The sequence below is a fragment of the Passer domesticus genome, chromosome 1, assembly GCF_036417665.1.
Source record: "Passer domesticus isolate bPasDom1 chromosome 1, bPasDom1.hap1, whole genome shotgun sequence".
In the NCBI taxonomy this organism is placed as follows: domain Eukaryota; kingdom Metazoa; phylum Chordata; class Aves; order Passeriformes; family Passeridae; genus Passer; species Passer domesticus.
Window position 1 is genome coordinate 47,373,514 of NC_087474.1, and position 144,179 is coordinate 47,517,692.

The window sequence follows — 144,179 nt, forward strand, 5'->3', positions numbered from 1 at the left end:
ACTGATGATCTGGTGCACACTGCCTGTATAGACAAGAAATTGTACTGTTGATGAATTAGATATACAGAGAATCTGCACATGCTCTGAGTAAAATGTCACTGATTTAATTCTGGTGAAATAAAGGATACATAGGTTGTACTGAGGATGAAATGATGGTAGATGATGGCTAGATAAATCAGTGAAATATCAAACTATGTGATACTGTTTTTTTAAAAATATGTGAGCCTGACCATCTCCTGGGGGAATTGTTGGATTCAGGATATTGTGTTAGTTAGACTTTTGGTCTGACCCACTATCTTCACTCTTCTGTGTTTAATAGCTTCAGCATAATTGTTTACACTTCTTGTTTGAAGAAGACTTGCAGAGTATGAGCAGTCTCAGGCAAACAAAATGTGTCTCTTGGTCAAGAGCACAGTTGCATTTTTATGTTAAATCATCTCAAACAGGGTGGGTGAATTTTTTTCCTTCCCGAAGGTAAAAGAGAGGCACTTTTTAAGAACACTCTGGCAGAAATACATGAAAAAGAGTGGCATGAATTGCATTTTGGAAATGATTCTTTGTCAGCTATGGAGGGCACAACCAGACAGCTGCCTAAACATAACTGTTTAAATTGTAAATCATAAAACTTAGGAGAGATGATTTTTTTTTTTTGTAGTGACATTTGTCAGCTACTCTGTTTTAATGGCAGGGAAAGATCCAGCACAGGTCCAAGATCTAAGCTGTACCATGCTATAGATACAAGATGAAGAGTATGCCACTCAAATCATGCTTTTCCTGAGTGTATCTGGGAAGTATTTCTGGCTAGTTCTTGCTTTATGTCAAGTGTTGCTCTTGCCCCAGTGTTGAAATTTGCTGAACTGAAGTCAAGTGTCCTTGGATATATCTCATCTGTAATGCCATCCAGTGAACACCAGTGAGAGGCTGATGGTTGTTTATTACCCCCTGGGAAATTGCTCTGGCTAATTTATGTAGGGAGCTCTGCTAGATGGGTAAGAATGCAATCCCATCAGTCTCAGTGTAGAGGGGGAGGATTAAAAGACAGCCTCATCTGCCATGAGAAAACTTCTCTCTGACATCTGGGCCATTAAAGCAAATGACAGGTTTTACTGCAGTGTCCATCTCTTGGAGGGACATTGACAATTTGCTGCTTAAAACCCAAGTCACAGCAGAGCACTTAGGTGACAACTGAGACCTTGGCATCAACAGCCAATATTGATAATATACAGCACAAACTCATCAGGAAAGGTGGAAAATGGCACAAAGACATGCCTTGTTGGAGTAGGTCAACAAATAATGCTTCCTGTCTGTTGTGCTCCAGGGAGAGAACATTTTTGCTCTGCGTGTGCTAAAGACAAGGAGGTACCAGCCATTATTCTGTTTTTTTTATTTATTCCTGACAAACAAGATTTATGAATTAGAACACTTGCTTCATTACTGAAAGGATCTATCTGCTCAGTGCCCTGACACAATGATTTCCTTCTAAGATTTTGTGCCTATGCATTTCCTAGCCCCATTTGTACACTGTCTTGTCAGTCTAATAAATCATTACAGATAAGTAAATCCTTCTCTTAACCTTCTGGGTTGATAGCATTGCTAACATTTCTGAACATATTAGTCCCAGACTTTCTAAAAGGAAAGACATGTTGCTTTGTTGTGCAGCACAATAAATACAAATTGACTCTTTCAGGTCAAATTGGTAGTTTTTAACCCTTTGCATTGCTTGCACACAAAGTCATTTAAGTGCTCCATCAAAGCTTTGAAACTACTTCTGAAGTGCATGTGTGCATCATCATATTTGAGTATTTTATCACTGAATACAGATATTGAACAATACATTAAGCTTCTTAGCAATGTCACAAACTGTAAAAAAAAAAAAAAAAGAAAAAGGAGTCTGTATTTTTAAAGCCTTTGAACTCCTCTCTCTACTAGCAGAGTAATTTAGTAAACAGAAATATGGCATTCAGATTGCTTTAGTTTTATCATACTTCTTTTGCCAAACAGCTACAGGTCTGCAACATGATTAAATTAATTTGACTTAGAATATGAAAATACAGCCTGGAGGTTAATGGAGATTCATATGGAATGAAAATGGAAGTCAAACTGCACTGCAGAAAAATTGCAGCAGAGACAAAAACATTCTGTTTGGGGGAAAAAAAAAAACCAAAACCAAGAAACATCACATTGCCTAAATAAACTTTTCAATATTTCTCAAAGAAAAATTATATTTTGGGGTTTCACAGGATTTTTTTTTCTTCCATAATGCTCGAGTGCTCAAACAGTGATGGGATTCTATTTTTCTAGCTCACAGAAAGGTAGCCACAACTTTTCTCTTCTGTCCAGAGACAAGATAACTTGTTTTAATTTCTTTACTATGACCTTTTAACAAATATGCAAGACAAATCTCTCTTGCCCACCTTTCACAGAGATGTCTCAACCCCCCCTTCAAAGTTTCATGTCTCCTTTGATGTCTGTGAGTAGCCAGCTAACCAAGCTGTGACATGAATCTGTGACATGAATTTATTCATGGAGACAGGAACAAGTCAGGAATACAGACATTCCCTTAAGCATTAGCTCTTTATCAGAAAGCCAACCATGAGTTTATCCCTGACAGTAAGTTGAAGTGAGGCCTTAGGTATGTTGATTACCTCTTCCTTTTTGTTAGGGATTCTTTTGCAGCTTCCTAGGCTCAGATGGCCCACACAGAGATGAACTGCTGCAGCAGTTTGCCTTTACAGCAGTAAGTCCTTTCTGCTGGAAATCTGGGGGGACAGGATGGCTGCATAGCTAACCAGGGGTCAGATTCTGATATACTTTGAAGGCAGGAGGACTTAGGCTGGGGTGATTTAATTAATTTCCCTGGCTTGCTCCAGTAACAAGGTACCACACACTGTGAGCACAGGTCACCCATAACAAGAGCAGTTGCTATAATTAGCTGTCATCATTCTGAAATACAAACACTAAAAAAAGGTCTCCAGGCAGGATTTTTTCCCCCATCTTTTCTCCTTTTTTTTGGCCTCACCCTTTCAGATGAATAGGTCTTCCCTGAAATACATCAAAAGACTGTCAAGTCATGTTCCACAAGGTTTCTGATCATACTGGACTTTCCCAGCAGTGAATCTTTCAACCCAGTGCATTTCTTAAGGCTGAGACACATCTCCTTATCTTTCCTCTTTCAAGGTATCCCATGCATATTTAATGTTTCCTGGGACTTCATCTATATCCAATTTCCTCTGCATGTCTTGGTCTAAATAGTTGTCAGGTAGCTGCCATTCACAGGACTTTTATTCTATTTTCTGGATTTTCCAGTGTCGGGTGTGCCAATGCTTCCACTTTAGGAGCAAAACTTATCCAATGCTGTCCACAGAGGTTGTGGAAATGATGTTTGATATACTCCATCTCTATTAATCTAATTGGCTAGTGATGAGTGATGAACATAAAATATGCAATGTTCACATCTTAGAGATAATTTGAAATGGAGGATGAGTATGCTTCCAAAAAAAACAAAGTGAAAGGTAGATGTCTGGTGCCCCACTGCACAGGCATCAACATGTTCCAGAGCTTGTTGAACTTTGGGCAAGGAGACTTTACAAGTGAAAGCTGTTCAGACTGTGGTGTTGCTCTTGCCTGTGATCTGTCTGCAGGGAGGAAATAAGCATTGGGTGTTTGAGGTATGTGAGAAGTGTAAGTCTCCATGGGATGCTGTGGCTCCTGATTGTCAGACCGCTAGAGCAAAGAAGGTGCTCGACTCTGTGACCTGTAACTTTGAGCAGTAAGCATGCATTTAACTTGCTGGTGGCAGAGGAGATGAACCTCCATTGAAAACACAGGTATTTACAAACCTTAATGAAATTGCAGCAGCCAGAATTCTGAATGTAGAGTCAAAAGATTACCCATAGCAATAATTAGTTATTGCTTGTATTTTTCACTTTGAAAAGGAAAGATAAAATTAATGACAACAGGATCTGATTTTGTAAGCTCTAATGCATGAAAATATCTGCATGTGAGTTCTGCTGAATTTTACTGGAAAAAAACCCCAGAAGTTATATAAGGCAGAAGTAAATCTGGAGAAGCATTAAATCAATGACATCCAATGAAAGTTACTGCATACTACTTTCACTGCTCAAGGACAAATAAAAAATAGAGATCTCTTCTACACTATCTGGGTCAAAGATGCACAAGACAGCAGTTGTGCCAGCCAGGGTCTCAGAGGTTGCTTGCCAGTGATGTAGAGGCATCTGGCAGATGCCAGCAGAGTTAGAGAAGGGCATAAAGCTGCTCTGTGGAGGTAGGTGCCCAGATGTTAGGCAGTGAGGCCTGGATTACCCTCCACAGCTAGAAGGAGACAGGACAAGCTGGCAAAGCAAACTTCCTGGTATACAGTGTGCCTGACACCTGTGTGTTTTGGAATGTGGACTATTTAACTGCCTGCTAGACCCTCCTTCCTCTGGATAACAAACCAGGTTAAGGTCTGATTTTCTACTGTCAAAAACTGGAGTGAGAAAATTTGATATTGGTACCAAGAAAAAGAAGGTTAAAAACACCGACCATTTAACATACAGTGATGTTTTTAGCTGGTATATTTTTTGGATGGTGGCAACCCAGAAGTCTATCAAAAAGTGGAATATAATGCTCTCTAAAAAGTTGAAATACTCAATACTATCATACTCTCAGAATTGCATTACTAGTAGCACTTCACACTAACATTATAATCATTGCCATGAAGCTGATCATGCATGCACTTTAATAATCGTTATTGTGTCTGCTACTGCATCTGTAGACACACTATGCTTATATTGGAGTTTTTTAATAAGTTTGAAGACTATTTGAGTCATTCGATGCAGACATGTTGTACTAGCTGTGGAGGAATTTCTAATGAACTGTTTTCTGATGAAACTTGAAGGCTTCTAACAAGCAGAACATGACATTCACACTCTCTGACATAATGTTATAATGCCTCAAAACTTTTCTGTCATCTAGGCAATGGAGAACACTGCTCTGTTAGTATTTGTATTCTTCATTCCTCTCTTCAGTGAATCTTCTGGTACTCATTTAATCTTATTCCAACCTTTTTTTTTTAGTATGTGAATGGAATAGTCCAGAAAAGTCCCAGAGATGGATCTTGGGTCAGGAACATGCTCTGATAATTTTGGTACCATCAATAGTATTGTGAACTCCTTATGCTTTCCCATTAATGCATCCTAATTTACTGCTTGACTGACTTAAACTCCTACTCTCCATCCTCTCTTGAGGTTGTCTGTAGGATTTCTTTAGCACTGTTTTTATTCTCATTAGCTGGCAAAGACTAAAGTTGAAGATTCCTCTTTGTTTTGTAATGACAGCAAAACCCCCTTGGGCTGTAGAACCAGACGAGTATGTGACAGTGTGCAACAATCCAGACCCAGACAAGACATTGGTTGTTGTCCTAAGAACATATGAGACTCTCACCCCTCTAGCCTGTGTGGTTTTATACAGAATTTCTGTTTCACTTATTCCTACCAGACACCCAAAGAATTTCTCTCAAATGCAGAACATTCTAAACCCTTGGGAGACCAAATCAGGGATGTAATTTGGACACCGAACGAAGGCCATCCAGAGGAACATTAAGTAACTGTCTCCACAGCACTCCATGGAGCAAAAATCCAGCAAAGATGATGGAGAAAGAATGTTCAACATAGTCTACATATTGCCTTTGTATGAGACCTAACTCAATGTCTTTCTACTTTTGTTAACAAATTCTAGGTTAAGACAGAAAAAGAAAAAGCAATATGAGTATAGAGAAAACTCCAAATTTCCCTCTGTTCCAGTGGGTACTTAAGCCTGTTTAAGACAAAGTTTTTTCCACAAATTACTTATTATACACTCTAATAATGGAGCAAATACCGCTGCATTAGTGCAGTCCTTTGCCTGGGTACAATAGTTCCATGAAGATTAGCTTTGGATCACATAATTTCGGTTTTACTGAACCTGGGATGAAGGTAGGGGATTGTCTCAATTGCACTGTATGGCCTTTGAGTCATGCTCTGTCGTCAAGCTGTAGCAGCTTCAGTCTCTAATTTCCCTTTCTGCCCTTGCTTGAGTAAAGCTTGGCCCTGATTTAAACAAGGCAAAGTGCTGTCATTAATGCAGCTGCTATTGATGTCCGTGACATGAGTAGTTTATTCTGCAGATGGCATTCAGAGTGGCATTGACTTTTGGGTTGCTCTCAGCACCCCATCCATCAGCTGAGCACTGCATCAGCAATGCTCTGACACTTATTAAATTTAGAGGGCTTGGGATTTTTTAGACAGCTTTATCTGTCTTGATGGCTTACAGAGAACACGTGTTTTTGTCCTACCAACAAAACAACCACTCTATTTTTCTCGCTTGAACATCTTTGGGCTAGGAAAGGGCAGGGCAAGATTGCATTCTTAGGCAGAAGTACAGAGGCCAGGTGAGTGAGACACAAACCAGATTAGTGGACCCTGTAGATGTCTGTGCTGAGGCAACAGGGTTGTGGGGTAAGACTTTTAGAAGCTCTGAGTATGTCTCTTGATGACTTGACTTCAAGGTGAAGACAATTTTCTAAAAGCTGAGGGATGGAAATGTTTGGAACCAGGTGGTAGAGCTGTAATTTGCTAAGCAAGGAGCAGAGCATGAGAGCCTTTCCTGTGATTTGAGAGGGAGCTGAACTGGATCCTCTGTCCTAGGACAAAGCCTCCCAAGTTACTCAGCGACAGCTTTGCTCTAGAGATGCTCTTCTTTCCCTGCCTCTTTCTTTCCTCATGTGCTTCCCTTATTTCATTCAGAAATGACCAGAAGAACAATGAGAGGTCCCAGGCAAGTAAACCCTTGCACACACCTTTGTGCAAGGCAGTACCTGCTCCCCAGCCTCCCGTGCTGCTCCAGGAGCTGCATCCACGCTGCTCCATCTGTTCAGCTGGCCTCTGACAGCCCATCTCTCTCATGCTCATCCTCCCTGCTCTTCGGTGGCCTCACAGCTGTGCTGTGTTGGTCCCACTCTCACCACCAGTTTCCCAACAGATGTTCCCTTTGCAGTTTGCTAGCCGAGGTGGGGAAAGGTCACTGGCGCGGCAAAGTAGAGAGGGAGACAAGTGATGTCATCTCTGACAGGCATTCCTGCCCCTCTCTATGGGCTCTGGCCAGTCAGGACAACAAGGAGAGCTGTGCATATGGGATCAGGCAGCCAATCCACCTGTCCCTTTTCTACCTTGAACATGGGTTAACTGAGGTCCAGGAGGAAAATTGCTTTTGATACAGGCACTGGGATAGCTGTGAACAAGGAGGATTGTGGATTTTCTTGCACTTGCCAAAGCAAATAATCAAATCATTGCTCATCCAGACTTCTCAGCTTTTTTTCTGCCCCTTTATTCCATATTTTCTAGGTTCCCCAAGTGGCCAAACTTTTTTCAGGTATCTAGGTTGATGGGCTGGCATCACAGTCTGGCTGCAAGTGCCTCCTGTCACAAGGGTTTGCCCTCTTCAATTTAGTCCCTATGGAAATGAGCCTCAGAGGATGTGTCCACCTACCTAAAGATGCTTTTGCCAGCATCAGTCACATCTGACAGAGGTGTATTTGTCTCAAAGTGTCCTACAAGGCTTATGAAATTGTCTTGTGGAGGAGAGGGATGCATTCACAGAGGAGAGGCTTGTGCTACACTGGCCTCAGAGAGTCACTAAGGTAAAGAGACGCTGGAAACGCTGTTCCTGGGCATTATTTCTAGAGTGGAATCATTGCCATTTAGGAAAGAGGGAAAATTTCCTAATGACTTCCCTACTTTCTTCTGCATTTATTTATAATATTGTTTATAGTAGTTATTTTTGTTTTGGTGTTACAGAGTGGCAAAGATGAAAGCACATATTTTCAGTGCTGTTCAAAAACAAACACTAAAAGCAAAGCACTCACAGGCTAAAGTAATACAGGCCTTGCACAGCTCCCTGCAAAGGTGAGCTTGGTTTAATGGAGCACTCAGGCAGTGTTGGGTGTGTTTTATCTAAATACAGGAGTTCTGCAAAGGAGCCCACAGACTAAGGTATGTGTATCACCGGGATCGGCTTGAATTCAGAAGCTGGTGGATAGCCTCTCTTGCATCTGTCATCTGACCATTCACAAATTTTATTCTTTCTTTAACATATAAGGTGATCTACTGCATTGTGGGTTAGTATCTCTTCAACCTTTCAGGTCATCAAAGAGCTCTACCAGCACCTTTGGATTACGTAGATGAGCCAGAGAGCACATGAGGCTCCTGATGGCTTGTGCTACAGAGCAGTCATGAATTAAATAGGAGATTAATGAGGTTCCCATAATCTGTACCAACATGCAAGAATGTTAAACTGGCTTTCTCTGAGTGCTTTGTGCATTATGACCTGTTATTAATTTTTCCATCTGCCTGAGCTACCCTCAGGGGACCTCCAGCTCCCTGGCTCCCTCCCTGCTGTACTGCTCTCTGGCCAGGCACTGATTGTCAGGCTGTCCCGTCCACCACATGTGATCATGTCCACCACAAAATTGTTTGGACTTAGCTCCAGGGCAGGAAGGTGAGGACAGGGGAGGAGAGCAGGACAGAAGGTTGTGTTTCACTCCTGGCACCAGTGCAGATGTGCTGTGCCTCCAATGACACATTTCCTCCCTTGCCTTGCTGGGAGATGCTCAGCAGGGTCTCTGGGAAGGAAGATGTGGCTCTGGGGATGTCTGATCCAGCTGGGGCCAAGGATCCTTGGGGAAAATGGGAGCAATGGGGAAATGAACTGCCACTCCAGCAGTGCTCAGTAGCAGCTCAAAAGCAGCAGATTTTCCTTTTCACACAGCTGCAGATACAATGTGTGCCTTTCCTTTTGCTAATTGTAAAACAAACAGAGAGACAAACCAACATTGGGGATTTTACTGATTCTCAGCTCAACAACTTCCCATTTTCCAGTGGAAGCATGTATAATTCCCAGAATTTGTAACCAGCTGTACTGCTGTCTGCTATTTTCAATTTCCTTCCCATGATATGGAGGTGCACCCTGCAGATGTGCTTTCATCTACTCCTTAAAGTAGGTGAGTATATCTCACTGTAAATTAGCCAGATTTTTTGCAATTTGTCTTTTGGAAATGATCTGTAGTTTTTTTTATACGTGGCCCTTAGCTGCAAAACCCTCTTAAATCTCTGTCAAATAGATAATAATGAGGAAAATACATTTTTATGCAGCATGGACCTTCTGACTGCAGCACACAGTTATCTCTTCCCTTCCAATGTTCCTGCAGTACATTCAGCTGTCAATCATCAAATGACCTGAAGAGAAAAAGGGAGACAAAGAGGCTGAGGAAAATTCTGGTACTTGAGTGAAAGTACATTTTGCCAAGAGAGATCTAATAAAGCTTGCTGAAAAATGTGCTTAATGGCAAACTAAATTAGCAGTATATGCTTAATTTGGATCTACTTAAAACTGATGTCTTCCAAAGATGCAGCTCTGCATTGAAAAATTCTCATGCAGCAGAATGTCCCTTTTTTAGCTGTCTGTACAGGTGCACACCTGCACCCTTATCCATCTCACAGCCTTAGTGTCCCCTTGGACATTCTGGATGCTGTGGTGCCTGTGAAGACCAGCCAGTGCACATGTGCTGTGCACATCTCCAGGGTGTCTGGGCACCTGCATTGCCTTCTCCCAAAGATGCTGCAGGTGGGAGAGGCTCCAAAGGGGATGTGCAGAAGTCAAAAGCAATGAAAGTATTCAGTGGTGTTGACCAGCTGGTGGCTGCTGAGTACTGCAGCTGCCAAAGTCAGCTGAGGACTGCTACATGTGGGTGGGTATTGGCAAAAGCACGGGGCAGGCAGATGCTGACAGAGATGATGAGAGCAAGCATGGATGTGCCTGTTCCTGATAGAACACAGATTTTTAGGGGTATTGCAACTGGGCTGCATTTCCAAGCACCAGACTCAAGACAGTCTTATCTTCAAGGTGTCCAAGAAAGAATTTTGCAGGGTTGATTTTGGCGTGAGGCAAGTGAGGGGTGTTGAAACATCCCAAATCAGGTTGTTTTCACTCAAATTAAGCTGTCTTACTGTTAGTATGAAGGGTCACTCCACATCTTTCATGTCCTATTGGGAATTTCACTGAAGAAGCTGTGTTTCTGTGAAGATGAGCTGACCACAGAGCACTTCAGACCCTGTCTTGTGATGGACGTGCATTTTCTGAGTGTCCTCAGGAGTCAAAGAAACTCTTCATGCCCCACACAAGTCCTGTGTTGGAATTGCCCTCTGTCATCTAAACCAGCCTGATGCCCTCTTGACAGGCTCCAGAAATAACTTGCAGTCTACATCTGATCAATGAAAAGGAAGATGGGTATTTTCAGTCTCCAGGTCTCTCAGCACCAGTGGGACTTATTTTTCTCTTCTCAAAGTCTCATATAAAATGTTTGTCACTCACATGCAATATTGAACACATAACTCACTGTTTGTACATATGCCAGTAACCCTTTAGGTGCCTAAAACTGAAATATTGTTTTTCTGACAATGTGTGCTGTTGTCAGTACCCTATTTTAGTGTTGTAGGATTCTTCTGGAGGCTCAGGTCTGTGGAAAAATCTGATTTCTGTGTTTAAGAAATCACTGAAGCAAGTGATGTGAAAGTGCACACATTATTTCATGGGCATGAAAAGAGGGAAGGAAAATATTAGCTCACACTTTGAGCCTCATAGAGCAGTCCGCCTGTGGTTTCCTTGTCTTTGCTCACCAACCTGACTCATCTGTAAGTACAAAGTTAATTACTGTCTTTATATGGACAAACCTCAGATCAATCTCTCTGTTCCAGACCCATCTGCTCGTGTCCAAATGAAATTTCAGCCTGTCTGTCTGGCATTTCCTCTCGATGTGTCACCCCCGGCTCCAGTTCAAGAAAGCTAAAACTCAGCTGTTCATCCTTCATCACAATTCTTAGCTGTTATCAACAATCTCTTTTGGAGCAGCTCTGCTGTTTGGTAGGTTTCCCATCTCTTGTATTTTTCCAAATATTTTCAGTTTTCTGCTTGGTCTTTCCATCCTCACATTTAGAAGATACTTCTTTAAGCATCCAGAAGAGTGATCTTTAATCTTTTGTTGAATCTCCCAATAAAACTCTCTTTTGTTAGGAGACCAAAAAAACCCTCAAAAAACCAAAGAAACAACAACAAAAGTCAAGAACCTCATGAATAACTGAAATGACTTGTGCTTGCTTTCCTAAGCTGAGGCTCAAATTATTCAGATCCTATTTCTGAAATTTGCTAGTACTGCTATTTAAGCAAGAACCTGGCACTTGTAAAAGCAGTGTGATTTGGAATGGAGAACAATTCCATGATTTTCACTATAAATTCAACTACTGTTTAGATAGAGATTTAATTCTTCCTTCAAAAGCCTCTCATGGCAAGAATCTGATGGCAACAAAAGCACAACATCAGAGTGGAGAAAACACCAGTCCTCCATCTGAAATCAGTCCTTTGGATGCCTGCATTTAGCTGTGATTTGGCATCCTTCTCTGGCTAGTTGTATTAGATCTGTGTCGTGTGCCTCTGAATTTGTGTGTTTTTTCCTTGTATGGGGCTTTGTGGCTACAGCTACAATTTGCAAAGATCAGTGTTTTCTAATTCACTAATTTGCTTGTTGCTGTTTCCATGGTGCTCTCATTTGGCAGGCAGGGAGCACTCTTAACAAGTGCACTGAAGTCAAGCTGGAATTAATTTCTGCTTTTCTCTGTTTCCTTTCCTTGCCCCTCCAGTGAAGAGGTGTGGAAAGGGCTGCCAGAAGTATTTCTCCCAGTTTGGTGGGAAGTAACTGAAGCTGGAACAGGGGCACTCCTGCCCTCAGCAGCACACCCTGTCCCCCATCCTGCAGCAAGCATGTCCTGGAGCAAGAAGGAGGGTGAACCTTCCCACACTGACCCAAACCTGAGGGGGGAACTTTGCGGATGGAGAGGGAAGGCACATCAGAGGTGGCAAGAAGCATGTCAATGAGGCATGGCAGCAAGGTGTGATGTTGACCTGGAAAACAAAGAGGTGCCCCTGTGAGCACAGAACTCAGGGCAGGAGGCAGACACAAGCCCCTGCCACCAGGGGTGTGTCTGTGCATCTCCCAGGTCTGAGGTGATCCCCCATAAGTCTGGTAAGGCAACTAGACAACCTGGTCAAGAAACCTGTTTCATTCCTACTCTTGATGTCAGGGTATTTAACCCTTGTGAAGGTTGTTTTACTAAAATGTAAACTGGTAAGTAGACTGCTACAGGTCTAAGTCCTTGTACTTTCATTCTGATGAATATGTGTATTTCTCCTTAAGTACTCTCTTTCCTCATCGACTTTTTTTCCTTTTTCCTAAACCTGCAAATACAATTTTTTTTTTTCAATCAGACTTATAAATTCACTTCTGTGATACACTGCCACAGTGTCCTTTCTCTCCAAATCTCAGATATGGGCAGAATCTGTCTGGAAAGATGTACAGTGGAAGAGAACAGCAGAGCCAGAGCAGTGATCATTCCCTTGCACTCAGCACTGGTGAGGCCTGACTTTGAATCCCGTATCCACTTCTGGACCCTCACTACAAGAAAGATGTGCTGGAGCATGTCCAGAGAAGGGCAACAGAGCTGGGAGAGAGTCTGGAGAAAACATTTGATGAGGGGAGGCTGAGAGAGCTGGAGTTGTTTAGCCTGGAGAAAAGGAAACTCAGGGCAACCATATTGCTCTCTGAAAATACTTGAAAGGAGGCAGTAGAGAGGTGAGGATCTGTCTCTTCTCCTGCATAACAAGCAAGAGCACAACAGCACAGGCAGCCTGAGGAAATGGCTTAAATTGCTTCAGGTTAAGATTGGATATTAGGATAAATTTCTTCACTGAGAGGGTGCTCAGATATTGGAACAAGCTGCCCAGGGAAGTGGGGAAGTGGTAGAATTGCTGTCCCTGAAAGTGTTCAATGAACGTCTCGCTGTGGCACTTTGGGACATGGTTTAGTGGTGGACTTGGCAGTGCTGAGTTAATGGTTGGCCTCAATGATCTTAGAGGTCTCTTGCAACCTTAATGATTCTACAACTCTGTGGTTTTCATCTTCATGTTGCTGCTTGCTGTTATCACCCAGAATAAACAGCTGCTTTATCAATTTTCTGTCCAGGTGACAGTGTTCTCATTCAAAGCAATTTGAGCTGACTTTAACAGTGAGATTTTGTGACATGGTATTTGATGCTTTGCAAAATCTCTGCATATCATAGTTGCTCTTTTGCTGTATCTCATACAATTTTTTTAATGTTCCTTTGTATCGACTCTCTTCAGTATTCTGTTTGCCTGGTGTCTTCCTCTCCTTCCTTCCACTTTTCTGTGTTCTGCCTTGTGGTTATTGGAAGTGTGGGATTCTCTGCCCCTCCCTTCTGCCTCCCTCACTTGTTTTAAAAAAGTCAAATAATAATGATTACATTATGTTTCAATGTATTTACTTGGTTAATAAATATATTAAGAGAATTTATTAAATACAGAGAACATGTTGCCTAGTCAACTCCACATCCTGTAGCACAACCCTTAATTATGTAAATAATCACCCCACAAATAGTCCCTTTGGGTTCAACAGCAGTACATGGACAAGGGAGGATTTCTTATTAAACATTCAAAATTGGGTCCAATGCACAACATAATGAGACTATATTATGGTAATGATGCCTGCCAAGGTAAAAATAGGAGAGGCAGATGGTGGAGGAGAGAAAAATGCTGAATATTTATCCCATTAACAGTGCGAACCAGTTTGAGTCTGAAAATGAGGGCAGGGAGAGGCAGCATTGTAAATCCTTTTCCTTGGGGGACCAGTTTAAGTTCTCTTGGTCATTAATGGTCATTAATTCCATTAGCAGATGTATCTCCACTTCTATTATGAATAATACCACATGAATACTTACTGTACAGGTTCCTATTTTCAGTTTAGTTCCTATGATCAGATCTATATTCCAATTCCATGTTAAAAAAAGCAAATGAACAGCACAGGTAACTGAAACCTCCCATTAAGAAGCTAGCAGTATAGCCCTTTCTCTTGTAAATTTGATTTTCTTGACAGCAATCTCCATTTTGCATCTTCCTTCTTGGACAGAATTCTTTTGGGAGGTGGAGAAGAGTCAGAGAATGACAACTATCTTCAGAATTTTCTGTTTAAGATCTCCTTGAAATGGTATTTGTGAAGTTTTTGTGATCCTCAATTAATTTTCTGGGTTTGTCAGTGTGACTCTGTGAGTGACATGGCCTGTCATCTAGCCAAGGTAATTAGCTCTCTGTACACGGAATGAATAGGAAACTTTGAAATCCAAGCTCTAAGCAGAGTGCAGGATCTGTGTGAAAAGGAGCAGTGGGGATATTTTATTTCACTGGACTGTATTACTTCAGACAGCATCAAATAAACTGATGGTGAGAAACACAAGACTGAAAATGGGGTAACCTCATGGTATCCAGAGCTCAGATTGAGAAGAGCAAGAACTTTGCCTGGTTTTCTTTCATGTCTTTGTGACCACTCAAATTCTTGGTTCTTTCTGTTATCCCTTTTAAAGTGAGTCTTCTCCCACCCCTGTGGTTATTGAAGGACTAGATTGCCTTGTGCTGCCAAATGGGGAGGATTTCCATCTTCTGGTTTCTGCCCACCATTCCTGGTCAGTTCTTCCCTTTCAAGAAGCCCAGTGGCTGGACTGTGGCAGAAGCCTCTGACAGAGCAACTTTCAAGTTTCCTTTTCCAATTGGACCAGCTTGGCTACCTCTATGAGAGTTTGCTCAAGGTCCAGCAGGTGTAATTCCTGTTTAAGACTGAAGATATTCAGCACTGTACAGTGGTTTAAATCCAGCAATCACAGTGCCTGAGAAGAGTTGCTGTGAAAATTTTACCAGGATTTTGTCTGAGATGAAGAATGTTAAATTGAAGGGGAGGGCAGTTAATAGGTGTTAGGAGCATTGCAACAATAATTAGAAATACTAAAAACGTTGTGCGAAACAAATTAATTGACTCTATACTAAAGATTGCTTTTTAATCAAACTGCTTTTGATTCAGTATGTTTAAAAATGTATTGTAGAGCAAAAGGTGTGAATCTGATCATTGTAAAAGTACCATAAATATTTTCCAGTTCTTGAAAGCTCAGTTTCCTTAAATGAAGTATTCCCATATTATTTCAGGGAAAAAAGGGTTCCCATTTATTTTTTTATTTCTTGTTTTGTAAACTAGATTTTCTTCTCATTTGTGCAGATGCAGTTCTACTGCAGTCAGAAAGGCTGCATTTTATTCAGAAGTATATAATAGTTGCATTAAATGCACTTGACAGTAAAAGAAAGCTTCTGTCATGCCCTGCTTCCATTAGCTTCCACTGTCCTCTCTGTGGTGAAATAGATTGATTTCTGCATGGATTGTGACTATCAAATATATTCTGCACTAACTTAAATTTTCAGGGATGTAGTTTTTTTTTTCCAAAAGTGTCTCATTGAAAGCAGGGATGCAATTAGATGTAGAGATTTATTGTGACTGAGTGACTTTAAGTGGTCAAATTTTACAGCACCAAATGTCTGGACAAGGCCAATAGCCCTAAATTAGTCCTTCTCTGAGACCTTTCATGCCAAGATTAGTCTTAGAGCAAGCATTCATTTGTTCTCCATAATCTAAAAACTTATGTCCTTTCTCAGTAGAAGAGGCTGATAATATTGTGGTCACAGCAAGGCGTGGTTTGGCTCCCTGAAAGGATCTGGGAAACTGGAGACTTGGAAACCTTAAGGTGAATTGGTGGTTTAGAATGTTTTTCAATGCCTTGGTCATTTGAGACATCACTTTATCTCCCACGCTTTTAAAAAATTTCCTTTAGTTTCCCGCTCTTTCTCTTACATAAAAGCAAAGTAAAAGGGTCAACAAAGGGCTATGGCTCAATTTCTCTATGAGGCAGGTTGGATTAAATAGAGAAATGAAAGAGCATTGTGCCTTGTTTATCCTTTTCATAAACAGCTGAAAATTAAATCACACGTATGCTTGGTTTTCAATAGCCAAAGCTGAAATGATAGATTTCCATCAGGCTTAGTTTGTTTACTGGTGCACAGGCCGCAATATTTGGAGGTCATGTTGCAAACAGACTTTGCCTTGAAACTGATGCATATCTCACACTCCTGTTTCTTTACAGTGAAGAGATGGAAAATCAGCATTTGAATTGACGAATGTCTTGTATTTCAAGTAACCCTACCCTGCAGAGAGTTTCTTGTCTGTATTTCAACAAGTAGCAGGGCTGATTATTATTACTGAAGGTTGCTGAGACAGTTAAGTGTTTGTGGATGTGCTTCTGCTTGTCAGAATGAAAGAAGAGGACCATGTCCAGCTCCCATTTATCTAGGCTTGTACTATGGCTCAGAATGACAGGGATGTGACTGAGATATTTGGAATAATAAAATAAGAGGGTGTCAGCTCAAAGTCATTGGAGATGGGAGAGACTATGTTGGTGAGGGCTCTTATGAACAAATTCAAGCAAATGTTAAGATTTGAGGAGAGATGCAAATATGTACTCAAGGTGCATGCATGACCTGCGGCATGAACTGAGCACATAAAGAAAATTAATGTTATAATTAAGATCCAAATTCACTGTTTACCTACTGCATACCAGTGTGCTAAATGTTTGTTATTTGTATGCAAACTTGTGATAGAACACACTGGTAGAAGCCCGTATGGTCCTGGTCTAATTGATGTTAGTCCAGAGTCTCCAAGTCCCGTGACTAAAACAAGTTAAATAGAACTTCTGTTTAATTTTTTCTCTGTTGCCCCATGGAATAGCCTCTAATAGCATTAGGCTAATTTGTGCTATCTCCTGTAATGGACAATGAAGTGTATTTATGGATAGAAAAGCAGTCCTAGTTGACTTCCCTTCTCTGAATGCAACATTCACTCTTCCTCCCTTTCAGGAGTGAAGAACAAAGTGCTGTACAGCAGCTTCTTGGTGATGTCAGAGTTCACAACTCTTAGGTCTGGAGCCTAGTGAGGCAAGTATTTTGTCTCATTTGCACAAATGAAGATAAATCCCAGATACTAAGGAAAGGAAAGATAATGTTTTAATTAGTTTTATTTTATATTCAGAAACACCTCTGTTAATAGAAACATCAGTGTAGGTACTGCAAACTGAGCTAATGTGATAAGGGACATACAAGACAAGATAAGCACGGTAACTCACCATGATCTTGTTTCCAGTCATGTTTCAAAGATTTCTGTCACTGTGAACCTGAAAAGAGACCTATCCTTTCAAAAGCTTTGGATAAAAGTCTGGTCATGATGTGAGAAATGAGTGGGTGTTTCAGGGAACCAACACAATTCAAAGGATAGACTCTAAAACACGTTTTTAACTATGTAGGACCTGCTTCCCCATTCCCATATGTTTAGTAGATCAATATTAGCTCCTCTACAGTCAATAGAGCTCGCTGATGTAAAACTGCTCTGTGCATGTTCTTAATGATTCATAGTTTTGAATCCTGGCCAGTTCTATAATTCAACCCTCACAAAGGCAAACAACCTCCTGCCATTCTGCCCTTTCTTCTCTCATCCTATTATTTGTTAGGCGTCTGTAGCCCATTAGCTGGCTTACTATGGTATTAATAAGTGATATAATTATTCATAGCCAGATCTGCTGATAAGAAATCGAATGCTCTTGTAAACAACCGGCTACTTTTTTTTTCCGTGACATCAACAACAAAGTCAAACAGGGTACTGGAAAAAGGATAATTCCCAGGACCATGATAAAGATTGCATAGTTATGTAGAAGAGGACAAAAGCTGCTTTCAAAGCACTGATCAGGAATGCTCTGTGTCATTTTCAGCAGACACCTGCCATCATGTCTTCTGCTCCCACCAGTGACACATGAACTCCATGTGCTGATCACTCCATGCCAGGTCTGGCCACCAAGGGAACCTGTCTGGTCCCACCATCTATTCCTCCCTAAAACCAGAGACTCAGGGTACAGGAGAGCACAAGTGGCTGCTGGATTAGCTTGTGGTACTTCCCTCCAATGCCAGTCCTGCAAGTGTTGCTGTGCCTCCCTGGCTAGGAGAGTGCTTTTGTGGGAAGCCCTTTGTGTATTACAGGACTGGTTGAGCAGGTGTCAGGGCTGCTTCTCACTGCTGCTGACTCATGTGCCAGTCATGTTGGCATGGGCACAATCTCCACAGTTAGAATATGTGTGGTCTGCAATATGTGTGTGCTTTATATTAAATGTTCTTTACATTTTTGTGATTTCTCTGGCTTTATTAGGGCCCCTCTGACACCCTGTGTGACATCAAACCCGTCCCCTCCTCCCCTTGTTCTTCTGGTGACTGCTTGACTGTTAAGTGGTTTTGAGGCTGAGATTAACTGTGGTTAGAGAATTGAAAACTCTGGTTAATGCTGTAAACACTTGTGCAGCTTTTCTTGACAAAGTCAGTGCCATTTTTAGTGTTTAAAGTAATTTAAACTTCTTGTTCTTTTTTGTTCTTCGAATACTCTGAGTAAGGATACTTACAGGGAAACACCTCTCAGTGATTGAATACCATTTTATGTTTCAGGTCAATAACAATGATTTTCAATGACAGTTCAGAGGTTGAGTTCTGACATGACACTTAGACTGTCTTTCACATTTCCTGTGCTACTCCTGGTCTTGCAGTGTTACTACTTTCTTGAGGCTAGAAGATCCTATGCAGAATGAAGATAGTTTTCTAAGCCTTTTTTTTTTTAACTTTTTTAAGTTTGTCAAACTCTATCATTCTTCTGTCATCTTGTCCAATCAGTCAGTTACCCTTACTCCTCAAAACATTTCAGAAAAATCTGAATTTTTCTCATCTTTGAGGTCTTGGTGCTTTTTATGTCTTCTTTGGCTGAAAGAACTTGTCACTGGCCTTGGTCTTGCTGTCTGAAAGCAATAACATCAAGTGAAAAAACTTACTCAGAAGCCATCTTTTTGATGAGTTTCTGAGTAACTGTCTTGCTGAAAGTAATTTTTGACGTGTCTGACATAATTTTTTATGCCTTTTCCAGCACTAGGTTTTTCAGTAGCTAAATTGCAACTAGTTCTGTAGATTGTATTCAACTTCTCTGTGTTGCCTGCACAAGCAACACATTCTCCCTTACAGCAGGTCACATATTTATTCTTAAAATGTGTTCTAGCATCTTTTATTAAACCCCTAGGTCTTCCTGCTGAAACTTCTCTTGTGCTGTGTGGGAAACCTGTAGAACTTACATTCTTTTCAGTGAGTTCCAGGATGTGACTGTCCTGACCTGAAGGTCTGTGGTATCTCTAAAGGTCTTTCTGGGAGAGATCTTGTGTCTGTGGGCTGTCAGAACACAGTGTGTTTGAATGGGTCTGTTTACCAGTAATTCACCTCCTTGTAGTATCTCTTGTTTTGACTTTCCAAAAAGATTAGAGCTGTATTTGCTTAGTGCTGAACAGGAACTTCAACATCAACATTAGCAGTTCTGTGAGAGTCTTTCAAGACTCTCAAGTCATCAAGTGAAGCAGGATTAGGACCTGTTTGGTCTGAGCCACGAGCTTTTGACAGTTAAAACTTTTGCCTGCACAAAACCCCAATGGCACCTCTGGGACTTGACGGGATGGGGATGAAGTCCATCATATTACAAGTAAGGATGGAGCACAAGTATTTAATTTATACCTCTGGGATTCCACTCTTCTTCAGGATAATGGAGGCCATTGTCAGTGTTATTTTACTCCCAGTTGTTTCAAGGGTGAGCAAAGCTCAAGTGCTATAGGGCACTGCTCAAAGAAAGATGTAACCGGTTCTTTTGGCTTTCCTGTGGAATTGATTTAACATGAGATGTCTGTCAAGTGGAAAGGTGAGTGGGTGGGCCCACACAAGATGACTTTCCTGGGCACATATATCCTGCCATTTCTGAGAAGAGTTTTAGCAGATCATTTCTGAGTATGGAAAACAAGGCAGAACAAAAGGGCAGGTGGCATGTCCAGTGAAAGGATAAGGATAACAAACAATACATGAGTTGCCTGGATTTAGGTTGCAGTGTTGTGGCAATTTGGGCATGAAAGCTTATCAGCGCTTATAATAATATCTGATTATGTTTTTTCTAGAAGGATGCTTATGTTCTGGAAAAGCCATTATGAAGTTACTGTTTTATTTTAATTTAATTTAAAACCATCCACCCTTTTATAACATCAGTCTCTGTGTCTTGCTACAGAGTGATAGTCATTTGGGGAAAAAAAAGAGGCCTGATAATTAACTTAATTTTGTGTGTATATCTACAGAGCCACTACAGCAGCAAGAGATTAGAGAGGACTGTTCCTTCTCTGCCTTCCAATTGCCAAACATGCCATCTCTTCTGTTCTCCAAAGGAAGAAGCAGAGGTCGTAAGTCATGCTCTGTTCAGCTCATGCACTGTGCTCTGCATGTGTATTCCATTCAGTGTGAAATACTAGAAGTAAAAAAAAAGTATTTTCCTTTAAAATGGGCAAAGTTTGCATAAATATTTTTATTATTGCATAAATATTTTATTAGTTGTAGGAAGTGCTTGAAGTCACATAATGCCATAAAAGACCCCGCCTGACAAAGTTCATAGGAAGAACTTTGAAACAAATGTTCAAGTCAGATTATTCAATAAAATACCCCAAAGAAACCATCAAAAACAACCTAAGAATAATTGGGATGGTACTTGTACCATAGAGATCTTTATTGTGGTGGCAAAGCTGGACTGCAGCTTTCCTCCCAAGGGAAGGTGTGTGGCTGGGCTTGGAGTCACTACACCCAGAGCAAGCAGGAGGTTTGCTGTGTGGGAATGGGTTGCAGTGCTGAAACCTGAATCACAGGGAGTTGCTGTGGGTGTTTTTCCTTGCAGGATGCACAGGGGCTGAGCTGGCTGATGATCTGGAACTGCTTCTGAGGGGACTAAAGGCAAGAGGATGCTGGAAAAAAATACTAGTGTTTGATCCTCAAGTACCAGCATACCTGCATTTGTGGTCTCATGCTGCACATACAGTTATTCGACCCTTCCCTTAGGATACTAGAAAGATAAAGTGTGTACACAGCCCACTGCCAGGGGTTGGATGACAGGCTGAAACTTATCCTGAGACATCTCATTTGTATGCTCCAGACATGTCTGTCTATTGAATTATTTATTCCTTTGGCTTTTCCACTTTAATTTCACTTTTCAGAAGCTCAATTTTCTCTAGCTATCATTCTGTATCATGAGTCATGCCCCATATACTGAGCAGTAATAGTGCATGCAAAGAGAATTGCACCAGCCAACACATCTGAACAAAACATAGTTTTTGGAAAGTGGAATTTGCCATGTTGCAGCAGAGCTAGTTTCAAGTTCCCAATGTTAATGAAACTGCTACCTGAACTTTTTTTCCCCTTAGATTTATGTGCAGTTCTTTGAGATTTATTTCCAATTCATGAAAATGTGGTACATGCGATTACAGCAGCCTTAAAAGGCATCACAGATCATTGCAGAACAATTGCTCTCTGCAGTCAGCAGGACTGTAATTAGTATAATGTCCACTAAATGACAGCCCAGTGTGTGAACCTCAGTCACAGCTGCTTTGGGTGTTATCAGTCTTTCAAGACTTAGAATGAGCCAAGTCATGCATAAATGGTGTTTATCTTTGCATTGCAAATATGTCTGAGAGCTTATTATGAACGTCTCCAATTTCCTCAAGATTGATGTTCTAGACCAACCTGGCTCTGCATGCTTTAGCCTAGGAGCCAAACAGAATATTTGTGCAAAAGTTATTATTGCACCACATATTGAACTTTGACTAAAAGATTTATCAAAATTGCTCTTTTATTCAATGGGAATTAAAAAGTCATGACTGGATTCTTCACACATGTAGCAGAGGAATCTCTTGTCAGCTCCAAGAGGTGGGTGGATGTCTTTTTATTAAGCCACCCATTATAACTCAAAGGAGACTCTTTCAGTTGCCTTTTTTTTTTTTTAATGAAGGTGAATGGGAGAGTAATTACTAATTTATCTGGAAACCACCACTCCAGGACCAAAGTCTGCTCTAAGAGGTATCCTCTGAAAGGATCTGACCTTTGCTGGTTGCATGCCAGAATTCACTAAGAGATGGACATTTGGGATGCAGAGAAGATGAAAACTCCTCTGCCCTAATTTAAAGAATGTGAGTTATTCAGTAAGAGCATGGAGAGAAATTCTGAAAATATGACTGTCTGAAAAAAATCTTAGTCCTGTTTCCTCCTTTCTTCTAGATAGAAACAATTAATAGCCTGCTGATTATATTTATGAGTTTATAATTAATTTTTCTTCCTGGAAACTTTTTCCTTTCTCAAGTTCCTCTGAGACCAAAGGTTTTTTATGGCAGCTGCTCCAGTGGCAAATTTGGATTGTGACAGCAGCATAGTGTGTTTTCCCTGTGTCATACCAGACCTTGGCTGAAAACCCAAATAGTCTCAACAGGGAAAAACAGCAAACCCTGCAAATTGATACCAGATAACCCTGTAGCCCCTACATTGTCTTTAAACATCAAAGTACATAAGAAGCATTATCCATTGTCATGTTAATTTTTTTTCTAATGCCATTTTCTTATAGAAATGGCAATTTGTAGTAGCTGAAGTTGGGATTTTTTGAGCTTCCAACTAGAATATGCCATCAGGAATTTTTTTTGCATTTTGCTTTGGTATGGTACACCAAATTTATTTAGTAGAAAATGTATTGAACTCAATTAAAAGGTGAAAGTAACCCATGTGAAAACTGATTTAATTTAAATTATTGTATGCTGGTCAAGTCTTATCTCCCAATGACTTTTCTGAATGCAGACTTTTTATTGCTGAACATGGCAAAAAACATTTCATCGCCAGTTGTTCTTAACATAAGACTTTTCAGAGGAAAAGCCTCATAGGAATCTTGTTGGTATTTTTAGATTGTGGGCAGGATTTATTGTGTTGTGTTGTCTCCTCAAAGCAGTCCTTTGCCTCAGTTTTTTGGCACCTCCTTCAGAAAGGACATAAAGGCAGGAGGTGTTGCAGTCATTTTGTCTGCCCACTAAAAAATCCTCACTGTGAGTCTGCAGCAAATCTGGGAGAGGTGAGTGGTAAGCAGGAGCTTCCCAGGGAGTCATTTCCACACAGGAAATATTGCATGAAGAGAAGGCTGTGGAATTGTTGGCAGCTGTGCCAAAAGCACAGGGTAAATAAAATCAGCAAAAGATAAAATGAGAGATCATACAACTCAGCAGCTGCAACATTCCAGGATATATACCTGCAGTTTCTCCAGAGTCTAACTGGGAGAGAAAATTTTGTTGCAGCTGTGCATAATGCAATAGCTGCGTGAAATGTTCTTCTTTGGGAGCCTAAAAGGTGCTGCTCTTTGGCTTCCACTGCTTCATCTGTGTAGTACTCACACAGCTAACATATAAGGAGGAAAAGCAGAGCCAGACATTTCCAGCTGAATAATTTAAAACAATAAATAAACTGGGATTATCACTATAAACTTTTTTTCTCCATTCTTTTACTGTTTTCTTTTTACCTTATAACTACTTTCCATCTTCATTAGCTAAGATTCTTCACTCAATTTTTCTTTATAGCAGCCCAAATCTGTTGCCTATCACCTGCTACTTACTTTTAAATGAAGAATCTGTCCCCATTTTACTCATTTCAATTAATTGTCATGCTTAAATGATCTTCTCCAATCCTCTCTAACCCCAAGGCAACTCCTATATGCAGTCTTGATAGGTGATTAATGACTTTCCATTCCTGGAACCAATGTGAAAGACAAAAGAGAAATAAGACAACCAAGAAAAGACTCTCTTTTTTAACCTTTCTTTCACCTCAATCATTTCAGGAAGGAAGACAAGAAGGGCAATAAATGTTTCACTCTTCTTCAAGAAACATCAGCTTTGTTGGTGCCTGGTGTTAATTACCTGAAAAATATTTAAATGAGGGTACACAATCTAAAAAGATTAAGTTATTTTCTCTTGTCAAGTTGGAATGGCAGCACAAAATAGATTTTTCTGTGCCTGTTGACACTGTTAACACCATCTTCCTTTAAACTCTTATGTTGTTCCTCAAAATCTAGATAAGGTTAAGAACAAGAACTTTTTGTGGGTGTAACCTTAGAGTTAATCTAATTCAATCTACAGTGATTTATAGAGCACTAATTGCTGCCCAGTGTCTGTTTTGTGGTAACACTTTGGAATTAAGAGGTACAACACTCAACGTGCTTTACAGTCTGAACTTACCTTGTCCCATGTTTAATGGATTTGTTTTTTCTTGTCCACTTGTTCTTAGCTCTCAGTAGCTAAGATGAACAGAGATCCAAACTTCACACAGAATACAACTGTTGTGATACACCATGCAGGAAACAGGGGATTAAATTGATTCATAGTCTTCTTGCTTCTCTTCACCTTCTCTAGGGCAACACTGAGCGCTCAAACTTATTCTACCTATTTGAGTGATGGTCTGTCATGTTGGGCATTTTTTCAAGTGCTTGACTGTGATTTGACAATCACCTGTGGCTTTTGCATGCTTGAAGGCTCCTTGTTGCCGTTCCCTCCATGGTGAAAGCTGTCTCCATCCCTCAGTGCCACATAGTCTGACCAGGTGAACACCAGCTGGGCCCTCCTTCCTACAATAACCTCCAACCCATGGTTAACCAGAATGTTCTTAGGCTGCACCTGACTAGAGAGTCACCGTGCCTCAGCAGCTCTGTGCAAAGCTGATGAGTCTGGTTTGAGAATAAGGGACTTGTGGTGACATAACAGATTCCAGACAGATTCTCAGGAAGCGGGAATGGCATATTTACTTTATTTAAGAGTCTTTTATGTCCCTGTTTACAGTTCCTGCTGGGACTCCCATTGTTTAAGGGAAGCCTTAGGTATGGCTTTGGTATCACCTACAGTTATTTGGTTTTACTCAAACCTGCTAATTTAATATTAACCTGGTGTGCCAAGGAGTGGATCACAGAAGCTGGTTAGCAGGTGTCACTAATAAAGCAATGAACCCTAAAAGTAACATCTGTCTCATCCTACGCAGACCCTCAGATGATAATTACATCATCTGCTACATAGCTCATTAGCACTGTCAGCTCTTCCTTCCTTGGCTCCCAAAATGGTGGGGGAAGGCAAGGCACATACCCCACCTGTGTTTGGATTTCCACTAAGCAAGTGTTGACTCTTCATCTTTTCATGGAGAGTCTCAGAGGCTAGAACATTACATTAGATACATGACATGAGAGACTCAGAGGCAAGAACATTACTTGTCAGGACTTTGCTTGACTGGATGGTCTGAGACCAAGGCAACAGTGATGTTGCTTAAAAGAAGGTGAAATCTGACTTGTAAAAAGGGTGATATCTTTAAAAGCTGGCTATGAAAGTGGTATTACTCTGAGGGGGCAGAGAGTATCATTCTGATCTTTAAGTTAAAACATGCAAAGACCACAAGGTGATGCCTTGAGAAAGGACCTTTAGGGGCTGAGGATGTGGCTTAGTCTGGAGGTGGAACCCCCATAAAAGAATGAGAGCAAAAGTGACCATTCCTATTACCTTTACCACCCAATGCTACCCTGATCTGGCAGGCAGGAGTCCACTTACAGAGACAGCACTGAAGACAAAAGGCTCCTTTGATTTCTCTGGCCTGCTGCAGATTGTTTCTTTAATTGCTAACATTGAATGTGACTAGTGAGCTAACTCTATGAGGGGTGTCATTGGAGCACTGAAGCAGGAAGGCTTCTTAAAGAGCACTTAAAACTCAAGAAATTAAGATGCTTCCATCTCAATTAGCAGATCTCATGTAACTGAAGTTTGAGGAGTGAGTACAGTGCAGTCAGATGAAGAACTGTGTGTCTGCTCCAGCAACTGATCTCTCAGCTCATGTGTTATGGCGATTGGGTTTGTGTGTTGGGAGCTGCTTTATGCAGAGAAGCAGACTCTATTTTCACAAACTTTACTAATGTCACATGAGCCAACATAAAGGCCACAGGGATTTTTGAGAAACCAAGCTATAGCCTGTGAATACAATATGGACAACCCTGGGCAGGTGCTGCCTGACCTCAGACTGGAAAGCAATGCCTTCTACACAGTCAACATTGACCCTGCACTCCAGGGTGCAGGGCAGCTGAGATCTAACCTAAGAAAAAAGTTACACAGAGGTATGCCCAGCCTGCCACCTTTTATTTATCAAAATAAATGCAAGTGTGCAGGACACAGAAGTTGTCCCTGTTAACATTTCGTGCAGGCTAGCATGTCCCATTGCACTTGTGGTACTTGGGTGGAGGATCAGCACAGGTTCTTTGTGGTGTCTTTGGGGTCTTTACAGAGTAGACCCTTGCAAGTGATGTGGAGGATAGCACTGCTCTTGGTGCTGTAGTCCTCAGGAAGAAATGTTTTTCTTCCAGTGTGGGTTTGTGGGAGCTTTTGCACTCCTAAGGAAGACTGTAAGAAATGCCTTAGCATCCAATGAAGATTTATGTAAAGGAATTAAACACATTTTCTGTTCTTTCCATAAAGCACCTGTGAGTTAGTTTCAGGATGTCAGTAAAGCAGATTTGCCTGCCAGTTGTACTAATAATTCTGTACTTACAGTAACCTCCAGAAGCCAGAGGACTGTATGCATCTCTACAGAAAAACTACAGCAGGCAGTTTAGAAGCTGCAGGTATAAGATGATGGGTAATAATAGCTTACTCACTATTAATTTTGTCTTGGACTATTTTTGTGCATTTACCATTTTATTTGCATTGCAAAATGCTACAAACCATATAAATACCAATAACACCAATGGAGGTTTGATCACACTCAATTCCACAAGTTAAATAATTCAGCTTCCCAGTACTCATCTAAGGTCTATTTAGGTTTTGGTGGTCTACCATGAAATTTTAAAGAACCCATATGATGCTATGTGGGCTTGCAGTAGGATGAATTGCAAACTAGGTGGTTGTGCTGGCCATATTCAGACCTGGCTGAGATACAGGTACAGCAATGGGGCTGGATGATGTGGATAATATACACAGAATGCATCACCTGTGGCAGGACAGGAAAAGCCAGGGAGGAGAGACCTGTGCAAGACTGAGCTGAAAGACACAAGGCAACAGCTGATTAGGATGTGGAATGGAAAGAGAAAGCAAGAAAGGTTTGCATTCACTCTGCATTTCTTGAGCCAAATGTGGTGATACAGAGTAATAAAGAACGTGGATGGGATAAAACCAGAAGTTATTCTTCCATCTTTAGTATGACTCATGCAACACTTGGGCTTGGAGACACAGACTTGATCCAAAGGCTCAAAATAAGATAGTTTTCCCCCTGCATCATCCTTCATCACATGGAAGTGGACCCTGCCCATCCCTTGTGCTGTTGGGGATGGGGCTCACAGCAGACCCACACCCCTTTGAAAGAGACTTTTGCAAGCAGTTCATAGATGTCCATGTGGGAAGCCTGCTGAGCCAGCACCAATGCCAGACTTCCCTTTTTTGGGACAACTAGATTGACAGCAACCATTTAGCAGAGCAGATGTATTGGATAGCCTGAAAGGTTTCTCCTGGCAGGACAGAGTGAGGCTCAGTGGGTGTAAAATGAGGATAGCTTGTGAGAAAGGTGCTGCACCTGCCCAGACAGAGAAGGATCGGGAGCAGAAGAGGTGAGTGACACCTCTCAGGGAGGCACAAAGAACCACCATGTTTTGCAGGAAGGCCACACTCCAAGATTTTGGGGAATGCTTTGTTTGGCTGCTCTTTTCCTTGGGATGATGATGATGATGATGATTATTATTGTTGTTGTTATTATTGTTATTGTAAATATTTATTTTCTTCTCCTAGACACAAGGGCAAGCAGTTGGCAGCCAGAAGCTGAACAGGCATGACCCTTGAAATGAAGAGTGGCTGGAAAGACAGTGGCTGAAATGAAGATTGGCTGACTCTGTTGACATGGGGTGGGCAGTCTGGAAAGTGCCCAGAGGTCTGCTTTGCAACTGTGCCCCTGTTCCTGTAGTGCTACCCTTGGAAGAGAGCAAGGGGTGGGAACTTCTGGGCCTGCCAGGGAGAGTGGTTTAAATGGAACAGACAACACAAATTGAAGGGTTTTCTTCAGTACCACTGCTGCACTGCTTCTGTTAAACATTGAATTTTACCCACAGCTATGTCTCATTTTTTTCTGTTTGTGATGCAAAGCTGAAACAACTCTCACAGTCTCTCAGTTTTGTGTTGTCAGCCTCTGACCCTGTCAGCTGGAAAACTGCTTGTAGCATAGTAATTTTCCAGACATTGATTTACTTCATTCTAATGAAGGTAGATTTAGGTGTGCTTCTCATGGTGTGCATGTGTGACTTATTAGCACATTCTAAAGCCTACTGGCTTCCTCTCCTTCAGGTGTCCCAGGAGAAGTCATTCTTTACTTTCAATATCTCATTATTGTGAGTCACTGGGTCAAAGCAGTATGATCTACATGATGTTCTGACAATGTTTTCAGGCTGCCAATTTTTATGTGGCATGTAGTCCTCTCTCTCTGCCTGATGAACAACGTGCACTTCAGAGCAGTGAGAGCATCTAGACTCTGCTCAATGTATTGCATTATTTCCAGTTCAACTGCTGCAACTCTGGCTTTATATATTATACACATTGTCTAATACAGATAAAACTTCTAGACTTTATCCATCTAGCTGCCTGTCTCAGTACTTACTGGACACCATTCACTACTGTAACTCAGTGCTGAGCACAGTAAGATAAGGAAAAATTCAGCCATGACAGATTTTTTAAGGGTATATACTCTTGCAATTGGATTGATGGTAATGTATGTAAGATATACATACATATTTATGCATGTATTACTTGCACTACATAAATAAACTAAGAAATTAATTTAAGCTCATTTCATTGATTGAAAAAAATACATTAATGTAGGCAAATTCTGTGCAGAGTTTCTTGGGGCACTCAGGAGATGGATGCACATGCTGACCTGCAGCAGTCCTACTAAATTTTTTCTGGGCCTCTTTTGTACCAACCCTGCCAAGTGTTCATTCTCCAGGCACATAGCAGTTTTCTATATAAAGGATGGTTTTAAAAATAACTCCCATGTACCTCTTAGATCCAGATGCTCTTTTTAGCTATGGAAAACTCAACATTGTGATGACATATATTCCCACTGGGGAAAATATTTATTCTCCTTGCGTTGCAAAATGCAGTGTGCAAAATCTGGATGATAATTTGGGACTGCATTTATTATGAAATGCCTCAAATATGAAACGAAACACTTGTGTTGATCTGATCCTATTTGTAGTAGAGCAAAGTACAGAAGGAGTATGCATGGGAATATCATTCACACTCCTCCCTCCTTATATTTTATGTGTTCTATTTAGGAAGTGACCCTTACCCCCCAGCCAGCAAAATAAATTCTATAAAAAGAAAAAGGGGAAAAAGGCATCTCTTTCCTCATTTCTAATAATAATCATGAGCAGTACCTTCAGAGGTATGGTAAAAAGTACAAGAAATGCTGTAGTCAGGTGTTATCTAGTACAGATATAAATAGATCAGACAAATGACATCATAGGTTTTTGGGAGAAGAGTGACAAGCCTTTTGCAAAATAATGAGCTTTAGTCCCTATGGCATTCAAGAGTTCTTTTTTACTTTGGATTTAAATGAGATAAGATTGATAGGGCATACTGCATGTATTCAGCATCCTTTACGGAAAGAGAGATGTCTTTTAAATGCTCAATAAATCAGACTTGTCTGCACGTATTTAAAATAAATGAGTCGGGTTAATTTTACAAAGACATCTGTCTAGTTCCATTTTAGAAAACCTACATGGTCTCCAGTGGCTTCTTTGGAAGGTTGCAGCTCTTCCAAGTCTCCCATGACACTTTCTGCCAACCCTGTGCATGTTCTTCTGATGGCATTGAGTGCTATATTTAGTCAATCGAATCTTGACAAATAATTAGAAAAAAGGGCTGTAAGCATTTCTAAGGTATCCAAAGTTTGTAGGCATAAGTGTGGTAGTTCCACTGGGGCAATGAATCCGCAGTTGAATGGTGTTGTGCTGCAGCACTCATCTCCAGATGGAGCCACTGAGTCCAAGTGTAGGAAGAGGTCATAGTAAACTGTGATACTGTGTTTTTTACTGAAGGGAGAAGATCACGATTTGGGCAACTCATACTCAATTCCTGCTGGTCAGCTGTTCCTAGCACATAGGAAAATATTCTATAGGCAGTTGTATGCTGTCATGAGATGCTGAATGACTAAAACTACTTTCTGATATGCCAGAAACAAGTGTTCAGTGTGGTTCCACCACAAAATTTCCCTCTGAGTCCACATGTTACATACATTGCAGAAATACATTAAAAATGGTTTGTTAAATGTGGCAAGTGCAAGTGCTGTAAATTGTAAATTTAAATGCTCAGTAACATCTGTTGCTGATGGATTAGTGACTGTTCTTCAAGTTGGGTAACTGAAAATTCCATAGTCTGATGCAAAAAAGTCAAGACACATACACTTCTTTTTTCCTTCCAACCATCACATAGTCTTTATTAAGCAGAATATTAAATTAAATCTGAGCAGCATTTATCTCCTAAAATTCAATTTTTCTTAACATATGTCAGATAAAATTCATTCCATCTTCTCTCTGATTTTTAACTGCTTGCTAACACAGTACCTATTGCAAACTGCATATGGTAGTAAAAAAAGTGATGAGATACTTTTCTGGATTAAGAGTAAGGCATCCAAAATAAATTTGAGTAAAATGACCTTAATTTAGCAAAGTACTTCAGCTTTAAGCATGGAAATAGCCAATGAATCACATGCTTAAAGTAAGACTCATGTATGATATGTGCTTCTTGCTAAATTAGGCATAAATTACATCTACATATTGAATGGCAGCAAAAGTCCAGTAAAAAGACAAAGGCAAGCAAGCAACCAACCAAAAACACAAAGAAAAGATAAACATGAAAGCTTTGGTTCAGAAGCAATAGTTTCTCAGATGTAATGCAGTCCACATAAGGCCTGTTTTGTTTTTACTCAGTCACTTTATTATTTATTGCTCAGTATCAAAAGGAATAAAACTGACATTGATTAAAGGCCATTGTGATTTGTAGGTAATATTAATATAATTCTTTGAATAGTATGATGCACATTGTAGGGAAAAATTGAAGTCATAGAAGACTGAAAAATGGGGAAATCACAGTATGATGCAATCATGTAAACAATAGCACATGTGTATAGATTAATACAGATTTCCTTTTCTCCACATGACAGGCCTGTTGCAAAGTAGCAAATATTTCAGTTGTAACAAACATTTGAGTTTTTCCTTTGAATGGGTGAATATATATATATATATAAAATAATCTTATAAAGCAGACTGGATTAATATGTCTCTACTGCTTTTCCTCTTGATCCTTAAGGATTATCAGAATCCTCTCCCACTGAGTTTATTGGTTGTTTAAGAAAATGAGCTGAGGAAATGTTGCTTGAAGTGGAAAAAAAACCCCTTCTGATATTCCCATCAGAAGGTATGAAATCAGATACTTTTGATCAGCCAGGAGTTTGTTAATAATAATCAGTATGGACCAGTTGCATTACAAGGGGCCATGTTTCAGCAGCTGGCAGCCCTGCAACTTCCTCTGCAATTAAAGGATGCATAAGAGCAGCAAAACATGTCTCTAAGAGAGTGAAGATCAATCTGCTCTGAGAACTTCTGGACAAGTGTAGAGTTCACCTGGACTTTATAAGGCTTTGAGCAAGATCAGCAATTCAAATAGGGCAACTCAGCTACTGAGACCTGGGCTATGCAACACAGATTCAACCTGACTCAATACATGGGAACAGGATCAGTAGCTGCTTTTTTTAGAAAGAGCATCAACTTTGCAAAGGCCTATACTAGCCTGGCATGCAGTAGCAGGATTCAGGACACCAATTTGTGGTTAGTTACAGAAAAGACAGGCATTTAATTTCAAGCTAGTCAAAGAAGGCATGAATTCAGCAGGGAGCTTTAGGATAGGGCTTTATCTCTACGTCATAAGACATGCTAAGCTGTTTAAGTGTATTTGGTGCAATTACATCCAATTAAATACTTGGAAATTGGGTTCCCTGTCTTCAAATATCATAGGCCCCTGCTCTACAACAGAATTGGCACTGACTGACTTGTGTAATTTAGTCAAGACTCAAAGACCGCTCCCTGAAAGGTTCCTGTGCCCAGAACACATTTGAAGATGGAGGCTTATATGGACAAAACAGGGATATCTGCACAGTCTCACTTGCATGGAAAGACTCAAGGGATGATCACGGTGGTTTATGCCAAGGAAAAATTTATGTTGGTGTGTTTACTGCTGAATCTGCAAAATTTCTATTTAGCGAATGGAGAAGAGAGCTTTGGTGTGTGAGCACACCACCAAGACACTCAGTGCTGTTCTGTCACAAGTTCTGAATTTTGATAATTACAGACTTCAGTCTAGTGTGCAGCCTGTCCTTTCCTAACATTTTCAGCCTTCCAGTGGGTTATATAACTGTTTTATTTTTTTATAAATAGGATTAATATATAAAATGTTTTAAGTGCAATAAACACAGAAAAATATAAAATGTTTCAAGCCTGTAGCCGTCTCCCAGCATTTTACCCATTTTCTGTATCACCAGACAAGGGTGAAGGAAACACAGAGTGATGCTTCCAAGCAGGCTGGTGAATCCAAGGATCAGCTATTTCTGTGTCCTATGAGAGCAGCCAACACACACCCAACATACGCTGAGAGCTTTTCTTCATATACAGAGAAAACAAAAGACGCACAAATTCGCTACTCTTTCCTATGGGAAGATTGCACAGAAAGAGAAAGTTGCCAGCTTCCAGGGCACAGTGCATTTCTCGAACTGACATTCACACGGTGTCTCCAAACCAATTTGTTATGAGACTAAACACCAGGACTAAACGCTTAAACTCGGTTGGTAGTGGGGACGAATCTGTAGAACCACAGCCACACCCTACTACAAGCATTGGACTGTAGTACGAGGACAGTTTGAACGGTATTTTCCCCCCTCCCCCAAAATACACACTTCAAACAAGAAAGCAGTCCAACAGTTTTCTAAGACACAAGAACAGGACACTAGTTTAGTCCTTCAGAACAAGCTGTCTGTCTCCGTCAGGGTTGTAGCAGCCATCTTGCACCAGAAATCAGCCCAGGCTTTGTTCTTCTCCCTCCCTTACCTTATTCCTGTTAGAATCCAAGGGCCTCTCATTTCCCTGGTGGTTTCTGATTACATTTTCTTTCAAACATTCAACTTTTCATATTTTTAGTGTTGCTGTGGCAGTCTAAATGTCTTTTTCTTCATGTTGTTGCAGTTTTCTCACTATTTCCCTGAACATCTGCAAGACAGCCCATCTGGGTTGACACAGTGTGAGATGAGGCAGACAGGCATTGCCAACAAAGGGCTCCCACTGCAGGGAGTGGGCTGTTGGAGTCAGATGTTTTCTAAGACATCTATGGGGACAAAGCCTTTCTTCTTCCCGCTGTATACCTTGATAAAGCCATCGTGTTCCTTTTCAGAAGTCACACAAATCTGAATACAAAAAAGGTATCAAAATGTTAAACTCATTGCCATGATCAAAGAGACAAATTATTCCAGGGTATATATCAGGCAGCTTAGACATCCTGCTAGTTACTTCTATAAGTAGAACAATCCCTGTTGGACCCTCACTGCTTTGATAAGAATCTCAAACTCACAAATTTAGAGACTTACCTTTCCCATATCTCCCTGAAGTGCCACATAAGCATGAGAGATATCAAAATTGTTAAGAACATTGTGGTGGATAAAAGATTTTGAAACTTGAATGTTGACTTCAGCCTACTGTAATGATCATGCTGAAGATGTCCGTGTATGAGAAAAACAGGTATTTCTGACCAGGAGCTACCTGACTCCCTCAGCACCTGATGGTGAAAAGTAATCATAGGTCACTTGCAGCAGCTGACCTGAATGCAAGCATATTCTCTTTTGCATCTTAAAGGAGCCTTAGTACTTCTGAGACAAGCAATGGATTGTGTTATTTACCTCACACCTGCAGATGCTTGTTTTGGATACCAAAATGTGTGACCCAAATCCAGCTCTGTGAGAGTGTTTCCATAACATCTACTCCACAGGGAAGCAGTCATTAAATGATGTGGTTTTTACAATAGCACAAATATTGCATTGTGGTAAAGGTTTCAATTTCCTCCTGACCTTTGTGATCTCAGGCATTTCCACTTTAAGGCCCTTCTTGAAACATCTGGTAATGGCTGAGCCATTTGAAAGCCTAGTGGCACAGGCACATTAGACTGGGCACAGCACCACACCAAATAAAGACTTGTTTTCAAATGTCTGTGCCAAAGAACTATATATTTCCTACTAGTCAAACAAGGTTAAAATATAGCTGGAAAACTGACGGTCCTATTGAGACCACTCCATGCACTGATTTCTCATGATGTCAGTGCCAGCCCTCTATCTGGACTAACACTCATCTCTGTCTGATAAGTATTTACAATGTTTATTTACAATAATTCACAGGATATGAAATGAACAAAAATAGCTCTAAAGTATTCCTGGATAAATCCATTTCAGCATGACTATTATGGGTGACACCTAAATACCACGTCTGAATTCTAGGCCAGCTTGTCCTGTTGTTGCATAAAATTCACTAGCAGCAGCAATGCTCCCAGAAGGAAATGAAAAGTTATAAGAAGGTGGTGAAACTGCTTCATATTAACCACCTCTAGTATTTGGAAACAGGTAGGTGGATCTCTGTACCTGAAACAAAGTTTTGGAAAGTAAACGGTCTCATTAATTTTCTTACTTATTCTGCCTACTCAACACTAATGGAATTGGATCCCTGGGGCAGAATGACTGAGCACACCAACAGGGCTGACATGCAATTAGAAAGAATAATGTATTGTTGTTTGGGTTAAATCACATGGAAAGCGTGGGAGAGGTCTAGAATTGATGCTGTCTAGTTTAGGTTCTGTTGCAAAACAGCCAAGCTCATTTATGTCATGAATCCCCAGCACAGCATCTGCTTCCTCTACATCACCATTCAAAATAGAGAGGTGCAAAGCACATGGACAGTGAAAGGTTTTCTAACTACTGCTATATGTTGGTCTCTATCTCTGACAAAGAAATGATGAGAGAAAAAACCTGCAAAGAAGCACAAGACTAAGGATGGCCAAGTATGGAAGACTATCCAAGTGTGTAAACGATTAGTTGGAAAGTTCCCTTTTTCAGCTGATCCCTACTGCCATGAGCCTTTGCAGCTTCTCCATAACTAGAGCTGGCTGGTTAAAAGGAGTGATTCACTACATCATTGTGTTTTTCTCCTAACTGACGATATCTGCAAAACCTATAGCTTTTTGATAGGATCCCCAAAATTATCACATCTCCAGCAGGTTTACATTGTTCACTAAAGCTGGTGTATTTTTTTTTTTTTGCTTAACTTCTCTGGTGCTGTGCAGAACATTGCAAGAACGGAGTTTTTTTTCCTGTTGTCTTGTATTGTCAGCAGATTTGTGGACAAAAGAAAAATACTGAGTTTTCTGAACACTGTTTTTCTTTGGTTTTGGAGTGAAAAATATGGCAGATTTCTTATTTTTTCAGTAGAGTGGAGTATTTTTTTTGTTTCTTGCTCATTTGAGTGCTTCTTGATATCAGTGTGTTCTTTGCTACAGAGGTAACTTTAGATCTTCATTGGGCAAGAGGTGTACAATGCCTTTATGTGAGAACTCTCACTCTACATACCAATACACAGATCTGAATCCTCTCAAATTCCAGCTGAAATTCTCTCATACTCTAAGCCTTCCATGTGCCAGACCCCAGATGGCAGAGTTTTTTTCTCACTACTTTCCAAGGAAGGTTAGAGTTCAGGGGCAGAGTAAGCTCGGTCACAATATGTCACACTTTCATAATCCTGTGCAACTCAGGAGGTCTCCTGGGCCTGTGACAGCTGCTGGAACTTTGCAAAGCCCTGGAGCTGCTCCAAATTCTGCACTTTTCAGAGAACACTGAATAAAATACCATCTATGGCCACTTTTGCTCTCATTCCCTTTTATATATGTTGCCAAGGATTTCACTCACAAGTTGTAGCCTGGAGATTTGGTTCTTGATTTTCTTACACGGGTGTAAATTCAGAGTAATCCCAGATGAGGACATGGTAGCATCCAAAGTTTTGGATTTTGCCCGATGAATCAGCTGTTGTTGAGGATTAGCCCTGATGAGAGGTGGCAAAGATGATGGCTGTGAAGGCACAAGGTACCACAGATACCTGTGGGTTTTTCAGTTGTCAGTTTCTCTAGGTCTGGATTGAAGGCACTTGAGATGCTAGTTTATGTTCCGACTCAAGTGTTTATTATTCTTATCAGTAAAACAATCTCACTACTGTGAGTTTAGCAGCTTTTCATTAGAAGGCACAAAATGGCTACAATCTCTTGTTACAAGGTCTTTTAAGACTAAACTATCCAATTAAGAACTGATACCTAGATTGTTTTCCATTTTAACCCAATAACTGATCCCAAAGAGCCCGCAATGCTGACTTTTCTGCTCAATTATAAAATGCCACACAAACCATGAAGAAGAATGCAGAAGAAGCATGAAAACGAAACCCAGGATGACACTGTGCCCTCCACCTTGCTTCCATCCACAACATACTAAAAATCCCAAAACCTAAATTTCTCAGCAAGTGATAGACCTACACTACTCTCTATAATCTATTTCACACTTTTGTAGACTCTAGTCTATCTTGAAGTCTAGGAAACTTTCTGCATGAATGAAGGTCAAAGTCAGTGCTTCCCTGGGGGTCAGGGCACCCCAGAGCAGACAGAGAAATATTCCTGGTGCCCTGGGCTTCCACAGGTAAGAAAACACTTCTCAGGCTATTTCTCACTCAAAAAGTTATTTTCAGAATGATCTGAAAGTACGATCTATTATTATAAAATTAATTCCCCATTCTTTCATCTTATTGTCTTTAAAAAATAGTCAAAACAAACCCAAGTGTTCAGATTGTGACTGTTGTCTGAAATTGTCAACATCTGCCCTGAGAATCTTTTATCTGTCAGTCAGCCCTGAGAATGTGGGAGAGATGAGCAATTAGGAAATTGTCCTTTGAACTGCATGGTCATTCTTGTTCTTCTAAATCCTGCGCTTTGAATTTGGGCTTAAATGGCCAGCTCTCTTTGGGAGTAATTTTGAAATTGCTGTAACTTTATGCAACTCTTCTTTGTTCCACATAATTAGCACATCTGACAGCCACAGACTGGTTCTGATGAAGCAGGACTTTGGTTATGAGGGCAGTACAGTTTCAAGAGCTATCTTGGAGCCTGTAGACAATGCCGGGTCAAGAGGTCTGCAAGTTCAAGTTTTTTGTTTGCAAGAATGACAGCACAGGGACACTGTGAGTTCTATATCTGCTGCTGCCAGTGCACCAAGGTCCTTCCCTGTGTGAGCCTTGTGATGGAAATGCTGAGCAGTTTAGTTTCCATACCCACAGAGTCATAGTGCGAATGATGATGAAGGGTTTTATATCAGTTGTTTCACTGACTTTTGGACCGAGAACACTCTCCTGTTTTACCTACATCACTTAAGGTTTTAAAAAGACCTGGACTAGACTGGATGATTTGTGCTCTTGTTTTTGACTCTTGCAAATCTTTTGTGCCACTCAGCATCCCTGAATGAATGGGGACACTATCCCTTCTCAGCAAGACTGATGTCAATGGAAATCAGAGAGAGCTGGAAAACAACCCTGTTCCCTTTTAGCCTAGCTGTGAGGGGCATCACATAGAGCTGGGGAGCACAAGAAGAACTGCAACATCACTGTCAGTGATGCGTTTGCCTTTTAAGTGATCTAATTTGAATGCATAAGTCACTGTGATGAAACTGAGGCAGCTGAGTCATGCTCTTAGAAGCTCAGCTTCTTTTACAGCATCACAAAAATAAGGGGACATAAAGTAACTCCTAGGAAATGAGGTGAAAAGCCAGATAGCAAGAAAACATCCAGGCTGATCAGAAGACCTGAGAGAGGTAGATTTCTGGGTCTGTAGGCCTGTCCTCCAATCCTGCCTTATTAAGCCTAGCCTTATGGATATGAGACGTGTAAAATATAAGACATTTGTAAACACCCATCACAAAATGGGTCTGTTGCACTGACTTCTATATAAACTCACAGTGTGCTCTGGATGAGGCAAAATCTTCTAATTCCCAGTTTGTTACAAATGTCATAGTTTGGGGTAATTTCTGTTGCCCAAGGTCACTCGCACAATTTAAAATCAAATGCTATTTAAATACAAAAAGCCCAGCTCTAACTAATTTGTGTTAGTGTGACTGTAGATGTCAGAGGCAGCCAGGCAAAGGTGTGAATAGAAACTTTTTCAAAGGAAAAGCAGACATTCAAACAGCAGATTATTTATTATTTTTTTTTGTGAACAGAGGTCAAATCAGAGCCCATTTTCATGCAAAGAAGTATTTGTATAATGTTCGGTAATGAGTTTGGGTAGTCTAGGGCAGAAGTTACAGGCTGGAGAAAATATTATATATATATACAAGTGATGATACAATTAGTCAGAGCTGGAAATTATGCAGTTCTTATTGCTTGTGAGAGCAGCTTGAAAGTGTGGAAAGCCACTGAAATTGGTCAGGTTTGATTTTCTTATTGATAATCTTGATTTACTGATGTCAGGAGCTATCCTACCTCATATGGATCCCTGACTGAGCCCAGTGCCCAGTCATCTTCTGAACTGGTTTTAAGACTCAAAAATCTGTCAGTGAACCCTAAACTGCAAGATGTTGGCCTCTCTGAAGCAGTACACTTTTTATCCTCCAGCCTGGGTTTCATTGTACACTTTTTATCCTCCAGCCTGGGTTTCATTGCATAGTGGAATTTTCAAGGGATCCTTTGTGAAGTCTAGCTTGTGCTTATTGCTCAAGATGGGTGAACAAACTGTGGTTATTCTTCAGCCCTCTCCCTGAATATTGGCTTTGGCAGAAAGGTTTGCATGAAGCTGAAGCTCCAAATGTTATTTCCAAGGCATGAAACTGCCAAATGATTCCAGAAAAAGTATCACTCATTGTGCCTCAAACTTTGAAAGTATCTCTGCTTGCCTAAAATGGCTTTTCTTTAGGTAGTCATGTGGCTTTGTTGATGTGAATTTATTGCCTTTTGCCTTACAAGAGAAGACTCTTTATCCAGAAAAATTCATGTAGGGCATGAAAGGACAAAGACCTGAAGGATAAACCATGGGAGGTATCAAGCAATGTAAAGAAAATTTGTATTATTGTCACAGGATAAGTTTTTCTGTTAGTGTATCATCCTTTCTTTCATTGTCAGAATGGTTCTGTGCTCTTGTTAGACCACATGGAAAGTGACTCAGTGAAGTAACTTCACCATCCTATAGTCATAGGAATTTATTAGACCAGTTAATGAGTTTTTCTAGCTAAAGTGAGACTTGACAGGAATAAGTAGTGATGAATAATCTTCCCTGCTTGCTAATCTGGAAGAAGTCAGTGCTTTGCACATAGTACATGTATTGCATTCACAGCACTCTGAACACTGTGCCCAGAGACAGGTAACATGGCTGATGACATCCCACAGAAATTCCCAACAGACAAAAAGACAAACAAAAAAATTCTGCCTAAGTTTTCCCAGAAGTCCCATTCAGATGACTTTGTTTTTGCCATGCCTTCCCCTATTGCACCTCTCTTTCTGCTTCACATGTAAAACAATTGAGAAATAAAGGACAGAAAATAAGAGAAATGGCTGAAGGAAGAAGAAAGGAAACTTGACTTTGGAAATATAAAATAAATTTTTAAAGTAAAAAATTCTCAACAACAATTAAAATGTTTTTTACAATAAGAGTTTTTTTCCACAGCAAGGCAGAGTTGTTTTTTATTAAAAAAAAAAATAAAAAATTGTGCCCAGTATGGAGGGACAGCAGGAAGCAGGTAAGTGTCCATGGCCTCACTGTGGCTGTCCCACCGGGAAATTACTCAAAATGGCCTTCAAGCTACTTAAATGTCCCCCTTTTGCGTAATTTGTGTGAGAAAGGAGCGGGATCTCTTTGCTATTCTCCTTTCCTCTCATGTCTCTGCATTCATGTGTTTGCGCAGTCTGATCTCTGCCCCCTGTTTCACAACAAATATTTATTTCTTTCTTCCTCTGAAGCCTCTCCCACATGAAGCAAGCACCAGACAGCATTCATATTCAGCCTCAGCATTTGTGTGGGCCTGAGATAGAGCTGAAAAATTTTTTTTAAAAAAGGAGGTAGTAGGGGGACAGAATTGATTCATCCCTTTCTTTACCTCCTGCCTCGCCAGAGAGGATGAGGCACCCTGACTCCGAGCTTCCTTTGTGATGCTATTATGAAATAGCGACAATAGGAAGGTCCTTGTGTTTAGATGAAGCTGCCAGAGCTGCCCACTTGGAAACTGTGGTTTTGTGAGAACTGAGGGAAGCAGCTGGGCTCTCACTGCTTGCAGCAGTAGCCACGCTGACAGAGATGATCTGGTACGCCCACTAATGAGAAGTGACACAGATCTTGACCATGCCTCATGCTGGCATGCCATGTTCCAACACTGCCATTTCCTACCTTTGCCCTTGTGTATTGCTTACTTTAGAACATAAAGCCTCCAAAAGCTCTTGTTCTGCTCTGGTAATATTTCTTTTTTTCTGTGTGTACAGACAGAAAAAAAAAAATAAAAGAGATGTTGGGTAAAAAGAATGTAAGAACTATCTTTCCAGAAACTGCAGAGCTGCCCAGTGTACTATGTGTACAGGGGCAGTTAAATGTATTCTGGTCACTGTATTTCTGTGCCTTTCTTAAAGAAGCTGTGTGCACCCAAGGATTTTTAGCACTTTTATGTTTTGCTATGCCCACAAATCGACAGCAGCCAAGCTGTAAGTTAATGTTACCCACCAGTGGAGTGAAGCATTAAAGAAGTTCGTATGGAAAAACCTACAGCCCTCAAGTCCACACTGGTTCTGACTTCTCTGCTTTATGAAAATCAGTGGCTGTTCAGGTTATAAGGCAAACCATTTCTGGTGATATGACACAGTTGCCACAAAAAGGAAAGTCCTAATGAGGCAGATAAACATTGGGCTTTGTAAGGTGTAGTGAGAAAAAAAAATCTACCTTTCTATTGCATCCAGATTTCAGAGAACTCAATCTGCATATACCCTTAGTATGTCATCATCCTGTTTAGATGAGCTTATGGCACAAACCTGTCCCTTAATGCAGGTTTTGGGTCATGGCTTGTGCCTAGTGAATCCCCCTGAAGGACACAAAATAAAAGGAGCTGCTAAAAATACACCAGGGTGAATGGACCCTGCAAGCCCTCACTGTACATAGCTCACAGGAGCACTTAAATCTTAAAATATATTACAGCCTCTAGAGAGGTATTTAAGTGGTGTCACACACACAAAAAAAGGATTAAATACACCTTGCAACTGGTGAACAAGTGTCACATTTAGGATTTACAGCTTTGTGTCATGCTGTCTTAAGTCTCCTCCTGTTGAAGCCAAGACAATGGGCTGTGTTTAGATCCTTAGGTAAGTAAAGTTCTGGGACGGAGGCACTATCTTTTATAAGATTAGCTCTAATAGTGAGGAGAAAACCAGATCATTTTTCAGGCACACGAGATCTACTGCTAAGACTCTGTGTTCATCCCTCTGAAGTCAGTAAGAGAGCGAGAAATATGTAAAGTATCACTATGAATGTCTGTGAGACTGAAAATTCAGGCTATGTTAGGCCTCGAGTATGTGTTTGCACAAGGCAAACACTGCTTTTAACTGGCTACTAGACACTGTTACCATTCAAATAATAAACCTTCTAAAACTGCAGTAAAAAAATCTGCCGGTCCTTGTGTTGCACAATTTTCCCTTCAGTCACTGGTAAGACTGCTGGATGCTCTAGTGAGTCCAGTGAGGGTCCAGCACAGAGGATCTTACCTGGTTCTCTTTCAGAGTTATCTGTCCCTGTTCCTTGCAGCCAATGAAGGTCCTGATACACCTGTAAATCTTCTCATTTTGTTGCACTCTCTGAACAAAGTTAGCAGGAAAATATCCAGTTCTGTCATCAATTCTCCCCTATGAAGGAAACATATTGATAGAAGAAGATTGTTAACAGTAGAAGCTTTAATACAAGTTCAGTATTGAAAAGAAGATATTTTTCCTTTTGAAAAGAAAACAGATATAGCACACACCTTCCACCAGTCTTCATTAGAGTCTTCCAGAAGTGTGATCATATCTCCTGGCCTGTAATTAAAAGAGGAATAGTATGTTAGATGACTCTTAATTGTCATGTTGAATCAGCTTTCACAATTCCCTTCTAATAGGAAGGTGGTCCTTACATGGTTATTTTGAGTGTTCACTGAAGGTAGACTCAATAAGGTGGCAAGGTTTTCTTCAGTCACACATGTTAATGTTGAAAGACACTCTCTGTATCTTGGGGCTAGATCTTTGTTTCGAGACAACATATGTGAACTGGAAGTTTTGTTTCCTGTTTATTAAGGAACTGTTCAAAATGCAGTCCCTCTTTGTTAAAGGCATTATTGCTTTACTTTAAGGCATTTCACACTGTTGGGACACACTGCTTCATCATCTGTGTTTTCAAGCTGTGATTGCAGAAGGAAGGTGGCAGGGAAATATTTCTATTTTACTGACAAAGGCAATTAGTCAGCAGGGATATAATTCTGCCCAAGAATGTCTTTTTGATTTGAATGGGACATATTTACTTTTCTAATGTGTGGTGCTGAGTTGTAATTGCTAAGTATCAGCATCCAGCTGACTAGTTCCAAAGCAGAGCTAGGAGAATAATTTGGCTGGAAACACTAATAGCAAAATTTGCTAAGCTGATTTTTGTGCAGGTAGTTGAACAGTTATTTGACCTTTTCCCCCCACTGGTGGTACTTCATCAACATTCCTACATACTTATAATAGTGGTATGTTGTAGAAAGTAAGTGGGAGACCATTTCCAAAGGGATTAACTCCAGAAAGCTCTGTTTGCTGGATAAGAGACATTTCTTGATCTTAATAAAATAAATTGTTGACCCCTAATTATTCGGCTTTCACTGTATTGTTGAGGTATCAGTGCAAGAGCCTGTAAACACATCTGGAGCATCTGTTATGATGGATAACAGGTCCAATTTAACAGGCTCTATCAGAGCATGCACAGAAAATATGGATCTGTCCAGTATGCATCTGGAGGTGTGGTCAGTGGTGTGCCTCTTTGGTGCACTTTCCAAGTAGTTATCATTCTGATGAAAACTGGAGAAACAGGCATTTAGTGCTCTAACTGTGCAATCTGAAACAGGATTTTGTTCAAGCCCTCCTCAAGAACCTTGTTTGGAATAATTAATGTTACTGAGGTGAGGAAGGAGGCTATAGAAAAGGACAACTTGGTATCCCAGTGGTAAAAGTTTTTTTTTCAATGGGAAAGGATATATGAATAATCCTTTACTACAGTTAATATTTAATATGAAAAACTCAAATAGGCTTTAAGGGAACCTGTAACTTCAAAGGGAATAGACTTGGGCCAACACCATTGGAGCCCTTACACTTAAAGGAAAAACCCTTTCAACAAGAAGGATTTAGAGAGCCTTGTGCAACCTCTTCAGCCTGGTTGTTAGAAAATAACCCAGAAAATATACATTTATTTGGCTGTCAGAGAAAGATGGCAACTGAACCTATAGTCTCTCCCAGTCACTTGCCTGAGCACAGAGAATTTTAGGTTGAAGACCTGTTGATTTTGTTGATTTTATTTTTCCTACAAGAGAGCTAATATAGATGTCTTTAATCTCCAAAAGGGATCCAAAATAGAAATCCCATCTAGACCTGTTATTCTTGCACCCTAGATTAGTCTGCTAGTCTCTGATAGGGGGTAACCACTTAGTTCTTACTGCTAGTTGAAATAATCTTTTTCTTCTGTAAATCACAGCTTTGGATAAGTTGTCTGCTCTACCTCAGTGATCTAGGTTTCAGGAGGTGGCAAGGTGGCAAGACCCTACAGGGACTTCTTTAGGTCCCTTCCAACTATTCTATTCTATTCTATTCTATTCTATTCTATTCTATTCTATTCTATTCTATTCTATTCTATTCTATTCTATTCTCTGCAGTATCTGAAACATGGCATAGCTTGTCTTTAGGATTCTCTCTTGTAATGTAAGGCCATCTCTTAGAATAAGTGTACTACTGCAATGTCCTACTTTAATTATGCCAGAGCACTGGAAAATCTGACTGACTGCTCCTGCTGTGAGGGAAGAAATCCAGGCTGTGGTAAATTCTAATTTCAGCTGAAATCAGGGCTACACATTTTCACTGCAGTAATCTGCCACTCACTGTATCCTCTCAGAGATGAGCTGGGAACTCCAGAAATCTGCCCTAACTCTTCCTTTCAGCTCAGGCCCTTCCCCTGCTACTTGCCTTTGTTGTGATGGAGCTGATCAATGCCTGGCTGGTTCCTAACTCCCAGGACAGTGCTTGACAACATTGGTCTACTGAATCCACCTCCAGCACCTGAACGAACTATGCTAAATGGGAATTCATGTAACTGAGCTGGATCCTGCCTGGCTCTGGAGTAACAAAACAACATTACCAGCTGTTGGGCATCCCTTCTGGAAGAACGTTAACACATGTATTACTGAATTTCTGATCAAGATACAAACAGTGCTGCTGTGTTTGTGTACCACTAGTCTAAATCCTAGCTGGTATGCTTGGAAAGAGCCTTGTGTCCCCTGAAAAAAATGTTTCAGACCACAGGCTGCTTTTTCCCCTAAAATGTGGAACAGAAGGATTTTTAAGGTTGATGTATTTTCTGGATTTCTGTGTCTGGATGAGGATGCCAGTGCAGGCTTGTCTGAGAGATGTTCTATGTCATGGAAGAAATGCACAAGATGGAATACACTCCTAAAGAGGAGGATGCAAAGTGGAATCTTTCAAGACTAGCTGGCAAGTTGCCCTAAAGGTTGCCATATACGGTGGTTATTTCCAGACGAGCTGACAGTCCTAAAATAACAATCAGGAAATGCCATTAAAGCAGAATGATAGGAAAACTTGTAATTTCTGCATTACATCCCCCCCTTTAGTTTCAGAGCAGGGAGAAGGCACAGATGTGGACAGGAAAAAGACTTTCAGTGTTGGAGATGTCGAGGAGAGGGGCATTTCTTACTCAATTCCCTAAATTCTGTGGCATATGCATGATTATATTGATATAGGGATACCTTGAAGACAGGTGACATTTCACAGTAAGAACTGCAGCAAGACCATGCAAAATGTGAGTAGCATGAACAAAATAATTTCAGTGAAATAAAAGCTATCCTTTTCCTTCATTTGGCTTGGATTAGACCTTGCAATGCAAGCAACTGATGCAGAACTGAGGAAGTAAGTGCTAAAAATAGCAATTAACAAGGTTATTTTGCAAAGCTCTCACTGAAAACACTGCTATGCAGCAGCTGGACACTATTCTCTTTTTTCAGACACAACTGGATAAGAGAGAGGATCAAACAGGACTGGTAAAATTGTTATTATTATCATGAGAGATGCTGGAGAATTCCTAGCTGAAAACTTCTGACTGAAAAACAAAGCAACCGAGAACATTTTTAAAACTGAAAGCCATCTTGCTTCTAAAGTGATGTGTTTTTGAAACTTTTAATCTATTGTATCCTTGCCAAAAGAATTGGTCACCTGTTCTTTTTAACTGTGAGAATATCTTTCTATCTTGATGGTTATGTCTACAAAAATATGTGTTTAAAATGTCACAAAAACCCCTCCCTTCCCCAAAATCATATTTGACCATCAGGGCAAATGTGTCAAATCAACTAAAAAATATTTTGGAGTTTACCTCATCTCCAAGTCTTCATTTTCTTGTGGTACAAATTTGTACAAGGCAACATAGGTGTTCATTTGTAACGTGCTTTTATAAAATGGTCCCTTAAAAAAAAAAAAGAGAGAAAGAGAAAATTTAAATGTCTGCTCTGTAAAGGGATTTGGTTCACTTTGCTACAGACAGAGGAACCAAACCTGATCTTACAATAAATTAGCCAGAATCATCTCTCTGCCCTCACAGCTTGGAGGACTATGGCCCAGGTACTTTGAAAGCTATTAAGGTAGTAACTATCTTAATTTAGAAAGAAGATTATTTGAACTCCAAGATCAAATTCTAGGTTTCCAAGGAACACATGTAGAAACTTGCACTGGCTGCTCTTTGGGACAAGATCTCAGAAATGAATGTGCCTTTTTTCTCTCAGTAGTACATATGGTAGCTCTTATGAGCCCAGTAGTGTATTATTGGCATTATGTAAGGTGTCTAGTCTACAGTTCTTATTATGTATGGATCTAGAATTGTACAGTGCAGGAAAATAATTTTTTAAAAGTGATTTAATGTGTGAAAGCTTCTTGTGTTGGGTTTTCAACAGAGAATACTGCCTACTCTCTTCTCATTCTTTGCACTGTTAATCTGGGGGGGCAGGGGGGAAGAAAAAGCAGCCTAAGCAAACACTAAATAATTTTCAAAATCAAATCTGTGATTTTCACATGATGGGATGATGGGAGTTCTATTGTAATTACATGGCCTGCACACTGGATCTTTCGCATTCCCAAATCAATTTGCAATATGCAGGAAAATATAAAGTGATGACAAAGGATAAATCAAAAAGCCATCCAGTAATGTGTATTGCTTCCAGACATGCCCAGCAGCCCAGAAATTATGTAAGAACAAAACAGTCAGACCATCAGAAGTAGTCAAGGTCCTCAGACAGCCAGAAAAACAAGTTTTACATTACTTCCCATTACCATTGCATCATCACAAAATTTATGCTCATACCGGGGAATGTATAGTTTTTGGTTCTTCTCCAAAGTGTTCAGTGCCGTTTTCAGAGTATGTAAACACTGAAATAAAGAAAACACATGACATTTTAGGAGTAGTTTAAGACTCTTCACTTTAACAGGATCACCTGGATTTTGTTAATCTCTTCCCTTTCTCCTTAATTTTCTTTGATTCCTTGTGGTCTCCTCTGAGCCCTTCTACACTCCCAACCAAACCACAGATGCCATTGGCACATGACACAATCTCTGTCCCCCAGAATTTACAAGTGTAACAAATGAACCATTTTGATCAGATGAATATAAACAGCCACAGCACTACCAACAGAACCCAGGTACTGTAAGTGCATTACTATTTAAAACCCAGCAGGCTTTTCCTCACATTCAGTACTGGATTCTCGTGTTTAGGATAAGCAGTATTTCAATCTTAAAGCACGTGCAAAAGCTGATGATCATATATGAGCAATATTGGGAAAGTTTGTATGCAAAACCTCTTCCTTTCCCTGTTTGACCGCTACCTCTAAGTGTCTGATAGCCTTCTTTGCTCCCTCTCTCCGCTAATCCAAGCCTGGGGTGCACTGGATACACTACTTCTCTCTCTGAATTTACAGGAGGTACCTGAATTATTTTCAAATCAGGGTAGGTAAACTCAGAAACTGGCCTGTAGGTGTAAAAATTTGCTTTTAAGTTACGAAATCAGAAACTCACAGCATAAAACAACAGTCACAGCACCTAACACCTGATACGTAATTAGTTCCCTCTATTGTAATTAATTTATGAACTGACTGATACTTGTCCTCAGTTATCTCCCTAGAAAAAACACAGAGACATTATCCTTTTGACTGAATTCCCCCTTCATATTTTAAGAATTGCCCAGCATTTCTTGCTTCTGGATAAAGTCTGAAAATTTTCTTTTTAATAGCTGGAGTCTTTGGGCAGCTAGAACCATCAATGTCTTCTGCTACCATTTATCTCTGTAGGTGTTTTGAGCAGAAGCTGGACTTTGTAGCCTCTAACAATTTGGCAATCTCCAAAGTGATAGTATCAGGTGACTTGAGGGCATTTTTCTTCTTGTTTCTCTGGCATACAGTTACATGCATTCAGGGGAAAAAGCTCCAGGGAACACTAATCCACTGAATTTTTCTCTGTTTTTTCACTTGCTTGTCCTTTCCTTCATTAACACATATTTCTCGGAGTAGTCTACATGGTAGTTGACAACCTAACAGAGTCTGTGGAGAAGCTTTATGAGGGAAATAGTAAGGTTCTTTGATAGTAGAGAGTTGTACTTTGATATTGAAAAACATGACAGTTTTCTTGTAACAGATAAAAGACAAGCGAAACGGCAGCCACAACATGCACGAGAAAGATTTTGTACAAAGTGACAGGCATTCATGAGCACACACATCTTCTCTGACAAAATGTAAGACAATGTTATAGTAATAAAATTCAATCTGTGAATGTGAAGGGAGCATGTGAGCTGATACCTGCCACACTTAACGTGAAAATGTCAACACAAGCTGTGTCTGGCTGTCATCACTGCAGTGGTCCTGAGGCCTCAATATGCTCCTCACCAAGTCCTGTTGCAAAGGGACTCTGACCCTGCAGACTATCACAGGTATGAGAAGGAAAACCTTAGAAATAAACCTAATTTCCTGTATCATTAATATAGGGGTACATGTATGTCTGGCATCTGTATGAAGGGGTTTAAAGTGCTGCTATTACAGTTTGGCAGGGTTTAAGTCCTACTCAAATCACTATGCTTTGCTTTTTATGTTCAGAGGAACAGGAGTTAGGAGGCAAATTGAAGATGTTCTGGTGAGTACTGAGTTGGGTAACCAGGGGCCTTTTGAACTTGCAAAAAGCCGTTCACCAGAAAATGTAAAAGTATTTCAGCATCCTGTCTGGAGTAATTCCTGTTTGGTGACAGAAAATAAAGGAAGTTACTAACGTACAGCCTTGTGAACTGTGGAGCTGACCCAGCACATGGGGAGGTGGCTGAACTGTGTCCTTGTGTTGGCTGAGAAGTTCTCATCAAAACTGGGCTTCCAGGGAGGACATCCCATAAGTGATTTAAAGGGGAAAGTGCTCAAATCACTGTTGATAACAGGCTCATAGGTGTCACCTAAAGTACATCTTGGCTGTTGGGACAGACAGTAGGTCACAGCAGTGAAAGAGTCTAACTGGCTTAGAGGAGGCTGAAGGGCTGGAAATTAGGTATGCAATCTCACAGTTGTAAACTGGGAAGCTTTGCTTCATAGGATTTATGCCTGGGCCTGAATGAAAGAATCTCCCCTTGCAGTTGTTGTCATAGGAGTTCTACAGGGAAAATTACATGGCCACGCATGTGCTGGGGCCTTTAACCCTTCTGGAGGCTGTCTTTTCTGCTGTTTCTCTTTACCAAAGATCATCAAATGTACATTTTCCTAAATACTTATTTGTAGAACAGTATTTTAATAGGAAAAAAAAAAGAACAAAAACACAAACTCAACTAGAATGGACTCAACTAGAAAAAGGAGTCATGAGTCACTTTGTAAAAACATTTTGAACGTACTTATATTTTTAGTCTATGTTTAAAAAATTTGTGATCTCTGGATGTTAATAGGAGGCACTTCAATCTGAAAGCCATAGAGGTATGTTGTTCATATCTCCACACAACAGAAATCCATCTATTTTCATACTTCTTTGCCCTAGCAGCATCAGACCAAAAACAAAAAAGGAAAGAAAGGAAAGGAAAAAAACAGGGATCCAGGGATTTTTACATTCTGAAAGAGATTTTACCAGTTCCATAGCTTGTGCAAACAGTGCAGGCAGTTTATTAAAATTTTTGGAGTGACTGATGCATAATTTATACCCTGAGCCCCTAAAGGATGGATTGTAAAAAAGCCAGTGCTGATCAAAGGAATCGTTAATGTGCCGAGGAAGTTATTTGGAGGTTTGACACATGCTGAGTTTTTAAACTAATCTCTTTAAGTTCCTTGAATGCTTTTCTGTGCATTCAGTGAATACAGATCTCAGAGAAAAAATGTTTCTTTGGGTTTTAGAAATGAAACTATTGACTTGCAAAGAAATAAAAAGTTATCTGAACATTCAAACAGGGTCAATTCAATCTCAGATGGGCAGGATTAAACAATGTGGTGCAGACTGAATTCTCTATCTTTAACCAGGTCAGGTCAACTTGAACTTGCAAGACAGAAAACTTAACAAAATTTTAAGGAGAAATCAGATAATACGGATGAGATATTCACACAATGAGAGGAAGGAAATGACAGAACATGGTGAGGAGAGGTGATAGGACCAAGAGGGGAGGAAAGGAATAAGGAGGGGACAAAATATAGAAACAGACAGCTAAAGCTGGCCTTTCACCTACATGAATTAGTAGCAGTATGTAAGGAGTACTGGGGGATACCACAAAGGAAAAAAGTTATGCTCATGTTCTGTACATCTTGTGAGATTCAGCAAACAGATTTCAGGTGCTGCTAGAGAAGTTGCCATGATGGTTTGGGCCTGAATTTGTGATGAGCAATAACTCCTTTTGTGTGTGACTTCCACTGCCATGACTGAATTCAAGAACAGGGTCACAAACACCAACTCTTGGTGGCTGAGATTTCATTACTAAACTCTTGATGCTATGATGGTTTTCAAATCTCATCAAACCAATGCTGTAAAAAACACTACTTTTGTACTGCAAATCAAACAAAGGAATTGGGCCGTTAATATTACTGGGTACATACTACAGCTGTACTGAGAAGATGCAATTATTATCAAAATTCACTGTGTTGTGTATTTTACACAAAGATATTTTATGATTCATTTTCTGTCCCAAAGAGATTATTATATACAAAATCATGTGGAAAAAATCAAATATAGGGAAAACAAAGTATTTTTTTGGTTCCACTTTGCCAATGTGGAAGTGAAGCATGTTGTCTAAAGTCATGATCATGAAGTAAAGATAGGAGATAGGGAATGGACCTGAACCTCATCCAGCTGCACTTTTGGACACACTGCATTAAGGAAAGTAGTATCTTCAATTTAATCTGAATGTCAAAAAGCATTCCCCAAATTTTTGCACCAACTCACCTTCTGCTTTGGAAACCAGAACACTGGTAAAACCTGGACATGCCATAACCCCTTCCCCTCTGAAACAGGCTGTACATGGGCTTTTTCACCTGAGGGTGTGTCCTGGCCTGGGGGCACTCACCGCTGTTGCTGCGCTTTCTGCTCATGTCAAGGGTGCCTGCAGAGCTATTGCCTTCCTCTGGGACTTCTACCAAGTCAGCTGTCTGCAGGGACAGAAACAGCAAATGAGACAGGATAAATCAGAAAAACGGACTAACGAAGTGAAATAAAACCACAGCAAGGACCTTTGGGAAATGCAATACTTGAGTGGTGAGAGAGCAGAGCAGAGTCAGCCTAGCAGGATGGAAAGAAACATTGGATCTGATGATGCACAACACATACCTACTGCACAGAGAGCAGTGGAAGCCCAGGAAAAAAATTCCAGACCAAGTTTGGAGTCTGGAGCACAAAAGGTTTCTGCAGTATAAAATAAAATGAAAGTTAAGGAACAAAGGATTATATTGAGCAATGTGCTTCTCTGAACAAAACAGAAAGGGCATGAGGGCATTTGCAGATTCTGCAGGTATACTAAATAGCTATCATCTAGGGAGACTGAACATTAGTTGAAACTACTGAATTTTAATATATCAGTCCCGAATACATTACTCAGTAAAATAACTGTAATGTAAGGGTCATTTTAATTTTGTAAAAATGCTGTAAAAAAAGAGTTAGAGTTCAGTGAAGTGGATGAAGTCAGTCTTTAACTATCTGCCCTCACTTTCTTTTTAAACAGTCATCTGGCCAGTATAGTTAGGGAAATTGAAACCTAAGTGTTGCTTTTAGAATTACTATGATTTCTTTTTTGCACCATATTAATGTCAGTCATGATTAGGGACCCAGTGTTCCAGGGTATAGGAAAACGTGGGATGACATAATCTCAAGCCTCAGAAGTATACTCTGCATAGAGATTCCTTGGTTGGGTAGTCAGCTTCTCCTTGTATAGCCCAACAGGAACAAGGAGCTGCTCCAAACAACACTGTGCGAGTGTGACCTTAACAAAACTTCAGTCGTTGAACTCTCTACATCTTTGATAACCAGAAAAAACCCAAAGATTGAACTTGAGTTACGTGTTTTCTCTAATCTGAATAAATGTAAATTTATTCCAAATAATTGTTCCCAAGATTTATTTTTTTCTAGCTTACAAATTTTAAGTCACAAGAAGGATTTAGTGTTATTGTAAGGCACTTTACAATTGTACTGTACACACAGTTTGCTCTATTGCTTTGCAGTCCTGTGCCTGCATCACAGGAACATTTCTGTTTTTGTTTAGGGAGCAGAATCTGACTTGTTTTATAGATTTTACATGTTGTTTTTTTTCCCCTTTTACTAGTGTTGACAGCAAATCTTTTTTTAGAAAGTGCTTTCACAATTTTATTTCTCCTATCTAGTACTTTCCTAGCTATTTCTCCATGAAGGAAACCAATGAACAAAGGGGTTGAAAGTAGATTTGTGCCACAGGTGTCTTTTGGCTTTCTTGTTTCCCTTGCTGTTTTATGAATATATACTTTAGTTTGCTGCTCTGTTGCCCGTTGTTTTTAGACTCAGCCTTTTGCTCCAGGTCATGTTTGTCTTGCATCTTGCCCAAATAGGTCACCCAAGGACGAGAAGGCACTGCAATAGCAAGTGCACAGCAAGTACACAGCAAGATCCAGTGTAGAGCATATCTATGGATTCTGGTTGCAGGATGGAAAGACTAGCTTTGTTGAAATCCTGTCCCAGCTATTTTTCAGCTCATTGCTATAACATGGTCCCCAGTTTTCACACATTAGCTTAATTATTGCTGATTAGCAATTAATATTATTTTGTTAAGTTCTAGTGCATATGTGTAGTGACTGTCTCTTCAGTATTTACCTCATCCAAAACCTTCTGAGGCAACCTCATTTACCCTTAATGATTTTTCTCTGAATGACTACATGACAAATGGTCTAATAGAAATGACAGAGATGCAAAGCTTCTTTTGACAGGACCTGATCCACAAAAAACTAACAAGAACTAGATTCACATTTGCATCACCTCAAGTGCCTTTTTGTATAAATGTGGGTTGCAGAAGCACAGTTTTGAAGCAAGCAGTAGGTAGTAAATCTGGAGCATATGGCCACTTTCTTTTATGGGAAATGCAGAATCCGGGCGGAAAAATCAGTGAGTACGTCCACACAGCTCAGTCATGTTAAAAATACTTCGGCTAGTTTAGAGGAAGGTGCTTGTCTCTGCAGAGGGTAGAGGCTGTCTACATGAACTGCATGCAGTATGGAAGCTTCATGGCTGTAGGGGAAAAGTACAGCTCCTAAGCCAGTCACCTTTGCTTTTCATCACCTTCAGCAGGAGCACCTCTGCTGTGCTGACCCAGAGTGAGGCCTTGGACACCTTGGACACCACCTGCAAGGTGAAGTAGTATCCCAGGTGTCCCCATGTCCCTGGTGTGACATGGCAGAACCTTGAAGCACATTCCATCTCCCAGGGCTGCAACTCGGCACAGCCTCACAGCTGCATTGTTGCTTCTGCTTGGAGAGCAGCAGAGCAGCCCAGAAGCGAGGACTACTGGGGAAAGGTAGTAGTCCCTCTGAGTTGTTAACTACACATGTTTCTAAGGGTTCTGTGCCACATCCCTGTTGCAGCCACTGGTCAGTAGCTATTCCCAGGTCACACATCAGCTTTAAAGATCCTGAGCTCTATCATTTTGTTCAGGGTTGTGTTTACCCTGTTTTTTATCCTTGTCTCAATCCACAAGTTTGTGCTGGCAGAACTTATGGTTTCTCAGGTTGGTTTATCCAATTCTCTAATGTGTTCTATTTCCTGTATGCTGACACATGTTCTATTCTCTCTCAGCTCCAATACCCTGGAGAAATTCCTGTAATGAACTTGCGTTCCTAATTCTACGCCCACACCCCACCTAGTTATGATCAGCTCCCTAGAGTAAGCTGACACAGCATTAATGATTTCTACGCTTGAGTTTTCATTTATAATTCAACATAAACTTTATTGATTTAGAAAGCAATAATTACATTTGTAGAAATTTTGTTTCAAAGGAAATTAAATAATTGAAAGAAAGAAATGTAATAACGCGACAGAAGGCAGAGTCACTTTGGGTTTAAAAAATAAAGGGAATTAGCAAATTCCTTTTAAGGAACAAATGGGGGTGGATAGAGGATGTGCCCCTTAAAAATCCCTTGCAGATTTCATGCAGTTCTTGCTTAAATGAGTTTGTCTTCTTTCTCATCTGACATGAATTGATGCCTGTTTAGAGTCCCCCTATAACACCTGAGATTACAGGCCAGCCATGCGAATGAGCATGCATTTAAATTCCAGGGAAATGTTGTAACAAACATATACAGATATTAGCATGACTTGGTATTAAGCATATAAATATTTGCTTTGAGACCTGGAGACCAACTCTCATCATGTTTCTGTGCCCAGTGATTTGTCTTATGAGGCGTGTGTGGAAGAGGTTGTTAGATAATGTGGGCCTGATTTTTGGAGATAACAATCAGCTTAACCTCCAGTGGATTCAGGTGTGATTTTTTTTTTGTTATTATTTTTTTTTGATGGAGGGAGGGGTGGCGTGGGGAGGATCTCATGAATGGAAGAGAACCTCAAACATAGGTGTAAGCACCCTTTTATGAGAGGCTGAGAAGGTAGGAAATGTTTTTTCAGCACTATGAAGGAGCTCCTGATCTCATGGATCCCAATTCTAGGATAAGGAAGAAAATGGCAATTTTTACTATTGAACAAGGTATGGATATAGCAAAGGCATGGCCACAGGAACTATCACTTCCCTTTTCTCTACTTCTTCTGCCATGATCCTTAAGACAGTGACTTTTATGATTGGAGAGAATGAATGACAAACATGAAGGCTAAAACCTCCCTGTCTGGACACACAACCTGATCACACATGTCTGTGTTTGGGGTTTGGAGAGAGAAGCCCCGATCTGTAATGTCTCCCTCATGATTCTGCACTGGACAGAGGTGGAGGTCCCAGTCCCTTGCTTTGCTGCAGTAGCAGTGTTAATTTTGTCTGGGCTTGCACTGGGGCCATGATCTATGTTCTGAGGACTCTTATCACTTGTAAGAAGGGCGAATGGCCACCATCAACAACAGGTACTATGCATCTGCTCCAGCCTGACAGTCTAATATTTCTGTTACACTTTTATATGGATGTGTAAAATAAAAAGATTAATATTTCATTTTCCAATCTGATAAAAACAGTTTACTAATTTAATTAGCATTTTTTTCTTTTTCTCAAGAGTCATCTAAAAGATACATAAAACTTGAATTTGCAAAAATAACAAGTTTTCTGTTCTCAATATGGAAGCTGAGAGTAAAATTTTAGGGTTTTTTATGATTTGAAATACAAGTTTTGCAAACTCTGACACAATGTCATGTGAATGAGTATCTGTTGCTGATCCAGAAAGAAAACAGAAGAAGTGGGATACTTACAGAGTTTCTGTTGGGAGAGTCAGATCCACTTCCAGAACTTCCCTTTTTGGTTTTCTGGGCTAAGGAAGTCCCAAAGCGGAGCGTTTCATACACAGGGTCAACCTTATTTCCACAGGCTGCAACAGAAGGAGCAAAACGTGTATCAGTCAATACCTTGAGGATATTTCTGGTCATGTTCCTGCTTCACTTGGAGCAACACCTGCCTGTACCAAGAGGTTGAGCTGTATGCTTAGAAACAGTTTGAGAGACTATCCTGATAGAAAGTGTGTGTTGAACTTAATGGAATTGCTGTCAATTTTCTGCTGCCTCTCTACTCCCAGAAAGATCATCCTACTCTCATCCTGGCTCTTCCATTCTCGGCCCTTGCCTTGTCTCTCTTCACCTGGCATTCTCCTTCCCTAATCATCACTGGTGCTACCTCTGTAGTGGTAAAGAAGACAGAGTACCAGGAGGTCCTAATCCCTGTTTGCCTCTGCCAGTGACTTCTTGGATTGCTCTCAACAGTAGCTTTCCCTCATAGGTAGCCACAAAAATAATCTCCCATGGAAAAGAAATGGATGCCTTCAATGGGAACTAGCAAATTCAGTTCAAACTCTCTTCTACATCCTTCATTCTTAGACTTCATCTTCCCTTGTGACACAAGGCTGTGGGCATGTAGAAAATGGTACATTTATAGCAATATGTAGAAAAAGGGAAATTTTAGCCAAAGTACTGAGAAAGTACAACAGATTTTGGATTTTGATTGGAGCAAAGGACACCTCATTTTTTAGCCAGAGTTTATTCAAAATGTTTCTATTACTTCTGATAAAAATGATGGGTGTTTTTGAGAAAGAGAAACTTACATGAAATCCTGGAAATTAATTTTTTTAAACTGCTGACAGTAAGAATGCAAATGTCATCAGAGAAGTAGTTTTAAACTGACTGCCTAGTCTTAGCTTTGGTTTTTTTGCACTTCCCCTCTTCCTGGTTAGAATATTGGTGGGGAGAAATATTTTCCAGAATAAACTTAACTTCTCTGTTTCATAATGTTTCTTTTCAGAAATTTGGTATTACAGTGAAGAAAAAGTGGTATTTTGTAATAAAATCGGGCTCCCCGATGAAGGAAATGATTGGCATGTGACTCCAAGGCTTTGGAATGCTAAACACTCGCTTTATTAAAACTACATTATATTACATTATACTATATTAAAGAGAGATATTATATTGTATTATATTATGTTTACTTTTAACTACTACTGAGAAACTTCTGACTGTCTCCTGATAGGACACACACTTGTGGATTTAATTGGTTAATGAATTAAAATACTATTACTAGAATTTAATTACTAAATTTGTTCAGGTAAATAATCTTCTAACACATTCTACATGTTCACAACAACAGGACTAGAAAATGAGATAAGAATTGTTTTGATAATTCTTTTCCCTGCTTCTCTCACAGCTTCTCTTTGTTCAGAGGGAATGTGAATACCACAGTCTTTCAAGTACTCAGACAATGTGTAGATATGATCAATAAGGAAAAATATGAGGAAAGTAATAAATATGGATGAAAAAGGACAGGAACCTAGCAGCATCCCTCAAAAGCTGGACAAGTGCTTTGAATGCCCTCTGCTGTTTTGATCTCCCTGTCTTTTATCTGTTTTTTTCCCATCTCAGACCCTCATCTCAATATTTCAGTGTTTCTTCATTCCCAAGTTCCTACCTTGATTTCAGGTAGTTGTTGTCATAAGCAGGGTAATTGCTAAAGAGGTATGCATACAGGGTTTTGAGTGAAACACATAAAGAACACACCCTCTCCTCTTCCAGCTCTGTATCTTTGAAGTGGTGCTTTCCTGAGATGGCAGAAGAGCATCCAGTCACCAAAAGGAGCTGGATGGCTGCTGAGGATAAAGACCATGGCTGGAAGTCTGCCACTGCTCTTGCAGAGCATTGCCAAGGGAAGACTGAATGGAAAAGCAGTCAAAACCTACCAATAGGCATCACTTCTTTGATGCAGCCAAACTGTTCGTGAATGAGTAGCGGTGAGCTGTAGTACCGTCGAAATCCCTTTGGCTGGAGGGAGAAAAAGCAAAAACAAGTGAAGTGCATTGCTTGCCTTGACTGATGAAGCAGAAATAGCCTCAGCTCTTTGGTTAATGGTGGAACATTGTGGTGAGGCTGGAAATTTGCCTCCTGCTGTTCAGTCACTGTGAGGTTTAGAGATCAGATGTTTATTTGATTTTTTGCCTAGAAAAAAATAATTTCCTATATTTATGTGGAAGAAGGGGCTCATTTTCAGCTCTCTTTTTTCTTTTGTCGTACACAAAAGCAACACTAATTAATTTCAGCTGAAGTGCTGAATCATTAGAGGTTGTGGGAAGTTTCCCTCTCCCTATCTTCTTATAGAGTCTGAATTTGCATTGTATTTGTTAAACATGTGACTATTCTTCCCCACCCTAGCTCCAAATTTTTTTTTGTTTTGTAATGTCCAAAACTCTAAGCTGTTACCAGATATACCCATAGTGTCCACTTGTAGAAAAATGCACCATAAAACTCAAGCTATATCATTAAAGAATACCATAATATGGCAAATAAAGGTGCCTATACCACTCTAAAAATGTATCTAAATTCAGGCAAATTCTTAGTACTCAATGCTTTCAAGACATTGGAATTTCACAAATGGTCCCTCTAATTTCTAATGTCTGCAGGCCGTGAGAACTTCTAGTCACAGTGAGAAGTGAGGAAGAAGTGTGCATATTTTTCATATCCTCTGTTCAGTGTACATAAAAACCTGATAGACAACTAGCTCTTCAGGTAATGAGTTGCAGAAAAGACTGAAAAAGAGTGAGATGACTTATAATCTTGGAGTCCTAGAAGAATAAATTCCATATTTTTCAGCCTTTCTCTGCCCCCAAGCTATATTCAGACAGAGCATCAGCATGAGCTCACAAAACTCCTGTGACTTTGCTGACAACTTCCTGATGTAATTTAGTCTCTCTTTTTTTGTTTTTGTAAACTAGTAACCACAAGAGCTGAGGCTGGAATCATGAAATGCATGAATCAATTAACATGAGATAATATTTGCTTTGTCCAGGGCTTGTCATTCAGCTCTTCACAGACCAACTTCCTATACCAGAATGCCTCATACTAGAACTATGATTATGGTTTAGGTACACGAAGACATGACTTGGGGATATAAACAACAATAACTTTCAGTGAACACTCTTGGACAGAAAAGATCTTCCTAGTGAAAGGTGGGGTTTGTAGCACTTTTGAAGTCAGTGCTTGCATTTTCCCATCACTTAACACAGTAAAACTCTTTGGTTTTAGCTCAGCTGTCTCAAGTGTCTTCAAGTCACAACAAATCTGAGAACATCTGAAACATGAATCTATGTATTATTCAGTTTTCATATCCCAATTTCTTTTTCCAAAAGTAACCAGAAGGTACCATAGTCCCGTAATAGTCAGCAAGGCGGGTTAGAATTGTCTCAGACACAGTGTACTGCCATTGCCAGTCACGAGATTTTGCTGCTCAGAAGGGAACCCAGGCACTAAAGTTCAGTGTCCCAACAGGGGCAGGCTCCTCCCAGCCTCTCCTGCTGAGAGATTGCTTCAAACTCTGTTGTGTCTTACTGTGAAATATTCCTTGGATTTCTCTTTAAGGTGAATTACATTTTTTTATTCAAGCCCTAACAGTGGAGAAAACAATAAAACATATTTTGAAGGATTTTTCATTTGTTAAACCCAACTGAAACACTATGATTAATTTATAACATTCTTTGAGAGGTTTACACTACAGCAAACACAGCTGAAATCAAGGTAATTAATTTTGTTAGCTAGCTAAATTTGTATTCTGTAAATACATTTTCACATCCACAAAGCAGACCAGATTTGTGCTTAGGTTTTGTTTGCATCCTTGTGCAGCAGCAATTGCCCAAATTGACAACAGGGCACCACCTGGCTTCACTTTTCTAGCCTCAGTAAAGCGATCTCGTGTGGCTTCTGTTAATGCAGCAGCTAAATGCACACCTGGGGCTCAGGCACACAAAGAAGTAGCTCCAGCACAAGCTGCCCTGAGCTGCTCACTTACCAGCTTGCCCATGCAACGCTGCTGCCCGATGCTGTCTGCACACTTGTGGTGGATGCTCATCTTGCACGCCTTACAGCGCAGTCCGTGCTTAGCGTTTGTCCCTGTGAAATGCATGGCAAAGATTGAATTAGACAAAATCAATAGTTTCCATCCATTTAAACAAGTGACCTGAAAGAACTGATGGGGTCAGTTGCAGTAGAGCAAATACTGACAGCATTCTTTGCCTTACCTGCTTTTAAAAATGCACATTTGTACACCCATTTTCTTTACAGCCTCTCCGTTTTAGGCATTTGTCCCCCAGGCCCTTTCCCAGGCTGTTGCTGACTTCAGATTTATACTGGATTATGTTCTGCTGTATGATAATCTGACCAACAGCGTCTCTGCCTCATGAACACCAAGCAAAACCCCTTTGTTATTTTGAAAGGTCTTGGCGTGGCTGTGCATGGCTGAGGGAGGCACTGAAGGAGCACCCAGGCTCTGGAGCAGCTCTGGGGTGCTGGGTCCTCAGCGGAGGCCCAGGTTTTGCGGGTGAGAGGTAGCTCCAGGCATGTGTGAGAGGGTTAACCCAGCTCCTTTACCATTTCCCACCCACAGGCAAACACATCCCTGTTTGCATGGATTCTTTTTCCTGTGTGGTTGCACGGGATTAGTGTGCTGTGAGGATTTTTTCAGTTATAGTTTCTTTCAATTACACATGTTCAAAACAATACTGACAATTGCTCCCAGGGACTGCTGCTCTCACCACCCCGGGCCAGTGCTCAGAGGGTGCAGCAAGAGCTGCTTGCATGTCCCTGAGTGGGGCACTGAGGATGCCACAAGTTTGACCACGCTCTCCTCTCTTGTCAGTGGAAAAGTTACATGTCACAGGTAGCGGAGCTACAGCAGAAATTTTGCTTTAAAGAAGCAGAATTCTCCCACTAGGCCAAATGTAGTTCTGTGTTAGCTTCAGTGAGGAGCTACTCTTGAATGACAAACCCCAGTCTGCTTGCTTCCAGGCAGGAAGAGTCACTTTTATTCATACAACCATAACACTTCCTAAACTATGCAGAAGCAGTGATGTTGCAGCAACTCTTTTATCCCCTACAGGACTGTGTAAACAGACTGAGTAAACAACATATCTGTTCACTGTATCTACTGTGAGAGTCAGTACAAAACAAGGTTATAAAGAACCCTAAAAACTCTTGACATTTTAACCAGCCTTCTTTAGTCAGACATGCTAAATATTAGTTAGAAGGATCCTGCATCTGAAAGTTGTCATTTAGCTCATTGGTTATGTACATGCTGCCAGTTTCATTCAGTAAAGTGTGACCTCAGAAAGAACCACTTCAGGGAAGGTTTCACCAAGTTGGTGCCAAAACCCAAGCCTTGTCGTTCACTTTCAGAGCAATAGGTGTCTGAAGTGGCCACTGGCAAGCCAGGTAAGGCAGGCTGAGGTCGCCATGGGTTGTTGCAGTGAGCCAGGCTCAGATGTTTCACCTGTGTGCTTCCTTTAGGACACAGGATCCTAAAAATCCTGTTTCCTAGGGAAACACAAGATATTCCCCACCTTCCTATAGAGACTGCTGGAGTGATAGGGACTGAATGGGGCTGAGTGTGGGGTGTGCCCCAGGGACTTCAAGGGAGTGGGGTCAGTGTCTGCTCCCCACTTGTTGCCCCTTTTAGCCACCTTTTAGTGCGTGCAGACATCCTTTCTATCCTATTTTCTGGGGCCTTTTTTTCCTAGCAAACACAGGATTTCTTAGAAGACCACATGCCTGTTTATTTGTTTCTTTTTCCTGCATGGTTGCACTTGGATTAGTGTGCTGTGAGGATTTTTTCAGTTATAGTTTCTTTTCAATTACACATGCCCAAACCAATATTGACTTCTGTGGCTTTGTGCTTTTATTAGTGATGATGAAATGCTGAATCACCCTTCCTGGTGATCAACAACTGGCACTGAAAAAAGAGTGGTTCCCTCACAATTTTGCATTATATTTATAGGGCAGAATGAGAAAGGGAAAATTACACCACAGTTGGCCTATGCAACACGTCAGTGCTTACACCAGGTCTAATTCTCCTCTCATGCTGGTCTGTACCAAGTTACTCCTAAGATGTAGCTGTGAAGAGGCAGACAGTGTCACGTCCTTCCTGCTGACTATGTTATGCTTTTCCAGCCATTTTAATGTTAACTTTAAAAGGTGGATGTTGGTCCTTACATGTTATAACTATGTCAAAACAATTGTGTGGCCATATGATGTGCAAAATGAATGTGAAGCATCTGAGTTGCTTTCAAAAATCAAACCCCAGCTCTTTCAGAACAGAAGTCTGTGGTCATGTGAAAATGAGTAAGACAATTACAAAAGAACAACGCTGTATTTCCAGTGCTGAGTGCCATATTTTTATATCTGAGTAGCTGAGTAGTGGCTTTAAAGAGAGGAAAAGTATTTCGGTCACACACTTGAGTCCACAAGAAGACTTTGTAAATCAAAATGAAATTCCTGTAACTACCAAAATCTCCAATCTTCAACCCATTTTCAGTTTGAACTACTTGGTTTACAGTGGGGCTAGCTTGGAAAAAACTTCCCTCCATCTCCCTACCTCCCACTGAGGAATAACTACAGAGCTTGGAGAAGAGTAATTTATGCTGTATTTATGCTTAACCACCATATCTCAAGCTCTGAAAATGGCATTTCTACAAGAAACATCTTTTTCCCCCACAGAATAATTCTTCCGTTTTTCTTCCCCATTACACTAAATCACTCAGAGAACTATGGCTAAGCTGTTTCAAAACTAGTGCATGCCAGGAATCAGATAACTACATACTGGCAATGTACCTGACCCAAAAGTTTCTGAGATTCAGAAATGAGGCACAATCACAGCTCACATCACAGATAAGAGATTGTATCCAGTACAGGTAAATGAGACCAGGGTTTGACTCATTGCATCAATTTCTGGCCTCCCATTTATGCACACTTATTGACCTTGCAGATGCCTGAATGGGGCAGGTTTTAGGAGACATCTGGTAGTTTAAAATAGTGAAAAAGCAGGCAGAACACAGATCTTGCAAAGGATGTTATTTAAAGCTAAGTGAGTACAGTGAGAGTTCCACAGTCATGCACCAGAATAAGAGAGTTATTTCATTATGCCTAAAGTAGTGGCACAGGATATAGCAATGTGTTGAAATATTATTTCCCAATAAATTCTCCTGGAAATCATAAGAAAGTTAGGAATTTGGTCTGAAGAAACATTAAATAATAGAAAATATGTCTTATTAATGATTAATAAATGAAAAAAAAAAATTGACAATGACAAAGATAGTAACAATAATAGCAACAGCTACAACACCACAATAGGGCAGAGTACTTGAGGATAATTTTCCTTTGTTGCCATAGGGTACCAGTCTTGTTTGAAGTTGAAAGCCTCTCTGTGGCATGCTTATTCCCACTGGGTTAATCTTTCTGTGGATTGAAGCACAGGGCAGGGGAAGAGTAAGGAGAGAGTTCACATTTGAGCTGGTTACAGCACTGTCTGGAAGGTGCGGTGTTCCAATTAGCGAAGTCTCAGATGCTAATGCATTCTCCTCAGGGACATCTGCTGAACACACATTGATGACCTGCAAGCCTGACCATCGCTGTCTAGGATGATTCCTGTCCCCCTAAATAGCTGATGGCTTCATTGCAGCCTACTGTTTATTCCCACCAGCAGATATTCCCCTGTACCAACCTTAAAGCAAAGCCGGAAGCTACTGATACTCACATACAGTAGTCACTGCTGTATCTTAGCCCACCTGGAACAATTTCAGTCCATGGTGGATCAGAAATTCAGGAACTAAAGGCTTGACAATTAAGCTCTACTTGGAGTAACCTAACTACTTTTTTCTCTGTTTTTTATTCAAAGGAGGAGTAAACTAATAGCTTTGATAGCTTTGCTGTTACCTTCAAAAAGTAATCATCCCTCCTACCTTCTTCTCCAAAAACTCTTACTAAGGTTACTTAAGCTGGTTGGTAAATACTGAGCAGGACAGAACAAAATTCTGCTCAGTTGCTTTTTGGATCCTCTCTGGGGATGTGATTTTCACTATTTTTATTCAAGGCACACTACTTAATTCACCAAAGAGAGCAAACAGTGTTTGATGAATGGGCAGTTCTATTCAACATTTATTTTTTACTTTCCTCAGTCAGTGTGTGTCTTAAAGCATCATGTCTTGAGTCCCATGTTAGCCTTATTCAAAATACAAAGTGATTAACGGCCTCATAACTTTTCTTATGGGCTCACTGTCTTTGTCTCTTGACAAAACTTGTATGAGATGGCTCTCATTTAGGGGAATAAGGGGTAAAACTGTCAGAGGTTGCATTAATATTATTTTGGCCCAGATGCTGGTGTTTAAATTATAAAAATTGCAAACTCTAAAAGTGGGGGTTTAGAATGGAAATTAGTAGACATGTTTAGCTGACTTATAGTGTCCATGAACACTTAACATATCCTCTTTGGTGAATGAAGTAGTGTCTATGTAGTTATGAAATTCATACAGAAAAAAAACTACACAGGCATTAGAACAAACGTCCTCTGTGTCCTATTCATTAATGTATCAACTATCTCCAAGTCTGTACAGGCTGGTATTCCTTTTTCAAACAAACAAAAGGCAAAACTGACAAAAGAAGCAGTATTTCACTGGGGAAAAAAAAGAAGAAATTTCAGGCCAGAATACTGAGTAGGTCTTAAATAGACTTACAAATGAGGTTCTGCCCAGTAATTTTCTTCAGATATCAGCTAATGTATCCAGGCACCTAGGTCTGGAAGGATGCATTGTTTTGAGAAGCAGGTCATGTTTAATAACACCTCACTAGAAATACTCTGTGACTGGGTCAGCTCCCATTTGAATATCTAAACCAGTGGCTAGGTTTTCCAGAACAGTCATGGAAAATTGAATCTTAAACTGTTCTGATAATATGACCTTAAATACCACTAAAAGGACACACTGCATCACTTTTGTAAATTTAAATCTTTTTTGGAGAAAGCCTAAATGGAAACAGAACACCTCAATATAGGTGAATGGAAATATTTGGAGGCAGAGAAAGACACAGGGAACAGGGCAGAATTTGATTCCAACTCTTTTTGTCTGTGTTTCCTTACAAAAGCAGTTTAGTAACTACTGTGCATTTCAGGAAAGTCACATTTTTCCTAAGGAATGGAAATGAGAATCTGCTTGTTACACAGACACAAAGGGAACCTGTATCATCCCCTTGGCCAGCACAGCTATGGCCACAGCACTGCTGGCTGATGCTTTTTGCCTGTTGTTCCTAGTCTCAACATAAGATTAATAACTGGAGAGGGAGAACAAACCCCACAGCCTGGAGAAATTTCAAAGAAAACTGCAGATGTTGGTAACAACATGATGTTATACTGACTGTATAAACATAACTATATTAGGCACTTATGCCAAAGTGGGGAAAAAACCAGAAAGGAGAGGATAAAAATGTTCAGGTCTATAAAAGAGAGAAAGAGGAAAGGAAAGAGACAGAGAGACTGTCACCTCCAACTAATCTAGCTATGACCCAACCACTATTTTTTTATTATTCCAGCTGAGAGGAACATACCACCCAGAAATTGTTTTGATTTAAAACTTTAAAAAATATATTTTAAATTACATAATTTCCATAGAACTTCAACTTCTGCTGTGGGAGGCTGATAAAAATAATGAGTGTCTTGCCCCTTTCTCCCTAAATGCATTTACAGTTGTCACCAGAAAGCTTCATCTATGCCAAAGTTTATGGGAAATGGAGAATTTTAAGCAAGCTGGGCCAGTATTGAAGCAGTGAAGGGTTTAGGATGTCACCTTAAAAAGAGGAAATCCCCGAAATGGGACTGGTGCCTCTGCAGCTACCTCTAAGCCTTTGTGGGGAAATCAGAAAATGGCATTTTCTACATGAGACATCCAGATCTTTAAAGTTAAAAACCATGAGCCTAATACACAGAAACCACTAGGCTGGTTTGTAAGAATGAGCTGGGAAGTTCTTTTCTCACCCTTCCCCAGCCTCCAGCCTCCCTGAGTGCCTCCTGCCACCTTGGGAACTGCGCTGGCACCCTTCTGATTATTTTTTTTTTAACTGATGCTGCCCCACCACTATTTCCAGGTGACATTTTGGAGAGTACAGAGGTGCAGATCCTCACCTGCTCATCAGGTGAGCCACAGATCAAAGCCTGAACACAGATTTCCCCAGCCACCCTAGAGGTCTGAACACTAGAAGTCACTGCTGCCTGATACCTGATTGAGAATTTAAATTGATGGACATAGAGTTATACTTTAGTAATGACATATTTTTTGTTTATTAAGTTGTGGGTTGGATTTTTTTACAGTAAAATCTACCAGTTCAAAATGCACAGAGCTTTGGGCATGTTAAATTTATAATTCTTGGGATGAGGCACGTTGTACAGGGATGTTCAACCATATGAGAGGAGGAACCTCTGAAGCTGGGAGCAAGCTGCCAGGTCTTGACCTGATGCCTTGACTTCCTGATATGTCCTGCTCCCCTGAGTTTACCTCGTGCCACTCTAAACCAAAGAGGGTGCAGAGACAAGCTGAAGATTGTATATTTATGTTCTGTAGAGTAGGACTTGATATCCAATCATGGTACCTATCCTTTCAAATGAATAAATTTTACATTATATGTCACTGAGAGGTGTGGGTCCATTTGAGTGCCTACCCCAGTTTCTCCATAACAATATCCAATGTTTAAATAGCAAGAAAAGTTGCCTTGCTTGTAGGCAGGCTACAAAACAGTGCATAAAATTAGAATTGACTTCCTAGTGGCACAGTTTTCTTTAGAAATGACATGCTGAGAAAAAAATGAGGCAGTAATAGGCAGGTTTTTCTGCAAGACGGTTAGAGAGATGAAACATATCCCTGCTAAAATAAAGCCTTTTAAAAATTTGGCCATAAGAATTTTTTTTCAAAATGCACTTTTCACATATTCAGCAGCTTTGCTATAAACATCTATCCCTGAAAGGAAATATCCACCTCCGCACTTCTTAAAATATCATCTCAGGTTTTTGATCATCTAAATGTTAATTAGGATGCTGGAACGCCATGGTAAATAAACCAACAGCTATTATTGAAAAAAAAGTCCCCGTTCCCTAAACACTAAACATGCTAAATCATGTCTAATGTTCTGTGCTCTGAACAAACTGGCACTGATTTATTGATACCTACTTTTCTAGATAATTCTCAAGATTGATGAACCTGTGCTTACAGATCCTGCTTTGCTGAAAAGGACAATACTTCAGAGAGGATAGGCATAAACTTGACTGTGTGAGGTGATGGTGACAGAACTAAACAGGACAAGGCAACATGGAGAAATTAAGCTTGATGTGTTATTTCAAATGAGGACAAGCAGAGTCAAATGGTGATCTTGGTCTCGGTAGTATTAGTAGACATAGCATCTTAAGTAACTCTTCCTGAGGTGAAGATTATGAAAGTCAGATTTCAAACAAGATCTCCATTTTGACAGGCTCAGGTTATTTGCACCTGTGTTCCCACATGTTTTGAAATGAAAAGTCATCAGTTGCAGCATTTTTTTCCTGTGTTTTGAATGCTTTGAAAAAGCAGTTGAATTTTGTAAGGCTGCTCTTTATCTTCCAATGGCCTTGTACCATTACAGAGGAGCTGAAAAACAGAAACCAGAAATCTGAACAAAAACTATTATGTGAAACGAAGACCAGGACTGTGAGCTTGCTGAAAATGTGGGAAAAGAATTACAGAACAAAAGAACAGTGTGTCCTCAGCAAAGGGATGTGATGTCCTCTCTTCTCTGCTAACGGATTTTTAATATAGTCTATTGCTTATGTGGCTCCATGGTCATCAGTGGGCTTGAAATGAGAGACTGCTATTTGCCAGAAGATCAGGAAAATCAATTAGAATTATAAGATGTTTAGTTCCCATTATATATATGTGTGTGTGTGTGTGTGTGTGTGTGTGTGTGTGTGTGTATAGCTGGTTCACTGGCCTTCTGCTGTTTCAGACTTACTGAGGGTTTGGGCCCTTTCCTCCTGCAGTAAAACCACTCCCTCACCAGTGCAAGCTCCCAGTGTTGTTGCAGGTGTGTGTTAGCACAAACTGACTGGCAGTGGGCCTTGCATGCAAAGTGCTGAAGTGTGACTTCCCAGGATAACAATTCCTCCTCCTCCGTCCTTTTCCCATTTTACAGTAGCTAGTGATGGAGATGGGAAATGAAGCAACAGAAGATAACTACATGTGGCTAAAATCTACTGCTTGGTGAAGATTTGGCCACACACAGAGATTTCTGTTCCAAAGCCATTTCTTCCCTTGGATCATGCATAGCTAAGGAGGATCTCATCAGAAGTACAGGTGTAATTGACAGCATGATTTGCTTGGACTAGAGGGAATTCAGGGCACCATCATAAGTAACTGGCTAGTTACACCATTTTGGTGGGATCAGTTTTCAGGGAAGATATTTTTACGTTTAGTCACCATATCCTTCTACCTTTTAGAATTTTGCAACCACATTTTATAGCAAAATGTGTTTCAGTTTCTTTTCCACACGGGAAATATACAATCAGAGATTCAACTGGTTTGGGAAAAACCTCTGAGATCATCAATCCAACCTATGACCTAACACCACCTCATCAACGAGACCACAACACTGAAAGCTACATCCAGTCTTTCCTTAAACACTTCCAGGAACAGTGACTCCACCACTTGCCTCAGCAGTCCCTTCCAATATCTGTTCCTGTTTTCTGTGAATTCTTCCTGATTTCCAAGCAATGGAAAAACATTCAAGTGAAACCTTTCACACCAAGTGCAGACTGAGGGGGAGTGAGGAGGGGCAGGGTGTTGGTAATTTTTTTCCAGAAATTGCTACTGATTTCAGTGAAATCACACAGGCTGGGCAGTAAAAACACTTCATTTACAATTGTCAAAGAGGCAATCTCAGCCTTCACTGTTATAACCTGAAAGAATTCATTACTTGACAAATAGCAGTACTGGCCTAAAGCATACCTACAGGTACACTTCCATAAGGCACCAATTAATAATTAAATGAATAAGAAAAACTTCTGTCAATTGATTGTACAGAAGTTTATGTAGCTCAGCAAAGTAAAAAGAACATTACCTGCCCAAGGGTCAATCTGGACAGTTAAAAAATGGGAACATTAAGCTGAAATTTCACTCTATTGTTAAATCATTAATCAAAATCACCAAAGATCTGCTTTTTAATATTGTGTCAATCAACATGAATAATTCAATGCATCACTCATAAGCTGTCCATATTTAGACAGTATTTGCATTACCTGAATTCACCCTGGATTCCAGTAGGAACCAGTCAAGCCAACACAAACCATAGATTTTCTCATCTACACTTGTGGTTTGGACCAGCATGGCTATTGTCCAAATAGCCATGGTGGTTTGTTGTCCAAAAACCTTAATTAACATTGATCTTAACTGTGCTACCACTATCGGGGTAGGGAAACCCAGAGGGACAACAAAAGTCTTGGCAGGTATTATCTGTCTGTTGTACAGTGTACAAAGCTATAACACATAATAAAAGTCCATCAAAGAGCAGATCAATGTGTCAGAAGGTACTGGCACAGAGCTGAATGTCAGCACAGGTATTAAGATTTAGGAGCTGTCATAGGCAAAGAACGGGGAAAGTGTGAACAGGAACAGGCAGCAGGTAACTGCTGTGTAAGTGCATGGGTGAATGTGTGAAACTCAGCCCCTGAACTCTCAGAGGCTGCATTTTCAAGCTACAACCATTATTAGCTGCTGGAAATGCTGACTAAACTCTGAGTAAACAAATAGAGTATATCCCAAATCCTGTAATTAATGAAGAGAAAGAAGACCAGAGCACTGGTCAAAAGGCTGATCATGTGCTTTTCTTATGCACATACATTATTTAGACTGGAGGAACTGTGACCCTGGTTTCCAGAAAGAAGATTTGGTGCCAAGAGTTCCTGAAAGAAAGAAGTGTTTGCAGAAAGAAGGGGGTCAAAGGTAAAGATCCTGGCCTGGGGAGGGATCTGGGAAATGCAGGAAGATCCTGAAGATGAAGAAGCCATGGATATCAATGTTGTATATCAGTGATGGACATTCAGTGATGGACATCAATGCCAGGGGATGCCCAGGAACTGTGCTTGAGATGGGCAACTTCAAGCAGCATCACAGCAGGAATAAAAAATTACTTTCTGTCCCAATGTCACTTTTTGTGACCCCTCCATGCAGGGAAGGGGAGACTTAGGGAATGAAAGGCTGGTGGGGGGGAAGGAAGTTAGTGTAAGAAAAAATAAATAGGGCAAAATCTGTAATGTCAGTGTTTCTACAGTAAAACCCGGTACCCAGATGCTCTCCACACAGAATTTTTTACAGTGTAATAAACACTGCAAGACAAACAATGTCTCACCTTGCCACTGTAAACAGAGGTTCTAACCTGAGAGAATTCATTACTTGACACATAGCAGTACTGGTCTAAAGCACACCTACAGCTCCATGTGGCACCAATTACTATTTAAGTGAGTAAGAAAAACTTCTGTCAAATGATGGACACAGACAACTCCCTGCATGTTATAAAGTAAACTACAATGAAGTCACAATTTGCAATTACATGCCAATTTAACTGAGCATGTCTTCAGAATTAAACGTATCCTTCAGTGTACAAGATAAACTTATGTCAAGGGGGAAAATGTATTATGTATATCCGGAAAACTAAAATTTCAGCAGTTCAGAGAAAAGCATTGGTGAAGTTGAGGTAACTTGCATTCCTATTACCAAAGGAGGAAAAAATGCGATGATCCACGTGAGCCGCAAGGATCACTGCTCTCTGAGACATCCTTCTATATTAAGGACAGCAACAAGCAAATGTGGGTAGGCATTTTACTCTACATGATGGCAGTGTGCTATTTCTCACAGAAGCATTTCTGTTAAGTGCCTCATTTTAAGATTTCTGCAACTCAGAGTTAGGTAAAGCTTCTAATAATTTTGCTTCTGGATAATGCTTTTGTATGCTATTCAGCATTGTAATTATTCACATAACAGTCACACTCTGGTAGATAAGGACTCTAAAGAGAAAAATAATGTTTTTACAAGAAGGTCAGCTTGAAAGAAGATGCACTTAATTTGCTTATCTGTAAACACCCAATATCCCATGTGAGCTCTGGAAAAGTACATGGCAGGACATAAAAACCTCACTAGCATTCTGTTTCATCCCTTCGCCTTTAAAAACCCTTGAGCTTGCCATTACGTTCTTCACTAGAGCTGATACCAGGAGCAATAGTACCAGGAGCCTACTCACTACTGAATAGGGTATTTGGTGCTTTTAATGTATTTTTTGGTTAAAAATCACCATGGCTAACATAATATTAAAATATTAATTGTAAATGTTCCAGAAATGCTTATTGTTTTTCTTCTAATTAAACAGCAAATGTTGGTCAACAGTTTTAAAGTCTCTTTTGACTGAGGATTAACTACAGTTTCATATTAATAGCAATTTTCCCCAAATTAAAGTGAGCTTGAAAATTATCTAGTAACAAACATGAAACATGTTTGATGCTGTTCAAGGACAAATTAGAATTTAAAATATATTTCCACCCTCTTTTCTCAGCTAAGCAGTTCCTGATTATCCAATTTACTGATAACATTCTTGCCTCATCTCAGAGGAAGAAGCCCTCCCAGAGGATAAACAAACTAAATATTTTCTTTTCAATATTTGCTTTAAAGCATATTTAACTCTTTGTTAAAAGAGAAAAGTAATGATTTGGTGCAGGGATAGTGTCTGGCTCCCTGTAGCTTTTCTACAAATGCATGAATTGGATACTTTTTGCCATGTTTATAAAAAAATGGGAGTAGAAGTAGATTGAGCACACCTATACTGCACATACCATATGTGTTTCTGCGTCTTCACTTCTGTTTGTTCCCACTTTATTTATTCTAACAGACAGAATATCCACTGCTGGGAAATTTTGGAGAGTCTAGATGATATTACCTATAGCTGACTGGTCTATAACTAACAGTTAAACGCATACTGTACAGTTTGGGTAAATTAGTACTTCATATTTCCAGAAGGCTTTTGTTTGGCCCTTCTTACAGGGCTCCACTCAGGAGTGGGAAGGTCTATGCTTATGGAGACTTATTAATTCAAGAAAGAGATTGTAGGATAAGCCAGGTTCAATTTCAATCTAATAGGGTAAAATTATTATTTTATACCAATTTTTAGCAGATGTGTGTTAAAAAAACGCAATGTTTTTGTTTGCCCTAAACCTCAGCATGGCAGACAGAGATGATTTAAGCAATTCTCACTCACACTGACTCTCAAAAGTGCCAGAAGATTTAGGTGCCCAGAGCCATTCATTGCTGTCAACTGGAATGAAGCATCCTAAATCCAGGAGAAAATTTAGTGTAGGGAAGGAGGAGGTAGAGGCAGGAATTGTAGATCATTTGGTAATATATGGGATGGCACCTGGTAGCAGTTATTGAAAAGGTTACACAATGGCCCTTTTTCAATGAATCACAGAGTGACTGGGTTTGGAAATGACATCTGGAGATCATCTAGTCTGATCTTCTGCTGAATCAGGTTCTACTAGACAGGTTGCAAGGAAATGGCCAGGTGGGCCTTGAATATCTCTGTAACATGAAACCCCACAACTTCTCTGGACACCCTGGTCCAGTGCTCTGTAATTCTCACAGTAAACATTTCCTCATTTTCAGATGGATCTTCCTGTTTCAGTTTGTGCCTGTTGTCCCTTGTTGTCTCCCAGGGCACTGCTGAGCCTGGCTTCATCCTCTTGCAAAACCCCTTCAGGTACTTACACACACTGAGATCCCCTCTCACTTGTCTTTACTCAAGGCTGAACAACCGCAGCTCCCTTAGCCTGTCCTCTAAATGAGGTTCTCCAGGCTCCCAATCATCTTTGCAGCCATCCACTGGACCTAGTCCAGGAGCTCCATGCATCTCTTGCCCAGGGAGCCCAGAACTGGACACAGCGCCCCAGATGAGGCCTCACCAGGGCAGGATCACCTCCCTCAGCCTGCTGGCAAAGCTCTTCCTAATGCACTCCAGGATACTATTGCCCTTCTCGGTCACAAGGACACTGCTGGCTCTTGAACAGCTTGTTGTCCACTGGGACCCGCAGAGCTGCTTTCCAGTAGGTCAGCTCCCAGCCTGCACTGGTGCTTGAGATTATTCCTCCTCAGGTGCAGGACCCTGCATTTAGTTCTGTGGAATTTCTGGAGCTTCCCATCCATACAACTCTCCAGGCTGTCCAGGTCTCGCTGGATGTCAGCACAGGACTCTGGGCTATTGGCCACTCCTCCTGGTTTTGTAATGTCAGTGAATTTGCTGAGGATGCATCCATCCCTTCATCCAGGTCATGGACGAATGTGTTGCACAAGACTGGAGCTGGTCACAACTCCTGGGGAACATCACTAGCAATGAGCCTCCAACTGGAGTCTCTGTCTCTACCGTTCAACCAGTTCTCAATCCATATTAACGTCCACTCATCCAACATTTCCTGAGTTTGCCTACAAGGATGTTATATGAGACAGTGTCAAAAGCCTTACTGAAGTCAAGGTAGTAAATATCCACCGCCCTCCCCTCACCTACCCAGCCAGCCATGCCATCATAGAAGGCTATCAGATTGGTCAGGCGTGATTTTATGATATTTCCTCACAAATAAAAAAAAAGGATTCAGCTGCTAGTAAAAGTTTCTTTCAATAGGAAAACTCTTATAATAAACAAAACAAATTTTTATTGCAGTAAGAATAGTGTCTCTAGAGAATAGATGTGGGAAGGCTTGGCTGTGACTACACAAGCCCTACTCCAGGTGTATGTCCCACTTGCTGGAAGCTCTTTACCCTCTCTAGAGGGGACGACTCTGTTCTGATGAAGTGGCAACACAAATCTCTTTCCTCAAGGCCATCTGTATTGGGAGATGCTAGAGAGACTAGGAAGAGTGGAGGGCAGAACTGAATGAATAACATTATTTTTTTCCTTCATCCTGCGAGATAAATAAAAACACCTTTTTTTGGTTTTGTTTTTTCCAAGATCTCTATCCAAAGAGCCTTCCCAACTACCATAGCCTTGGAAAAAGCCAGTTACAGTCATGCTTCCAGGAGTACTTCTACTTTGTCTTGCTGCCAAAAAATGGTGATCAATCTGTGACCATTTACTGCACCTTTTTCTACCTGGATTAAGCTGGATATAGGCAGTTTTGGACCAAACCAGAATGCCTACTTCATGAAATAAGGCAGCAAGCTTAAAAAAAGTCAAGCATATTTTTTAGGAGAGAGCTGATCAGACTGGAGGCAGAAAGCACTGTGTCATAGTTCCTGTGAAATTTTTCTATATTTAATAAACATCCACATAAATTACAGTTATATAAACACTTCCTCTAACCATGGAGTTTTTCCAGTACTTATTAGTTGCAGTTACTGATAGTCTAAGAGAAGAAGTTCAAAAGCAGAATATAACAGAAAAAGGGAACTATAGCTTCAATCTAGACCTCTTTCTTTCCTTTATTCCTGCATTTGAAAAGCTTGTCCAATTTATCAACTTTGACCCTCACTTTCTGGAGGATTTTACAATACAGCTTTGGGGATAAAAGTGGTTGAAAGTTCTAGCAGCCAAAACTGCACAGTGTAATAAAGAAATACAGGCTGCTTCTAAAAGATGAAGTGAGAAAGAATTATTCATGGTACTTTTTTGGCTGTCTGAACCTCCAGAATGACTGGCTAAACCAGAACAGACGGTGGTAGGAGTGAGTCAGTTCTGAAGGGATAACACAATTTCACTGCTTAAGCACTATTGATTAATAGACTGAAAGGAACCTACACCACACTATATTTTGGTTTTATCTATTTTACTTCTTTATTTGTTTTCCACAGGTTTCTCTAACTGCAATCTGGTTAGTTCCCTGAGAGGACAGGTACTGAGTTATCCAGAGCTGCAAAGGTCCAAAGTATCGGCATCCAAACCAGAAACCCAATTGCCTTGAGAACACCTATAAATGCATATATGTCAGGGGTGGCATGACCCAGAAGGACCTGGTTCTGATTGTTATTGGACATTGCATACCACAATTTTTTCTGGTCTTCCTGCAAGTTTATTCCAGGCAAACATGCTCTGACAGGTATGCCAAAAAACCTGAATGGTTGGTTAAAATTTTGTGCCATAATTAAGGTTAAGAATGGTGTGAAACGGTTACATATACTTTGGAAACACAAAGAAAGATACAATATAAACAAGGAAATATTTCTTTAAAACACAACTTTGAAAGATTGCCTGTAAAGTAATATATTTTTAAAAGCAAAGTGCTTTATTTTTTTGCTGCATTACTTATATTTGGCTTAGATGGGAATACATTAATTGCATGTAATATGCTTGGAATATTTGGAAAATAACATTTTTTCCATGTGAATCAGCACAGGAAATGATCTGGAAATGAATAAAACGTTGAGAATTCTACAGATGGAGGTTTTCTTAAAAAATACACAAATGTTTTACAACTATAGAGTACTGACATCATGTTTTCTTCAACGGCAAATTGTCACAGAGATGATGGATGACACACCAGAGACTGAAGAAAAGCAAGAACTTGCTTCTGATCAGCATAGTTTAAGACCACAATCTGATGCAACATTAATTTAACAGTATCCATCTTTGCTGGTGCTAGGTGGTTTTGCCTCCCTTAATTTGCCATTGCCAAAGCTTACCACATTCTTGCTAATCACAGAAAATGGTAGGTAACACAGTGCAAACTCAGAGGTATCTGACTTGATTTTCTTTTCACTGTGATGTAAAATGAAAACCCAATAAAACCAGTGTCTCCTAAATGATGATCTAGTAATGCATTCCACAAGACACTTTGATTTTCAAAATTTTCCCTTGCTGGAGTTAGACATTAAAATAGTAATAAATACTACTACTAAAACGAGCAAATTAATGGTTTTCTAAGAGACATACTGTGAGAGGATGTTCAAGGGTGGGTATGTTTAGGAAAATATGCAGCCCTCCGTGGAGTTGAAACCCCAGTCCTAAACTAACCGATGCCAGGCACTCACAGCAGCAAAATAGTGAGTGGGAGAAAGGAGTGCAGAGTCTGCTCCAACACACTATTGATTTGCTCTGAAATTATGTGAATTATTACTGTTGAATTCATTATTAGAAATGATGATTTTATCAGAGAATTAGATGCTGTAAGAAGGCCCCATTAATGTAAAATGGATTCTGCATGCACTCTTCAAAGCTCCCTCAAATGTGAAATTTCCTCCATTATTTCATTTGACAGAAAATTACTGCTTCTGTATCAAATTTTTCTTCTGTTTACTGAGGTGGAACTTGAGTCTCAGTCTAGTACAATTAATAGGAACACTCCAACTCCTGCCTTCAAAGTTCAGTATGAAGCACACTATTAATACTCTTTTTCCTTTTTAAAAATCACATCAATAAACAGATTTTCTTTCAAATATGTTGCATTGTACTCTGGGATGCATGAAAAATATTTGAAAGAGTAAGTTTACTCAAATAGATAGATAGATAGATAGATAGATAGATAGATAGATAGCATTGCATCCCAAAGGCAATATTTGGCTCCCAGTGCCCAAGGATCAGAGAGATGATGCACATATTTTTTTCTACTAAGATAATGTTTCAAATTCTTTAATTTTGCTGTGAAAAGAGCAGCACAGGGAACCTGCTGCCTCTGCTCCATGTGTCCTGCTCACTCTGAAGCTACAGATGGATTCTGCCACATGAGTGAGACTGAAGCAGTCACTGCACATTCATGCTGTGCACTGTTCATTACGCTGCCGTGTACCAAACAGAGCTGCTTAGTTCATAGATCAGAGTGCCATTTAAGGTGAGCCTGGAATCATTCTTGGTGGCAAAATTGAAACCATCTAAAGGCAAGACACAATTTTCCTGGAATCTTTCCTTCAGCCTTCAAAACATGTATCTGTCTTTGCCTTTACTCTCATCAATGAGGAATTTAAAATCATAGACTCATTACTCTTAAATGTCACTGCCTGTGAAAAATGCAAATAGAACAAATCGGCTCCATGGTTCAAGCAGTCAGAGTCCCTGAACAGAAATGAGGCTTTTTTAGTCTGTCTTTGGGAGCAGGCTTGACAGGGTTTCCTGAAAGCTGCCTGTTTTGCTTCTCAATTCCTATAATCCATAGTTGCACAACCTATATGGATTAATTGAATGGCACACAGTTAACATCGAGATCTACCATGCTGCTTAAATAACAATACAGTAAAACCAGTCACGACCAAAAACAGAAGGACCAAAAAGAGAAGATGGCAGGAATAAAGTAGACGTTTGTCTATGAAAATCAGGGCATCTGTACTCTAAGGCATCTTAAGGTAAAACTCTCAACATGTTTTCTGCCTTACCTCCAAGCAAAGATGAGCTAGAGGAGGTCAGAGCAATTTACCTGACTCAGACTGCTAGCAGACAAAATAGGTCACATTAGTTTCTTCAGCAATTATAAAAGGCTTCTTTAGCTAATGAAGTGGCTAAGACACAGAACAGAAAAACAAAGCCGTCAGCAGAGAGAACAGAAAAAAATTCAGAAAGCACAGGGGGTTAAAGCTGATGTTTTGAAGCTTAGAGCTGTGCTTCAGGACTTTCCTATTCCAGGCGGACACAGATTGCCCAGCAAAGGAGAAGGGCAGGAGTGTTTATGAACTGGATTTACTCTCTGCAAAGTTTGCTGCCAGCAATAATCCGTCATGAGCAGCAGTATTTTGAAACACTACTGCTGAGTCATGCAGATTTGTGATGATATTTATCTCCATACAACTTCACAAGAAGCTGCCAGAAATTCAAGGAACTTATATTTGCAGTATATATTTGTGAAAATAAGCTTTGATGGAACATCCATCCACATTACTGAAGGAGACAAATTCTGGGCCTTTTCCCATATATAAAGTTATTTCAATTAACTACTTTTCCAGACTTTCTGTCAAATTCTAGACTGTGAACTTTCCTCATACTGATACTTTACTGCTTCTCTCTTTCATTTATTTTACCACTTCAAGTAGAAAAAAACCTTAAAAGACTGGAAAAATTACACCAAAAATTGTGATTAAAATTCCTTCGTTTCCTTGGATTCAGTACAGCTGTGGTGAAGTGAGAATATAAGTTAATTTATGGAAGCAAGATTGTCTTGCATCAATTTTAATGTTCTGTAGACAGCTGCCTTTTCCAAAGACCACAAATTCCTCACACAAGTGGGGAACACTGAGCACCCTCATTTGAAAAATGTTGATCAGTCCTATCAGCATCTTTCAAGAACTTACCATACTGTTACCTAGAAGGCAGTGATTTCCACGCCAAGGGACATAAGTTTCTGACAGTAAGTTATACAAATTGCAGACAGTCTTTTGTACTCAAAGACCTGTACTACTTAGACATGAAGCTAAATCATTAGCACGTTTACCTCCCTGTTCTGCATAAAAGCTTGGAAATTGTGTCACTCTCACATGGGAAAATTGCTGCTGAATTTACTCCTCCTCTACTGTGCTGGGACCTGTAGATGGTAAGTGAGCAGGAAGACCAAATCATGTGCACAACACTAGCCATGAGGATGTGAATTTCCAGGATCAGATTTCTGAATAGCAACTCCTGCAGCTTCCAACTGCGGTGGCCATGAAAGTTCTACACCTCCAGGCACTTGTATTTGTCTTTTGACCTCTCCTTCCACAGCCCCATGCATGATCTGCATGAGGGCTGGCTTTTTAGGACTTCACACTGCACTGAAAATTACCTTACAGGCAAGGCTCAGCAGGGAGGTTTTTTCTGCACACTAGAGACAATAACAAAATTATCTCCGGTCAGTCAGTCAGTCAGTCAGTCAGTCAGTCAGTCAGTCAGTCAGTCAGTCCCTGGCTGGAACTTACATACTCATGGACAACTTCAGAGAGTAGACAGGCCTGTCTTTCAAAGGTATAAAGTTAGTGTGAGGTTTTGTGCATAGGAGGGATTGGGTAGAAGAATCCCATAAATCCCAAGTATATATTTGATATACTTGACTTTCTGCAGTGTAAATTTGGCTGTTATATTTGGTTTTTGACCTGGTCTCCCAAAATATTCATCCTAGACAGCCACACAAATATTCATCCCACATCCACACAAGCAGGTAAGCACCTACCACCCAGCAGATGTTACTTCTTGTCCCTTAAGTGACATTGGGACAGCTGGGGGAGGTAGCTATGGTCACCAAAGTGAAAAGGAAGTGGGGTGATGCAGGGTGTGAGGGCAGACACGAGGAGGAAGAAAATTAAAATTACTGCTGTGGGAAAGAGTGAGGATAGTGGATACATATGCAATATAGATTTCTGCTGCTTCTAGTGTAGCATACAACTTGCGCTTGGTGCTCAGTATAACCTGGATGACAGAAGAGTTTGATTCCAGCTGAATCCCTCACCTGTAATTTGTGATAACTGTATGTGTCTACAAGGCAAGACATCTGTCAACAAATGTAGAACTTGTGTTAGCCTGTGGCAGATATGACATAAATCCAGAATCCCCCAGCATGAATAGTCTCAAGAGACATCTGAAGTTAGACAAAAGTCATCTTGCAAGTTCTAGCATGGACGCACATGTGGGAACTCAGTACATCACTCCGGATGTCCAGAGCTACCGAGACAACCCTTGGGGGGCTCGGAGGCCCTGGAATGTTGCCAAAAGTACCTGGTGGCTTGACTTTGATCCTTTTAAAGAAATGACACCTGAAGATGAGGAGATGAGAGAATTTCATGTCTGAATGGTGAGGGGATGTTATTCACTTGTTAGAACTTAAGTTAGAATGCACTGTACAGGGGGGTTTTATGTGTTGTACAGGGGGGTCTAGAATTCTGTACATGGATCAGGAGTCCCAAGATGGAGGAATTTGGGCGTGCCCTGTCCTTCTTCTTTCTTCTCCTTGGCATCCATGTTCAGGATGATGTTGGCATGTGTGGATTGGTTCATAGAAAGAGTACACTTGCCAACAAGGGTAGAAAGTATTGGGAAGTAAAGGTAAATATCGAATACGTAATTTTCATTATAAAAGAGACAACCGCCTCGTGGGCGGGGGAGAGTGCCTTTGGCTGTCTTGCTGATCGGACCTCGGCTAGACAGACAGAAAATCTTTGTAGATAAGAAATAATAAACTCGACTGAAGACCGAAAACAAGAGTCCAGACTCCTTCTTCGAGAGCGCGGCCTACCCAGAACCACTTTTTCCCGTGCTGGGGCAGAGACAAGCAACAGCCGACCCCGGCACGCACAAAGAGATTTTAAATAAAATGTTTCTCACCAACAATCATATGGTTGCAGACATCACAGAAGGTTGGTTTTTTGAAGATGTGCTCCTGGAAGATGTGAGTCTTGCTGTTTTCTGGCAGCTGTTGGGCTCTGGTGGGTGAAGATGCCTGGCTGTCTGAGTTGGGGAGCTGCCCAGTGCTTGTGCTCACCTCAGGCATCAAGTCTACTTGCAGTTTCACATCGCTATTAGTCCTCTGGAAGAAATTGTCTGCACTTTTACTCCGCAAGCTTTTAGTCTTGAAGGAGAGGGATCGTTTCAGTTTCTGCAGCTGCAACAAATAAAAACCAGTTATAATTACTAATTTTTTTCCACTCTAAAAGCAAGGCAAGGCTCCTGGTTTTGGGGTGTGTTGCTGCCAAGCAAACCTGGGAGTTACTGTCAGACCTTAAACCACCTGAACAATAAAACCGACTTTCGCATTTAACCAGCAATTTCTGAGCAAAGAAAACAGATCCCAATCAGAAAACAATCTACCCTACATATGTTTTCTGATGGACAATAAACTCGATAGTCCTAATGAATGTTTCTTTTGGTCTTTGTTTGCAGATACAACAGCAAAGAAATATTGCTGAAGATTGTAGGCATGGAAGAATACACTCTTTGTATTCAAGCATGAGGGAATTTAGAGCATTATTCATCCTCTAAGAGTACTTAATCAGTCAGTAAAGCCATTGCAGGAATACCTGTAAATACCATGTACCTGTGGTACGTGACAAATGAATTCAGTGAATATATTTTATATACATAAAGTTCTTGAATTTGGCAGAAATAGAGATTATATGCATTTTTTATTATATATATTTTAGATTATATGCATTTGATTAGCTTTGACTAAGACCTTCTACTTTTGTTTTTTTTTTAAGGACAGAAGTCTTAACAGAAGTAAGAATGTAATTAGCTGGCCAACTGATAGTTAATGAATTAATTAATACTAGTTAACACACATTCACATATGTTCCTGTATTGTGTGTTGATTGTCAGACTATCAAGAACCACAATAAGGCATCACTAAATTAGCGTTGATTACTCAAACTTTTTATCTGTAAATGCTCTTGTGCCATTTCAGTCATCCTCTAATTTTTCATTCTCTTCCCCAGATTTGTATAAGGCTGAGAGGGGTTCTGGATGAGTCACTGATGTGATTAGGAAATTAGCCACACGAATTTGTGGGTTTGTCAGCTCCAACATCCCACAAGGAGAGGCCAGGTAAAAGAAAAGCCAGCTCTGAGTCTGCTTTGTGTTTGCCCTCTGTGAAGTGCAATAATTCTGTATCACCTTTCACTCAGCATAATTCAAACCACTGCAAAATGATTTCAATCACTGCTGCTATTCTCTGGGTGACTGTGATGTAACAACTGAAATTTTCCATGCCTCTCAGGCTGTCTGTGGTAACCAGCAGGAATGGTTTATATTAGAAACTGTTTATGTTAGAAGCAATGATTATTTGGAATCATAATTCACACTAATATAAAGGGAGTGAGTTTACATGCTTTCCCAAAAAAAGCATGGAAGTGGTACGTCACAGTGACTTAGCGGCTTCAGAGTACTTGCTCTCCCTAGATTCTGGTCCTTATCCATCTGTTTTCTTTATGATGTGGCTGACAGCATGCTGTTGGACAGGAGAGTCAAGACACTCTGGTGGAAAGCCTCTCTTCCACCTTCAGAAGCAAGAAGCTTGGTCCTGGAGAGGGAGACACCAGCTCTCTACCCAGTGTTTCACAATAAAACCCCAGGGTCAAATAAATGGACAAGGAGCTGCTGTTGGCTCCAGTTAACAGTGTTTGATTTGCTACATGGAAGCAAACTGCATTCTACTTCCTGAGCTGTTCCTTCACAATGGTTTTGGGTGTAGAGAGGCATCCAAACCTGGGGTCCATCTCACATGCACCTCTCTCTACCCACAACTCACTCTGGGTTCAGAGGAGGAGCCCTGGATCCAAAGGAAGGAAATACCTATTTGCAAGATACTCTTAGTCTGGAGGGGAATGTGAAAATAAGAGCAATTAGGTAATTAAATGCCAACTATGTTGTAAGTGCAGTTTATGGTTTCTGATGCTCTTTCAGCTGAAGCCTAAGCCACAGACTGATTGAGCCTAAAACTCACTGTAAACTGCACCATCAGAATGTGAGATCTTGCCCCTTCCTCCTGGATGTTAAGCTACCAGCTCTTGAAATCACTGAGGTTAGTCAGTTCTAAGATTACTTCATCTCCCCAGTGACAGCCAGGAACTCAGCAATAATTCACCTTCTTGCTCCTGAAACATTTCTCACTGAAGTCAGACCTAATTAGTGTAGCAAAACACAGAGAATTACAACACCACAAGGTGACTGAAATGGCTTCCATTATTGATTTGCCATCCATTTCTACAGTGCCACATGAAGCTAATTAAATTTCAAAATGCTGTTCCTGCCAGAGAAGGAAACCTAAGCTGTGCAATACAGTATTTGTTTTATCATGAAACAACAGTCCTGCTAGTTTGGATAATGTATGCAGTACATTTTAAGAAGCTTTGCATTTAGTATCCTTATCCCATTCTCCTGTGCACAGCCATTTACCAGTTGAGGGATCTACCAGCATCTTTTCCTCCCTCAAGCATTAAAGTCAAGTTTTCAGAAAAAGAATAGTCCAGCATTCATACTATACCTGCTCAAACTCATGAATAAACACTAAAGAGCATGAAACTGTGTATTCTGTTCATTCCCTCCCAGAATGTTCAGAGGACACGTACCCAAGAATGAATTGAGCAAGTCACCTTCACATATCTGGGAGGCACCTCTGCAGCTCTTCAAGCTGACAGCCCTTTCTGAAACTCAATGAGAACCGTTCTGGTTTCATGTGGTTAAATAATTCCCAGACAAAATGGATATCCCTTTCATTAGCCAAAATATAGATTTCATGCCCATCTGCATTCAGACTGGAAGACACCTGCATGTTTGGCTTCTGTTGCATACCTAAAACACCAGTGGAAGTCTGGGATTATTACATCCCAAATAGGTTATATGTCTAGAGAAGTGACTCGGAGAAAATTAAGAATATTGGCAAAATCTAGCATTTTGTACAGCTAATTACACACTTTTACTGTTAAAAATACCTCTCAGATCAACAGGTTTTATACCCTTCATGCGTAAGAGAGAACATACAGAGCCACAGAAGATTGGCATCAGGTTTTAAGATCAGATCCAACTTTCCTTTCTCATATTAGACTCATGAGAGAATTTGAAATAGGGCAATGGTATGTGATTGTTTACTTAGGAAAAGTTGGCCCAAGCAAAGGCAAGGGCTGGTTGTTATACATATTGTATAAACTATAAAACCATAAAGGCTTAAGTAATTATTAGACTGCACTTGTGTAAGCATCACTTCCCTTACTTAAATATCACCATCTCCTCATTTTGAAATTTGCAGTGGATTATCCCCATTCTTTTATTGCCAGATTTCAAATGTAATTAAATACAGGTATGTAATATATGTCTGATTTTGCTCTGCTGTAAACTGAGTTAAAGCACTTGTGATGCCACAGCTGCTATAACATTCGCCTGAGGTGGGAATCACATCTTTCAATAGAGAGGAACATATGCAAATTTTATTATTTACACTTCATTTCTGTAGAGTGAATGAGTCCAAAGTTAAATTTTATGAAGAAACATTACAAAACTTTGTGAAAAAACTCTGCAGCTAGGGTTGTTCTACATTTAATACTTCAATTCGTCAGTGAAAAGTCATGTATTGAGACTGAAACAACCACTAAACCAAGCACAAGACTTTAAGAAACATATTTGAAATAAATCTCCTAAGACTTTCACATTTTCTCCATTGTGAGCAAGGCTACAATTTAGCTTTCATTTAAATAAAAACAATATTCCCAAAAGCACAGGAGGTTTTCTATACTTGTGGTAGTGTCATGAGACTTCACAATGTTGACACTTCAGAAACACGAGCCCTTGATATTAAAGCCAGGATGTTCCTGTGATTTGAAATTAGAGTAAGGGAAAAATCTTTGTTTCTAGTTAAAAGCTTTTTATCAGTCACACATATTCACAGTGACTGCACATACAAACCCCACAGGCAAGGTAGAGATAAGTGCAATAGCTCAATCTCAGAGCTTGATTAACCTGTTTTTTTCCCTGTATCTTGCAGCACAATCTCAATTTTCCTCCAAGTCACTGAATGTTCAGGCTTCAAGGGATCAGGAAACTCTGTTATCAGCACTCCTCCATTCCTAATTCCCCTTTACTACAACTCTTTAGCTGCTGTAAGCAGAAAACAGAAGGCAGTAAAAGAACAGCTATTCAAATTCATTGCTAGTGTTAGCTATGTGCCACTGCTTTTGCTATGAATGGGAACTGCACCTGTCCTCACCAGGACTTTATTTGATGTAATTGTTGGAAGCACCCAGTGCTTTTCTACAATTTTCATTAAAGAAGTTCCCATGAAAATTGGAAAGATGTGATTTGAGCCGTTCCATAATCCTTAGCTTTGCAATTACAAAGATAGGTGTCCACCCTGCAGAGTACTTTATTCAGGCTCCTAAGTGCTCCCTGGTATCTAGGAGCAATTTTCCCCTCGATTCTCCAGCTTGCCTACATTAGCAGTTAGCTCAGTAGAAGTGGATGGAAAGAATGAAGCAGGGGCTGCTGAGCCCCCAGCATGCACACATCAGGTGATTTCCCAACTCCCTTGGTCTTGTTGCCCTCTCGGGCACTGCTAGCCATCTTTTCCAGCAGCAGAGGCTCCTGGGCAGTGTGGGGCCTATGGGGAGATTGTTTGTGCATTTCCACTCTTAACTGTTTTCCAGGAGAAATGAATAAATGAGTCCCACTTATCAACCTTAATTCACTGACTCACCAAATAACCAAGCCCTTATTTTCAGACATCAGCTGTTTGCTATATTGGTACTGGACTAGCAATAAACAAAACCAAAAAAAAAAAAATATTGCTTGCTAGCCTTTTCTTTACCCTGGTGGAACAGTATCATTAGATCCACTACAAGTAATTCAGGGTATTAACAGAGCTGGAATGAGCTATCAAGCCAGTTTGAATCCTGCAAGCCTTATAAAATGTAGCTATTTTGTTTAGTATGCAGCCTAAAAATGCTCTGTCAACAGATTTCACTCTGCTGTGAGATAAACATCCACCTTCTGTAAGGAACCATTTTTTCTTCCTTGCAGCTTCTTAGAGCAAATTTCCAAATTATCTGACTCTCATTATATGACATTGTTATAAAAGCACATTGTTATAAAATAAGGACTTCAACACACATGGCTCAGATGATGTTGTGTAGATTTGCTAGAGAGAATGTCAGGTACAGGGGCTATTACAAAAAGGGATTCAGACCAAAAGTGTTTCAAATAAGGGAGAGAACAAAGCCTTGATGAATGGCATCTCCTCTACTGAGTACAGTCCATTTTCTGGGTCAAGGAACATTCAATTTGTATTAGCAACTCTCAGAACATACTTCAGTTGTTTACTTGCATTGTTGAAGGACTGGATGTTACCAGGGTGTGAGCTACCCTGGCGGCATTTCTGGGCTCCAGCTAGCTGTGCTGATCTAGAGCCAACAGGGAACCAGCTCAAATAGGAGTGCTTACTTTTCGTGAGCATGAAGGCTAATGATTTTCTTCTTAAAACTGAGAGCATGTGATTTTTGAGGACAGACAAGAGCAGTTTTTTTACAGATTTTGAGTTGAAAATGCTCTCCCTGACATTTTAATGAGCAAAAATAAGATTATAACATGCCTAAAGGCAGTATGCAATTTCATAAACAATATGTGTGTTTGCCTGCTGATGAGAGGAGTACCATGTCTTATAGCATTAACAAGATAAAAGGATATTTCTAATACTTAAGGGATTGTATTGTTTATTGGCAAAGCACTCATGATAAAACTTGTAAGCAAAACAGATTTCTCTTCTACTATCTTCTTTCTAAATAATAAATAGTCAAAGTACTCTGCTAGTACAATTAGCTAAACTGACTTCAATTGTAGATGATTTATACAGTCTGAGAATCTGGCCCTATCATGAAGATGTGTTTGCTCTAGCCAGCTCTCTTGGAAGCTGTATCCTTTTAATCCACTACAGACAAAGAGGGAGTGTTCATTACTGGAGAATCTGCTACGTATTATATTTGTATTTTCCCAAACGGATTGCATAGCTGTTGTTAGAACAAATATGTTTGCTAGTGTTGTAAAAAGTAAATAAGTCAAACTTTCTGCTTGAATATTGTACTGAAATAGTCAAAGAGGAGCCATTTTTTGTGAAACCTACCAATAATATTATTAGTGATTCATTGGTACCTTCAGCTACTCTGTTCACTCTCGCAGCTCTGATCATCATCCTTAGATTCTCCTCCCTTTGTTCTATTATTTTTAAATCCGCTCACAGATTCTCAGACCTGTTTAGGATATGAACCTTTCTAGGCAAGGCTCTTTCTGTGATTTTGTTTCACACATAGAGTCCTAAACTACAATGAAATGCTCTGATTGACATGACAGAGCGTAGCAGCAAAAAATCCTTGAAAGAGCCTCAGGGTTTGAAAGCATGAAACCTGAAGGGATGCCCATGTGTCACTACCTTCATAAATGTCTGTGCGAATCCCACGTCCTCAGCCCTCTCCTGATGTACTACATCTTTGCCTGCTGTGCATTTGCATCTCTAGTTAGCAGACCTCTGAATTACGAAGAGATCAGCCTGCACATGTAGCCAAACAGGCAGTGTGCTTAGCAGAGCTGTTCATTCTCTAGGACTCTGGTTTGATTTAAACCAAGCTAAAAATTCACTTGGTGTTCATCAATTGCTCCTGCACTTGGTTTGAACTTATCCTACATTTTAATGTGTGTCATCTTCTAACCCTTCAAGGAACCAGGACTGGCAAATATGTGAGGTAAACGTGAAATAAAGTACATGAAGTTTTAAGGCCTGAAAATATGAAAAATCTCCTATGTGATCTGAATTCCTTTATATATTTTCAAAATTCAGCATCATATATGACAGAATAAAGTAATGCAGTCCAGTGAGTGACAGATTTGAGGAAACACAATTTATTAAGTGTATCAACTGACATCAAATCTCAGGGAAATCCTTTTCTCTCTCTATTATGTTCAGAACTTTCTATTTAGTCCTAAGGTATAAAAAGGGTAGACACTCTATTAGATTTTCTGTAATTGTGACTTACCCTGAGCTCACATTGCCTTCCCTGCTAAATTATATTTTCATTGTAACTTCAACAGACTCACAGTAATTAAAAAAGTTAAAAATAGCTTATAAAAAGGAGGAAACATATGCAAAATAAATACTTGTATTAATGAAAATGAAGAAAAATGCAAGACTTTTTTATCAAAAACTGAGTATAACCCACACCCAAACTCTCAAATTTTATATCTAACATAATTTTGCTTTTGTGTTTTTGAACAGCTCTATTTTGATATATTCCTTTGATTTCTTTTAACCAAGCTGTATTAGAAAGAGTAATCTAGAAAGAAAAGAGTGCATATTACATTATGTTAATGAGGTCTAGCATCTATCATTATTTCTTCAAACTTCCTAACAGGTTTGATTCAAGTTTATTTTTTGTGGGAATAATGCTTGTAATAACCCTCAACCATAGTTTGCATTCAGACTGCTTCTAGCAGAGAATCTTTCTCAAACTTGCAGTATTTCAAGATAACAAGTCACAGTGTCTTTCAGAGAATCTGTACTGGAGCTTTCCAAAGTTTCTAATCCAATTGATAAAAATCAGATTAACAGTCCCAAAAGAAGATCTACTGAGCTCACTGTGTTGAGCTCACTGATCATCAGTTCTCCCTCCTTTGTCAACCTGTGCATAAAACAAAACAATTTTCAAATCAAACTACAGAACACTTCAGTCATTATCAAATATCAGGGCTGCAAAATATTTTGTCTCTTTGATCTCCCCTGCTGCCTCACCTAACAAAAGACAGGCTGCATCTCTCAGGAGCAAAGACTACAAATCCTGTAGCTATATCCAGGGTTCTATGTTCCCTGCTGCTAAATAACTGTTTCCACATGGGTGGCACCAACTGCAGGACATCCTTTATAATTCAGGTTATGAAAGGTGTCTGGTGCAGACCTTTATGTAGCTCCCTTTCATAGTCTGAAAATAGAACTGTCTCAAATTTTTCCTCCTGAAATAAAAATAAAAGCTCATGAAGAAAGCAAGAGATAGTTAGAAATAGTCCTTCAATTAAAAAAAAAAAAATCAGCCTGTACTTTAAATTTCAAGAAAGGCAGGTGTTTACAACATCTTGTTTTGTACTTCGGGGTCCACCTCAGGCACCTGGTTGCTAAGCAGCCAGTCATCTCCATGCTTTGTCTCTATCAGGATGTTGTTATCTCTTGCCTCTGGATGTAGAAGGCATTTTGACTGTTATCTCTGAGGTCCCTTCTGGGAATCCCATATTTTGCATGTCTTTTTGGGTAGTTCTTTTCCATTTCAGCTTCTAAATGGTAAATTTAGAGCCCTTTGGTAAGTCCTGATTCAGTCATTTATTAATCTTTGCTGTGGTGGATGTGGCACAATGAAATTTGGAGATTAAAAGGTTGGGTTTCAGAGTGATGTAAATCCAGGAAGCCCTGCTGAGGTGAAAGAAGCTACACTGGTAACTACCTGCTGAGAGTCTTCCAGACTGATAATAATAGGACCTGAGTTTTGTTTCTTTTCCTTCTCATGAATAATCTGGAGCAAATGTGATTGTGAATGTAAGATTAATCATCCTTGACTGTACCTCATGTCTGTACCTCTGTGAAATGTGCATTTCCCCTGCTGATTTTTACCTCAGTATGGCATCCTTGGACCTCCAAAAAAAAAAAAAAGCCCAAAACACAACAGTGTTCTGTTAAAAAATACTGGGCTACCCACAGCAATAGTTTCCACTAATATGTTTTATGGTTTTTCTTTTCTTTTTTTAAATTTCTTTTATTTTTGTTAACAGAGCTGTTTTATAATACTTTAAATAGTAGTTTATCTCTTGAAACAAATATGGAAATACATCTTGCAGAGAGGTTGATACTAACTGAGGGCAAATTGACATGAACACCACAACCCACATACTGAATTATCACATTTGTGTCATCTTAAAACAAAAAAGAAGTCCAAGACCTGCTGGGAGTTGTTATAGTTAATACTCTGTCAGTGTTTCCACTCTTACTTCTGGGGCTCAAAACTTACACTGTTAAAATTGCTTTGCAATGAAAACATGTAAGTGCTCAGCTCTACAACAAAATAATTGTCACTGGGCCAAATCCTAAAGGTCTTTGCTTACTGCTAACTCCCACTGACTTCAGTGAGCATGTATCCTGAGTAAAGACTATGGGTTTGGATGGGTTATTGGAGGTTTTTTTGTTGTCTGTATGTTTTGAAATAAAACTTTTAAAATGTTTTATACTGTGCATTAAAATGACAGGATTTCTGCATGCAGCATGAAAAAACACCTGGCCACATTAGACATTCTGTTACCCAGCTGACTTTATCTGACTTTTCAATTCCCTCATCTTTTTCTTAAACTACTCTTTTCTAAACTGTGCTGCTCCACAACCAATGACAGATAGATCCAGGTGACATTATGCCTCTGCTTCTCCAGTCCTTCCTGGACAATTGTATCAATTCATACTTTGTGTGAATATATTCTGCCCAGTTCTTGCCTAGCTACTGTGCTTTAACTTTGAGATTATATTATTTTGTTTTTCAGTCGAAGACAGAGCTAGAACAAAATGCAAGGATTTTGGTGCTGTATGGCCTATTGGCTGAAAAGAAGCCCACAAGCCAAAATTTTGTCTTACTTGATCCCAAAGGTTTTTGCACTCTTTTCCTTGTTGCCTGTTCAGAAACAGGGATTCAGATCCAAATTTTACAACTTGTTTTCATGTTTCCATTTCAAACCCTTCTCTGTGAGAGATGGCTTAGGAACTTACATTTTACAGAATATTAGCAGTGTTTGTTGGTTCCCTTCCAATTTTTTTTCATGGTTCCCCTCCTCTTCTTGTGCATGGTTTTGAAATCTGGTACCAAATTTGCTGCCTTCTATCTTCCTTTTGCCCCTGCCTAAGACTAACAATGTCTCGTCATGTGAACGCTGCTTCTTGCCAGCCACGACATTTGGGCACCGTTGCAGTGGTGGCTCAGACACCACAAATCCGACAGGATCCATATGGTACTGGTGCACATTGCTGCCCTGAAACCACTCTGGCATGAAGTCCTGTGTTGGATCTGGGGACAGAGCTGATAGCACACAAGGAGCAAAGCTAGTTAATCCTCTGGGCTTCTCCATGCTTTACCTGGGCACCCACAGGGTGTCCTTCATCTCGTATTTTCAGTTCTTAAGTCCTGTAGCAGCTACCACATGCCTAACAAATGCTGTGTCAACTAAAATTGTTTCTACCTTGATAACATTTTCCTTGTCAGTTGTTCTGCATCCATTTATCTTACTGTCCACCATGACAAAAATATGTTTATTTTCAGATCCAGTCCAGATCTGGTACATTTTCCATTAAAGCTCTTCTCAAAGTGCAACTTACAGTATGCATTTATCCTTTTAAACAAATCTACCCTAGTAGCTGTCTAATTTTCAAAAAGCATTTCCAAAACTTTTTTGGGAAAACTATGCTTGTAGTACAGGTTTCCAATGAATCTGATACTGCTACAGAAAGTTTCCATCTAACTCTGCCTTTTGTCTTTTTGTTATGACTTTTTAGTTATGCCAAGCAAAAACTGCATTCAATGTCCTACATAAAGAATAGGCCAATTATCCACATGGAAAATCTGTTTAACTTGGTGATGATATTGTCATGCAGATGACACACAGTTACTTGGCACTTCATGGAAACATTGAAGGCCTAAACACTGCTTCAAGAAGTTGACAATGTAAACACATATTTTTGGAGATGTTAATTAGCAGGAGTTGTTAAGTATGAGATTTATGATCTATCTTTGACTCCTTTTGCCTCAGGCTGTTCCATTTCTTTTGTATTTTTTTTCTAAACCTCCAAGATGCTGAACGTATCTTCAGCCAGCTACTGTTTCAAGATCAACCCTGCAAAACAAAACAATTTTATTTTTATCCTCACCAGCTGCACAATTTTCCTTCTCAAATTACCTCTATCAAAATTTCAAGATTATAGTGACTGAACTGCAAAAATGTGGTTTCATATTGAAATAGCTGGTTTTGTGTAAAAAGATGGTTACATACAGGATGCCATATGTAGAAAAGTAGAGAATATAAGACTATACTCTTTCCAAAGAACTACTTTTTTTTCTGACTATTAAGACTCTTTCTGAAGTTCCTCAAAACTCTCTAAAGTTAAACTGTTGCTAATGAAATCCTGCACACAAACATGTAATAACTGCAGTAATATTTTTGAAAAAAAAATCTTGTAATACTGTCACAATGTTGTGTTCACCTAATAAATGAAGCTTCTTAATTTTGGTGTTGCAAGAGAAAAGAGCTGTTGTCATTGACATAAGTTACCAATTATTTAATTTAATAAGAGTTACTGCTTTGATAGGAGAGTCAGGGATCTTGAACCAGTAAAACTGTGATGCCTTGTCTGACAAAAATAATATCTGTGACTTCAAGAGGAACAGCATATTGCGTGGGGCTGCACGAGGGATTCAGGCAGGCAGGAAAGCAGGGACATAGAAGGAAGAAAAAAGGAAAGTCAAGTTAATAGAAAGAGTTTTAAAGAATATGAATATGAATCCTGTGAAAGAGGGGTTTTTCCATGAAGAACTTTCTTTGTCTCATCTATTCTACTGTTATAGTAGGTGCAATTCTTGAATTCTTGATAGCTGAGTAACACTGACTTATAAGGCATGTGAAATATTACAGCAGAAATACAGTTACTGTCTACTGCTGAACTAAAGAGCAAGTGCAGTGCTAAATTCTGAGATTTATATCAATTTTCTCACATCAGCTGCGTTTTTTGAATGCAGCAGAGGCTATGTGTGGGACTGTACTGGAGAGATATTAACTCATGGAAAGGAGATTTTTTTTCTAGAATTCAGCAGCTGGTAGTAAAGATAAAATGACATTACCTCTATTGCTACTTTGGGAATATTGTGTTTATTACAGTGTGTTCCCTACAATGCCAGAAAAAAAAATAGGCTAGCTTTCTCATCTTGTTTAAAAAAGAACTGATGCTTTTTTGACTAGACTGAGTGGCTACTTCTTATGGCCAGCATCTAGTCATAGGTGCATTCTCCTCTGAGGAAAATTACTCTATTCAGATTTTTCCTTTAAGGTTTGACTGTCATTTTTTTGGACCTTTATGAAATGTTTTTAATTTTTAAGGATTCAGGTAGGTCTATTACAGCTGCTGGCATCCATGTTAGCTTTGATAATCTCTAAGGAAGATGTCCAGAGCATTTTTCTTGGATGCCAGGCAGGTACTGCTAAAAAAAGCCAGTGCTGTTGAATGGCAGAATTACAGCCTGAAGAAGTCTGTGGGAACCTAAGCTTCTGGGGAAGGCAGGAGCTCAAAAGATTTTTCAGCAGCTGTGCACTTGAAAAGGGCTGTTTTGAATAGCACTGGTCCTCAGTTACCTACCCCAAAAGGAGGTGACAAGATGGAAAAACTAGGAAAAGTGTTTTATTTCTTCTCCATAACGAGTGTTTTGTATTACCTCATCGTTCAGGTTTTAAATGTGTGTATAGTTTCCTGCATAGGCATATAAAGACACCATGAGGTTACATCCCCACACGAGGAACAGGCCATGTAAAACTAGAATATGTGAGGAAATTAAATGGAAGTTAAGGCATTCCTCTGTGAATAATGCAAGTACAGTTTGAGTATAGGTGAAAGGGAAAGTAAAAACTGTGGGGTTTACTTTTTTTCCAAGCGTACTTATAGCCTGAGCGTCAGCATCCACACCTTGTTTATGAAAGGTCCTTTTCCCTAACAGAAGAACCACCATCTATTTTCTTAACAGAAATATCTAAACTTGGCTAAGCCTGGAAACATGGAAATTTCTCCTGTAAAGACTCATTGTATCAGAGAGCCTGGTCATGGTTTAGTGTGAGAATAGGAACAGAGAAGAAAGAAAGAATCATTGAAAGGCAGAGTGTGAGAGGTAGCACAAAAGTTAACTGTTTCCCTGGATCTTTAGTGGTCAGGAGGATGAAATTCATTTGTCATTCTCACCAGCTACAAGAGGTATATCTAACTGCTGTGAACCTGCCAAAGACTCCTGCGTGCCCATACTTCATGAAACTGGTACATGATTCATCTTGTGGCTACAGCTTAACAGCAGCACTGCACATTCTGAAGCCTAGACAAGCTCACATTTTTCTCTCTTTTTCTCACAGGTGCATAACTTTCCATTATAGGACTGCCTGCAAACAGCAGTTTCGCTTAGCAAAAAATTTTCAAAGTTTGAATGATTTTGTTCCACGTTGGCATAAAAAACCCCCAAACAACTGCAGCTTTTCAGAATGTCTTTTAGAGACCTGTGGGCAGGAGAGGGGAAAGTCAGATAGACTAGCCATGCAGGGGAACAGACAGCTGACCAGTCTTTGTAGGCAAGGTTCAAGACCTCACTCTGACAGAATCTCGGTGGTGGTCACCTTACTTAAATTTGAGCTTTTAACTCAGCTGTAGCTGCCTACCCTGGTCAATGGAAAAAAGATTTCTGCTCAGAGAGGCTAATTTAGATCACACAAAGCAGGCTTTTCCTCTAAGTCACCTTTGATAAAACAGTTTTGGTCTGTGTTCCATTTATAATAGAGGAGGACTGAACTACTAACTTACCTGCCTATAGTTGGTCTCTAATTACAGGTGAGGCTGTACAATGTAACCTGGGATGCATTTTTTCCCCTCCTCTTTTGTCTGGAAATTTCACTTGCAATCAGGGAAAACATCTTAGCAAAAGTTTACACAATTAAGAATCTGAACAAATCCTCAGGACCAGATGTTTTGACACTGAAAAATAAGCAGTAAGTGCTTTTTAAAAAAAGCACTCCAGAAGCATGCATTTCACTGGAATGCTCATTATCAGAAATATTTGGCAAATCATTACAAGTCACCTTATGTTTGTTCGTAAATTATTCCTTAATGAGATAATTTAAATTAAAAGATGTGTGAACATAAGTGAGAAATTATCTAATACCACTTATAAATAATATAAATAAGTACACTAAGAGATACAACAAAAATTGTATATGCCAGGTTCTTGAGTTGACTGATACTAACCAATAAGAGTAAGTGCATTTTAAAAATGCATTTGAGCCTGAAACCTCTTAACAACTGGATTCTCAATTTAACTGCACAGCAGTCAGGGACACTGACAGGTTTACCATGCTGAATGTTTTGTTTACTTGTGAGCATAGAGATGCCCAGTCCAGGGCTGTTTCTCACTGTATGCACAGAGGGACGAGAGGCTGGGTCAGGGCTTTTAGACTCTCATTTCAGTCACAAGTTATTTTGATTTTGGGTACCACAGAATTTAAACTGGCAGGGAAAACACTGGCAAATCAATGATAAATAGTACACCTATATAAGTGATGTTTTAGAAGGTGACTTGTTTGTATCACATCAGAAATCTGGCCCTTTTTTGACAAAATCTGATGTCTCCCTTCACTATGAAAGAGCAATTTTTGCAAAAAAAAAATTTTTGAATACTGAGGTAGTGGACATTTGTCTGTAAGACTATATTTAACAGTATTTGCTATAACAGTGTATCAGGTTGACTTTGCCCTCTCACCTGTAGCTGTGCCTCCAAAGCATACATTTCTTTGTCTTATTCTGATGAAAAGAACTCTAAATGCAGATTTGAATAGCTCTGTGAATACCAGTTTATAGTAATTTTTCTCCTTTCTTAGTTAAACCTAATCATCAGTTACTGCAGGTCAGCTTCATTTTCCTTTTCTGTTCAGAATACTAGACTGCTAAAATTATCTTTATTAATAAAGCAGTGCATGTGTTGCATTTTAATAAAGCTATTAAATGGCACTCAGAGAAGGAGCATATTATGTCTGCAAAAAAGAAAAGCATTAAGGTTGTTGCTGTTACTTGCCTAAAGGACTGCAATTCCATATTGATATTACAGCCTCCTGTGGCTGGGAAAGACCTCTGTCTCACAATTATTCATGCTATGGTATTTTTAACACCACTGCAGCCCCTAAACAGTAGCACTTTCATTTGACAGTACTTAGCAAACCACTCTCATCATTGAAAAACAGGTCAGCTAAGAAATACTGACCTGTCAGGGAGAAACATTCCATGAGCCTCTAGTAATGTAACACTACAGACATGAAACTCATTTTATTTTAGTAAATAAGAAGATGGGCAAGCTATTTGTCACATTTAACTGCTGATGTCAGAGACACAAGAAATCTGTTTTTCAGACATCCATTGTAAATATATTTTACAGGGTTCCTGAGTTAAATTCCCTGACAAGGAGCATTTACTCTCTCAATTGGTCTACTGAATCAAAGGGAGTTTCCTCCAAAAGAGGCATATGTCAAAGGAAAACAAATTCAAATTATTTCAGTCACTCACACATAGATTTCTCATTTTCACAGCTGGTCCTCTTTGCTAATGAACATGCAACGTTTGCTTATGCTTCAGCACTTTCCTGGGAAGTGCTTATTTAACACTGAATGACTTCTTGCCTATGCAACTGGAAGTTGTGCAGGACTGAGTACTGTGTTAAGAATAGTCAACTCACGCTCACATCTGAAAGCCTAGTCCTCTTCCTGACAAACATGAGTACAAATGTATCAAATATGTAATCTTATACCTGTCAGGAGTATGCAGCAATGGGTCCTAGGCAGTAGGCAAAATCCCTGTCATACAAAGAATTACAGTTTTCTATCAAGTAGTTAGAACTTACTTGCATTTAAATAAAGTGCACAGGAAAAATGAACATCTAAGCCATGCTTTGGATTTCAAAAATCCAAAACTGATGTGCTCCATTATCCTGAAGAAACTTCAGGCCTTCAGCACTCTCAGATACTTAGAGGGGTATTTTAGACCACATCACTCTTTGGAGTGTGACACAGAAGAACCCCAAGTTTTAACTGTAGGAAGGTATGGATGTCTCAGCAGTGGTCTGGAATGCAGCAGAGCTGTCTTGAATGTGCTTGGATGTGTAAGAGACATAATTTCTCCAAAGCTGTTACTACTAATACTAATGCTACGAAATGAAGATAAATAAAAAGACTCTGTGAATGTATGCTCTTGGAAAACTGCATGAAAATAGTTACCTCAAAAAGGAAATCTGGACTAAGAAAAGAGTCTACAAAGAAGGTGGGGAAGAGAACAAGAGAAAGAAAAAAAAGTAAAACAGACACTGGAAATAAAACTGGACTTTTCAAGCACAGTTCCTTAAGTCAAAGGATATTAATTGTCAAGAAAAGCTAAGTGAGTCCTTTGAAAATGTATTTTAGGAGATGTCAGTGGACAGATTTGGGCTAGGGAAAGAAAAAGAAGAAAAAGGCTGTGGTACAGTAAGGACAGGATAAAAGGCTGGTTTGGACCTTCAGCAAGCACTTCAGCATACCTTCTTCCCAGAACAATGATCCTGGGGAAAAACAACTGGAACAATAGGAAAGAGATTACAAAAATTTATGGCACAACATTAAAAAAGCAGTTTAATGTGTCTGTTGAGGTGAAAGGGAGAAAAGAAACAAGTTACGCTCTGTTATAAAATTTTACTTTAAAAGTCTAGAAACAAATTTCCTTAACAAGCTTTATCGAGACAGAAATGATATAAAGTGAAATTAAGGTCTCTGTTGAGAGGCAGAAAATGTGATCACAGCAAATACAGATTTTTAAATCTGACCTCAACAGAATTTGACAAAACCAAATCAAAATGAAACAATAAAAAAAGAGAAATCCTCCTAGATCAGTTGTAATGAATAAGATGAACAATTTTCTAGACAATTTTCTAGAAAATGTATTAGGTCAAAGGTAGACTGTATCTGTTTGGATTTCATTTAAATTATTGAATACACTGCTGAAAGGGTATCTATTAGCAAAAATATAAAAGAAGGAAAGTTGTAAATAAGTTTCATGGAAAGTTCAGTGGGATATGGATACTGTTGAAAGGAGGGGTTAAGGGTTGGTTATTGGTGGAGTTCTTCAAAGAACAGCACTTTTAGGGTCAATATGGCTCTCTCTACTTTTATTACTGGATTTTTTGCAAAGATTACACAGGTCATAAGGCCATTTCCCTCTGGCACTGTTGAGGAATACATTTAGCACAGACAGCTCCGTGTGCAGCTGCAGATTGAACTCTGGGTGGCAGGACCCCAGGCAAGACTATGAACTGATGACCCTTTGCATAACAAAGGGTATGGGGACCTGTGGCACAGTGACCAGAGACATGGCAGGAACCACAGGGCAGGAGCTGAGGACTCCAGGCTTTCCCAGGCTTACCTGGAAAGCTGTAAACCCCGAGAGTTTCCCTGGTTTGGGGTTCCTCCTTGGAGGCAACCACCTCAAGCTGTTATTCTGCTATTGCACCGTGATTAAATTGTTTTAAGGATCGAAACATCTGAGAATGGGCTATAGGAAATCTGGGGTCAAGTGGGTAAGGAAGCTTGCTTACTCATGTGTGAGTGTGGGATGTGGAGCTGGGAAGGGGCCTTGGTCCCAGCTTGGGTGGTCCGAGAGGGACTGTGCCAGAGTGGCTCCTGGATGGTCAGATGGGGAAGCTTCTTTAACTTGAGGTGGGAAGCATTGTCACATATGGGGCGGCCTGGATCTAGAGGGATGAAGTCAGGGAAATGGGATAAAGTTCAGCCCTGGAAACGCAAACTTCAGTGCCAGCGATCTGATTCAAACCACTGCAGATGAAGACAGACAAATGTATCCTGCCTGGGTCCCCTGGAAATTACAGAGAAATAGAATGGAGACCTCTGGTTCACCAAGGAGTGACTAGGAGACACAAAGATTAGAAGAAAGGTTTCTGGGAATTAATGATACTGTACAAGCTCTCACAGAGAATACCATGCACAAACTCAGTCACTATTTTTCAAGAAAGATTATTCAGTATTGAAATGGGGGCACTGCTCTGCTACCATAATGAGATGAAGAATGGAGAGTTTATTTGATGTCAGCCCAGCCCAGATTATTTAGTATAAAAAATTAGAGGTTGGTAAGAGATATGAAATTAAATTATGTGATGGAAACCTGCACCAAGCATGGAAAGGAGATGTTTAAGCTAAAACAATATTATTAAAATTACAATGCCACACAAGCTAGCAAAAAATAAATGTATACTGGAATTAGAAGAGGATGAAGCGTAGAGGACATCCCTTAGCCACTATTATGGTCATACAGGTGTTGGCAGAGCTTTTTAAAAGTAGTGGTAAAAGCTGAAGTCAAGAGAATTACTTTATGAAGAAGAATACAGTGTAAGAGACTGAGCCAGTGGACTGAACTCTCTTTCAGCTGTGTAAATAATTTGTTTTGTATCAGTGAAAATTTGCACTATTGTAAAAATCCTTTTTTTTTTTAACCACACCAGATTTCAGTCAAGTCATTTTTGGTTGTAGAAATGTAATAGATTTCTTCTCCACTTTGTCACCATTGAAAGTGCGAATAGAATGAATGGATCACATTTCTATTTCATCTTAGATATCTCAAAGTGCCTAGAAACTTATCTGACATCAGATATATATCTGATATATATATATATATATATATATATATATATCAAAGAAAAAACAATACCAGAGAGTTTCAAACACAACAAAAATAAGAAAGAAAAGTCAAAATAAGTGTAAACACAAGAATGAGTCTGCTGAGGAGACATTGATAAGTTAGAGTATTACTTTCCTGCTTTAATGAAACTTTTCTTTATGTAATTTGTTGCAAAACACACAAAAATATTTAAACTAATTTGTTTCCCTTAGTCTTACCTTCACAGCATGTACTCACCATTTGACACAGAGGCATGGAAGTAACACAGAGAAGGAAAACTGTTCTTTCTTCCCCTTTCATGGGATGTTTTTAAGCTGTTTGGTATTCCTTTGAAGACTACAGCAGTAGTTTACACGCTGGATATTTATCACTGGAGTGGAGGGTGAAACACTAACTGCACACCATACTGCCTGGCCTTTTAAAATATTGATGAGTAACTATCTATGGAGCCTCATAAAGTATTAACCCTTTAAGTGGAGAAGAACTCTGCTTAACAGCATAGGACAAGTTCTATGTGATTTAAACGGCACACAACCCAAAGAGTTTCAAGCTGTTTATGTTGGTTCAATATTCAATATTAACACCTGGTCTTGAACCTCAAGTAAGCAATATTGCTCTATTGATCCAGCAGGACAGGTATGCAAGTTCAGTCTTTGTGATTGATGTGGGGATATTCATAAAAGAAGTTCACATCTTGAACTTCAATGCTTAATCCTTTTATTGGCTTCCTACTCTTTTCAACTTCCATTTTATGTACTGCTTATCAGGTTAGCTCATGTTGGAACAACTGTTGCATTTCCTGAATTGCCATACCCGAATTTGAAGATAATAGTCTGCATTTCCCTGAATATTGTCCACTAGGTAGTTAGTGTGTGAAAGTGTCAGACTGGGGCTGACTTTTTTTTTTTAAATACATAGTCCAGATACCATATACATTTGGAAATCTAATTTATCTTTTTTTCTTCAATTTTTTTAGCTGCTCAAATTACCTAGCTGACCTGAGTGCGAGCAATTTCTTTGACCCATCAATTTGTGGTTCAGAGGAAAATTTTGAGTCCTTCCAAAGATGTGTGATTACAGTATAACACAATTACAGCTGTATTTTATCAAATAAAGTAGATGGAAATGGGAAAACTGTGGGGGAAGAAATTGGTCTTCACAGAAATTCATCAATATTTTCAAACAAGTAACTTTTACATGATAGATTGCCTGCAATGGTGGGCATTGATACCCCTTCTGAGGTATATGAGAAAGCCTGAAATTCTTTTAACATATTGACATGGAACTCTAATAGCTTGAGGATCAGCAGTGCTAATCCACTCTAGTGGCACTAGCTGAAACATTGAAGATGCTCAGGTGTTCCCCAAAACTTAAAAATGCTAAAGGAATTTTCAAAGATAACCCTATTGCCTAGGAATACCCCAGCCATTGCTCACAGAAGAGTGATAACAATTTGATTCATACCTAAGTAAATGAGCAGAAATGGGTCCTTTCCTCTTCATATACAAATGTCAGTAAGATAAAACAAGAATAAAACATAAAGAAATCATGCCATGCATAGGATTCCTTTCTATGGCTACATATTAATTTTAGACAAATTTTAGTTTTCTTTACTAAATTCCAAGGTACATTTAGATAAAAGACATCAGAAATATGGTCTCTACTGCCACTAGATTTCTGCTTATATTGCTAAGTTAGTGGTTAAATAAATATGCAGTGTGTCTTTAATTGCTACCACCCAGAAGAAATTTTCCCTCAGGATTCATTAACTAATGACTTCCTCCCTTGCTGAGTTGTAAATTTACAAAAGACTTTGGCAAACTAGTAATTTGCCCTCTTGGAAACCAGGTGTAAGTGTCCCAAACAGGTGGGGGCCATAACTACAACTACATGAACGTAAGAAATTTAGCAATTTCATGTATTTGTGTGGTATCCTCCTAAAGTCATTCTCCTGGTAAACTTTAAAGTATCCACTCAAGTCTTACTGAGGTGTGAAGTAAATGTATTCAAGAGCCAATAAATTAGTTTAATGAATTAATTATTAGTTTTGCAAGATTCTTAGTCACTCAGGGTCTAGGATTTTTAGCACAGTAACAGTGCATAGAGTATCACAGGAAGGCTCTTTCAACAGCCAGGGTGTGCTCACCTGCAGCCATGCTCCTAATCCTCAGGAAAAGGTGGTAGGAGGCTTTAGCACATGTTTAAGAGTGAGCTGCTTTCCTGCAACAAAGGTCTGTGACTAACACACAAGAGTCATCCTTCCAAATTTCAGCTACTTGGTAGCAGCCTGAAGTTCTGCCTCTGAAACTCTAGTCAGAAGCTGCAGTACCTGCTCCCTGTCATCTTCTAAGTACACTCTGGAGGGTGAGAGATAAAACTCACTTCTGGACTTTAATATGAGCAGGGATTATGTGCCACCAATGTCTGTGATTACACTGGACTGGAAGGAAGCTTGCATCTATTAGTTCTATGTTATTTTTTTCAAAATTGCTTTTCTGCTGAAGTGTTTTCAAAGGCATTTTGAAGGTTGCTACTATCCATGTTGGTTCTCTTTGTATATTTGGAGTCATAATAGGTGGAGTGTTTTGCCAGAGAAAAAAATTATCAAGTTTGAAGTGTTTTGCCACATAAAAAAAGTTTTTGTGGGCTAATTAGATACTGCACAAACAGTTTTGCAGTAAATGCAGCAGACATGAACTTGTTAACATGAGCAGCAGAGGTACCTGAAGAAAGCTTAGTTTCCTGTGAATGACAGGATAGCTCCCTCAGCATGGGACACCACAAGATAAAAGCTGACCTATACTTCTGTCAGACTCTAGTTTCTGAAGTACCTTAGGAATTATCTTAGAAAATTTAAAAAAACACCAAGCATAAACAACATCTTTATGAAATCACAGAATTTTTTCCATCCTCCTGTTTCCTTGGATCAGAAAAAGAAAGCTTATTACTCCAGTGATCAGAAGTCTCTTTTGACTCTATCTATTGAAATGACAATACATCATTCTATCTGATCATATTTGCAGCTCTAAAATGTGAATACACAGATTATTTGTTTACTAATATCTCTCTCCAAGTAATGGCATCAACTGCATGGTCATAGCTTTTGCTATTCCAGTGTATTTCTTCAAATGCTCAAAAGACTGAAAAAATTTGATGATGATAATGTTTGATTATAAACTAGTTTGTAGCCTATTTGTTCTCTGGCCAGATGTGCCTAATTCCTGTTGTCATCCTTGGAAGCACATGGGTGTACAAACAGTAAGAGGGAACCCTCTGAGCGGCTCTTCACTTTCTCTGAGTTTTGGACCCATGCCAGTCTCTTTTGGGAACAGCATTCTGTGACCCAGCAGGAAAGTCCCTCAAGCACCATTGTTATCAAGTGGCACATGGAGCTCCTCAGCCATTCCGGCACAGGGTGAGGATCGCAGCTGGGATCACGGGCAACACACAGCCCACCAGGCCCCATGCACAGCCCAGAACACTTGAGCAGCTGGTTCTGGCAGTGCAGGGAAGGCTGCAGGTACTTTGGGGACCTCACTAGGAGCAAAGCTTTCCACTGCCCATATAACACTTCAGTAATTCCAGAGAAATGGACTCTGGGGGGTAGGATTTAGGTCCCACATCCTTTTAGAGCCCAAGCTTGTAGCAATAATCCATTTACTTTTCATTTTCCATGAACAAGGGAGACTCAAGTACAGCTAAATATGTATAGTGAATATTGTAGCCTATTATTACTGGAAAAGCTCTTCTCTTTTAAAGAGGTTGTATTACACAGGGAATACCTCAGCTCTCCTCCTTGGAGTATAGCTTCTAAATAAATATATAAAATAAAGAAGCCCAAAGCCCGCGTCAAAACTCTACCCACACAGACAGATAATTTGGACTCACTCTCCGGAAAGTGGAAAGCTGTAACTGCAGAATAATATAGCAGTCTTTCTATATTAGACCCAGACAGCCACTGCCTTTAAATTCAGGCCAGCACAAGACCTTCCCTGCCAAGCACCTGTTTTTTGCTCACACCTCCTGAGGCTTTACGCACCTGTAAGCTCCTAGTGACAAGAACCTCCCTATTTTTACATGTTTACACAGCATCACTGAAGTTCACAGAAAGATCTGTCAGGTGCTATCATGGTATCAATCATAAGTAACAGAGGATCAGTACAAGCATATTATCCAAATCAGCTGCAAGGAACTTTCATTATGTAAGGTTACTACTTTATCTTTTACCTCTCCGTCTTCCAAGTAACACGCCAGCAGTCAGAAAAACTTTTCACACGCAAGTCAATTAAAAATTCAGAGGCCATGCCATTTGAGCTGAAAGTTGATTTTCAGTAAGGTAAATTGAGCCACACTGAAAAACTCACTAACAGAAAAAAGGCTGTGAAAACAAAAATCCTTTTCTGTGTGGTGTACATAAGGTTCGTTGTGATAAAGCTGTGACTTTCCTGTTTTGACAGACTCATTAAACAGTGAAAGTTCACTGATGAGTATTCCAGAGAAGTAAAGTCAGGTGAAATACCCCAAGCCCCCAGACAAAATTATTTTCTATGAACCTTTGAGGAAAATCAATTTTTCCAACAAAAACCTTTTCAATGATCTGATACTTGGTGTGAAAACAGCTAACAATGTCCATTGACAGCCATCCCCTTCCTGAGCCCCGTCACTACCCCAGCATGTTACAAGGAGAAGAAAACACAGGCAAAAATCCACAAACCCAAACATCTCAGAAGGCAGGGATTTCCCAGCTCAGACAGCTGAGGTGACAGGGAGAATTCAGAAGCAGGAGTGTTGGAGCAGGCACCGCAGTCAGAGGTGGCTCACTGCACTCTGCCGCCGATCCTGGCACAGGGCTCCCTCCAAATGAAAATCAAAGCAATACATCTTTTTTCAAAACAAAGAAAGAGGAAAAAAAAATAAATCTCATTCTCTGAGTACCTTTGATTCCTGGCTGGTAGTTGATGCTGGAGAGGGGGGCTGCTCTGTGCTCTCCACTTCATTCTCTTTCTCCACACTGTCCACGCTGACTTCAGCCGTGCTGCTCGGAGGAATCATTTTACCTCTAAAACACCGCTACTATCAGGAAAAAAGAAAAAGCTACAGATGGTTCCTGCTTTTTTTCATTTAACGTCCTCTTTCTTCTCTGCTCTTCTAGAGCAAATGAACTCCGACCGCTTGGTTTCACTATATTTGCCAGACTAGAATTCTCTGGATTTTCTTTTTTCCCCCCCTTCTCCTCCTCCTCCTTCCCCTCCTTCCTCCCTCTCTCCCTCCCCCTTCCTATGCGATTGTGCTGCGAGGGAGTAAGTTATCGATGGTTCTGTAGGTCAGTTGTGTGCCTGCTTTTTCCCGATACTCCTCCCCTCCATATGAAGCCTGGAGGTGTGGAGCAGCGTCGTGACCGTCAGCCCCACAATGAGAGGGCAGAGAGCTGAAGCAGCGAGCCCAAGCCACGCACACACACACACACCGACAGATAGACACACCGATACACAGACACACACACACACTCACGGCACTGGAGGGAGGAGTTGTATTTCTGATGCTGTGAACAGCTCTGGAGGAGCATGTGCTGTCATAGTAGTGAAAGAAACTAACGCGTGCATGCACATGCACACACACACACAGACAGAGGCAGGCAGGCAGTGTATATGAGGTTTGGAAGCATTTTACCTTTTAACAGACTGGCAGAGTTGAAGGGTACCCTTATATTCTTTCATGTCTTTTACTGAAGAAAAAGAAGCCCAGCAGAAGAAAAATAAGAAAAAGGGCTCTAGAAAAAGACCCTTTTTTTCTGTCTTACCTTGTCCCAGAGAAGATTATTTAAAATCCTAGCTACTCAGTGTCTCTAAGGCTCCCACCTTGCCCACATCTCAAACTTGCTAGCAAATGACAAGACAGAGCCAGGGGAGAGTTACCTGTGGATCCACGTGTTCCTTGCTCCCCTCCCAGGCAGGGAAGCCCCGCTCTGAGCCATGCACACGCAATCTGGGTCATCTGGAGCTCCCACTATCATGCACATACTATACCTGTAGGTTGTCATAGTGATAACACTCCATCAGGCAGCAGCAGAGCAGAGACAGCCATTGGGAAGAGCCTGTTGGCTTCCCCCAGTGCCGTCATTCCTGAGGATGCAGCACCTGAAGTCACGCTCAGGTCTGCAGTACTGCTGGCAGAAGGTCAGCGTGACTTTGCTGTCTGCCTCAGATTGCTTTATGTTGCTTGAGGTTTTGCCTCTGATTTAAATCTGCTGCAAAGGTGCTTGTCAGCACTCTTCCCTGCTGAATTGAGGTCTGTATTGTGAAAGGTTGAATGGATCTGCTTCCGACCAGACACGCTTTGCTGAGCGGGTGCCACTCCATATGGCTGGTGGAGATGACTATTTCATTTAAAGAAAACAGAAAAAGGCAACCCAAATATGTTTCTAATAGAAATACTTACATCCTGGAAAGTGAGAAGAAAATAAAATAGTTGTTTAGTGGATCTGTACAGGTGTTTGGAGGTGACTTGATGGGGTTTAAGTCAGAGATGATCTTTAGTACCTTGTAGCTCTGGGAGAGGACACCAGATTCCCCTCTGGCCCCATCCCTTAGAAACACAATTGCTACTTGGAGCTGCCTTGCAGGCCCCCTTCAACTCAAATAATCAGTGTGTGAAAGTGAAAGCAAGTTTACAAGAGAGTAGGGGTTATACAGATGAAAGCCAGAGCAGAAATTGCCCTGCAGCCTCTGTATTGTTAATAACTATGCAGAAGTCAGAAAAAAAAAAAATCAGCTTCTCTTTGAATCCCCAGTGAATCTTCAGGACTAGAACTTAGATGGGGAAAAGATCTTTATGTTTTTGAATCAGAGCATATAAGATACCATAATCCTTAGCAGACAATGAAGATGAAATGCTGCAATGCTATTTGTACAGCTACTTCAGAGCAAAAGAGTGTCTTAAGGGTATGCCAATAAAACCTATTATTTGGCCTGCACTCACTAACACGATTACAGGGATCAAAACGAGAACACTGTTTGCTCTTGAGGCAGTGGCAGTAACAACTGAGATTGATGCAAGGAAATACAGAGCTCAGAGGGGCAGATTTGGCAGGTAAGCAAAAGAATTTATTTCCAAGGGCTTACTTTCTAAAATGCAGCAGTGTCTTAGACTATCCCCTTCAGTGCTGGAGGAATTCTCCAGGTGCAAAGGTAATTTCTTCACTCAGCAAGTAACATTTGGGTTTTGTTGTAAAATCATCCTCTTAGCAAGGAGCACTGACTCATTAGAGCCACAGTTTTGGAGAATTAGGGCAACGGAGATCTTGGCAGGGCAGCAGCAATTGAATGCTGCCGCCCTGGCAGTAGCATCCTTCCCTAATGGTCCAGCCTAGAGCAGTCAAGCCATGGCCAGCACATGGGTCTGCCCCTGCAAGGAACTGTGTGCCCAGCAACCTGACAGGTGAGAATCAAAAAACTAAATTCTGCCTGGTTCCCCACTGATCTGCTCTTTCCTGTTAAGAGGCTCAAAAACATCTTATGGTGAACTTGAAGGTTACCTTTGAAATGGGTGTAGAGTGGAGGGTTAATAGTTAATTCTCTGAGTGTTGTAAAATCCTGCACACATTTTGTATGAAGAGCTTGTAACGTCATGATTGTGTAAGTGACTATCATACCACTCTTTACTTTAATTGTTTTACCAAATTAGTACTAACACCTGCTGCACTCCTTCTCTTCCCCCAATTACTCACTTGTCAACCACGATGTATTTGTCAGTTTCTTGACAATTAGCTTGGAAAAGATGAGTCAAACATAAAATTTTACCAAAAATGCAAAAAGGAAAGGAAACTGGATTTGTTACATTTTTATTTCCTTCCATGGGAGCTGGCTATTGAAGATCTAATATACAGTAAAACATAACAGACTGATCAAGTTAGAGGAACCATCTCTCACCCACGCTTCACTCCTGAGAAGTTGGACTTGTCATTACTGCCGATCAGTCTCTACGTGAAGGTGCTCAGAGGAAATGGGAGCACTGCAGCACAGTGCTAAACAAGAGGAAATTGAACAGCTTCTGTAGTGTAGAGAGGAGTGTAAGATTTCTGGAGTGGGGAAAAGCAATTTGGATGAATAAAACATGAATGCCAATTCCCAGCCCCCAGCTGAAGTTGTTTGGCTGTGTGAAGGCTGTTGTGTGTTGCCTGGAGTCCTTGCCAAGCATTCCTCTGCTGGTGGTCTGATGCTGGCTGCATGGCTGCTGTGGTCTGATGTTGGCTGCATGGGTGCCATTTCCTGTCTGCCCTGCTTCACTCCCACTCTTGGGTCCCACACACGAAGGTGACAGGGTGTGGTGTGACACAGCCTTCCGTGCTGGGACTCCCATAGTTCTTCCTTAGCTCTGGCTGAAGCCAGCCTGACAAAAGCACCCCCGAAACTCCTGACTCCAGCATATATAAATACACACGTGCTGTTCCTCCACAGTGGCAAGATTAGGCTGGTGGGATCTGGCCCATGCCATGGTTTTTGCCTCCCTTTTTTTTTTCTTCTTTTTTTGGTATGGACATTCCTTTGAAATAATTGAGTACCTCTCTGCCAATGATATACATGCACAGTGCTGCATTTCACTACAAGAATGATAAGGAATCAGTACTTACCAAATATTTTATTTCTGTTTAGACTCCCATGCTAGTAGAGAAAAAATAACAAGGAAAAAGGAAAGAGGGAGATATAATTGTCAGTATTCAGAGCTTGGTGCATGAACCATCCCATGTTTCTGGCTAAGAGGGTCTAAGGGAGCACAGAGATGATATTGCTTGTAGATGGCACTGGTTCAAATTACTACGTACCACTCTCTAGAAGTTTACAAAGCTTTACAAAGTGAGGAATCAGTATGGTTGCTGCAGTCTGGATCTTGTAAAGCAGTCTCTTGAAAGAAAGCAGAATCAAGTCCACAGAGTCCAACTTCCAAGAGGATGCAGACTGAGAACTGCAGAAACCATTAGACACACACAAAAAAAAAAAAAAAAAATAAAAAAAAAAAAAAAAAAAAAATTGTCCTAGTAGCACTTGCAGTGAAAGTTGATCAGCCTCAGCCCAAGTCCCACAGGCCAATTTGTGAGCATTCCAGGTGAGAAATAGTTCTATTTCTTGAGCACTTCAGGTGAGAAGTAGGTCTCTTTCTTTGTCAAATAAATTTTGTCATTGTGGAAACTGATAACAGGATACCTTGTGCCATCTATGATGAGAATTTTACTTTTGGCATGGTGCTTTTGGTCAGATGTACTGGTTGATATTTTCACTGGACTCTTCTCTCAAACATCTGCTTCACCCACAGCTGGCTACTAGACTGCAAAGACCATTGCCCAGAGTATCTTTCTGTGTTTCCAAAACAGGCTAGAGGGCTCTTCTCACCAGCAAATATCGCATCCACAAAGAAAACAAGATTAAAATAGTATCATGTGGCTGGGGTTTTTTGTTTATAATCACCCACCCCTTGTTTTCTTACTATACGATCTTGGCAGTTCATTGAGCGGCTAACATACTAACAAATCCCTGTGGATTCTGCTTATCTAAATGCCATCTGAGGGCTACAGTCATCAGCTCATCAAGCTGGAAGCAAAAGCCGGTCCATGCTCTGAAAGCATTCCCAGTACTAATGGAACACTGGTGGCTTGCATTTTGACTAAATAATCTCAAAGTATTTTTTAAAAGTAAAGTATTAAGCCTCCCACTGCTCCAGGGAGTGTAGCAAATGAGTAACTGTGGAGGAAGCCAAACCAACAGATTTGTGCTTGTACTTAAGCGGGAAAAAAACCAAAACCTCTGCCTAAGTATTAATTTCAAAGCCCTCTTTCTCTCTGTCCACAACAATGCCACAGGGAGTGATGAAGAGATCACGCTGCATCTTGGGCAACTTGAATATTTCTTTCAGGGAGGTCATGATGAGATTGAAACACTGCTACACAGACATCTAGACCAGGAAAACTAAGAGTGCTGCATCCTCTTGTGACAGCAAGAATTGCTTGAGAAGGGGAGAAGAGGATGTAATTATAAAAGATGGAATTTAGCCAAGATACAGCATGTAATATGTTCAGTCTTACAAAAAGCATGGCAATACCTTTAAATAACCAGCGACAGTCCCGACCTGATTTTACATCTCTGCTGGCAATAAGATTCCTTCTCACTTTTTATAGGAATGCGATATAAAAAGAAGAATCAGTAGCAACATTTCCTGCAACTCACAGATGCTCCTAGAAATTCCTGCCTTTTAATAGCCATTTACTGATTTGGTCCAATATGACTGTTAACAGGAATGACCTGAACCAGTTCAAGGGGTCCTGAAGTGCTGATTTAGCCATGTACTAAATCCTTTCATGGTATCCATGCCACAAAAAATTTTAAGAGATAATAGAATTATAATAAATAACACAATCTCCTCTACTCTTTTGAGGCTCTGCTTCACTTCTACTTCCTTGGATAGTCATTAAGACTCTTCCAGGTGACTCAGTAGTAGTCAGAATTACTTCACAAAATCATACCATCTCAGCCAGGTCTGTGTGTCTTTTATCCTCAGCATTTTCCAGGATATGGTGGGAGGAAGGACCAACAGGGTAACCATGCTGGATCTCAGTCTTTTTTTTAGAAAGGTTTTTGATAGAAGGGGCTTCAATCACTTCTTTCTTCCCTCGACCTTTCTTGACCTGAATTGCTCCTTAAATTCCTTTGTCTGGTTGTTAGCTTCTCCAGGCATGAGCTGGGTATTACAGCTTTCAGAGCTTTACTGGATTTGTTTCAGGTTCCTGTTCTTTCCATTTAGTCTGGTATTGAATACCGTCATCATGAGCTATTTCTTAACTAATGTCAGTGAAAATGCATTGAGAGCAATGTTTTGCTTAGACTGTAAATAGAATCCAAAATAAGATCTGGCAAACATTCCCAGCATAACCAGTGGTGAACACAAGGATGTGTTCCATATATATGGTTTGCTTTTTTTTTTTTTTTAAGATATCTTATGGGTATGCACCAATTTTTAACAGGCTGTGCATGCACAGTATTTCCTGTCTTAGGTAGTTACAGCATGCTTGTCACTGTAATATTTAGTCACAAACATGCATGCTGAATGCAAAATGAACCTCACTGTTGACTGCAAACCTGCAAATGCTGTCCTAATGTATTTTGCTGTGGAAGAAAAAAATATTTCTCATTGTTCTAATGACCTTGATCAGGAAAGGGGGCTTTTCTACAGGGTTTGTAGAACTCAGTAGTGCACAGCAAATCTTTTAAATGCTTTTGGACATTAAACAACGAAAAGCTTTGTAGAAATAGAAGAAATTATTATCAAGATTAACATTTCACTCTATCAGATTAGTGCATGTGTCGACTGGAATAGAAGTGTGTATGATGAGGGTTGCCCGCAATTATGTAATTCAGTGTAAAGATCTATCACAGCTCTCAAACAAAAATCAAGAAAGTAATTGTTCAGCCCTTTATAAATTGGATGAAAAAGTGAATATCTTGAAGACCAAATATATTTGGTTTATTCCTTGATTCTTGATAAGGTGCAAAATTTGAAAGATATTGATGGTAGCTGGGTTGTTAGCTCTCCACATATTTACCAATTCAAAATAGAAATTAAAATAAAATTTTAATTGAACAAAAAGTAAACTTTAAAAACACTGCAAGTGGCTAGCTATAATGATTAGTATTGTTTTGAAACAATAAAAAGACTTAGAGCTCAGTGAAAAATTATAATAGGAAGGTAAGTTTGTCCTCTTAAGAAAGACAGGACTATCACAATCTTACGAGCCTATGAAATAGACCATTTTATGGTATTCAAATCAATTTACATAAAAAACCCCAGATCTTACTATTAAGAATACAGATACTACTTAAACCACTAAGTATTGTAGTTGAGAACCTTTAAAACCTGGTTTCTTCATAGAAACAACACCTACTTTTATTGTGCTTAATTTCATGCAGTTTTATCTGTGATGGCTGATGTCCATTTGAAATCTCAACACAGAGCATCCTGGTCTCACTGCTCCTTTTGAGAGTTACAGGTCACAGCCTCTTATAATTCAAAGTGGTCAAGCTCAGCTACAAGAGCAAATGATTTTACTAGCAAAGATATTAATGATTTTAGGAGTGCAAATGTCATAAAAGAGGAGAAATAAGAGAAAAATGGGGGGGAATTGTCCAAAGCATGAGCGCCTTTACCTTTCTCATTCACAACTATTTGTTTTTCACTGGAATCAAGAAAGAATCATGCAAGGTTTCCTTATAAACATGAGGTTGCCTTATAAACATAAGTTAGTCATACCACCTGCTGTAAAACCACTCAGCAATTGTCATTCTGATATTTCAGAATCTGTCTGAATTCTTCAGGCAGAACGGGACTGCACACCGGACACAGCAAGAGCTGGATCTCTCCTGCTGTTTCCATGGAAAGGGGTGTCTCAAATTCACATGCCTAATCACTGAGGTCTATGATTTCAGACTTTGAATAAGCTGGGTACTGTAGTATGTTGGAGATTTATCCATGTAATTGGTCAAAATGATTTTGTTAACTCAGATAGCTAAAGTTAATTAATAATGATTTCGGTAATATATCTCTATAATTTCAAAATTCTATTTTCATTTTGTAGTCCATAACACTTAGGCGTCTTATTAGGCTCTTTACCTGGACCATGAGGAAAGAAAAGACAACTGAGCAATGAGCATCAGGGTGGTTGAAATTTAGCCAAAAGCAGAACAAGCAGAACTGAGTGCTGGTGGTTGGACATATGTAAACACAGTAATCCAAAAAGTAAAGAAAGCAGAAGTTTATAGCAGAAGGGATACCCATCATCTCCTAATGCAAGGGATTGTTTCAAGCTAGGGCATTCTTCTGGAATGCCAAATAAATCAAAATCCAGCTGACTCTGAAGTCCACATTCAACATTCAAGAGATGAGACATTAGGAAAAGATCATTTCTGTCAGAAAAAGACTTTAATTCACAGGAAAATATGAAAAGTAAAGTTCTAGCAAGCAAACTGGGATAGAGAAGAGGTTGCCTTCACAAAGGGATGTGATCAGCCTTCCGATATGAACTTCTGCAAACACAGAAAATTTGTATGTAAATTGTGACCTCTTCAAGCTAGGTATTGTTCTAATTTGAGCATGTACAGAAACTAGCAGATAGTTGGGGATTCTGTCTGGTCTTGAACATTGCAGAAAAAAACTGGGAGTTTTAAAAAGCAGATATGTGTCTATTCAATCCCAGTGGCACAGTAAATCTAACGTGTGCAATAAAATTATTTTGTTCAAAAATTGTATCACCAAAAATTTTCCCTTTGCTGCTCCCCTCCTCTCAGTTTGTTATGATAAACAGAGTGCTATTCTGCGCTGACTACTAAAAACTGGAGGAAGAAGTATAAAACCATTTTTCTTTTTAGAAAAGAAGCACGGTGTTGTTTTCAAACCTGATAGCTTAAGCAAACACATTGAAATAAAAAGGTGGAATTTAAACAGTAAGTCTATACACACACAGTTCCATGTATATTTACTTGCTACGTTCTTAGCACATTAGTGGCTTCATGTATTGTAGACATGTTGAAAGACAAGGAATTATGCTCAGGAGAGATGGGGGGAAAAATCACTGCACTAGGAACTCCATACATCAAAAGTAGTACTGTAGAGGATTATCTGATTTAGAAAAAAAAATTCTGCTCTGCATTTGTTGACCCTCTAATGTGAGCTTTGTGTAGGAAATCTGTTTTTATCTTCCACATAGAAAAGCAAAGAATATGGGGTAATGTGAATGATATGCTTTAACTACAGAGTTGGTAAAGGTTTTGAATTCTCAGTGATCTATTTTTTTAATCTATTGCACCCAGTAGAATTATAAGGATGCTTGGAACATGTCTTAACAGCCATTTCTCCGTGAATTGTAATGCACTGTTGTCAGATCCTGGGATTTTTCAAAAATGCTTAATGGACCTTTCTCTTATGCCACAGAAGTGAAACCTGCTTCCTGTGGCCTAGACCAAAAAGCTGGACCATAATCAAGCACTCAGCTGAAAATCCTAACACCACTTTGGTCCAAAACACTTTCAGCCTATTTTTCAGACTGTTATTAGTTTAATATTGTTTTCTTTGATTGTTTTTTGTTGGTTTTGTTTTGTTTGTTTGGGTTATTTTTTTTTTGGTTGGTTGGTTTTTTTTTGTTTGGTTTGATTTGGTTTGGTTTTTTATTATTATTATTATTATTAGTCACCTAAAAACTCTTCCTGGACCCCATGCTCAGAAGCAAAAATAAAAAGTAATATGGTGCTGGCTCTACTCACCTCATAGCCATATTTTTTACTTTTTAAAAACTGAGGAGAGAAAGTTTTATTTAGTGAAGCAAACTTGATCTAAATGTAAAAGTAAGTTGTAGGTAGCATAAAAGACATGGTAACAAGCACCTGAAAACAATTTTTTCCAGTCCTTTATTGTCAGGTGGTGTTTATTTAGTAGTTGGTAAATAGGCTATTAAAAAAGTCTTGGGGACAATTCTGCAAAAGACGTGAATGACACTCAAGTCTTGAACTTTGGTTAACAACAGACAGATAAATCTAATATTTTAGTTTAAAGAGAACACATCTCCCTCCCACCCAGAGAGTCACATTTTGAAAATTACAGTAAAAGCTTCTGTGACAGTTCTAAGAAACATCTCTGAGCAATACAGCTTTGCACATGAAGTTTCAGTCCTATTATTCTATCGACATAGGGGAGTCATTCAGATTAAACTACATTAAAAAAAAGTTGAAAAAGTATTATCTTAAACAGAAATGTTGAGCATGCATGCAAAATCCTGGGACCACTGAAATCAGTAAAAGGTCCCAAGATTTCATCCTTTCAAACAAATTGAAGTGGTTCCAGTTAGGCATGTGTGCTGCTATCTGTGGGAATAAATTGGTTCCAAAAAAACAGGTCATAGCAGTTATCTGGCAAACAGATCAGACAGTGCTATTATAGCCGGCATGCAAGCCATTTTCCCTGTTAATTATATGCGTCTAATGTCAGAGATCTAATTATCCAAGAAAAATTAAAATTCCTAAAAGAGCACAGAACTGAAAAAAAAACTGGAATACAGCCAAATATCCCTGAAGTTTTAACTCATTGAAATGTTAGCCAGAGAGTTCAACATCATTTCTGATAATGCTTTAACTATGTTGTGGGGTTTTTTTCAAGTGGAAGGAAAAATAGAAAAAAAAAATCCTTGGATTTATCACTCTCTAGTGCTTACTTCTTCTCTAGTGCTTACTTCTTTTCAGTGCTTTTTGTACCATCTGATTGTACCAAATTATGCCAATTACTTTTTTTCCCCTATCATTGTGAGAGAAGCATTTCCTGAAACATACAAATTTATTTTGTGAAACACCAGTTTTACACCAGTGTTCATTTTATCTCTGAGAAGACTACTCAAAAATTCCCAAAGGCATGGAAGAATACAAATAACTGCTCTTTTGAAAAGCTAAGGTCATAAATTTTGATTAATATTTTAAACAGAAATTAAAGTTTAGGTGAAATTTTTTCTGAAAGCATAAGTTTTCTCTGAATAGATGTGCAGCTTGTTTCACGAAATGAGTTAGATATTCTGATGATGAATATTACTTCTTCCCATCTTCTGCCTAGAGGCTCCCTGGGCCGAGGACCTCCTGGGAGCACTGTCCATGCCAACAGCATGTTTGCATTTGGCAACTTTGTCCCACTGTCTCCAGCAGAACCTCGTCCTCCTCTTTAGTCAAGATGTGGGACTGTGCTTTTCAAACAGAAAATGGGGAAAAAAAAGAATGGAAGAGGTAAAACTCTTGAAATGTCTAGGCATTAGGTTGGCCTCCCACAGGAAAGAGGAGAGCCATAACCCAACTTGCTTTTGAGGACATATGTGGAATTTTCATTTCTTTAGATATTATAAATTTCTTTAGCTCAAGCTTAAAGTCTCTGTTCCCAAGTTCAACTCCTCTGCTAGCAGAGGGTATAATACAAGCTGAGGGCAAGTTTGTAAAAGAATTCTCCAAAAGGAGGAACAAGTATTAACTTGACATTACAAAAACTATATTAACTACATCACCTGGGACCACAGATGAGACACAAATTAATGGAATCATTGCTCTCATTTTGTAAGAATCTATCCACAAGGGAACAACTTGAAAAAATATCAGTCACTGTTTTAAATTACAAAGCCAAACCAATTTGTTTTAGCTGTCAGACATTCCAATGGAGAAAGGACAGTCTCTGTTTTTAGCACACACATTCCTATTTTCTGTATTTTTCTGTATAGTCTATCTTACAAAGAAGTGTAACTATTTCAATACATTTCAGCACAGTTTAAAAGCCATGTCCCTATTTCAGCCTCAGGGGTTCCTGTTAATTCCATTCAAATGTTATATGTTAATTCAGGAAGCAAAGGTTTTCTGTTTTAATTAGTCACCTTAGTTATCAGCTCATATTCCACTATCGGTCCTGGACATGTAAATGTTTTATATATTCTCCACAACTGTAGCTTTGGTACTGGGGGCCTTATCTAACACATGGTTTGTCAGGTCTCTCCAACAAATGTCACCTACTATTTTTTCACTCAGATTACACTACAACACCTTAATCCCTGTTGGGATTTATTAGCTGATGTGAAGAAGTATGGTTGCCAGCTTAGGTAGCATTGTGACCAGCTGGATAAGTTTTCCCAATGTGGAGGAGGTGAATTGCTGCTCAGAGAGAGCATGGCCAGTGTCCTGGCCTTTGTTAAAGACTCACTAGAGATACGGAGGAAATCCATGAGCTGTAAGCCTTCTTGGAGGACATTTTCTAAAGGCTTGTGAGCATGTCCACTTGAGCTGCTGCTTGAGGGTTTTCCCTCCTTCCCAGGTGGGGAAGGAAAGACCATGGACTTATAGAGTGATTTTGTCTATCAATGTGTTTGATAGGGCCTGTGTTCACACCACGTGGACTCAGGAACAGACTGCAAGCAGATTTCAAAACATGTTTAAGAGAAAGCTAGGGCTTGTTCAGTGATTAGCTGATGGAGGTGAGAGGAAAAGCTGCTTCCTATTTATTTAAAGTGAACACCTATGCACCATAGACTCATTGGCTGTTTCAACTTGATGCTAGCATAAAAGTCAGTTATTCAAACTGAAGAGAAAGAGGTGGTCTTTTATTCCTTGAAATTCTAATTCAACAATGTAAAGTATCCTATGAAAGACTGTTGAGCCTTCCCTAAGTCCAGCTTTTCAGCTGTAATGCTTTAAGCCATGTAGGCATAAGGACTAATAATGCTCATTGAGACACCAAACATAGCTCCTAGCTCTCTCACTCTTACACCACTGCAAACTGCCCTCTCCCACCCACACTCTACCTTGGTCTTTGCAATACTTGTGCACAATTTATCTCATCTCTTCAGACAAATCTCTCCAGTGTTTCAAATTTATGATGTGGACAAAGCCTTTCAAACCTGTGAGTTACTATGGCTTCATCCAAGCCATGTGGGTGCATGAAAGGAGGAAGGAGTGTGGTTGTGGAAACACTTTGATTTCTTATCTGTCACATGTCTGAAGTGACAGACAACTACTCATGAGCAGTGGTCTTTCTATAAAAGGAGGTAATGGACAACGTATACTGTGTGCAAATGAGCTTTTAATTCTGAATGCAAAATTCTTTGTGGATGTCAGCAGTAAATACCAATGTATATTTGAAATGGAAAATGGACCAAATATTGCACAGCGCTGCAGCTGTAACATCTTCCTTCTCCTCCAAAATGAAACAATTTGATTTTTTTTTGGATCCCTTAAGAATAAACAAAGGTAAAAGAGCAGAATATTAAGAACTCAGTTTCTAAAAAGGAATGTGGGGTTTAGTTTTGCTGAGTCAGATACATTGAAGGTGGATTTACTGCAGTGCTTTCAAAGCTAATGGCAGCACTCTAAATTTGCACAGCAGAACATCAGATTATGAAACACTCTCACATGCAATCAAATGAAACTGCAAAAAGTGTCTCTGATTTTGATGTAAATCTGTCAGGTGGTTCATCTGTTTTAGAGGAACATGATTTCTGCAAATTTTGATGCACTTGACATTAACTATTACTTAGCCGTAGCAGAAGTTGAAGCCAGTAGAGCACTTGATAGTTTAAGTTTTAGAGATCTTTAGAGACATTTTCATTACAAGGTTCAACAAAAAGGAACATTTGCCCATATTAAATTCACAGCCCATATTAAATAGCAGAACATTCCTGTGACTGCTTGTCAAAGTCAATGGATAACTTGAAGGCTGTAATGTAAGAGCGTTGGTTTCTCTGAGAATAGAGCAATTGCACATTTAGGAGAGTTCAAAATCCAATTTGACATATATGCTGCAAATGCTGCAAGTGCTGCAAATGCTTTTCTAGGTACGGTGTGCTGAAATAATTATTTTGATTACAAAAATTACAGCCAACAGAGAATTAGCTCCTGGGCCACCACTATGGAATGAATAAATCTCATTAATCTAAACATCTCTAAGTTTTGGATGTAAAAGATGAACCGAGACCTGAATTCTGTTTCACACCATGCAGCTTCCTTCTCTCCCCTGTTTCTTTCTTAGTCTTGCAGCACAGAAGTCAGGCAGCTAATTCCAGGCACAGCCCTGTCTCATCCTTTTTGCTCCAGTGTAACCCATCATCAACCTCCTCATATGTTTTTATGATACTTCTACTAGAAAAATCTATTTCTTATGCAACACTGGAAGCTGAGTTTCTGAGGCCTTGGAGGAGAATTGAATGGGATCACTGAGTTATGAAAGGGCTGCAAGAATGTGGCCTGAAACTACATCAGCTGTAGGCTCACAGCCCCTGAAACAAGTACAGTGGGCTTTTTGTTTATACCTTCTACAAAACAGATTTAAAGCAATCTGGGATGGCCAAACTACCTTTAAATGGAAAATAAGTTTAATCAGCCTGCACTAATCTCTATGTTTAGATCCCTATTTTGTGAATGTCTGTCCAAATCCTTAATCTTTGAACTCCATGGCTGGTTTGTTCTTTTTTTCTCTCTCTATGTAGCCACAACTTTCAAACTAAGACCTCAGTGTATTTGTAGTGTAGTTCACCCACAGCAAGTAAGAAGGACAGGTTTTACTTCTTCACCATTACACTGATCATAGCTTCAAGCTGGCAGAGTGGATCACAAAGGGCCTCAGCAAAGGTTCATTTAACACACAAAAAAGCAGTTAGAAATAAGGACACTGAGCCAAACACACCTCTCAATCAGGTTGGCTCAGCACTGTGAACCAATCAGCCTAATTAGATAGATGTGATGAAGGGTTACAGCCCTCTCCAGAAAGACCCAACTGTGCACAGAGATGGCAACAGTAATCAGCCTTTTGTCGGAGACAAGAAACAAAACACTAGTACTACAATTAACCATGGACTGAAACTCAGGTGCAGAGCCTTGTCTACCTCTGTGAGTGTGGGACTGGGGCATTTTTAGGTTGTGGTGAAACTCTGCTCCAGTACCTAGACTTAAAGAGAAAAGAGTTAGAAGAATGAAGGATGTATATTGAGTTCTAGTGGAATTAATTCTAGTGGAATTAATGTCAAAACGGTGAGATGTTGAAAAAAAAAAACCTCCAAAAGAGGCAATTATATACCTGCAGTTTTATGAAGTTATTTCTGTGTTGATACAAAAAGAATTGAACAAAACTTATTTTAAAATGTTGAAATGAGACAGAATTTCTTTTCATGCTGTTGTATCTGCACACTTTTTTAAAAAATTATAGTTTCCAGTCCTTATGATTATGACTATAATTTAGAAAACATTAATTGGAGCACTATACAGAGTAGAAGTGTCTGCAGTTACTGCCTGAAACAATAGCTTGGTGGATATGAATTAGCTCATCTTAGAATATATTAACTCTGAAGACATATAAGAACAATACAATTACCATTTTACTACTATTCATTTAATTTGAAATTCCTAGCTAAAGCACATATCTCAAAACTCAAAGCATAAAACCAAGCATTGTCTCTATGCATAAAACCCTCCTGACTATATTCTGTGCAATGAAGCATGAACATGCGTTTTTCTTCCAACCTGTTGGTTTTTTGGAGTTCCTCTGACAGAAATGTTTTGTTCAGGCAAATAGTTTATTTCAGTGCCTTTAAAAGGGCCCATTTTCAAAAAAAAAATGAACTTCTGGTAAAGCTGAAACATTTTTTCTGGAGCTAAAGTTGAGAAAGTCTCAATTGGAAGAGGCAGTTTCTTTCATATTTGGGTTACATTCCTTGCCTGAGACTCCAAGGAGCTAGAAAGCTGTGGGTCATATTTGCAAAATAGGTTTTATTTAAGCTTTGCTTTAAATGGTCTTTAAGTTCCTCCAGGATCTGGTTAACCTAGTTACAAGCTGCACCATCTTAGACAAAAGACGGAAAACAGAAATTCCAAAAAACTTTTCACAATTTTTTTTCTCCCAGTAGAAGAAGGAACCAAAGTGAAAGACTTTGTTTTCTTCCAGTCTAATTCCTCTTACAGCTTATCTACTAACTATTGTTAGTCGTCCCCCCCCAACTTACATTTTCTTTCAGATGCAGATCTGAAAGTAGTTCCCTGTTTCTAAATTTGTGTCACAGGCACAATGAGCCAGTGGGAGATGAAGGCAGTGGAATTCCACAGGCCCCCCACGGACTCCAATTAAAATGAAGGCCAGAAAGCAATTACTCAGTGGAAGTATATATATCTGCAGCCACCCAGGAGGGGTGCCTTTAATAAAGAGTTTTAATGCTGTTGCCTAATTAGGAGGAGGAGAGCTAAAGTTAGCGGCTTCGCATGTTGCAGTGATTCAAAAGATGACGAAGAGGAGTGAGAAATAGTACTTCTAAGGTATAGAAGGCTTCACTTTCAGGCTCAAACCAACTATCCTTTCATCTGATAATTATATGACAAGTGTAAAGAATCTAAGAATAACAAAATTTTCTAGATTGGAAAAGATCCCTAAGATCATCTAGTGCAAACGTTCAGAGTGTGTTACAGATTCTGGAAAGCTGCATCTTTAAGAAGAAGGAAATTCACCCCTATTATTCCTATTAGGAAAGGAGACAATTAATGTATTTCTTTTGAACCTCACCGCTATCCCATAATACTCTTCCTCCCTCATCATGTCTCATATCTGGGCAAATGCCAGCTTAGTGAGGGCGACTCTTCATACTCGGGATGTTTTTTAAATTTTCTGGTGCTCTTGTTCCTTTCATAATTATGTAACAAGAAGTTCAGAGGCTGAAACATCTTTGTTAATCTTATCTGGACCACTACCAATTAATTTAAAAGGGATCATCATCCTATTCTTGACAGTCAGCTCTCCCTCCTTGCCCTCAGAGAGTGAACTTAGTTGGTGGTCTGCCAGGCAGGTTGGCTTCAGTCTCCATCCCCTTCTCTCAGTAACACCTGTATGAAAATCCACACCCTCGCCTCTCCTCGAGGAGGTTGAAGGAGGGCTGGAAACCAGCTATTCAGCCAAATCGAGCTTTGGTACAGGGTTTACTAGGAAACTTTCTCTAAGGGTGCTGCACTGCCTCCTCTGTCAAACCTTTTGGTGTGTGACAGGCTGGTCTGTGCCAGCTTACACAGACAGGTTCACTGGATTATGTTCAGGCTGGCTGTAAGAAGAACTTGAGACAGACATTACTACAATCATCCTTACTAGAATGGAGAGGAAACTCTATCTCATGGCTGGGCATATGAGATCGTGCTCTGCCTGCTGTTCTTCAGAGCCTTTGTTCTGAGTGTTATTAATCTGGCAGTACATCCAGAGGGACGGAGTCTCCTACAGCTAACTTGATCATTGGTGAATTTGAGGTAGAAGCACAAATATGAAATCATCTCTTCCTCCAAGGTTCCAGATTTCCAGCCACGTAGCAACCACCTTTACCCTATCTGTATTACTAGAATTTTTGAGGCCGTGGCCCCATGGACTATTTGTGCTGCCTAGGCAGACAGATCCAATAGGTTTATGTTGAGCAAACTGGCACTGTAGGCTGTTTATTAACAGAAATAATTACTTCTCATGTGCTAATTATTTACTTTGCTACTGGGAAACGTGCCACCCTAATATCAACATAGAGCAGACAGCACATAACGTTTACACTGAACTTTGAGTCATTTCAGGTACTGCCAGAACATTTAAGAATGGGAATCTTAGAAACAGCTACTACTCTAATATATTTAGAGAATGACCAGAACAAGTTCAGTTGCTCTCAAATGCTATCTCTTTATATATGGTCATCAGGGTTAAAGGTGATAAAGGTAGGTGTATATATATGTATTTTTTCCTCCTTCGCTGCACAATTAAAACAACGTCTACACACATTGCAGTAAGACTGTACAAGTCTTTCTCCCCAGGGCTAATATCAATCAGAAAGATAACAGCTCAAGTGCTATTATGCCTCAATACTACCAGCTAAAAGAAGAAAAAACACTTAATCTACCTTTCTGACATTTCTAATTGCACAGTTTTCCTCCCTGCAACCAGCCAGCTGGGGAGGTCAGACAAGAGAAATCACTATATTTTTGGCCATTCAGAAACTATTCTTTCACTGTTGCTGTCATGAAGGGAAAGCAGAAATCTTACAAGAAGTCTGGAGAAGTGACAGGGCTTTCTTCCCTTTTCATCACCCACACAACAGGTCCACACACAGGACAAGAAGAGCGTTTCTGATGGAGATTAAAAGCTTGCTCTCCCACTCCCTGTGAGGAATTAGACACCAGGGCACTGGCTTAAAAGCCACCATCCAGTTCACAGGCTCCCAAGTGCATGCCAGGATTCCTGTTGTTATGAAAAATCCTCTTATTAATTTCAGCTGGAGCATGGCACGTTTTACCTGTGCTACCTTGCTGGGTAACCTTGAACAAAACTCCTATAGCCAATAATTTGGGTTAAAAACAAAGCGGGGACAGAAAGAAAACAGTGTGACTTTAAAATAAATAAATAAATAAATAAATAAATAAATAAATAAATAAATAAATACCTTATTGAAGTCAGAAAGATAGTGAGTACTCACTATCTTTCTGACTTCAGTGTGAACATATAGAATGTGAGCATATTGAATGGTGAGTCATTCTGAGTGGCTTTCTGTTATGTGGACCTGGATGATACTTGGGGAGCCCTGAGCCAGTGCAGGGTGTCAATCTGCCATGAGATAATAGAGAATGGTAGTGCTGAGTAGCTCATGGTTGTTTGTTTGGTTTTTTCTGGGTTTTTTTTTTTTTTTTTACATTACACTATGAAGTGTGGAAGATTTTATGATAAAATAAGACTGTTACATCTACTCAGTATGTGCCTGCACCATGCTATTGTTTCAGCTCTAGTCTACCTGGCTTATTTTAGCTTGAGGTAAATGCTTCACTACAGCTTTGAGTCCATTTTGAAATGCTTGCCTTCTGTGCTGTTCTCATGGCTTGATAATTGTCTCCGGAGTAGCAGACTTAAAGTGTCTCCGTGAGGATGTCACTACAGAAGCACTCCGGACAAATGGCTGTTAATGTCACCTGTAAGAACGAAGGCAGGGGTCCTGAATGTGCCAGAGACTACAAAGAAACAGAACAGAGTTTCTAACAGAGCATGTAATACAAACTGATTCTTATGGGGGAAAAGGGGAAAGATGGAAAAGAATGAGGGATTTCAAAATTATCTCTTTAATTTGCTGAAAAGGGGAAAAAATGGTGCTCAGTTATCTTCTTAAATCTCCTAATTCAATTTTCTACATTTCCTCTCAATTTCTCCAGTCCTCATTCTTTCCCAGATGCATACAGGACATTTTAGATGCTTGATGGAGACCTTCTCTTAATGCTCCCACTTTGTGGAAATAATACATTTCCTCAATACATAACTGAAACCTTCCCCTCTGTAAGTGGAATTGAAGAACCATTTTCTCAATTTTTGTCTTAAGGTTGGCATAATACCAACGGGTCTCTCAGGAAATGCTGCAAACCACATTAGACTGTGATGCCTCATGCTTGGCAAGAAGTGAGTCATTATCTCCAGCCAGCATCAGTACTAGCGCAGTTTTTCTTGCCCATGGAGCCCACCACCAGGACCCTTTTGGCCTACGATCCCAAGTGCAAACTTAATCCAGTACCTTGGGCATGGCTTGTTCTAAAGCCCTGCCCTTACAGGCACCACCTTGTCAGCCAGCCTCACTCTTTCTGTATCCACTGAGCACCAGCAGCTATTTAGCACAAAGCAGAATATTTGCAGAGAGAAGGGGACTTTGATGACTAAATGAAAAGACAGGAAGCAGAGTGGGTGACTTGGTTACACAACAGTATTGATTGTTGCTCATTACCAATAGGCACTTACTCCTTTATGTAGCTTCATAATAGAATAACAAGGCCTGGCAAAAAAAGCTAGCTGTGCCTTTACTTACAAATAAAAGACATCACAAATCACTGGAACCTCAAGGAATTGAAAAAGCTATCAAACAACTCCAACCAGACATGCTGGCCTTTAATTAAACTACAAGTGAAAATGTACTTGCCTGAATATTGTTTTGGATTGAAAAACAAGTTTTACCCAAATTCTGAAAAGTAAAATCTAGAAAACTTAGTAACAAAGGTGGATGAATTTTCTCTGCTGGCAGAATACACAAGATTTGCAATTCTCTATTAGTGATAGGAAGAATTGGGTTTTCACCAAATATATTGAACAATCAATCCAGGAGATTTGCAGTGCCATTTCCAGGAATTAGTGCCTGCAAATATAGGATGATTTTTCAAATTCTTTTTTCTCTTACCAAGACAAATAATTTTTATTTTGTATGTTGTTTTGAAAACTAGAGAACTCTCAACATCTTGCTGCTCTATCATTCATGGTGGAATTTTAAGTGTCTACACAGTCCAGCTTCTTGAGCTCTTTTGAAAATCCAGCCTCTTAGCCTGGTGCCTAAATACTTACTGCAAATTAAACTAATTTGCAGAATCTGGCCTGGAATATGAGGACCACCTAACTTGTGCTCAGATTAGATTCACAAACATCTAAGAACCACTAAAACAGGCAAGAGATACAAGGACTTTAAAAACTAATTAATCTGTCATAAAACAATAAAAGGAAAAAAAAACCCAAAAAAGTTTAGCGAAAGAGAGACTGCTTGCATATCAGGGAAGATCATAATGATTAAATGTTTCTGTAGCTCTTTGCCAGAAGTAAAGCTGTTTGAAAGTATTACAACTCTGTGGTTTGGGGTCTGCTGATGAGGATGAGAAGGGAAAGGTTCAGGCATCCCATGTGGATGTGACATGTTCCTTCTGTGGTGAGGGCAGTAGGAAAGGTGCCTGCAAAAGGCTCAGCTCTAGCAGAAAGTGGCTGGTGTTGCCACAGTCCCAGGGCTTCCCAGTAAGGCAAAGGGTGGTCAAGGGACATGGTTGGTGCTTCGTGGCTGTGCTCCAAGACTGCACGGCCCCGGGAGGGAGGATTGTCACAAATCACGGAATAATCTGTGTTGGGAGGAGCCTTTCCCGTCTGTCTTCAGCCATGCTGATCTCACCAGCTCCTATTGCCAGCACAAGAGGGACAGGAACACCAAAAATGTCTCCTGTGGGCTCCCAGCATGCCAGGTGATGTGCATGCATGACATTCCCAGAATTTCCCAGCAGGCAGACAGGTGAGGCCTTTGGCCCTGACCTTGCTGCTGGGGATGTCTTCACAGGGCTATGTAGACACCATCACTACCGTGAAATGTCAAAGCAATTTTCACTTCTACAGATCCACAACCACAAGGTTACAGAGCTAAGTCCCAGGTAAACTATTTTCTAAATTCTTTTTCTTTTCTTTTTTTTTTTTTTTTCCTGATGCCAGCATAACAGCCACATTGGGGTTGTTTTCCATTGGTTGGTTGGAATTTGTTTGTTTGCGTTTTCTTTTGTTTTGTTTTCTATGGTTTTGTTTTGTTCATTTCTTTTGGTTTTAATCTGACAGCTGATTTCTGAATAGGCTGACAAGGAAATTATATGATGAACTCCTGCTAATGATTTTTTCCTCTCTCTTCTTTTCATGTGCCAAAACAATATATTTAAAGAAAAACACAAAAATAAGATTGAAGAAACAGACTTCCTATTATAGCATTTTTTTATCACTTCAGAATCAAGAATCAAGAAAACTTTCTAAAATGGCTTCTCTTTTCCTGAGGAATGTGATAAAACATGTAGAATAATTAAACTGAACTTCCTGCCAAAAAAACCCAACATAAAACAACCTAACACTTTATATTTTTCCCTACTGTTGATTCTTCTTGGAAAAGGTAGGAAGGAGTAGAATCTTTTTGCTTAAATGAAACAGGCTTATCACAGGTGGCAGAATCTTAATAGTTGGGAAGCTCAGGAATCAGTTATAGCAGGATGAGGCCTTTTGAATACTTCTCTGAAGGTCTTGCAATGTTTTGGGTTTGGGGTGGGTGCCTTTTTCTTTTTTTGTTTGGGGGATTGTTTTTGGATTTTTTTTTTAATTTTGGTCAATTTTGACAAGTTCTCTGTGTCTAGTAAAAATAGGTTGTCTCACATGAGTTTCTTAGACACATCCTTCTAATTACATACTTAAAAGCAAGACATTAAGCTTTCCTCCTGCTAGTTTCCAAATTCTATATGGACACTGAAGTACATAGTTGTAGGAATAATTAATGCAAGTCTTAAATATGTTACTTTTCATCATAGCTCTTGGAAAGATGGAACTTCAGAAATTGATTGTTTTGGGTTAGTGACTGAAACCATAAACTAACCAACAACAAATAAAATGTAGTTTGCATAAGGTGCTTTCCTCTTCCAACTCATCACTAATTAAAGAAAAAGCATAACCATTTTTGTTTTAGAATTTAAAGTTGCACTTTTCTATTAGTGCTGGTATCACTTTCTTAAATTTTAATTTTGTTTATCATGATCTAAAATGAGAATTTGAAGAGAAAATGTTTTCACTTTGAAAACGCTGCAAAAAATATGAAAAAGAATATTATAAGATCCTCATTTTTCCTGAAGGAATTATTTTTTTCTGAACTTAATTCCCCACTGGGAGATTGTTTAGGTCATGCAAAAATTGATTTTCCAGCAAGTGAACAATGTGACTGAAAAGTTTTGCTTTAATCTAATATTCCATCCAGTTTCATCTCAAACAGTTCAGCGATCCTAACCTCATTTCATAGGTTACTTTGCAGATCCCTTAACATTTACTTAAAGATAAAATCAGATATGCCATTCAATCAAGTAGTAATTTCACATTCAACTAAGTCATATGTTTTTCAGTAACCACACATTTTTATGAAGTATATTAAAAGCTTTGGTCTTTTCTGATTTCACATTCCCTAGAATTCACTAGCATCTCCTAGGAGTTAACACACTGGACCTTTGGGGTCCGTCTAAATGTAATCATATCATGTCATATATGAAAAATATATAATCATGGAAGAAAAAACCCATTTCTGCACACACAGTAATGTATTTGTAAAAGATGCTTACAGACTAAAGCACACACTTAGCATTCTGTGCACTTTAAACATGTGGTGATGTCAGTTAGGGACATTGTAAGAAGAATACCAGGACAAAAAAAAATTATATCTACAAAAGTGCAGTGCTGGAAAAGATTGAAAAACTACCTATATGCAACAATGTACAAAAAAGGAACTGGTTAATAAAAAAATTAGGAACATAATAGATAGGCCCACTATGGCTGGGAGAGGAGGAAAACACATTAGGAAGACAAAATGGAGAAATAATTTGTAAGAATATATTTTGGGAGACCTAAAGAAGAGAGGATAAAAGTATTATAAAACTTTATGTCCTGGTTCTGAGCTCTATGGCAGGTACACCATAATGTGTTTCTCCTGAGAAAAACACCTACACATATAAACAGATAATTAAATAGGATGATATTTCCCCTGCCTTTACCTGAAACTCACAGATGAAGCTGAAGAGCAATGGAGTGTTGCAGAAATTCCAATGCTCTACCATAGTCTTGGGGCCTATTGAGCTTTTTTGCTGTAAATCATAGCAGTTTCTGTAGCCAGGAGAGCTGTTTTATTTTATTTGTCTGTTTGAAGGTGTCAACAATCTCATTAAAACTGACTAGGTTGTGGCTGATATTACCAACTCATGGAGGCAGTGCAAAAGAATCTTGTTTTGGAGAGGGAATTTCTCATTTGGCTTAATTAAGGCAACTTGCATGCTGCAGATACAGCAGGCAATGCAAGCAGAAGATACCACATGAGACCATGCCCGAAATACACACCCAGGTCTTGGTCATCAGTGCCAGTGCTAATTGCTTCTCCTGGGAATTGAAGAAGATCTGAATGCTTCCCAGGAGATGTGAGTGTCCCATCTTCGCTCTGCTAAACCCAAATGGCAGAGAAGGCTGAAGGCTTGCATTTCCTGGGAGCAGCACAGGAGAGCTTTGCAGCTCAGCACCCCAAACCACAGCCAACAGCTTCAGCTACTTGAAGAGAAGCTGCTCAGAGGCAGCTCTTGTCCTCGCTCTCCGTCTTGGGTTTGGAGTATTTACCAAATTAGAATTCTGTTTCTACAAGCCTTGGGTTTATAGCTTTTAAGCCATAAATTTAACTGTGACTGGGGCTATTGTTTTCCCTTTGTAGAACATCTCAGTGATTCATAGTTTGAAATGATTCATTTACAAACTCAGGGGGACATTCACAAAGAATTATTTTTGGAAATGGTTAAATATCCAAGCATTGCAATAGCATCCTGAGGAGTTACTTACCCAAAGGCAGAGGAGATGGCAGGCTGAGGGATCATAAGCAGCTGAACCTAGAGCTCTGCTACAAGCCAGTGTGAGGAAATGCTCCTGTGTGTATGTCCATTTGTCTGCTAAGAAGAAACTGAAAAAGGTGTTAAGCAAAGCAGTGATATGACTCATTAAGACCACCAAATTATTTTCTTCACAACCTCAATATTTCTCCATTATTTTTTTCAACATTTTTTTTTTTTAATTTTGTGACTAAAGTTTAAAAAAAAATAGAGAGTGTTAGAGAAGAGACATAGATTTTTGATTTGGAAGGATTTTTAATTGTGTTTCCCTCAAGGTAAATAATTCTCTCTAAGTGTTCCCTAACTAGCAACTCACACAAAACCCACTAGTGATCCATGCTGTTGGACTTGGAAAAAAAGGTTTGTTCCCTCTCAGTAGAGAGGGAACAAACCTTTTATTTCAAGGGGATATAACACCAGAGCCCTCCCTGGGTCCAATGGATCGGTGCAGTGGAGTATGTTCAGTGCAACATTACTCCACTCAGCCTCAGGCAGACAAATTCTGCATTTAACAAGAGGGATGAGCTTCTTGCCCAATTCCCCACAGTATGAAAAAAATGAATGGGGACAGCAGTAAATGTAGGAGGAGTCCTGATTTCTCTGTCTTGTCAATAGAAGGGAAATAGCTAATGGCAGCAGAAAAGGGAAGACCACCAGCTTGTGAAGTAACCACCCTCTCTCTAGACTGAAAGGGAGTTTCTCACCCTCGTAACTTGATTTTAGGGCCTTCTAGATGGTCTTTTTTACCCCTGGGAAGAAGGTGTGCAAAGTTATAGTACTTTCTTTACAGGCTGTTTTGCAATCAAAAGGACAATGTCTCCCCACAAAACTCTCCTCAAGTTACCTACCTGAGCTTTACTATAACTCTGAGTGTGAGCCAACACCAACTAAGGAGAGGCTGGAGTCAGCATAGAACAGCAAAACCCCATGAAGACTAATTCTTGTCCTGAAGAGGAGGAAGAATAAAATAAGATGAATTTGCTCTATGTTTCCTGGAAATAAGCAAACACATGTCAAGTGAGAAAAGAAGTTTGAAAGGCTCTGGAATACAATCTGTTCTCTGTATAAAAACAGTTTTGGAGTGGTTTTTGTTTAGATTCAGTTTCTGCATTTAATCTTTTGAATCTTGGATTCTCAAAAAGTTGCATTTTCTCATAATCTCATTTTCTATACATATCTACCTTCTGTGTAGGAAATCCATTCTCACGTGGCAGGGTACATCCTTCTGCCTACATTCGGAGTGCCTGTCATTGAATAAGATGACTTTCTGAAAATGGATTCTTTCTGGTTTCTTTCTTTATAGCATGGGTCAGGACTCTTTTGATGTTACACAAATAGCAGTTTTATACTTCTGGTGATTATAATTCTCTCACACTGAGTTTAGGAGTTTGTGACTCTCATGCAGTCTGTCCACTCTCTATATTTAGATTCATAAAACTAATATCCTTCTCTCAGGAAATATCACATTCAGATCTGTCCTTTCATCCTCTGAGAATTTCACCATGCTGCAATCATACAAAAAAAGACAGAAAGGCTTGGTTTTCCCCTATATTTAGTAATAGGACAATATCATAGTCTGAGCTGTCTTTTTTTTTTCCTAAAAATTACAGCTTTCAGTAAGTGACTCAGCTGCTTTGCCCCAATCCCATTAGAAATTCTGCTGCCGATTTTAGTACAGGAAGAACAGTTCAACTTGTTATATCTAAATTTGCTTAAACATGAATTATCTTTACGATACCACAGTGATATTAACTTTATGCCATTATCTTTTTTTCCACCACTGGTTGGTAGTTTGCTGTAAATAAAGACAAAAATTATTATTATGGCTTATGGAAAAAGTCTTTCTAAGGTACTGAATTTTAGAGGCTTCATGACATACTGATATTTATCTAATGCAACTGAGCATTCTTGTTATCAGCTGAGGTGGAACATCAATAATAAGTAGCATTATTTTGCAGTGATGAGATTTATTTTCATTCTGTAGAAGAGTGCACTGTTACTCTCCACTAATTGTTTCCTGGGGTGCATACACACTTGCTGGAAGCTTCAATCAGAATCTAATACAGTATCACCTAGGGTTAAATAAGAGTACAGATAATTAAGTGCAACATTTATTTTCCTGGTTTTAAGTAGCAGCTTGTTTGGTGATTTCATGTTTTTCACTAGACTGGGTGCTTAGCATATGACAAAGCATGGAATATACTCTCTAAACACGGGTACAAAAAGGTAATCACAGGAAGTGAAAGCCAGAGACTCTCAGCTATAATATAATTTGAGACAGCTATACATTGTGCCTGGAAGAGACAACTTAGAAAAAGAAAAGAGGAAGATGATCAAGGAAAAGAGATATTTAACTGGAAAGATACTAATTAAAGTCAGATAAATTATAATATCCAAGGAATGGATTACAAAATCTACATGCAAAAGAGAGTGGTGTGTTATATGAGGGTTCTTTCTTAATCAAATGAGGTTATTCATGGATGACTTTTATGCATAGTGGATGTACATAACCTATTTTTACACATGCACACATCTGGAAAAGTACCTGAAATAAAATGATCATGAGCTTGCTGCTCATCATGTACTTCATGTGACTCAGATGGTTCTTCCAAATCTAACTTTTCATGGGAAGAGTACATACTGGAAACTCAAGTTTGCACTGAAAAAAAGAGTTCTCTATAACTTGGGAGGCTTGGCAGTAATCAGTGAATTCACAAATTGCAAATGTCCATGCCCAGAAAGGACAATACTCTGATTTCCTGTTTATGCCTCTGTAGACCAAGATTACTAATTTAAATGGATGAGAGCCCACAAGAGAAAAGTTAAGGCTGGATATTGAAGGTGAGGTATTGAAAAGGTTCCTGGGAAAAGTGAAAGTAGAATATAAAAAGATACATTACAACCCTACCTCTACAAGAACCAAACTAAAGCACAATTTCAAATGCATTCTCAGTCTGGTCCCAATTGTGATCTTTTCAGTCCAAACGGGTAGCAATCCCTTTGCACATCTGGAAAAGGACCACCCAGAGAGATGCACTTGAATGGTTTTATACATGAAGGTAGGAAGAACTGCATTTTTATTTGATGCACTTGCCAAGAACATTTGGATTTACTATGTCTATACTAAGAAAAAAAAAATTCCTGTACCTGTGGTAAATGAACAATCACAAAACATGTGTTTGAAGGAATTGTTAAGTGCCTAAGCAGTTGGCAGCAAGGAAAAATCACAAAGAAAACAAACACATTTAAGTTGAGAACACTGAACACAGCAGTAGGGAAACAAGAATTATTAGACTACTTTGAAAACAGTGAGCTGCATTCATCTGGTATTTTACTCTGAGTTTAATCTGAAATATGAACACACACACACAAAAAAGTTGCAATAAAAGCAACTGGACAAAAGCAAAAAAATGGACTGGTAATTGCTTTGTCATACCTCACCTATTGAGACCTGATTTCTAGCAGATCTGCATCTAAAGTGTGCTAAATGGAGTATCAGAGAGCAAACTCACCACCTCTATCAGAGTGACACAATCTTGAGCCTCCATCTCTCACACAACTTGTCGGCATGAAAAGAAGTTCCAAGTTCCTGGCAGGTTGATTAAGACTGGCTAATATTATCACAGATACCAGAGATAAGAGAAGGAGAAGATTGGTAGCCAGAAATTTTTTATCAACTTTGTTGGCCTAGGAAATACAGCAAAAAAAAAGCTCTGAGAAATTGTTCTCCAACACCATTTAATGGAGTTAAGCATTAAGTTTAGCATTACTAGGGCTGTGTTTATCCTTTGGACCAGAGTGACGGCAGAGAGGAGTTTGCTAGAGCTCCAAATAAGGATTCAATAGTTGTATCACAGGCCATTAGACATCTTGGTCCAATTCTGCTTGCTTAGGATGGAACTCTCACACCAGCAGAAATTATCTTGGAAGAAGTTCTGTCAACTCTACTACCTCATTGTGAACTCTCTATTTGGTCAGTAACAATACCTGTCAAGTAAGCATCAGCTGAGAAAATAGGGCAGAAATTGGATAAGTAGGCAAATGCAAAATAAAGAAAGTGTGTTTTTTCAGGAAAGTGGAATTACAGAGAAGGCATCTCAGAGAATAACAGCAGCAGAGTCAAGTGGTTTGCAAGTATGTTTGAGACCCCACTATCAACTTTAATTAAAGTGCTTTTTCAAAACACTGTATAATGTATTTGACTGTTCAGAAGTAGGCAGACATAAGAAAGTAAGATGTGTTTTTCTAGAATATTGCAAACAGAAGTGAGGAAAAAAACCCCTTACACTTAGAAATATTTTGATGTCCCTGTCTCCATGTCCTTATAGGTCCAAATATAACAAAGTAGGACAATTTAAACCCTAAATGCCTAACCATGAATCAGTTTTATTGGAACATTCCTGTCCTCCTATGAAATTATTTGGTAAAAATCTCAATTAAAATGCAGATCATTGAACTGTAATTATAAAAAATTCTTTCAATATTTTCCCCTTGCTGTCATGCAGGAGGCTGTAAACTAATATTTATAAAACATAATGTGCCTGTAATTAAAGAGATCACAGTGGTGGTAGTGAGAGGGCTGAATGGGCTTCCATCAAAGTGTTCCTTTCAGAGCCCTTATTAATTTAGGAGATTAAGCTGTTCACAATTTTTTTCCAAGTTTTTGAGCAAATCTTTAAGTGCTAGGAAATAAGAGGAAAGGCTCTTTCTTTCCCCTAAGCCTAAAATGCTGTAAATGCCAAAGTTTTAATTAGTTCAGTTAACAATTATTATGAGTTATAATAACCATTAATATTTCCAGCCAAGGGTTTAAGTGAATGCTTTGTGTGCTTTAGTTTTGGTGTGGAACTTGACTTTGGTTCTTTTAGTTCTGCACGAAATCTGGCAATTTATTAGTTGCTTAAGCATTGAAAAGCTGCCTAAGGAAACCTCCCCCTTTTTGTGCCCAGGTAGAGAGCTTTGATTTTGAATTTTGGTCTTGAATAAAGACAGAATTTTTTTGCAATGCAAAATGGTCACCTCTTCTTTACCACTATGCAGGTTACAACAGATCAGTTAGACCTGTTCCAAACCCGTATTTTTTTCCCCCAGAGTGAAGGTGAAAATTATAGCAGGGGTTTCTTGCATGTTGTATAACAATCCTTAAATGCCATACAAATGTGCTCAAGATCTGTATTGGCTACTTGAATGCAGTAAGTTAAACTAAACATCTCATCATCCTCTCAGGCTAAATGTCCCATTCCCAGGCTGCCTCGCCTTTGAAATCTGCATGAGAAAATGTCCTTAAGCAGGAGAGCCAATGAATATAAAATATGTGGGAGAACACCACCCACGACAAAAATGCCAACTTAAAGTACCCACATAGACTTGAGAAACCTTGTTGTGTGCTATGAAGATAAGGGAGATTGCCTTAAAATCCTCAGCATACATCCACATACTGCATGAAGAGGGTGCCAAGGGTTTGCCCTGCTTCTGTGTAGAATGCAAGCTGAGGCTAGAAAGTTGCAGATAAACTGTGTGAGTCACTTCCCAAAGCTGAGAACTCAACCTGGTGGCATTTTAACTTTAGATAAGACGAAGATATTTTTCTGTCTTCCATCCCTTTGCTGTGCTTTCCATGGAAATGGGAGCTGGGCATGTAGGTCACGGCAAGATTGCAGAGCACCAGTCCCTCACTTGTCAAATAGCCACAGCCTAACTGCTAAGCCTTCCTTTTCTGTGTCACATTCACCCCAGCCTGATATAGCTGAGCTACAGCTGCAGCAATGTGCTATGCAAATCAAATGAGAAATTGCTTTAATATTCCCTTTTCATGGGCTCTTTTAAGTACTGAGGTCTCATTTTCCCAGTTTCAGGAAATGTGCTTCTTGGGTTTTTGTTTTTCAGGCTCAATATTATATGTTGTCCATGAGTGAAAAAAGAACTGGTCTTTTCTTCTTTGTCTGCCTTTTCCTTAATGTGACATGAGAAAGAAAAATTAAGAAAAATAAAAATTTTGACTGACTTACTTGAGGCTTGTTCTTCTCTGCCTGCTACAAATAATATTGAAATGAGTTCATTTTAGTTCTTCCCCATTTTAGGGGTATTATGAGTTGCAGCACCAACTCTGCTCTTAAAATGGAACACACTCTCTGGATCTGGCAATGACACCACAAAAACCACTTCATTTAATGTGTCCATTTTATTTTGTATTTATATTACTTAATAAGAACCAGCAGGGAAATTTTGACTTGAATAAATTATTGACAGGAATTTTAGCAGGAGGGGAATCAAGAGTTTTCCAATATGACAAAAACTTGTTTTTCATTCAGAAAATAAACTATTGAGGTTTGTGTCTGTTCAACTAAGAATATTTCAGTTTATCCAGTTCATCAAGAAGCGTTAAGCACACATAATGTTTGATAAAACATTATGCTGTTCCTCATACTACAGCAGAGACTTGAAAAAAATTAGTGTAAGGTCTGATTTTTTTCCCCATGGTGGTACAATTCCTAGAAGTGTAATTCTTTCAGTGTAAGGTTATACAGTACTTTTCCTTCTGCAACAAAAATGATAGAAAATATTCTATAGCTCCCTGTTTCTGTCCTCCACCTCCAACGCCATTCACTCAGAGATAACATTCTAACCTTGGTCATTGGACTGGGTAAGACTTTGTACTGGAGCCCCGTTCTTAATCTGGTTTATATTGTGGCTGCCAAAATCTTCATAAACACAGAGGTGTGGAAAGAGCAGGTGAGTACCAGAACATCTCAGTCTGGCTTTAGTCCTAATTGCAGCACACCCTGAGACTGTTCCTGTGCAATCGCCCCCACAGACATCCATCTAGCTTCTGATTCATGAACACAAGGTATGGGGTGGGATTGTAGGAGATGCAGCCCATGGGAAGGATGCTCTGTCTGGAGGGAGATGCTGAAAGACCAGAAATACAAAGGGTTTTTTAATATTTTTTTTTTAATTCACACTAATGAGGAAAATGTACTGTGATAAGTTACTCCAAAGTACTATGTGATTTCAAAGGAATCATCCTTTGAGAATTTTAATTGAAACAGCTGAAACATTCCTAAATTGAGTGACTTTTGACAATTTCTACCTCAAAGCTATTCTGATTTTACCACTTTCACCAACTGACAAAATATCCTATACTTTTCTATGAGATAGGAAACCTTTGGGTATTTATTTCAATATCATCAGATGTCATGTAGAGAAATACCTTATTAACCTTTGTGTATTTTTTTAAAGTTAGATAAATACTCAAGGAGTATAACAATATGAGCTGCAACTGAAATAATTTAAAGCAATTTATCATATTCAAGGGTTGGACTCAACACTTCTGTTTTGATTAATTAGACCTTTTAGGGGGTATAGAAAAATCTATAGTAAGCAAAGACATTAAAAAATAATCTCAGATTTCATCAAAGTTAATTGTTTTCAAAATGCTAGTCACAGAAAAATATATTTAATGTGAGGCGTTATCAGTTTGGAAAATGTCACACCAAGAAGCATCAAACAAAATATTTAAATCTCACTTTGCTTTTCTTAGCAGTTCAGCAAAATAAAAAGGTTTGGAAAATGAATTTGGTCAAGTCAAAAGTACAAATTTTTTGGGTGTAAAATAATTTAATTTTTTCCTTCCCTTTTCTACTCCAGCTGCTATTTGGCCATCAGTGCACATGGCTGATGCATCCAGTCCAAAGCACAGATGATGATTCACCAGCAAAAATGAAAGATAGAAATGGAAAACACTTGCCATACTCAGGGATGCTGGATAATTGTCCCTAGTTCATATTCTTGCAAGACATTAATCTTATAATGGCAGAGGAATAAATTTAGATTCCTGCTGGGGATGTCAAAAGGATTATAGTTCTAGTTCTTCCTTTCTTCACTATGTTGGTATAGAGGAGGAGTAAGCTTGACTATAAATCATCTTTTACATACATAAGCTTAGAAAACTCATCAGGTTTTGACATGATATGTCCCTAGGCATCAAAAGAAAATTTCAGAGAGAACTGACTATATTGCATTAGGAAAACTAATTACCTAAAGCACAATCCAATTAACACAGGGCATTTAGGGAACAGGATCCCAACGCTAGGATTGCTAGGGGACAGTTAGTAAAACACTGAACAGGGAGCTTGTGTGAGGCACCATATCTCCTCTATACTCCACATTAAACCAGTGCCATTTTCTAACAATACTCCTGAGAAATCACTTCGCTGCTTGAGGTCTTATATGCTATGCAATTTCATTGTATAACATAATGACTCTAAAATATGTGTATTAAGCATAATGTGAGGGTTTCAATTTCTACATCCTGAGGACCTATGTCCTTCTATTAAAGGTAATATAAGCCAGACATGAGCATGGATATAATACAAATAGTCTGGGTATAGTCAAATATAGTACAAAGCCAGTCTGGGTATGTAAATAATGATACTTTGCAATTACTCTTTAACAGCCTTCACAGAACCAGCTCAGACTTGGAAAAAAATAAGAAATGTGCCATTTTTCACATTTAATTTGCAACGCTTTATAAAATAAAGCTTGGACATTCAGCTTTTCTAAAACCTACTGCTCTTGATGGTCTCCAGCTAGATACCCAAGTCAACAAAAATCTCACTCTTTATAAATTACTATACATCAAAACTGCATTTGACATAAATTGAAAGAAGAGAGCAATTAAATCTCTCAATATATTTTTTTTTACGCTTGGGTGTGGGTGAGAAAAAGGTGAGAAGACTTCTTCAAAATCTCAAAGACAGTTTCTGGAAAGCGGAGTTTGTGTCTAATTTCTATACTATGCCTTTAGCCATTGGACTGTCCCTTCTGATGGCCTCAATATAGGAAAAACCACCATTCATGCTTGTCAAGTTGTGGTGTCTCACTGAATAAGTGGCTCAAAAAGTTAGCAGAAATTAATATATTTAAATGATAAAGGGTAGAGGGCATGAATTCTAGCACTTGCAGGAAGACTTAATTAATTATTGAATAAATTATTAAGAAATTAAATTTATTACATTTACCTTAATGACAAAACCAAGACATGTCCCAAAGATAGCTATTGATATCTATTTTGCTAGTTATTTACAATGTAGCTTAGAGACCAAAAAAAAAAAAAAAAAAAAAAAAAAGAAGAAGAAGAAAAGAAATTTTACCAGAAATGTTAAAAAAAACCCACAAAAGGTAAAGTGTCCATAAAATCAGTGGCTGAAAAATACATTATCAGAATATTTCTCCTGGCTTTCCCAGGGTTTGGTGGTTTGGTTGCATAGGTCCTTTGGAACTGATTTACTGTGTGTCTGGACTTTGAATATGTTGAGCATGGGCAGATGGACATAAGAGGAGCACTGTACATATTCCTGAATCCCTGTCAAATTTTTAATGTAAATTTTGGACAAAAAATTTTAGAAAAGTCTTGAAGTTGGCCTATGCTGTGGCAAGGTCAGTCTCTAGCCAAGAAGAGAATCACAGAGCTGTCAGCAACTCCTGTGTTGCTTTTGTATTTGTTGACAGAGGATATTTGGGTCATGCCAGAGAAACTGACTCAAGTAATTAAAAAACAAGCAAGCAAACAAACAAACAAACAAAAAAAACCCCAAACCACCAAACAATTGGAGAGGGGAAGTTGTGGTGAGAAATTAAAGAAAGAGGGAAGAAATGTACCTGGAGAGTTATTTCATTATTTAAAATAGTTTACAGATTAAAAATCTATTATGCATCAGATACTTTAATGGTAAAACTGAAATACAAATCAGACTGCACAGGTTACTTAAATAATGGTGTAAAATAATAGAAAACCAAAAATATTTCAGGCTTATGCCATCAATGTAGAATAAGCCATAGCAGTCAAGGAGAACACTACTGATTTTTTTAAAGAAATTGTAGCTGATACATCCCCAGACCTTATCCTGAGATACTCTTCCCTAGGGTCACACATAGTACCTTATGTAACTACTTTAATTGTCTCTCTAACTCTTACTGCCCACAGTAAGTGCCACTGTTAAAGACTGCAGTTTGTGCTTGCATGTTAATACAATATATGCACTGGAGAAACTACAGAAAAGGAGCCCTGAATGGGCATCTGTATACTGGAAATCATTATGTTTTCTGAGAAAATATGGAATATAAGTGATATTTTGCATACTAATGAGTTTTTGCTGAAGTTTTAAGTCTGCTGAGATATGAGATTTATCGTCAAGATGACCTAGCAGCTACCTAGTTTCCATGACATTTTTCTAAGTGGGCTGAACTGAAAATTTTGTGTGTAAGCAAGAGAGCTTATTTTTAGAAAATAATAAACTAAAAGCAAAGTTTTATTATAGGGTACAGATACACCTTTATTCTACCTCAAATTAATTCTATTTGGAGTAATAGACTGTTAGGAAATGAAACTCTTGCTGCCAGAACAAAGCCCCAGAATCATGATCAGTTAAGTTGGCAATTCAAATATTCACACTGCTTGCCCGGGGAAGAACAATCTTGATGTGTTCCTAGTGAGAATTCCTAAATAATGCCTTTATTTTTTTTCCTAGCTTATTTATTTCACTTTGTCATCTTCTCTGTCTTTGTGATACTCCGTTATGGTTTGTCTTATGACAACTGGAAATATTATTTCTCCTATTTTCAGTCAGCTCTTTCCTAGCTTATGCCTGCACAAGCCTTTAACTCAAATTTTATACAAAAGGAAAGATTTAACTTATCCCACATTGCTGGTTTTCACTGCTCCCCTGGTAAATATGAAAATTATCTTACTGTGTGCTTTCTGCTATTCTACATCTGAGGTTTGGGGAAGAGCAGCCTATTAATAACTGCAGTATTACATTCTTATCCACATCCACTGACTTCCCTAAAACTTTTACTTCAAAGGTTACAAAAGGGCATCTATTAGTGTCTACCCCTCTCCTGTTTCCTACATATTGACAACTAATCTTGACTATTAGACCACAGATATTTTAAATGCACTCATCATCATCCAAGTATTTCTTTGCATCTTTAAAATTGTCTTCATCTGTCTTGCGTTTCTATCCTAAATTCCATGTGGGGGAAAAAAAATCTTTCTATTTATATAGCATACAAAATAAGGTGACCCTAAACCATACCTTGAGATCCTAACTACCTGAGTTATAAGTAATGTCCTTTGATAATGAAATCTCTTCATACACTTAAAATAACAACTGCAACAACCTCTTTTACACAGTCTTGCCTCGGAGACCCCTTGTGTGAGGACACGAGGCTTGACTCCATTTTCATCAGAAGGCTGATTTATTATGTTATATATTATATTAAAATACTACATTAAAACTATACTAAAAGAACAGAGAGAGAAGAAGATCAGAAGGCTACCAAGACAAGAATAGAATAGAATGCATAACAAAAATCCTGTGACTGCTCACAGCCTCGGCACAGTGATTGGTCACTGATTGAAAACAATCCACATGGACCAATGGAAGATGCACCTGTTGCATTCCACAGCAGCAGATAGTTATTGTTTACATTTCTTTCCTGAGGCTCTTAGCTCCTCAGGACATGAAAAAATCCTAGCAGAGGATTTCTCACTAAAATATCATAGCTACAACACAGTGCTATTTGAAATATGAGCTTTCCATGTATTTCACAGCTATTCAACAGCATCCTATGCAATTTAAAAATGACAAAAGACAAAAGCTAATAAGTACACCTCCTATAGCAACAGTGATAAAGAAGTATGAGATTACACCATAGGGGATTGTAGGTGACAACTTGCTGTTAACTCCTTCAGCTAGCACCCACACTAAATCATTGATGCCTCTCGGAGATACTCTGTGAACAGAAGTCAGCCATCTATCTTCTCTCAGTTAAAGATTTCCTGTTTTCATTTCAATACTGAAGTGAAACACATGTAGATTTGATTAATTCTTTATGATACTTTCCTAAATTGATCACCTGGATTGGAAGTATTTTAGCAGGCATAACTGGGGATGAATTTCTTCAAGGTTTTAGTTTTCATTTAGATGCCAGAAAAGATGGCAAGCTTTTCAGAAGAACTTGTCATGGTAGATACTGAATCAGCCTAGAAGCATAGCCCTTATTTATAGATGTGAATAAAAATTTCTTTTCAAAAGCTTTCTGTGAACACTTTAGAACAGTTTACACTTAAGATGGGTGCATTCACAAGTTCTCAAAAACTGAGGCTCTGGTACAGTGTTCCTGCAGCTAGACCAGACTGATAGAGAATGAATATAGGAGTAGCAGAATAGTGAAAAAGTACCAAATACACAGAGAAGACATAAAACCTGTTCTTTCTAAATGGTTATTGTCATCCATAATGATGTTACATTATTACATCATCATTAAAGGATCAAACAAAAGACATGAGTTTTCTTTAAAATAACTACTTCCAGCAATTAGCAGAAGTGATTAAGATTAAAAAAAGGAGGTATAAAGTAGCTTTTAAATCATAAAACTCTATAAGCTAAAACTCTCCGTGAGGCTGCTGTAAGAATGCACTGAAATAGTGAACCCAGGAATAGGAACTTCTATAAATTTCTTCTTCTATAGAGAGCAAATTTTGAAGCAAAATTGTCAAAATCCTTCAGTCATTAACTTTACTTAGCTTGAGGGAAGCATAAGAGCAATTAATGGGTTAGCTTTTTACTGACATCCATCTTCACAGACAAGTATAAAAAAGTGAAGCATTTGAAATTTTCACCACAGCTATAGTAAACGTTTTCTCATTAGTGTTTCCTGTGGGATCCAAACTTGCAGAAAGGTCAGAGAAGATGACATGTAAGAGAAAGAACCACCTCTCTCATACCTGGAATAAAACTGAGGGAAAGAGATTTCTTAGTAGCTCAGTCCAGAGGAATACCCAAGGTAGCTGATCTTATAGTTCCTCAGCACTGTGCAAAACCATGTCGATTGCCAGCCATGGCTCTTCCACAGACTTGGTACTTGAGAATGAGCATTGCTACAGCTTCAAAATCAAAGGCTGGAGCATATTTTAACTATGTATATGGTGAAAAATATTAAACTCTTTCTCTTAGAGAGTCCCATTTTTGATTTAAAAATAACCATATTTCTTCATGTAAAGATAGCAGCATGGTGGCCATGACCAGCATCTAACTCAGTATGTAACCAAAAGGCCTAAAAGCCTTTGCAAAATGCTAATTTTTTGTATACCTTGAGTACTGTGAGGAAATGAGACCATCTGAGAAAAGGATGCATCTGAATTGACAAACAATGAATGGCTGCATTTCTTGTTTCAAGTATTTGTCATATCATTAATTTTTCTAATGAATATCTTTCTCAGAAGACATTGCAGTATTTTTCTAATGGATATCTTTCTCATAGGACATTGCAGTATTTTTCTGTAAAATTCTTTGGATTTATTAAAATAAATAAATCAGGATTAAGAAACACAACAAGTCACCCGTTCAGGAAATTTGTTTGTTTGTTTGGGTTCTTTTTGCAATTATTATAACTAAAGCCTGATAAAACACCTCAAAGTTCCTCATGGAAGGTGGATGCTAATTTATCCTTATTTGTAGTGTACACAGATACAAACGCACACACATTCATGGTATCAGGCAACATTTCACATCTCATGTCCAGAAATAAGATATATATCTACCAGGACATCTAGGGACAGCATTGGCCTGTTTGCATCATTCATTTACATTTTGAAAACTTAGAGAAATTATCCCTATGGTCTAATTCAAGTTTTAATAACAAACCAAGAAAGGACCAGCATGATAGGTCAAATGGAACAAGAAGGGAACTATACATACTTGAAATCATACTAAAATATGGAATTGTTATCCCTCTGTTTGCTCCTAGGCCTTTATCCCAGTTGACAAATATTCAAACACTTGACTGTTGTTCAGTGTGTAGGTTCAAAGAATTAAATAAGACTTAATAAGAATGTTAGTACAATGTTATCTGCTGTGTGATTCATGTGCTCTTTACCAAATTTTTAAGAGCATTTGAACAATAGGGTAAGTGTCTTGTAAAAATCCAACACTATGAGACACACATACACTAATGTCAATTTTAAGGCTACCTTTTTATTTTAAATAATTCAAAAGCTTTGCAGTGTACAGTTGAATTCTCATCTACACATCAATTGCATTAATGAATTCTATATCAGAGCAGCCTATGTAAACCACATGGATTTTCAACTCTAGGCCTAATTTTCTCCTTACTTCCCAGGGTTGACTACACACCACATATTGCACCACAACATATGCTCAGCCAAGGCATCGTTCTGCATCTAACGTGAGCAAACTCTTGTTTTGCAACAGGTGCTACCAGATCAAAAGTGGTTCTTCACCACTCTGTATTTGGGTTGATTGTCTTCCTTTCAAAAGAAATAAGCTGAAGACAAGATTTAGTGTCTCGCCCCAACTATCTGTAGATTCAGTAGCAGAGATCAAGTCCAGCATTTTGGTGCAGCTTAATGCCAAAGTGCAGCAAAACCAGTGGTGCACTCCCCATGAGTGCAGACTTGCTTTGGGTTACAGCATCCAAGGAAGAAAAGGGAGAAGTATCAGCAGTTGGCTGAGTAAAGGGACATAATCTCAGAGTTCATATTCAATCCTGAAAGTTACTGGAGCATTTTAGTTTCCATGTTCTACCTTTTTTTTTTTTTTAAATATTTCTCATTCACAAAGCAAGTTAAAATGTTGTGGAAAGAAGACAGGGAGTACTTTAGATAAAATGGCCAGAAAATATATTTCTAAATTAAAACCCTTGATAGAAAAGTACAAACTCTTTTTGTTATAGTTGCTGTCATTTCAATCCTGCCAAAATATTTAAAATTCTCTGTTGGAAGGCACACTGACATAATTCCTTGTGTCCAGCTCAGTGCAACTAGCAATGATGTGAATGCAGGTGAGCCTTTTTCTGGCAACACAACTGCATGTTCCATGTTATTTTCCACCAGCAAGAGAGGTGAAGCTTTTGCCTTTTAGTACTTTTAAAGTGGTAAGAATCCTTGATGAGATAAATGCAGTGTTTTTCAGGGGGAAGAACAGTTTAATCTTCATGAGATTACTCTAATTGCTTGGCAGTACTTTATTAGGACTGGATTTTGTCATTGTGAATCAGGAAATGGATTGTTGGAATGCCAAGCACAAGATTTTGGATTCTCTGACTTTCTCATTTGAATACTTATAAAAAAGTCAACAGCTTTATTGTGTTTTCACTTTCATTTCTTTCCCCATGAATTAATCAACAGGCTGCAGAGTAGTCTGGAAATTGAAAAGACTTTTGACATTAAAGCCATTGCAAATGGCTCAGCTTCTGTAAACAAGCCCCTAAAAAAATCAGGGCTATTTGGACCTAGTTCTCAATTTCTTATCTTTCAATCAAACTGCACAATGTTTTCCAGTTTTCATTCTGGATTCAAAGCATGCTGCTGAGATAGAATACATTTTCAGAAGAGGTCTGTAAACATTCAAGAAACAGCTAGCAGGGAAAACACTAGCAACAAAGGAAACCTGTATCAGAGACTTCCTCTGCTCTTCCCACTGGATGACCTGCATCAGGCTCAGTGTTGCAGAGGATTTCATCACATCTGTGACTGCACCAAGATCAATTTGGTCTGTGTCTCTACAGCATGAATTAATACAAACTAGGAGCAGCTTTGAATCCTCTGTGAGCTAGGGATGGCCTTGACATAACTTTCTAAAATTTCTCTCTCTTACTCCTCTTCTCTGAGCCAGGGATGGAGCAATGAAACCTCTTCCTGGGTTGCTGATTTAATTAAGCAGTACCAAAGCTAAAGTTGGGAAGAGTAGGGGGTGCAAGATCTTCTGAATGACAAAGCTGCACCATAAAAAGAAGCCATCAAATTACATATGAGCCAGAACTCAGAACTTTCTATATCTAACTAAGGAGAGAAAAATAAAGTGACTGAGGTCTAAAGTTAGGCTGCTACCTTGACCTGCAATAAAGCACTCTTTTCTTTTTTTTTTTTCTTTGTCCTCCATTTAAAACTGGCACAAGAAGCCAGCAGTAAAATTATTAAAGGATTACTTCCGAGTTTCTGACTTTAGAAGATTTTTTCTCAACAAATACCATGGGTGTTGGAAGAATATAATGGGAAAAAAATTTAACAATTAATAGAAACATTAGTGAGCAAACACTGTTTGCAGATCCCTGCTGGTATCACTGGGTGCTTGTGCACAAATGTGATGTTTTGTCAAGTAAGGTGTTATGTACTGCAGATTCAAGTTATCAAATAAAAATAGCAGAGATAATTTCAGCTCCATCCACAGCACTGGGAGCTAGGGAGGGGAGGAAAGTGGAGGTGGAAAGTAATATTTGTGGAGCGAAAAAATTCAGAATTTTTGGGGGGTGAGAAAAGAGGAGGAAAGATTTATATAAAAGCTGTGCAAAAACTACTAGAAGAAGAAACCACATTTAATCCAGGCCTGGTCCATATGCGGCTCTGTGAGAGTCTGCCAGTCTATACACACAATGCTGTGTGCCACACATCAGTATAATTCTGTAATATAATTATTGTGCCATAGGTGTTTGCAAATATATCTGCTTCAGGCAGACAACCTGGTCAGAATACATAACAGAGTTAGTAGGCCTGTGAGAACTTAGACTTGGAAGAGACCAGAAAGCAACTACATGGAGAGCTCAGGCAGCAGGACTCTGAGGTACACAAGTGACAGCGATGGGCTCAGCCAGCAAAAGCAGTGCAAACAATTAGCACAAACTCCTAGATGGGGAAACAAAAAAACCTTAGACATCAGAGTAAATCTATGTTAGGACACTCAGGAAAGCTCATCTGGAGTATTTCTTAATATTGATTTGCCACACAGTCTTAAAACCAGTAGGTGAACACTTACACAGTATAAGAGCAGCTGAGATTCAGCTTCCCTTGAAAAAAGAATAAAATGAAAAAAGCTTAACTTTAGACATTTGTTTCACTGGAAAAAAAAGTTGACAAGAAAGGTATAATACAGTCAGCTATAATAGAATTATATTCTCTCTGAATTCTCTGTAGTAGAAATAGAAACCCCAAAGAGATAAGCCTAGATATTGCCAAAAGAAAATTCATACAAGAAGAGAAAATTCCTCTCAAACAGATATCCGTATATATATATATATATATGGCCTCCATGCTAGCAGTTTAAGAGCAATTTCC

At 39.4% G+C, this 144,179-nt stretch overlaps 1 protein-coding gene across 1 annotated transcript; it reads right to left on the reverse strand.

Annotated features, from left to right (window-relative positions):
* Window positions 1–30,312: 30,312 nt before the first annotated feature.
* On the reverse strand, window positions 30,313–104,290 carry STAC (SH3 and cysteine rich domain). Its single transcript, XM_064418778.1, has 12 exons — window positions 104,198–104,290; window positions 103,218–103,355; window positions 79,616–79,892; window positions 59,328–59,428; window positions 57,229–57,310; window positions 55,262–55,377; window positions 50,910–50,991; window positions 46,713–46,777; window positions 45,732–45,820; window positions 42,097–42,148; window positions 41,843–41,980; window positions 30,313–33,447 (listed from the first exon to the last, which is right to left on the reverse strand). Exons 2-12 carry the CDS (start codon window positions 103,332–103,334, stop codon window positions 33,349–33,351), a joined length of 1,218 nt encoding a protein of 405 aa, XP_064274848.1. The 5' UTR covers window positions 103,335–103,355; window positions 104,198–104,290; the 3' UTR covers window positions 30,313–33,348.
* Window positions 104,291–144,179: the final 39,889 nt, after the last annotated feature.

What these genes read in the sequence shown, in the direction of transcription:
- STAC (XM_064418778.1), bottom strand. Translation starts at nt 103,334, where the DNA reads ATGATTCCTCCGAGCAGCACGGCTGAAGTCAGCGTGGACAGTGTGGAG. An exon ending in CTGCAACCATATGATTGTTG is followed by an intron (nt 59,429 to 79,615) that starts GTGAGAAACATT and finishes TGCATTTCACAG; the next exon opens with GGACAAACGCTAAGCACGGA. An exon ending in CAGAAAGCGCAGCAACAGCG is followed by an intron (nt 46,778 to 50,909) that starts GTGAGTGCCCCC and finishes TCTTTATTTCAG; the next exon opens with TGTTTACATACTCTGAAAAC.